Here is a 110,436-nt window from a genome sequence, read left to right as displayed (position 1 = left end):
TTTAATTTCTTCCAAATTTTAATCCTTTTAGCCTTTTAAACCCTTTTTTTATTTTTATTGCGCTTCGTGTGACATCGCCTACACGTTTATTTCCTCATTTCCTGCGCGCATTCGTTGTCGTATGCTAAGTAAAAAGCTCAGCGGCTGTTCACGTGCTTTTCACCTCTTCTGCCTATATACAGTAGTGAACAAAGATAAAGTAAGTTTTCGAGTTCACCTCTTCTTTAGCGCACTAAAATTTGCGCGCGAGGATGGTGGGATGACAGACTTTTTACACAACAGCAACCAATGTTTGTCATCGTATTAAACGACAGTTTGTTCCCACAGCAAATTTTTTGAACAGCTGCTTCTGCGCTGCGTGAAGGTATGCCAGCGATGATATGAAAAATGGCTTTTATAATAACCTAATTCATCAATACTATTAGATGGCTCTACGTTACTCCGATGCTTGCTTCGAAGAGCAGGCACACCGGTGCAAAGACCACGCTTTGTACTCAAACTGCTCAAACTCTGAAAGCGCGTTTTGTCTTACGCAGCTCGAAATCACGTTAATCAGCGCAGTCCACCTGTAGTACAGCTAACCCACCACTGTTAAGGCTAGACGCAAGTAGCATGCAGATCCTGAAAGCTGACGGCTGTTACGCGAGTGATGAAATTTGTTTAACGTTGCGAAAGCCTCGGCTGGTCGGCGGAAGCGCCCGGCTGACCATGCCCAACGAATGCTGCCGACGCCGCCTTCGCCCAGTCCGCCATTCTACACGCGCGCATTCCTGCACGCTGCAGCTTGCTGTCGCCCCGATCAGCGGCGATACAATGTGCAGTCCATGTCAACATGGTTTTACTCGTTTCAAGCGCAAATAAATCTCTCTCTAAGCTCTAAGAGTGGAATTAACTGGGCCAGTTGGTTCATGATGCATAAATAACAGCGCGACAGATAGGACATTATCGACTGACTATCGACTGAAAGAAAATTTCATTGCACTGACACAATTTAGGGTCGCGCCCACAGCATAAAAACATAAATACTTTGAAACCAAGCAGCAAGATTCTCCGCGTTCTTAGCAATAAAGGAAACTAATCTCTTTTCTTTCCAAAGTGATAGAAGGTGTGCTCACGCACTTCACTCCTCTTTTATGAATGACATGCGCTTCGAATAATTCGCGCACAAGTTGTTCCTTGTATCTCCTGAGAACTTTGCTTTCGTCAAGATTTGCAGTGCACTTAATTGCAGGCGGCCACGTGTTCAGGCAGATTCTTCCTCGTGCTGTCTTTGATATATCTGCTATGTTCTCGGAGCATATATCGTTTCAACAAAGTCCAGTCCGTCCTATGTAGGATGATCCACATGACAAACTGGAAAAACTTAGCAAAATCGTCAATCGAGAAGAAAAGCCGTCAAAACAGCGCGAAAAGAAACACGAGAGACCTTTCACCGAATGTAAAAAAGAAGTGGTCTACGATGTGCCTGTGTCCTGTAGTAATCTTTCTTATTCGCAATTTTATTGTTTCCCTGTTCGCGAGATTATTTCTTCGCGAAAGCTTGCTGCGCTTATTTCTGAACCGCGCATAAATAATGATAAGTTTTGTTGGACATCTTTTTAATCTAATAAAAACTATGGGCAACAAACGCACACTGTTGATTATAATCGCAGGAATCTTTCGGCGCGAGATGAACAAAAATATATAACGCAGAAAAGGTGTTTTAGAAAAGAAGAGCACGCAGAATGGGCTCTTTCGGGAAGCAGTTTCGTTGCGGTAAATCATATGTATACAGTAAATAGTAACAAACAGATATGAAATTTCAATAATCAAATTGACTTTTTTTATTATAGTGCCTTGGGTTACGCTGAAAATGAAGCAGCAACTAAACATCCAGCTTCTTCCTTCCTTTGAATACGACAAAGCAAAGTCAAACTGCAGAACCGTGGACGTTTCCACTAGTGCATCTGGGAGAATTAGTTTCCTCCCAGAATATCCGGAACCGACCTCCGAATAGTGCACTCAGTCGAAAGGACAATCCCGGCGCTCATCGGTCACGAGACTCTCCTTCATTTAGGTTACCAAGGAAGGCTAGCGGTGCAAAACTTGCGATAGGGCACATGATGATGGGAAGCTTCTTGCTGGCGAAAAAACGGGTAGTGCATGGATCATCAAGCTGGTCAGCAAGTCCGATGCACCAAAGCTTGATGGAAAGGCCGCGAAGCACGAAGCCGCAGGACTACACAAACACGCTACACGAACATGCTTAAGCCAGTTGCAGACAATTTCAGAGATCATAAATAAGGCGGCAAAAAGTGCTGGCGATCTAAGGCCATGCCAAAAAACATGGCTGTGGCATCCTTTCTTTTCAAGTAGGAAGTAGCACACAGTTCAAACTAGAGATGCTTGCCGAGTACGTTTTCCATTCTGAATCCTGAAATCAAGCAGTGGTACCGTCCTTTACATTCTTGTAGTGTTCGTTAAGTAAGCATGTCGTATATATCGCGTGCCGTTGTCTTGCGGACGCGAATACATTGGCCAGACAGGCAGATGCATAAACACCAGACTTAAAGAACACAATAAGAATGTAACAGACGGTAACCAGGGCCAGTTTAGATTGCACTGTCGTAAATGTGGAGTAATCTACGCGTCATCGTAGATTCCATGCGCACCTGCTTTCAAAAGAATCGGGATTGTTGCTCGACACAAAGATCAGTGTGTTAGAGAGATAATCGAGGCGGCTGAGATTGCTCGCGCAGGAGAGGGGTGTGTAAGCATGCCAACATTTACATTGACGAGGAAAGAGTTAAGGTTCTTAGATGGCTGGTGAATAGGACGTTGGTGCTGTCACCCTGTGCCATTTATGCTGATGGGTACTCTCATCTTTTTGTTTTCTTTTTCTCTTCCACTTTCTTTCGCTTTCCTACTGGCGATTCGTATTTTATTTTTTATTAATTTGCAAATACTGTTGGCCGTGGGGCCGTTACAGTGGTGGGGCGTGACACTTGAGGAGCAACAGGTTTCCTTTTCATTGTACAAAAATACAGTCATCGCCATATACACAATCATATTTCTTGCAGCGTAATGTTTTCCCCTTTTTTTACAGAAGTAGTGTTAGTAAACATTCACTTAAAAAAACGTACAGTTATATCACACAGAAAAGGAAAAAGGAACCCCGCCGCGGTGGCTCAGTGGTTAGGGCGCTCGACTACTGAGCCGGAGTTCCCGGGTTCGAACCCGACCACGGCGGCTGCGTTTTTATGGAGGAAAAACGCTAAGGCGCCCGTGTGCTGTGCGATGTCAGTGCACGTTAAAGATCCCCAGGTGGTCGAAATTATTCCGGAGCCCTCCACTACGGCACCTCTCTCTTCCTTTCTTCTTTCACTCCCTTCCTAATCCCTTCCCTTACGGCGCGGTTCAGGTGTCCAACGATATACGAGACAGATACTGCGCCATTTCCTTTCCCCAAAAACCAATTATTATTATTATTATTAAAACTTTTCCACATACCCGGCCTTCATCTTAGGCGAAATGTAATCACGAAGTGGTTAGGTGTATGACATTCAAAAAGAAAAAACAACAACAACAACAAACAATTTTTAGTGTGAAATGGAGATATCTTTTTCGAACGTTGTTGATGCACTGGACTGTAAGGGACATGCTGGTAAATCATTCCATTCTGCTATCGTCCTCGTAAAGTAAGAATTAGCGTACACATTAATGCGTGTGTTCGGGGCTTGGTAAGAGTATTCATTGCTTGCTCTCAGATGTGTAAAAAAAATATTGTTTTGGGACCAAGTAATGGGAGCTCTTGATATTCAAGGAATTTCTTGAGAGCTGAAAAAAAATAATTTTGTCCCGTCATTCGGCGACGTTCGGCTGGAGGTGGCAAATTGAGAAGACGCAGCATCTCTGTTACAGAATCAGTACGCGTATATCTAGACATTATAAATCGAGCTGCTCTTCTTTGCACACTTTTATTAAACCACTTTCTGCAGGATCCCATATAATGCAGGCACATATAATGTTGGTCGCACATAAGTTAAATAGGCAGCTAACTTGGCAGATTGCAAGGCCAGTTTTAATCTTCGGCGCAAAAACCAGAGATTATTTTCAGCGGCTTAACAAATTTTGTACATAATTTTTCGAGCTTAGATCTCTAGAAATGAGGACTCCCAAGTATTTAAGTTTTTCTACTGTGGTAAGTGCGGTAGATCCGAGCATATAACAGTCCTCATGCGCATGTTTGGTCCTATTCGTGACGCGCAAAACTACTGTTTTCTCTTCATTGATTTTCATTTTCCAGCCTTGGCACCATTTTTCGACAGCTACGAGAGCATAATTAAGTGCTTTTTGATTATCTGTATTATTTATACCACAGTAGAGCAGGCAGTCGTAAGCGAAAAGTCTCACTGTAACATCCTTATTAATATCGGAAGCAATGTCGTGTCGTTAATATAGACTAAAAATAAAACATATGTATATATATATATATATATGGGTGGCATCTATACTAATGGTTGGCATCTATACATATGGGTGGCATCTTCAGCAGAACAAACAGTTGGAAGTCAGCGCTCTGCACTCTGTCGTCTTCCCTTCCTTAATGTTATTCGTGCTGCCATAGAATCTACTTACTCCTCGTCAAAAGAAATCTAGATATTAATCTGGCCTCGTCACTATATTCTTTCTTCAGTAAGACTTCTAAACTGCTGAGTGTCTTTGAAAAAAATTGAAGATGCGCTCGAATTGAAGCTGAAACTGATCCATATCCAGGCAAAACTCGCTGGCTTTCTCATGAGCGATCATTGGCTGTGATCTTGAATGTTCTGGAGCCACTGATACTCGCGTTCGAAAGCATTTACGAAGGGGGTGCTAGAGTGAGCAGCGAAGCTGGTGCTTTGTTGTTACAGCTACGTACCGAAAAAACGGTTGCAGTTATTATACTTGTGTGTCGTTTCCTAAAGCCGTTGACGTCCGTAATTAATGCCACCCAATTGAGCAGCTACAACGACAGCAGTGTATGTATGTTTGTCCAGTGATTGAGGCAAACACAGAGGAAATTGCGGAGCTTTTTGTAGAAGGAGTGCTCAATGAAGCACGAATATCAGCACAGTGGCTTCTTGAGAATGCACTTGCATTAAAATATTAACATATTATAACAAATGCAATCTGACACCGCAGTTAAGCAATAAGTACAAAGACCTAATTCTCAAAAACCTTCGGCAGTGACTTCTCGACCCAACCAAAACTCTTGCGATTTTTCTATGTGCGCCCGTAGGAAAAGCAAGAGAAAGTAAACATCCCCCCCCCCCCTTATGCTGCTAAAATCCATAAATATACGTCGATGATCATCAGTGGCATTTCGGGCGTCGGCTTGCCGTGCGACGTACGAAGAATACGGGGAAGAATTTAGATGCAGAGTTGAATATCTTCTGACGAATGAACGGGGATTTGACACCCACAGCATTTCTATCTTCGCTTCTCGTTGTTATCCTCACTTCGTCGCTTCCCATGTTGAAAGACGCTGTCGGTCATCTTTTGTTTCTACCGATCACCGCAGCCACCGCCGAGTACTTCTCTTCGGCCCTCAACCTAGTTTTGTCGTCCGAAAAAAGCCAAACCGCCTTCTCCCTGGTAGCCTCGTGAATGAGCTCTTGAGCATAACCTTTGAAGGCCCGAAACTGCCAGACGCCCGAGATTTCACTGACAATGATAGACGTGTTTTTATTAATTTTGTCTGCAAAAGTTGCAAAAGTGTCTGCAAAAAGCAAGGTGGATGCAACTGTTCGAAATGTAGTTGTGTATAAGCACATTAGATGTGGTGGCTGTTTTTTATTAGTAGCAAATACATAGGTACTCCCTTAAACTATAAACTAGTAATATAAATATAAACCAATAATTATTGGTTTATATTTATTTTACTAGTTTATAGCTATTCAGTTAATGGTTGGGACGTGCAAGTGTCTGTGCTTGTACATAATGCAAGCAATTGTTGTTTCTAAGAGCCATAGTCATGTCTAGATGTCTCAGTGTTATGCAAATCATCGTGACTGATATCAAAGCTTCTATGCACACCTTCCGCGTGTATATACAGTACGTGTTGTGTGTGTACAGTGAGATTACTTACCTGTATTCAGCAGTGATACTGATCGCAACTTCAAACGCTTGCTTCCCTTGTTTTGAGCGTTCATTTTTCTGACTTGCTTTTGCATCCACAACTGTCTTCATGTCTTTTCATGTGTTCTTTGCTATTTAATCTGTATACTTCCTGATAGTAAATTCAGTTGTGAGACAGCTCTTGCCCGTTCTTCTTTCGCGCTAGTTTTTTTACAAACACACAGTTTTGGGCATGGATTAGACTTCCTGACATGTTTTTTTTTATTATTATTGACTTGATCCATTATGCCTAGGCCATCAAAGTGGCGCGGTGGTTATGGTGCTCGAGTGCTGACCCGAAAGAACTGGGTTCTATCCCACCCACGACAGTCACAATTCGATGGCGATTTTGTTGGCGTCCCTCATAGTCTTAGTCGCTTTGGGCCGTTAAACATGGTAAACCAAACGAAACTGTTATACATAGTGTACAGGTGCGTAAGTTTTACAGCCTTTTCCACGTATGTGTCACACGAGTGGTGTTTAACAGCTAGTTTTTTTTTTATAACGTACATTTTTGGTATAGTCTGAACAAGCCCGTAGTTCTCGACACATTTTATGTAGTCCTTTTTCTTCAGTTTTGTCTGCGAATAAATACTCGAGTGAAATCAAGTGATTGTTCGCAACCTTTGTCACGATCGAGTATTAGAGTCATACCTGCATATGTTGCTAGTCCGACATGACATATGAAGTACCCAAATAGAAAATTAAAAATTAATACAGCTTTTTCTCTACCTTCAATACACCCCCCCCCCCCTCCAGAAATTTAGACACCCCCAACCCTAATTTCAATTCCTGGGGAAACCCCTGCTTCTCAGTTTTATAGTAAAATTGTGCCACTTCTCAAACTCCAATCTCCGTGGGTTAGCAGAAACCTTGACCTCGCCTTCCAAGACCTCAACGTCATCATGGAAGGCGCAAGGGCTCTACTATACGCTCTAAACACCAAGGAGTCAAAAGGGGCTAAACTCTCCTCTAGATCTAGCTCACACCCTTAAAAAGAGGACGGCTTACTCCCTTTTAGGTGTATTCGTGTTAATGTTAAGCAAATCATGCAGCCAGGCTACTTTTGGCAAATAGTGTACCCAGAAAGAGCCAAAGTATCAATTACTGCTGAGAAGGGACTGCTCTCCGATATTTCAACTCAGATATCATAGGCGCGCGATGGAAGCTCGTAATAACTGGAACCAAGGGGAAACTGGCAGGAGGTTAGAACTAGCAAGGCAGTACAAGGAGAGGCAGTGAGAAACCTATGAACATTTTCGCGAGTCGCATAAAGCTCGTGAAAAAACAGGTTCTGCGAATCACGGCGAAATGTCGATCATGATGCTGTATCCATCTGCAGCCGGAAACGGAAAGTGCAATGGTTGCTCCTCACTGGCGGCTCTTTTCCCGAAGTGAAGAAATGGCGGTCTTCACTTCTAACGGCAAAATTCTGAAAGGGCAGCGTTTAAGCAGTAATCCTGCTAACCTGTCGCCACTATTCCTGTCCCTGTGTGTCCCGTTTGTCAGCACCTTCATGAACAGTCGTCCACAGACTTGCCTAGAGAGCTCTAACTCCGTGCTGTCTGCGCTCCGCATAGCTCTGCAGCGCGCAGAGTGACGTCCAGCGGTAGCGCCTGGTTCAAGATAGTGCATCTTTCAGTACCATCTGAGCATCAGACATGCGCCATCTCGAACCAGGCGCTGCCGCTAGACGTCGCTCAGCACGCTGCGGGGCGCTTTTAGAAAAAAGGGTGCCCAGTGGATGTCAAAAGTAAATAAAAAGAATAGAAAAGCAGCTCAGAAATTCTGGAAAGATCTAAATAGAATGAGTAATAAGACTAGGCTGGAGCAATTGTTTATTGTAATAGATCCACCACAACACATACGGTGAGAGATTAATTGAGTTCATTGGGACGAAAGTCTGGAATACATTGCCATTGGAAATAAAGCTTGCCAGAAATTTTAAACTATCTTCTAAATTATATTTCTTGCATAATCAAGTAATCATGTGATTTCCTTTTTGTGTTTCTGTGTTTCTTAAAATGCCGGTGTATACCTTCCTTGTACGTTTGCCAAAATGCCTTGTTTTTGCATGCGATCGGACACTGGATGCTTTTGCTGTGTTAATTCGGTTTTCATTTTTTTCTCACTTTACATATTTATGTGGTTGCCTAAATGCCTAAATGACTTGATTTGTATTGGACCGGACACTAGCCATGTAGGCTATCGGTCCAAATATTTTGTACAATTTTTTTTTTTGAATTATGAAATAAAGCTTCCTTTGATTGATTGAGATCAGGGTATTCGACTAGAAGGGGGTGAAGCAGTGAAACACATAGGAACAAGGATGACAGAAAAATTTAAAGAAAGAAATGTAGCACATAATTTATCCAAGGAGGATAGACCGGTTACTGCTATTGCTTCACTTGGGAAAAGGGAGTGGGAAAGGGCAGAGAAGAAGGTTCCTAGTTGCATGTCGACAGGAGCAGGTGGTACTCTGATTATGTTTATAATAAAGAAGCTAGGACCAAAATCCAAGCAAACATTAATAGATGAAGTGAACAAAATGATAGTGGATGGCAAAGTCCCGATGAATGGCAATCAAGAAGAATGAACTTGATATATAAGGGAAGGGAGGACAAAGCTGGCATAATCAACTGCCGTTCCATAACAGTGACATCTTGGGTACAGGGTGGTGATACAGATTATAAAGGAAAGACTGCAGGCTTGGGTGGAGAACAAGGGGTTGCTAGGGGAGCTACAAAATGGGTTCCGGAAACAAAGGAAGTTGGAGGACAATCTGTTTTCATTGACGCAGTGTATAGAAATTGCTGAAAGGGAGCACAGGCTCCTATGGCTAGCATTTCTGGATACCAGGGGAGCCTACGACGTTATTCATGGGGATTTGTGTTACATACTTGGCACATTGGATGTGGAAGATGGAGTAATTAATCTTTTAAAAGATATATGTAAAGGTAATAGAGTACATACTGGGCACATTGGATGTGGAAGGTGGAGTAATTAATGTTTTAAAAGATATATGTAAAGGTAAGAGTAGATACTGGGCACATTGGATGTGGAAGGTGGAGTAATTAATGTTTTAAAAGATATATGTAAAGGTAACAGAGTCCTTATAAAATGGGAGAAAAAATGCATCAGGGCCTATAGAAATAGAGCGGGGGCTTATGCAAGGATGTCCTCCGTCTCCTTTGTTGTTCATGTTGTACCTGAAAGGGTTAGAGACCAAACTAGAGAGGAGCGGATTAGGCTTCAACCTTTCTTTTTTCAAGCAAGGAGAATAGATTAAACTGTCATTGCCGATTGCCAGGACTAATGTACATGGATGATATAGTGCTAATGGCTGACAACAAGGAAAATTTGCAGAAGTTGATAAAAATCTGGGGTACAGAGGGAGATAGATTAGGTTTCAAGTTAAGTAAGGAAAAATCTGCAGTCATGATATTTAATGATGAGGGCAGCGAGCATATAATACAGGAGTTCACACTAGAAGTAGTGGATTTGTACAAGTATCTTGGGGTGTGGATAAATAACGGTGCTGAGTATCAGAGAGAGCATGAAAAATATTTAATGAATAAAGCTAGTAGGAATGCAGCTGTCATGAAAAATAGGGCACTGTGGAATTACAATAGGTATGAAGTGGTAAGAGGGATCTGCAAAGGGGGTGATGGTTCCTAGTCTGACTTTTGGCAATGCGTTCCTGTGTATGAGACCAGATGTTCAAGCAAGGTTAGAAATCAAACAACGTGGCGTAGGGAGGCTAGCTTTAAGAGCACATGGCAATACACAAAATCAGAGGGTACAGGGTGATATATGAGATGGGTGTTGTTCGAGAGCAGAGAAGCTAGCAGTAAGATAGCATTTGAGGAGCGATTGAGAAAGATGGAGGAAAAGCAGTGGACTAGGAAAGTTTTCAGATACCTGTACATGTTGACATGAATGTTGACACGAAATGGAGAAAGCGAACTAGAAAATTACCAAGCAAATATCTGGACAGTAGTCGGGGGGGGGGGGGGGGGGGGGAGAGGGGGGGGGTGTAGATCCGAATTACCGGTTAAGAAAAAGGTTAAAGAAACAGAGATAGCTCTATGGAAAACAGGGATGCTAACGAAATCAGCACTGGGAACATACAAGTTCTTTAAGCAGGAAATTGCCAAGGAAAATATCTATTATAATTGTAGGGGAAGCTCTTTGTTGTTTGAGGCCAGGACAGGAGTTTTGTGGACTAAGACATATTAGGTACCACGTACGGGATATACATGTTGTGCGGTGCTTGTGGAGAGGAGAAAACGGCTGAACACTTGATACTTTCTTGTTTCACCTTGCAGTGGAAAGCAGCGGGGCTGATTTATCCAAAGCATTGGGGTTTAAGGACAGTGAAGGAAAAGTAGATTTTAAGCAGGTAGAAGTAACCAAGCAAAGGTTATCATGATTGGTGGCTAAAATCAAGACGAGTGAAATTTCACAAGTCGCACAATACGTGGGCCTCAAGCCTCTCGCCTCCATCGAAATGTGACTGTCGTGGGTTGGGTCGAACCCACTTCTTTCGGGTCAGCAATCGAGCACCATAACCACTGCGCCACCTTGATGGTCTAGGCATAATGGATCAAACCAATAATTAAAAAAACACATCAGGAAGTCCAATCCAGCGCAGACGGCATGGAGTTCGAGCTCTAGACAGGTCTGTGGACGACTGTACATGGCGCTGCTGTCCTCTCTGTAAAATGACTGAAACCCATTAACGAGCACGTCTGATGGCAATTAACCTTCGCTACGTGGGAGTGGTCAGTTCACTAAGCCAACGGCTGTGATTTTGGCTGAGGCTGTGGAATTCGGCGTATGTTGGAGTTACCTCCACAAATGTCTTCAACAAACAAAAGCCGTCAGCCGTCTGTTTCCTCTTTGTCTACTGCTAATAGTTACTGCTAAAGCGAGTTCCCCGGGAATGGAACCATATATAGCACGAGCCACCTACTGCCTTTCAGCGTCAGAAAGCTTGCAGACGTCGCGAAAGAGAGGAGCACAAAAAAGGCTGCCACGCCTACGTAGCAAATTTTGCTGAATTCTCGAAAAATATTTCCGTAGTTGTTCTACAGTATGCTCACAAGGCTCGTTTTTCACGCACGGAGGAGGCACATACGTGCCTCTCCTCCTCCAGTTCCAGTGGTTATATATAAACAAAACGCCAGCGTCTACTGCACATGTGCAATTCATATGTTTGTGACAGGAGCGTGCGGCAGGTGGCGGCAGCTGTCAAGCACACACTTGCCACTTTGCAGGCACAGTTGGCGTCTCGTGTAACCGGGTCGCACTTGCATCTCCCGCATGCGTTTCTTTTCAGCCTGCAGCAGACAAATTTTCGCCACTACCAAGAGGTCATCACATCTGGGGAAAAGGCGGATTTGCCAAGTACTACGTTCAGGGGCCTTCTTGGCATTGCTCACGTCGAGAGATTTTAATGAATACTGGAGAGGTCTGCCTGGTTGTTAACCTCGCACGCTACCCCTGATGAGGGTGAAAAACACGACGAAAACGTGAAATCATGCAAGCGCACGCAACACTTGTGCACTCACAAACACACAGGATAATCAAAGGGTGTATCAAACCTGTGTCCCTAAAAGACTAGTAAGGTGTTTATCCCACGCACAGCTGAAGCCACATCACTCCATGGTCCAAAGACATGCTGCAGGCACAGAGCGCTGTCCTGGAGGAGTCTAAAGTACTTAACAATGCCTTGTGGCAAGTACTGAAAACCTGGAAGCAGCAGAGCAGTGTTCAAGATCTTTACAAACACCACATGTCAGATACAGAGGGCTATATACTTGATGCACCAATTTTGTGAAGTATTTAGTGCAAGAAACGTCCAGCGAATTGGGTCTAAATTGCATGGCATGCGAAAGTCACAAGTGGGGTTGATATGAAGGAGGGGTCTCTATTGAAGCTGCGGATCACACCACAGAGAGCTTTGCGCCAGGATTCAGCAGCCACAAGTGTGGAGCCATCACTACGGGAAAACGGAACAGACAGCAATATGGAGGTGTCGCCATGAGGCGTTTTTTCTGGGCCGTTAGCGTGATCGTTGCCTGCGGGGCCGCAGAGAGCAGGTAACCACTAAACCCCAACAGGGTGACGTTGCTCGCATGCCTCTGTGTGTAGCCCGTTCAGGTCGATGACAAGCTGCTCCTGAATGGGCAATGACTTTAACGATTGTTGTGAGCGCGAGTCAGTGAAGATAACCCGTGCTGTTGAGGGTTGTTGCAGAACATAAAAGCTGCTCACAGAGCTGCCAGCTCGGTAGAAATAGTAGTTAATAGTGCGGTGAATGAGTGTAGCCGAAATCCAGATGCCAACTACGGATAACAGACGGGCATGACAGAGCCATCAGTGTAGATGTGGCAGTGCGCACTGTAGCATCCAAAAATGTGCTGAAGGGCAAAGTATTTAAGTGCTGGTCCAGTGGCATTGGTTTTGCTCTTAATGCCAGGTATTGTTGCCCTGATATCCTATGCAGTAAACTTCCAGGGTGGTGAGGATGACGCGACAGCGCACTGGAACTGTGATGGGAGAAGGGAAACTTTTTATGCAGTACGCTGCAAGTGGATGGCTAGGTTCACGCACAGCAAACCGCACCCTACTGGGCACGAAGCAGCTCCTGTGTTAGCAGCACTGACAGATGTGTGCTCTCTGCTAGAGTACCCACTGTAGAGGTGTTCTTGGGAAGGCCGAAGCAGATTCTCAAAGCTTTAGCTTGCATTGCTTTGAGGAGTTTGATGTTTGTAATATACCCTGAAGAGCTGGGAGACTACAGCACAGATGGCCTGAACAGAGCGCTCCATGCAGCCAAACTAATTAATGCATAGAAAAGCCCCTTCTGGTAGTCGAGAGCATACAGAGTCATATGAATAGAGTTTGATTTTAGCTGGTGCACACGTGGAGACCACAAGGGCAACTTGTCAAAGGTCGCACCTAGAAACTTCTGGTTCATGATATCTGCTGGTGAATGGGAGCTCTGACAGAGGCTTCTTTCACCGTGGACAGGAGAAAGTACATAGTGGTGGCAGGGAATACTAGCAATATTTTGAAAACAGTAAAAAGCATGTTGAGTACAATATCCAAATTTCGTACCAAAAAGTATGTCAGTTCGTGTAGGACATTGCCTATACAAACGACTGCACGCCAACGTATGCATGCCAGCAGATAAAAAAAACATCGGAAATCTGTCTCATTGTTCAATGTGGTGGTGAATGTCAAGCTTTCAAAACAAATGGGAAATTATCAAAGCTTGTACAATGACTCAAGAAAGAAAATTGTGCATGCCTTTACAAAAAGAAATGTAGTTGAAAAAAGGAGGAAAATTGGACTAATCTCAACCTACTTCCAATGCTAATAAATGTTACAAATCTGTTATACTGTTCTATCTCATCACATGCCGCAATAGCTATTAGTTATGGTCCATTCTATGAATTTTGCGCTCATTTGTTTTACCTTGTTTACAGCATCCAGACTCTCTCTGCAGCATGCCTCTATTTCCGCAAAAATGTGTCAAAATTTTGGGGGTGTGCATATCCCGCGGGCTAAAACATTTAGAAAAAATTTCAAATGGATAAAAAGAAGGCTAGTAGAATTATTTATCCTGTGCAATTAACCTTCAAAGTCTGATAAAACTTTCTCTTTAGCACGGTACCCGTGCTCAAGAGCATAGAGAAAAACTTATTTTCAACCTGCATAATCGTGTAGCAGTCTATAATTCTGTGTAAAGATAGCGGAACTAGAAGTCACCCTGGTGCAATACACTCAATTCAACACTACACCCAATTGCGAAAAGTTGCTAGAATATTGCAGATAAAACAAAGAAACCCTTTTCAACCAGCTGTAATTTATATCGATTCTTGGATCCCTCACTTTCACTGCTGGGAGAAAAACAGGCTCGAACTCGGCACAGCACGCAGCGCCACTACTCTCTGGCATGTGCTAGCTGCAGGGGCGCCAAGGCATGGTACGCATGACACCTATGCACTATGCACACTCATGAGCGACAAAGTCGCTACAAACCACCTTGAACCGAGACACAAGGTTGGCTTGCTACCAGTGTGTTGTTCTCGGCTGCAGAAACAACCATCGAAAGCAGAAGTTAGCTGCAGGACCATGCGAACTGCATCGACAGTTTTGATGTGTAAGTGCAAGCTGTTTCAGTTCCAGCATTTTCCACAGGGTGAAGACAAGTGGAGTCTTTGGATCGCCAGCATCATCCGAAAGGGTTTCGACCAATCGGTCATGTCTGGTGTGGGCTCTAAACACTTTGTTGGTGAAAAACGGCCGGCCAAAACTTAACATCTATGCTTAAGCTGGGCTATGAGCGGTAGGTGTTATCGGCAGCAGAAGTTTACAAGATGCTGGGCGGCAAAAAAAAAATATACCTATTTCAGTGCAGTTATGAAATATATAAAAGTGCAGCAGGACATTCGAAAGTGAAAAGCACAGAGCGATGGGACACAGACAGGAGACCCAACAATGGATAACCAACATGCCCAAGCTGCTATTCTGAAAAATGACAGAACATGCATGCTGCATCCACTGGTAAGAATATTTAATTGGTTGTCAACTTAAATGAGAGTGTGCCAGCACTTCAATTTTTTTTTTTCAAGAACAAGCAGCTGCAAACTACATATGCTGATAGGGTTAGGTTTAGTTTATGGAGTTTAACGTCCCAAAGCAACTCCGGCTATGAGGGACGCCGGAGTGAAGGGCTCTGGAAATTTCGACCACCTGGGGTTCTTTAACATTGTATATATAAATCTAGCCAACAACCATTCCTGAAATACAACAGCCATTTCTGAAATATGCTAATTGTTTCATATCAAATGCACTAGAAAATATTCATTCATAAAGAAGACTTTCGCATAGGTCAGAATTTGCAGGAGACGTACTGCGAGAATTTTGCGCCGCAACACATCATCAACTATTCGAACAGTAGACTGCGTGCACACATGATCAGTGTACATCAATAAATGTAAAGAAATCACTACCTACACTAGCTTCCAACTTCCTGAACTGTTATTCTAATCCATCTCTGGAACTCGGTCAACTACGACAAAAATTAAGTTGACAGCTGCCCTGCATCGCTCGCTTCACGGCCATTGTGGCTAGCGGTGCACGTGATGTTTACGGGCGCCATTTTGTTGTCCAGCGCATAGCTTCAGCCGCGCAGGTGGCAATAATTCCTTTAGATGCACCAGCGGCCTTTTGCAGTCCTTAAAGCAAAACACAAATGTCCTGTACAGTGGGAGACAAAAGTGGGGTTCTTTAATATGCCCCAATATTGCACAGCACACAGTCAATTTTGCGTTTCACTGTTGCAAAAACACACGGCGAGGTCTTGACTGATGTCATTCTTTATTACGTCAAATTGCAATATATTTGAGCAATTACACGCTCGCATGTGTTTTACGTTGTCCAGGTTATCTGTGATTAAGAAAATCCTGGGTGGAACAAAAAGAACGTTAAATTTGAGTTCGTTCTCATCTACAGTACATACGTTTCTATCTTGCAGCCTTCAATAGCGACGGTATCATGTTGAGGAATGAATGCCGGCACACAGTGCCCAATAAATAGGAATGCAGTGCCCATAGTACCATCAGGACTCTTAGGAAACCCATACAATAGGAAAAAAAAAAAAAGAGTTCTACAGAAGTGCGTATTTGGTCACGTAAAACAAATGATTGTGGAGAGCAGAGGCAGCTAGAGTTCTTCTTTGGATGCCTTTTCCTTGCAGATACCTGAATAAGAGAGAGAAAAAAGAAATCAGATCTAAGATGCGTCACTGTTTGACTGCATTTTGAGAATTCTTTACTTAGTGATGCGAAATAATTTTTTATTCTCTCTAGATGCAGATGCCCTGGTGTGCACAAGTATAATAATAATTGGTTTTTTGGGGAAAGGAAATGGCGCAGTATCTGTCTCATATGTCATTGGACACCTGAACCACGCCATAAGGGAAGGGATAAAGGAGGGAGTGAAAGAAAGGAAGAGAGAGGTGCCATAGTGGAGGGCTCCGGAATAAATTCCACCACCTGGGGATCTTTAACATGCACTGACATCCCACAGCACACGGGCGCCTTAGCGTTTTTCCTCCATAAAAACGCAGTCGCCGCGGTTGGGTTCGAACCCGGGAACTCCGGAAAAGTAGTTGAGCGCCCTAACCACTGAGCCACCGCGGTGGGTCTGCACAAGTATGCAAGTATGATAATACGCAGGGGTAACTGGTAGAGTGGACGCAGTATTTTAACTTGCCCAATTCAAATATTTCATTTACATGAATCGACACTTTGGTCTCATCAACATCACGTGTATTAAAAAAAAGGGCTTCCCTTAACGAAGCAATTTTTGGTCCTTTTAGGGTTAAATTTTTTTAGAGCTGACTGCATTCAGAATCACACATTTCATGGAAATGCCAGAGGAGTGCTACATTGCAAGACACTTATAAAAGGCTAATTCCAGGTCAAAGTACAGAATCTTGAAGCTGGCATGTCGATGTTGCTAAGTGTTCACACTCAATGGATTCAAGAATTCACATAAAATGGTAATCATACTCGTAAGCCACAGCAGGTGCTAAAATGGTGCTATATAATATTCATTTTAGCTTTCAGCTCGCAGAACAACACCACTGACGCCAATAAGCAATGAAGCAGCAAGGCAGAGCCATGCGATTTATGCCGTTCTCCCACTATTTGTTGTTGGGCAGTCCAGCTGAATAACGCTAAAGTTTCAGTTATTTCAAACACGTCACGAGTAATGTTTTTCTTTTTCAAGCAACTACACCTAAGAAGAGTGCGAGATACTGTATATAAGGTACGCTTCCACTGAGAGGTACACTCTTTGAAGCAACAGTGAAGTGTGCCGTCACAGAAAAGGAGTACTGTATTTTCTGGTGTACAAGACGCACCCCATATTACATGCAGGCTTTCGACGAAAAAGCTGGTATATAAGATGCACCCTTGTATAAGACGCATTTCAATTTACCAAGTTAGGGTAAATTGACACTTTAGTGAAAATTTGTAGTCAAACTTATAGTGACATTTTTCTTCTTTTCCGTATGACTCCTTTTATCACAGCTACAGTGCAAAACTTGTGGCCGCCCATTCTAAACGATGAAAATATCCTGAACAACCTGAATTATATACGCGCTCACAAAAAAAAAGTGGTAGAGTTTTAACGTAGTTACACCAAATAGACGTGCAAAAGCATATGCTTATAGCCTGGGTGGTCGGGCATATCTGGTGACGATATTAGTTAGTAGTATTAGTTGATCAAGATGACGATGTGCAATGCACAGTGTGAGAGTGTCTTGCAGTTTAATATGTGGCGTGATCAACAGTGGCGATAGCATAGTGCTCTCATGCAGTAGCAGTGACGCTGATCTGTTCGAGTTGCCGCAGGTTTGAAACCCGGTCACGGCAATATTTATTCAATTTTTGAATAGACAGTTGCTATGTTAGGTTTGGCCAAGGTCACCGCCTAAGTCAAGCTTCACGCAAACTCGGTCAGCCGGTTAGACCTCATGAAGTAGTGCTTTCGCACTAAAAAAGAAAAAAAAAACACAGGCGCACCACTGTATAGGATGCAATAGCAAAATTTCTGTTGAAAACCGATCTCCAGAGTATTGTTGGTGCCTGCTTTAGTCCAAAAAATCAAACTTTTGGACTCCACAGAGTCTGAAATATCGGTCGTGAAAACGTTCAGGTTCCTATGAGGTGTATGACAGTTTCTCAGCGAAGTACTAAATATTACGCAAGTTCGAATTATTGGGGTCCGAAAAATCGGTCACGTACTGTAAATGCTTTGTTAGCGTGCATAGACTACTGAAATGACATCAGGCTGAAACAACTGTATGACCCCAAAGAGTCCATGCTAAGCAGTGGCACACAGTCTGTACGCTTAGACAACAAGCTTTCTTTGCCTCCTGAGATCCGGCAAGAAAAGATTTGGCCGATGTATTTGATAATAGAATTGCAGGCTTGGCAGTTGTGAAAGGAGGTTTAGTGCCATAAAAAGCTCTTTGTTGGCTACTTTTAGAAATTCTGCTTCTATCCATTGAGTATGGTCAAAGTAGTGTCATTTCTCTTCTCTTCAAAAAAGCATGAGAGCCTGCAAGCATATTTTATGATGCCAGTAAAAAAAAAGACGTGGATACATGTGCATTTCAAAAGGTGGCAAAGCACTTATTAGCACTGGTGATAGCACAAACAACACATATGGGCACATATCTGACTGAAGAGGGGGCCCTAATTTTCTTCATGCTTTAAAAATTTCACAATTTTCTCAAAGTTGAACATTTCCCAGCACGCAGCCAAAAGTGAAGCATGGCAAATGATATTTCAACTATGTTTTGCAACTCAAATCATCCAACGCATTTGGAAAAGATAGGTAACCCATGAATCATGCAGGGGCTGCCATTTTTTCTTTTGTCTTCCCTTGCATCTGTGCAAATTATAATCATTTGCAAATTCTTCAGGCAGAAAGGCTTCAAGACTGCGCACTATCACCATAGAAACGAAACATGAACAAGACAACTTAAACAAAAACGACAAACGAGAAGTGTTAAGCTGCTGAAGACTGAGTACTACTGTACATGATTTCAATTCAATGGTGTCAAGACTGCTGCATAGAAGTGTTAATGGGCCCCATCAATGTGTACTTGTGTTTGGCACGTGATAGTCTTAACTGCTTAAGTGCCATCAAATCCAATGTTAACTAACTAACCAATATTTCCTCTCCAACAGCCCACACTATTGTATTTTGATGCGGGCAGTTTCACTGTCCTGTTCACATTTCATTTGGCCACAGTGGTGCAGTCCTTGGCCACCACCACCCAACAGATATACACCTTGGGCAGATGAGACTATGAAGTTTGTGGGGTAAGATGGCCACAGCTGGTGCAGGAGAGGATTAATTTTGGGGGAATGTGAGAGGCCTTTTTCCTGCAGTGTAGTATGTAGGTGGTCTGCTGATGATGACAGACGGATGGACGGAGGGACAGTCGGAAATATGATATGAAATCTTAACTCTGACAAAAAACATCCGCTAAAACTGTTATCACCCACACAATGAACCCCCTACCCAAATTAATTTCAACTTTTCTGAAAAAAAGTGGGTATATTGCATAAATAAATATGGTAATCTTCACACAAATGGATGCAGCGCTAGTTACATGGCACAAGGCACAAATAGCGGTACGGTTGCCAACTGTTCCAGTCACTGTGGGACCATCTCTACTTGTCACAAGCAGTTCCTGGTCCCAACTAGCCCTCGTTGGGATAGGCATTTGCCCTGGACTTAGGCCTGATGGGGCTCACCACGTGTGCACCATGCGTGCATAACACCGAAGCATAAGGGTGCCTCTGGCATGATGTCCAATTCTGGCTGCAAGGGCCTTTGGACAGCTTAGCATGTGAGACAAAAAAGTAAGTTGGTGCTCCACCCACAAGAGAAATCATAGTTGATAGCATGGTGGAAGAAGACAGCAGTTCTGCTATCGTTGCGCATGGCTAGTGAGAGCAAGTGGATGGAAGGGCAAGGGGCGACAAATCAGGCAAGCAACAAGAAACCAAATGAAGCACCCATTTAAGAAGCCTCAAGAATCAGACAGATGTGTTACAAGGGCAGTTTCAAGAGCAGCTTTTAAAGTAGAGAATGGAAAGTGAAACTCTTTTAATTGTTAATTATCTTATTTCGTTTAACTGCCCATTTTACATCACTGGCCCAACAACCCTGACTTTCTTCATTGCAATGCTGCCAAACCATACACAAATGCAAAATGTGACTGGCACAACAGACAAGGCAAGCAGAATAAGTTTGTGAATAAGAACTAGAGTTATTTAGGTTTCTTCTAGGCAAAGAAAAAGCAATCAGTCTTCATCAGTACAACACTGGAAGCATGAACAAGGTTGATTAATCGCTAGAAAAATTTCAGCAATTTGTAGAAATAAAACTTCTAGTGATTTAACTTCACCATAGAAGCACTGTCTAGTTCGTGAGTGCCCACTGAGTAGGCTTCAAAAAGTTCCCAATATATCTACAATACGGCTACCACAAGATGAGGTTCACACTGAGACAGTAAGGCTCCCTGCTTAACCCTACCTTCGGTGTTTTCACAGAGCAACCTGACGGCTTGGGGTTCCACCTTCACCTTCTGCTTTGAGAAAACCCGCATGTACTGGTCTTCATACTCTCCAATCATATCTTCACACTGCAGAGAAAGTGAACGAGCAAACTTAATCACTACAGAGTGTCAAGCACAAAAGACACGGAGAAGAAATAATACGTATATAAGAGCATGGCAGTTTCCTGAAGCTATGAAAGTAGTGCAGTATAACAAGCATTATTCACTCAAATATTAAGGCTTCTGAGTGGCCATGTGAACAAACATTACTAATAAGCGCATAGAATAAAAGAACGCCTTGCTGGGCAGGTTGGCAACTGTTCATCTTTGGTTACAGGCGCGAAAAAAGACACAACACAAGGCAGGAAGATGGGGGCGCTCCATCCCATCTTTCTGCCTTGTGTTGTGTCTTTTTTTCGCGCCCGTGACCAAAGATGAAGCACATAGAACTAACTACCTGGTATAGGTAACACAAATATCTTAGTCCAATCACAGCCTACAGGAGACGCTGAGCAAGACATAAGCACATCCATTACGGAAGGCCCGAGAATTGGAGCAGATTAAAGCAAACAGACTAAAAGGAATGTCTACAGCAGATAGACAATATCTCTATGCCACAAACACTTCGGTGAAACTTATTAGCGACAGCACAAACTCGTTTGTTGACCACATACAGTAGAAATGCTACAAGCTTCTAGTGACTAAATATGACTCCCTCGACTGGTTAGGCCATGCTTAAATGTTTTATGCCACTCATAAGATTGCAGAAAAAAATCTTAGCAATGTCATTATGAGAACCTGACAAGTATTTATATGCCGATATTTATCTTTTGTTGACACACTACAGTCTACAAGAAATTTTTCGGCCACAACTGCACACTCTGAAGCTCCTCATGAATGAATCTTGCCGCGCGTCGTGTACACAGATGACAGGCGGCAACCGCTTTCACGCGTTCGGTGTACGATGGCTGACTGCCATCAGCATGCTGCCAATGAACGCACGGGTTGAGAAAAAGTCTAGGCATCAATGCGAACCCGCCACTGTGTGAACTGCACTGCACCCACAGCACGAAGGGCCCGTAAGGAGAAGGCGATGGTTGCGAAACGATAAAAACCGGCACATGGGCGAAGCAAGTGCTCCATCGGCATTGGCCTTCATAAATAGCTAGGCCTCATGACTGCAGCTAAAACCAGCAGCCTAACTAATGATATGCACTCTGCGGTGCCTTACATACAACAAGAGGTGCCTTGCATGTCGTCAAAACACCAGGCGCTGGCGGTTTTATGATAGAAAAGTGAGAGTTGCGGTGCATTTTGCCACTGGCACACTGATCTCCGTTTGGAATGTACCAATTTCTTCCACGTTCACCATCTCTGTGAAGCCAAACCCCTCCCACATGCTTCGCTGTAACCTCTTCCCGTGTTAGGGATGAAAGACAATGCATAGATGAGTTCCGCGAACTGTGGCTACTGCTCAAGTTCGTGCGGTGAACACGTCCAAAACGGCACAATTCGAAACCAAGCAGCAGCAATGAGCCGACTCGCAGAGGACATCAGCCCTGCTATTTAAGAGTGTACCTTTTAGCTTGAATTTCATTTTGTTTGATAAAGTTTTAGATCTTCCTTGCAGTTCTTCCTTGCGAATTAACGCTGTTCTACTGTACACATTATATGGTGCCTTGGTTAATGGCGACAAGTGCGAACGAGGTCCGAAAAATCAAGGAGTCAGTTTAGGCGTGTCCGAAATTTTAGGTGCATTTGCACATTGGCTCCACGAAGTGGTGGTGCTCAGCTTGATGTGTGCGTCGCACGGCCGCTGAACAGGTCACCCTATTTTGACTCCCCAGGTTTCAGTGGCATATTTCTGTGTGAAGCCTCTGAGTAGCAAGTGTAAGTGGCTCACTGGGTCAGTGGACACCTCAATCGCGCTGCGAGTACTACAGCACAACGTACTGCAGGGAGTACTGCAGGGAGAGATGCGTGTTGAGCCGCGGGTACCGGCGCTCGATATACCGTGCCGCTGCGCTCAAACTGCATGTATATACACACAGAAACACTCTCAGCATGTATTCTCACTTGCATATTATAGTTCGTTCACTTAGAAGCAGATTGCGGTGACAGTTTACGGGAGTGTTTTTACTAAGCCGGAGTGCACAGGCACTGAACGAAAGCACCCCTTCTCAGTGAATCTGTGATGTGACTTCGTCTCCGCAAGCACGCCGGCTTGGTTATCTCCGCTGCCACTACACCGCTGCCGTAGAGAAAATATCTCTTTTGCCCTGACTATGAGGCACACCCACAATATTTTAAGAGAGAGAGCAGGTTATGGGTGTATTTACTAAGCTGGAGTGCGCAAGCACGGAGTCCGGTGTGCACGTCGCGGGTGCACGTCGCCTGCCGCCTTCGCTTGCATGGAGGTTGCCCACTAAGCGACGGAGTGAATGCCGCCGCACCGCCTCATCGTGTCGTTCTCTTTTTCGCGCTCATGGAGCCCACTCTTTAGTTCTTCTGTGCAGAGCTTTTAACATGTCCATAGCCATGTTAACAGCTTAATATAATATCCAGGTACGCATGTAAAACACAAAATACGGGCAGAAAACATAAAAGCAGTTGCATTTACTGTTTGCCGCAGTGCTTGAACAGTGGAGGGGCAAGGTAAACCTACATATGTTCCCTCTAGATTGTAAGCACAAGAAGTAGCGGATAATCAAGTGACTTAAAATCTCGCTGCAGACAAGTCAGTTACTCATCATTAAAATTTAAAGCAGTGGGATAAAATGGGGACAATGGAGAAACACACAAACTACAGCACTAGTGCTATTGCTGTCCTGTCTGGCTGTTTCTGTTTCTTCATCACCCTCGTTTTTCTGCACTCATTTAAATTCGGAGCATAATCAAGGTTCACGATGAGAAACCTGCAATAAAGTGATCTTGACTGACGTAAAACATGAACCATTTTTGAGAGCAACGTTTTGCAGCAGCGACCACCTGACCATAAAGGTATGGACACACTGGCGGAAAACCGCACGTGGCGTGCTGCTGACGGTTTCCGCGAAACCGTTTTCCGCGAAACCTGCCGCGGCGGCGGGTTGATCTGCCGTGCAGCAAATGGGTCGAGGAGGCGTTTCTGGCAGTTTTCCGCATGTCGCGGAGCGAGGAGACCAAAGAGGGGCACCCGGCATAGTCACGTGGGGAGCGTCTATGTCGCCACCTCTTGGCTCCTACTAAAGTTACATGCCAGTGGAAGTGGCGGAGTCGTGCGCGCTCCTGCAGAATCACGGAATCACCCAGTATGGCATGGATGGAGCTTTGCACAGCGACGCTTTCCCGTGTACTCTTCACCGCCAGTATGGCCATCCGTTTCGTGGCAGGGGTTGTGCCACCAGCGGCGTGCCACGCGTTCTTCCGCTAGTGTGTTCGTGCCTAAATGGTACCTTGCAAGAAATCAAAAACATCTGTTTCCTGTTCAATTCAATGTGCGAAACTTGCAATCAGTAGTCACCGGATACGCACTACATCTGGAGTGTGTAATAAACTTTACGAAGAAGTCGAGTTACATATGCAGCCGGTAGTAGCATATGTGGCACCCAGGAAGTAGTAGCTACAGCTTCGCTTGTCAAGCGATCACTGCTGAAAAATGTTTCCGCCACGGCTTGTTCACAATTTAAGTCAGTCAAAATCACTGCCTACCATAAGGCAGGGCTGAAATGCGCACTGCAGGATGTCACTGCTACTTTGTATTCTTTCTTCTTGCGCCTAGACCATAATTTTTGGGTTCTGTTTGTATAGACAGAAAGATGCGGTGGTGTATGTGCTGAAGTGAAGTGGAAAAACAGGGTCAAGGGTTGTGCACTCAGCAACTATGTACTATGAGCGTGATGTGCAATGAGATGTCTTGAAATGTTAGACTATGAGTGTCATGAATTGGATAAGGATTGAAAAAAATTTTCACAGTATTCGTGTTTGCTCTTTGGTTTCCATACCGCCTTTCTTTCCTTGGTGGGATTAGAGCGCACCGGTATATGTGTCACATCTGCCGCAATACGACGTCAGCAGCCGAATATTTTGCATAAATCTTCGTGCTGCGGCACACAACAAAGCCTGCATTGAGAGCTTCCTTCCCTAAGCCAGCACAGTCGCACAGGCATTTAAATGCAGCTTCAAGCAGCATAGCAGAAGGCTAGCGTGGCCATCCGATCATCATTCGGGCCGCCATATTGCATTTCCAGCGGCACCCCTAGAAGCTGTGAAAGTTGGGAATAGATCAGGGGTTCTCAAACTTTTTGGCCCCAAGGAACCTCACTCAACAGACTTCAATATGTGCCAATCGTAAACTCCTGTGAATTCCAGTATGCAGTCTGTTGCTTATACATTTTTAAAGTTTTAAATTTTGCTATCCATGAGTGCGGACTGTACAGTATATATTTCTTTCAACATAACCTATTATAGCATGAAATGACGGACACAATTCTATCCTGAAGTTTTGTGATACTTTCACAGCGCTTCTGCAGCCGTTGCACGCGTGCTTAATGGTGCTATACTCTATCTAATAAGCTTCTTACAGCACTATGAAAGGCAAAGACCACCTCAGCCAATCAGGAGAGCGCATTAAACACGTTCTTCCTCCAGGCTTCCTCGTCTGCTCAAAGCGTACACTGAGATCGATAGAAAAGAGTAAAAATTAATGCTGCCTCTGTACCATAAGCGTACGCATGCTTATGTACACTAAATGCAAGAATTTTGTGGGACGTTACACAATTCACACAATCGCACATTTAGTTCAGCATGCGCAAGGAGCAACGCACCAATAAGTTCAGCCCAAGGGCTTCATCTGGTTGCTACACCAGGAACCAATTTTGTCAACAAACAGACGCCCTTTTTAAACCTAGAAGCAGCAGAATAATCACGCTATATAAAAAATAAAGCGAATTTATCACTCATACTTTTTGTTATAGGCAAGATGGGATGAAGTGAAAGCCCACTGTCTCATTTATGCCCAGTGAACGTACTGAAAATGGCAGTATTGATGAATCCAATCTTAAGTGAGCGGTCCTGCTTTAGAGGGCGACACTAATTTGGAAACAATGCTTTACGTTTGGTTTGTGGGGGTTTAACGTCCTAAAGCGACTAAGGCTATGAAGAATGCCGTAGTGAAGGGCTCCGGAAATTTCAACCACCTAGGGTTCTTTACCGAGCACTCACATCGGCACAGCACACGGGCCTCTAGAATTTCACCTGCACCGAAATTTCACCGTATGCAAGAGCCACGCACGCTAAACTCGGTAAATAGCATACGTAAAGCAAGCGTTCGGAAAGGCTCGATTTGAAATAGCGTTTGCCACATGTACACTATGAGCCACGCTATTTTTCTAGCACACACTATCTTATATGCCCATTTTATACTGGCACTACATTCTGCAGCGTCAGAACGCCACCTCTGCACTCATCGCAACTTTGGTAGTGCTGCAAGGTACTAAGATTGAGTATAGCTGCTGTCTTGGTTAAGAATAACAGGAAGAACGCTATGAAACTGAAGCACATGATGTATCATTGACTTCCGAGTTCCACAGTGCATGCATGGACATAGCCTTGCTGATATCACCAGTGGCCAATGAGGTGTGCTGCTCTGACTATTCATCAGTCCAAAGGGTGTGTTGGTAATAAATTCAATGTGGGCCCAGCTTATGGACAGTGTAAAATAGAAGTTGAAAAAAAGAAAGGAAAAATGACAGCATCACTTTGTGTTATCCCTGGTGGCACGAGAATGCACCTTCAACCATCAGACACTTCAGCGAACTGGGCATACAACAGCAGTCCAAAAAAACTGCGAAACGTGGATGCAAGACAGAAGTCACACATATGGAAAATGTGGACCACAGTCAAGTCCACTTATAATGGCCGCAGTTAAAATGAGCGCTCACTTATTAAGAGCGAGAATGGAGCTGCCGTCAAAATATGCATTAGGTCTATGGCACTATGTCTCAGATATAATGAACAGCTGTGGTCGCACCACTCGGTTACAATAAACAAGAAAATGCCATAAAGTCACTCCGCTGTCGAAAAATGCTCATTTTTCGTGAGCGCGTAGAAGGAAGAGCATTTCCCAGCTCCCGTGATCCACCCCAAAGAAAGTGTCAACACCCCAACAAACAATCAAAAAGGTGGAATTCAAAAAGTAGTAAACAGCCACAGACCACGTGCACCCTGACAGTATACAAAGTCAATCGGTGCACGCATGTGTGCACACTGACTGGATGAAGCACCAATAGTGGAAGCATAAGCATGGTAAGTGTAAGAAAGGGGCAGCTTTGAAATCGAAACTACTCTTCACAGCAAATGATCAACCAATCACAGCAGTTTGGGAAGTTTGAATACCAGCCATGAATGAGGAATGCTTTGCTGACCTAACCAGTCACGTGTTGCCTGCCCAGTCGAATCTGTGCCTTCTGTGCTGCTGTCATGTGCAGGCAGCACGTACGCAGCAGACGGTCTGCATCACCCTTGTGTAGAGGAGTCAAGCAGCGCACAAAAATCAATGAAAGCTGAAATCAGATAGCAGCTGATTGTCTCCAGGCAATGTGCCACTATCCATGTGGTTTGTAGGTCTATGCGGCTCTACTCTGAGCAAAGGCTGCTTCAAGGGCCTCGCATCCGCAGCAAGGTGGTGCTTTATTTGGAACCTCATGCACCACTTGAGCTTTTTACACAGGAACGACGCATACTGTAAGCTTGGTGCACACATCTGCTGCAGATGTTTTGCCACTGCATCCTTGTCAAGGATTGAAGAGGAGGATGCCAGCCTATCATCAGCTGCTATGAATGCCCCAATCGCTATTGGTATATTATAGCGCCCCTAAAGCGGCTTGCCTGCAGCAAGTGGCTGGGTAAGGAGCACATGACCCTTCCGGAGAGCTTAAAAAGTGGCTAGATAGGGTCTGCTTTGGAGAAATGGACGTCCACAATGGACTAAGAGGCTCGGAAAGGGGCTCTCAATAAAGATGCGCTATTCCTGGGATATTAAAGGACGTTGCTTAATGAATATCCTCCAGCAAGAATTTTTTTAATACGTTTTGTAGAAGCTGAGTTATTTCTATGTCAAAATTTGAATTTTAGCGTCTTCTTTTCACTCTCCTCTTGTCACTTTCAGCACGCTCAAAGGTTGGCGCTCCTTCGCTGGCCCCACCGTCAATGCGCATGGGAATTCCCCAGGGGGCAGAGCTTCCTGACCCACTAGAGCAATGCTGCTGACCAGCCACAGCCATAGTAACTGCGTGACGGCTGAAAAGATCTAACCAATAGCTATCTCTGAACAGGATTATGTAGGAGCGTTCAACGGAGGAGAGCACAAGCATGCAAAAATCAGCAGAAAGGCCTCGCCAACTGTCGCACGCGATTGTTGGTTCTCTGCTGCGTGTAAACGTGTATTAATTGGCTCAAGTTTGCATCAAGAGAGATTGCGGTGATTGAGCCCCTTAAGAGAAATAAACGCCACTTTTGTCTGACTTGGTATTTTTGGTTTTAATAAGGCAGGTTTGTTTTTACAGCAAATGCCATCGCAAGGCCGTCAGGATCGTTTAAGTGTGTTCGTCTAGCACACAGGGCAACCTAGACAAGCAGTATGCAAGTATAGGTGGTGGAATCCTGGGATACAAACTCTTGTTAAGTTATTGCCAATGGCTTCACTGAAGATGACTTGCAGATATCTGTGCACAATGACGAAAGGAACAGTGAACATACTGGAGACAATGATGAGTCTTTTTGGAGTAGAAGATCATAATGGCCATGATGGTATCCTAGATTGAAACAGATGGACTCTAATGGCCATTTCTGAGAACGACTAACTTTGCAGCCGATGAAACATTTTTTGGGATAATAAAGCAACTAAGCTAATTGGCACATGTGCAAGTATTCTTATGCGTGGAGTGCACACCTGGCTTCTGCGGACTGTACCGGGTGCAGACAATTTAGAAAAAACAAGATTTTTTCTGAGCCAAAATTGTTCCCTGTGTACAGCATGCAGAGTGGGGACTGTACTAGATAAAGTAGAACATCGTTTTTAAGTTCCTGGTTCATACAATTGCCCAGTTCATACGATTTCTGGGTTCACACGCTCAAAATTGTGGACAGTAAATGTGCCCCATATACTACCACCAAGTCAGCTATACTATAGTCAAGCCCACTTAGCGAACCCGACAATCATGCAGGTTGCATTCACTGTAGCTGATGTTTGTAGTAAGTGGACTCCTAATACAGTCGACGACCGATTTTTCGGACCCTCTAGGGACCGCGAAAACGACCGAAAAATCAGGCAGTCCGGAAAATCAAAATTCACCGAAAAAATCAAAATTCACCGAAAAAATCACAAACTTATTGCCATTATGCTGGAGGAAGAGGTCAGCTGTATTGCACACATTCTAAAGCTCCTAACGACCAAATTTCGCCACACGACACGTGCACAGACAACGGGCGGTGACCGGTTTCACGAGCTCAGCCTGGCTGTGCTGCCCTTGGCATGTCGCCGATGAAAGCATGGGTTGGGACAAAGTAAACGGGAAAGCGAACATGCCACTGCAGGAACTGCATTGCGCCCGCAGTACGATGGGCCCAGAACGAGAACACGAAGATTTTGAAACAAGAGTTGAGAAACTGCCAACGGAAGCACTCCGTCGGCATTGGCCTCCGTCATTAGGCCTAGCGACTAGAGCCAAAATCAGCATCGTATTCGGTGATATGCACTCTGCGGTGGCTTGTGTATAATGAGGGGCGTCTTGCCTGTCATCGAAACGCCAGTTATTTACGGTTTTACAATAGAAAAGTCAGGGTCACGGTGCGTTTTGCCACGGGTACGCTGACCTCGCTTTAAAATGCACCACTGTTTCATCCCGCACTCACCGTCTCCGTGAAGTCGTATGCATTCCATGCGCTTCGCTGCTACCTCTTGCCGTATCGAAACGAAAAACTCGGCATAGATGAATTCCGCAAACTCTGACTGCTTTTAAAAAAGTTCGTGCGGCGGAAGACGTTCAAGAACCGTACGAATTCGAAACCACGCGGGCGCAATGTGCCGACTCACGTAGAATTTCAGTATTGCAAGAGGCCCCCTTTAAGCTTGAATTTCATTTTATTTGATCAAGTTTCAATCTCTCCTGCAGTTTGAAGTAATTAGGTTCCACTGTAAACATTATATGGCGGCTTGGATATTAGCGGCGAGTGCAAACGAGGTCCAAAAAATCGAGCAGTCAGTTGCAGTGCATCCGAAATTTCAGCCGCTCTTATACATTGGCTCTATGGGCCATGTCACGGTGCCACGAAAAAGTCCGAATAATCAAGCATGTCCAAAAAATCAGGCGTCTGAATTTTCGGTCGTCGACTGTATTACAACAAAGAATACTAAGAACGCCAAAAGTGGCGCAAGTGGCGCATATTCCTTAAAAACTGCATCACGCGTGCCTGTCGGTTTCCTCCTTCTTTGTGTCGTGTTGTTGCGCTTTTATTCTTGTTAGAATTAAACTAACCATGGTTGAAGTGTGGACAGCAGCTGGTGGCACATCAGCCTCAGTAATCAGACTTTTAGTGGTAATGAGGTGCTTGCACTTTGCATACAAAGGTTTTGTCAGAGCATGGCTTTGCAATTTCTTCATCAGTAAGAACACAGTCATCCAAGGCTGCATCCAGCTAACTAAGCCTCAACAATTTGTTGCCACAAATCTCCACACATATGATCATTGCGTGTCTTCGGCACCGTCATCTATCATTCTTTGGCCCACGCAGCAGCGAAAGTAGCACAGTGCACGTGCTGTGTAAAGAATTTACCAGCTGCACAGCCTGCTATCTGGCTCTGCCTGCACGTGTCAGCAGCACAAAAAGTGAAACCAACTAGGCAGATGACGCAAAACACGTGACCAGCGTGGCCAGCAAGGCATTAAAGCTTTTCAAATCGCTGACTTCAGCTAATCCACAACCATGCACAGTAGCTCTGCTTTCAATGCTATGACTGTTTTCCGGCCCACTGCACTTCTGCTTCCATTTGGGGTGTTTCACCCAGCCAGTGCACACGCAGGCAATGATTGCCCTTATGAGCCAGTGGGGCACACTTGACCGGCAGTTGCCTACAGTTTCATTGCTGTCTTTATCTTGCTCTTTTTGGGCTGACATGTTCTTTCTAGGTGGTGTCATGGGGGCTGAAAGATGCTCTTTGGTCACCACACTAAGCGGCGCTAAGCATCACTCAGTTATAGTGAATGAGTGGCACCGAAAAACGCCCCCGCATTCACTATAACTGAGAAGTGCTGCCACAGTTCTTCACTGTACAGTCGAGCCCACTTATAACGAAACCAACGGTTAAGCGGATTTCGTTCTTTATATCCGATGCTCGTAGTAAGTGGACTCCGTATAACAGCCAGAAATATTTAGTCCGCCAAAAGCAGCATTTATTTCTTTAATAACTGTGCTATGCGTGCTTTCTTTTTCAAAGCAAAGTGTTCAGGGGCTCTTTCAAAGCTCTCCAGGGCGGTCAACTCCTCATCGAGACCATTGCCGCCAACAGTCAGCTGTAGAGACAGGATATAACTAACCGTAATTGAAGCGCCCAAGGCAGGTGGTGGGAGGTCAGCCGATTAACCAGATTCCTAGAGGTAGAATCCTAGCGGTAGGGGAGTACTCATTCTAGGCGTTCAAAGGCTTCATCAGAGCACGCGGTTCTGCAATGTTGTGGTCTGCAGAAATGTAGCCACCCGAGGAACCATCAGGCCAGCTATGCATCAACAACGCATTGCAGTAAATCTACATGTGTCTGATCACATGTGTTTTCAAGAGCTTCGTCTCTCCTTCCTAGGTCCACGCAGCGACGGAAGTAGTGCAGCGCTCGTGGCACAGAACGATCAGCTGCAGTGCCCACTGCCTGACGCAGCCTGCACGTGGTAGCAGCACAAGAGATGGAGCCGACTGAGCGGGCAACGCATACCACATGACTAGCATGGCCAGCAAGCCATTCAAACTTCTCAAATTGGTGCTGTTACAGTAATCCCTCCTTATAACGAAATCGGTTTACTCGAAATATCACTTTATTCGAAATTTCTTCTGGCCCTGACCCAAACGCATGCATTTTAAGCCGCATTACTCAAAGCGTGCAAAGAGCTTGACCTGCTTAGAGCGAAGTGGCGAGCAGAGAGGCGACCCTTTTGCGCATGCAGTGTCAAATTAGGCTCATGCAAGTACAGAAGAAGCCATAAAAGTACCCAACCTACAACCGATGACCTGCCTAGTAACAGGTACCAAGCGAGTGCCGAGTGCCCCCAGCTGTTTACAGCAGAGCGAACGGAAGCTGTCAAATTCCATGGTGCAGCGGGCCCGAACCGTTGATCTCAATCGCAATCACACCGCTGGTGTCCCCCGTGATAGAATCCACACGAAAATCGAGTTTTCCCGACGCTTTGCGACGCCAGAAAACCACGGTCTCTTGGATGCCAAAAAGTGGCCTAAAGACCACGGGCCAACTTGCACCGTAGCACTCCATGGGGTGTGCTCAATGAGCAAAGTTGCTTGAAAGATCGCTTCTGGCATTGAAACGTGCCAAAAAGCACCAAAGAAATGTCCTTCCGATTATGGGCCCATTCACAACTGCGAGTCGTAGAGGTTGCGCGACTGTTTTGGTCGAAAAGCGACAGTCGCAAACGGTCGCATTGCTTGAAAAGCAACAGTCGCAGGCCAGTCACTCGGTGCTCGATTTTCCAGCATTGCGACTGCGAGCCACAAACCGCTGAACCAATCAGCAAGCGAGTCGAGCTTTCGGCAACGACGCCGACTGCGGACGCGCCGGGCAACGAACTGGGCGGCTCCCTGGCTGCCGTAGCCATCGATAAGCCTATCTGTTTCACATCAGCCAAAGAAGACGGAACTCTCGAAAGCACGTGAACAATTTCATTCTCGAGAGTTTTCGCTTCAAATGAGAGGGCAACCCGCAGGTCGCGCTTGCAAGTGTGAACAACGGTGTTTGTCGAGCTGCTGCCTTGTCGCAAGCGACTGCTGGTTGCATGCCCTTTGACATATTCGATGCGAGGAGCTATGTTAACAAATCGAGAAGACTACTTTGGGGAAGCCAATCTAGAAATTTGCTTTGCCACTCGCCATAATTGGCTTGCATAGCAATAAAATACCGCCCCTAGCTTCGTTGCACTTTTGATGGTGCAAATCAACCGATAACGTGCTGAAAACACGAAAAACCTGAGCGTCACCAGCAGCGAGTCAGGCTGTCAACATGGCGGATCAACACAACCATGGTGTTTCCCCAACGATTTTCTCAAGCCGGTGATGCTCGATTCGTGCCATCCGACTAGGCAAACGGTCTAAATGCGTGGTGGGATCATTGAATTTTGCTCCTAGACGTTTGTCAACAACGCGTATGTGACGCTGCACGAACACCGGCACTCGAACCGTAGAACTGGCACAGTGTTGTTGACAATGGTGTGCCGAAAAACTCTCGCTTTACAAACATCACGGCTGCACATCTCGGGAAAAAATTGCCCAGTAATCATGCAAAGCCCCAACTGCAAGACCGTACGGTTTTCACGATCGCGCTGCATACCCACAATGAGCGGCTAATCGATTTTTGAACACAAGAAAAAGACACCTTTAGCATGCCGTGTACCGCGTTGCCGTGTACCGTGACCGGAGTACCGGAATCCCACCCACCGGCAATAAGCATGCGCTGACTGGTCCCAATGCGGAAAGCTTGCGCACAGCTACCGGTACCTGGTGCCATCTGGCAGCCTCTAGGCGATCTGCGCATGCACAGTGACAGCGCGCGAGCTCCTGGTACTTCGGTCACGGTAACGGTAACATATGGTACACGGTATGCTACAGGTATCTCAACACAACCTCAGACTCGACTCACAGCATTTGCGGCGCTCTCCAGCGCGATACTCTTGTAGCCTTCCATGACGCACCCCCCATAAAAGAGGCCACTGCCCTCGTGATTCGAAATACCCTAAGGCTGAATGCATGGGCGGCGAACACGGCCTCGTGCAATGCTTGGTCAGATCAAAGCAGGGGTTGCACGCGCCCGGTAAAAACTTTAAACAGCCAAAGCTCACTGCCTTTTTTGCACCTGAATAAAGTTTTGCTTCACTGAATACATTGTATTTTGACATCCTCGCAGTTGCAGCACAATTAAAGCTCGACTGCTTTAGCTTTTGTTGGGTGGTCGCTTATATCGAGTTACCGCTTATAACGAATTTTTTGCCGTCCCATTGACTTCTTTATAACGAGGGATTACTGTAGTTGACCTGGGGTCATGGCAGTAGCTTCGTTTGCAACGATTCCTCCGTCTCGCGCCCACCGCGCTTCCTCTTGGGATGCTTTGCCGAGCCAGCGAACGTGCAGGCAATGGTTGCCCTTGTAGGCTGTCAACGCGATCTTGACTGGTGGTTACTTGCTGTTCCAGTGTCGCCTTTTTATTGATTTTTTTGGGCCCACATGTTCTTTCCAGGGTAGTGCCAAGGGCTGAGAGACCTTCTTCGATCTCCGTGCTTGCTGGAAGCGCGACCTCTTCAACTTCGGGGGGAGAGTTTATGGAGCCTTCTCGTCTGCTATAGCTGAGCAATGCTGCCAAAGTTGTTCATTGTATCTGAGACGTACTACCACTGCCCTAATGCATGTTTTGATGGTAGCACCGCACCGTTCGTAATAAGCGAAGGTTTGTTATATCCGCGGCAGCTATAAGTGGGCTTGACTGTACATGAAATCAACTGCCATTGCTCTAATGCATGTTTCGGTAGTACCACTGCACCACTTTGCAACAAGCAAGCATTTGCTACATCTGCGGCTGTTATAAGTGGGCTTGAATGTAGTTTCCTTTGGGTAATACGTTCCTGGATACCATGTTCAAAATTTCGACAAACAGTAACCAAATACTATGTTTTAAGACCAACCGCAGATATGAAAACACATGGGCTGGCCAAAGCTGGGGGCACGCAACATGAGCTGGAATACAGCAGCGGTCACCCGCCACAATGGCTTCCCTGCAGCGCATAGATGCAAAAGGGCAAAGCATAAAAAAAAAAAGGTAAACTAACATAGGAACAGGCTGTTTCCGCAGGTACACGAATTTGAGAACTGCAGCTGCTTTTTCGCAGTGCCTAAGGGTAATGGAACGAAGCAACTGAAAACTACAAGATGCAGTTACATACGAGAAGATCGAGTCTGGGGAATGCATCATGAATGATTGTATGAATGGATAAATTTTATTTGGAGATTGCAGTAGGAGAAAATGCTGGGACAGCCACCATGCCACCTTCTCTGTTGTGCATTGGGAAAAGCGGACGAAGCGTTCAAAAACACCGAGAAAGAGAGACCCATTGCTTTCCCGACTGGTGTTGACAGACGTGTGTTGCGAACTGTGTTCGCACTAAGGGCAATGCAAATGTGGACTGAATTCTGCGAGCACTAGAAAAGGCGCTGCTCAGACCTTGTGCAAAAAAATGCCAATGGACATTTTTATGAAGTGGAATTGTCAGCAAATGTCCTTATGCCACATTCAACAGTTACACATTTCAGAATTTGGTGGTTTGGACACTAATACGTTTTCCTGGATAATCCGTTTTACCCGCATTTTTTTCTTTCAGCCAAACCAACGAGGTTCTACTGCACTAGAATAATTGCATTTGTTTGTTGAGCACCCATGCAACTGCACGCTTTCTCGAGGTGTCACTCCCTTGGTCCGGCATGTGCTTGGCACTCCCAGGTCAGAAAATTCACTCCACCGGGGACAATGTAAAGCACAGAACAGATACCTGACAGTCTGTGAGGGTAACAGATTGAACTCCAAGGCAAGAAAAACACAGCCAGGAGCAGCAGAGAGTTCGGTGTGAAGATCAAACTGAGAATTTTTTTTGCAATAGGGTGTCTGTGGCTACCGCAGGATGGGGCTAATTGGAGAATTTTCCTCTAGCGGATGTATCTGGCTACTGCCAATCAGGTCGAACAAAGTGGCAATTTTAAAAACTTGCTTGCCTTCTTAACAATATACATAAAGAAAATGCGATAGCAATTAGGCTGCCTGCTGTGGTGTCAACAAGTGCCTAATATTATTGCAATTTTCCAACCAAAGCTCTAGCTTGAATTGGTTCCACTGCCCTTATATGGTATGCATGAGGCAATGCCTTCTGGAATGTTCCAATACCTTCCACTGGAGTATCATATGGGATTATACTAATCCAGCCAACTAATCCACCTTAATCCACTTTCTGAGGAGGGCCTACTTCTAAAATGCCACAAGTTCCTTTGGAATATTTGGGGGTGGGCCAACTTGCTAATTATGGGGGTCCACTTACCATGGTGGGCATGTTGTGATGACGGCACAAAGTCACGTGACCACTGTCGACCAATCAAGAAATTTTGTTACTGACAAACCGGAAATTGCATGACAACAGCCTAAATGCTACCACATTATTACCGTCAACCTCTGTCTGAAATATCCCGACACAGGGGAACAGGAACAGGATCAAAGGCAAAACTCACCAGCTGCTTAATTTTCGCATTGGCAGTGGGATCGGCGACAACTTGGTAAGTGCTTAGCTTTTCAACATCCTTGCTGAGGTTGACAAGAATGAGCTCTCCAGTCTCCTTGTGCGTCGCCTGCGCGTAGTTATCCATGTGACCGCATACTTCGTCAAGAACGTCGTGCATATGCGCCTCTGAGCCAGCATAGGGGATCTGTATTGAATAGACATAAATATACATGTCATACGCATATCAAAAACAATGGCACTCGAAGCAAATAGACTTAAACAATGCATTTTTTATGTTTCAGCCATACTGCACAGTTTTAACCTTCACTATCATAAGGTTAGCGTGTTCTCCAATGATGCTCTTTTTCTAGACCAAATGAATGTGACCCCAAAGGTGCATGTATATCTTACCCCATGCTATATGTATACTGAACAGACAAACATTTGCAGATATGTTTAGCAATACCCTCTTTTTTTTAGCGGTGCTGGTTGTTACTTTACATATCTTTTGCAACTCCATGTCTGGATACTTTGTTTCTCCCCACAAGAATAATTGGAAATGCGTTGCTGGGCAATGAATAAAAAAATGATAAATTTCCCATGCACCCGGTACATCCTGTACCTGGCACATCACTGGTATCTATGGCAGATATCACCAGTCTTATTTCACTAATAATTTTTTAAAACGACACTATTGCTTTAAACTATAGTTTTAATAATTTACTTATGCAGGTCAGTCCACTGCCTAGGCGTCAGGTAGTCGTCAGATTTGTAATGTGAGGGTTTGCAGACACCAACTACCACAGGAAAGCGACATTTAAATATAGAAAAATTCAGTTTTAAGTTGTTCTGCCATGTTTCTCCACCCCACAGCAAGATTTCTTTGTGCGTGGAGCTCTCGACTGACTTAAAAATATATGGTCAACAAAGGTCAGAAAAACATCCCTGTATCGTGCACTGACAGCACATAGGTGTCATCAAAATTTCGACCACCACAGCTGGGATTTAATCACACTAAGTTGGGCTCAGCAGGCAAACATCGAGGTAGCTGTGCCACCATGGCAACACAGCAGGTAAAAAGGAGAAGGCAACAATCCAAATGTAAAGAAGCCAGTGCCACCAATCAGGTGAGCAGCTCAGACTGTGTGTGATGGTAATGTGCAACAAGGTAGGAGCAACCAGCAAGTGTCAAGGGAAATTCAGGTGGAGCAGCAAGTCACTCAGCATGACAGTGACAAGACTGAGGCAAAACACTCTGCAGTTTTGCATGGCAGTTTGGCTGAGGTGTCAAAGTAACAAGTAAATGCTGCTAGAGTTCCTCACACTGTATGCAAAGAGAATGGGGCTCTTTTGCAGACTAATCTTAGATTCATTACAGAGAGAGCAGCAGTAGGCAAGTCATAAACATCCAAAGTAATTACGTCAACAATTATACAGCGTATCACATAGAGACAAGCACTTTTGATTCTTCACGTTTCCTCCCGATACCAGGGACACCGGGATCCAGAGTCCCTGGGACATTTATCCACATCTATTTAACATCTATCCAGAGTGGGCAGTGCCCCCTCCCAAGTCTCCAACTGCTTGCACTCAGATCAGATTTCTGACAAATGCTTCAACTCTAGGACATTATTGTAAAGCACAGTGGGGCTGAGCTGGTTGGCATTGTAGTAACTCGTAAAGTATTTCGTCCGAGTAACAAGCTAATCAAGTCCCAGTAGAAGTCGTCGATTGTATGACCACTGTTTATGAGCATGACTAGCACAATTAAAAGAGTATGAGCAAACTTTTTCAATGCAGCCGATTACTTCTCTTAAGTACCTTTTTGCACAAAGCTCCCCATTTCAATTCATGTTTTATTATCATCATCAGCATCAGCCTGACTATGCCCATTACAGGGTAAAGGCCTCTCCCATGTCTCTCCAATTAACCCTGTCCTTTGCCAGCTGCGCCCACTGTACGCCCGCAAACTTCTTAATATGCATTAATAAATACATCTTTAAAGAGTGCAAAACAAGAACAAATATAAACAAGAAATACAAAATTTATTACGCACATAAAGTATGGAATAGACAAATAAATAATAAAACAAACTCTTCCTCCTCACTCAGAGAAAAGTTCCCGAGTCTCTGCCTGATCCCAATGTCATCTTTCTTTCACTGTGTTTTGCTACTCCTCAAACACCCCAGAAATGAAAAAACAGCAGAAGACATCTCAGTAGAATGTTTGATGTGGTATTTAACTACCTTCACCCACACAAATGGCACAAAGGTGTAGAACATTGGGCCAGTTGGCAAAACGTTAGGAGAAAAGTGCATGCGCATTTGTTCACCCGGGTGGAAGATCAAATAAAAGTTGATTGAAAGTTAGCGCTTATGGCACGTGCTTCTATGTCTGCCTGCACTGAGGTGTTCTCATAACACAAATGAAATGGGTACCTTAAAACATAAAGAGCATGTTTGCAATTAGTGAACATTGCGCTAGCCGTAAGCTAAATATACGTGGCCTCAACTACAATAAACACATCACATATCAACGGCAGCTGTTTTAAGTTCAGATCACGAAGGCACTTAAGAGCACATTTAAGATGCCAGTGAACTGTGAAATTTCAGTGAGGCTACTGCACAATCTTCCTAAAACGGCTGATGCTGCCATCATAGCCAAAGCAAAGCAATCAAGTGACAAAATATCAAGCATAGCAATTCCAGAAGCCTGGACAGATTTCTGCCTTAAGCAGGCTCCTCTGTTCTTGCCTCATAGTGTTTTTTAAAGCATGACAGCAGTGGCTGCAGTATCGATAGAACTTGTCACGCAACGCCATATTAGAACATGTGAGCAGAAGCAAGGTTTTTGTGCAAGCTAAACTTTCTTCTAAGTGGTGCACTAGACTTGAGATACAGAAACACTAGGGCTATAAATAATAGCAAAAAAATATGGGTTTATGGGGTATTATTGTCCCATAGTGACTGAGGCTATGAGGGGCGCCATAGTGAAGGGCTCTGGAAATTTCAACCACCTGGGGCTCTTTAACGTGCACTGACATCGCACAATACACGGGCCTGTATAATTTCGATGGAGGCTAATAAATTAAACACCACTGGTTCATGTACTTAAAACCATACAATGTAGTTAAAATGAAAATATGTGCCCTTTGTAAGAATAGGAGGTTTATACTGAGCCGGAATACCTTGTAACAGTTAACATACAGACCATGCACTATTAACTATTAGGGAAATATCGGCTGGGTTGACTGCACACATTCAAGTTATCAGGCTCGGTTATATCGTGAAACTTAGAGCGGCGGACACCTAAAATAGACACCTGCCGATTTTCCACGTTGCAGTCGTTAGCCTCGTAGCTTATCTGAGGCTAGCGAACGTGGATAATACATATACCGATTTCTGTTTTTGTGTTCCGTCGGCTTGCAACCTGAAGCTTCCGACAGGTATCGTTTTCTTCGGGTCAACTGCTGCGATCGCTGCGACGGATTCTGTCACTAACGCCTTGCAAACTGAAACAGAAGCACGAAACACATATCAGACCACATAAAGTCACACAAAAATGCAACGCGGAGGAAGAGCTGAAACTTAGTTTCAGAAAACACGAGCGCTTTAAAATCAGAGCGCTCATGTAGGCGCCAAGAAGCGCGTGCAACCTGCAAGACTGCATAACGGATTAGCGTTTGTTTATTTCAACCACTCCGCAGTGGCACAAGCACAGTGGACTGCCTCCACGAGCATAAGTTCATTCATCCGGCGAGCAACATCAGCAGCTTACCTTCACATTTCAGGTCCAACACACTTGGCTCACACAGAGCAATGCCGCAAATGGTGCAGAAAAAAATAATGTGTGGGAAGAAAGCACTGAGGCACTGCATTTGGAGGCCTATTAGGGGGTGACGGAAACTTAGTGTTATAAGACGCTTATTACACGTGTACTACCTATCCCCACCGCGCAAACCACCGCGCCGGCAACGACGCAAACGTAATAGAAAATAACAGCAACAAAAAAATGCACGCAAAAAAAAGGCCTCAAGGGCGCCATCTAGAATACAAAGTTTGAAATGAATAAGTCATGACCGGTCATAAAACATCAAATTTATGTTTTTAATATTTGTAGACATTTTTGAACACCCTTCTTGCCGTGTGATGAAACATACACCTTCCTTGAGCACACCTGAGCAGAGAGACACTCTGAGTGACAGTGAAAGAATCGAAGAAACTTGAGATGCGAAACTCCATCATTAAAGTGGCCACGTTGTATACATTAACAGATCGTTGCGCCGCCTATGATGAGGTTAGTCACCTGATAATGACGCTCAATAACTGTTCTGGATCAGTTTACGCATGCATACAAAATATGTCGCGACAGTCTGTTAATTTTTATTTTATCTCAAGCAGAGAACCAGATTTTGATACAAATGTTCTGCAGAGTTAAGCAACGATATCAGAGCTTTGCCATGACGTCATTCTGACGCTTCATGACGTACGACAGGAGAACGGGGGCACCTCTTACCCCGCTACCTTGCCGCTACCCGCTACTTTGCGCAACTCGGCGACTCGGCGAACACATTTGTAGCGCTGTTGGCCTGAATTCACTCGAGTCTGCCGGTCGGTAAGTGCTTGAGTTTGAGGTCTGACAAGTTCTGTGCCGTGGAGCCCAGTGGAATCGCCACTTCATACTGAGATGGTATGAAACCACTTTCATTCGAGCTTAGCCGACCTTGAAATTATCCGGCGAAGAATGAATGGACAGGGATGGTACCGGCATCCGCGCGTAGCGGCGTAGCTTTCGGAAGTCGAGTTTATTGTCATTACAGTGTGACGTTTCGTAGCTAACGCAGGGCTGTAGCAGCTGCTTGCAATGCTGCTAGTTTAGTCACGTTGACGATGACCTTGTCCGTTGCCCAGTGGATGCCGATTATTGCACATCTGCATGAAGTATGGTGCAACACATTCGGATTAGCGATGTTTCGCATGTCGTTGCCTGCACAAACATTAAGCAGTTATTGGTTCTCGTCTGTGGTGTTTTTCATCCTGTCAAAGATGTGAATATTCGCCTGTCTCCTGTTTTAGCTGATGTTAATTGACTTCGCCGAAATATCTGCGGTCAGCAAGTGTGTGAACGAGGGTTGGCGTTCCTGCAGTAGGCGCATATCAGAAAAGCCCCGGGAGGGGCCCGGGTTTACCCCCCCCCCCCCCCTCGACATTAAGCTTAAACCTCCCGCCACTCTTTCAGTTCTACTGACAGTGCCTTTGTGGGGGGCATGCAATTCCCTGTACACCGTGGGTAGCATGAAATTACAAAAAAAAAATCCTGGCTAAATGCCTGTCCCGCTGCTATATTGATATCAACCGCAAGATATGGAGTTGCATATTTTCTTTTTGTAAGTAGTGATGTTGGCCTCTTTGTGATGGTGATGGGTATTCTGGTTCAGGATATATGGCTCTCTGACTTCCAGCTGGTCATCATCACCTTTTCTCTTTCTGAAACAGTGCACTAATGTATTATGGCACAGTACAGATGACTGGAATGTGTTTGAGATGTCATCAGCAAAATAATTCGTTCAGTATTCTCTCCATTTTAGCGGTAGGCGTACGTGTGACTTTCTCTAATAATGCCCGGATATATTAAAAAATGCTTGAAATGCCATATTGAGCACATGCTGCAGTGAGAACTCCTTGAGACTTAAAGGGAAGGTGAGATGGTTTTTTTAAGAATTTGAGGTTTCAAGAATTCGGATTCATGAAGCCTCTAGGTAAAGCATGCAAAGTAGTTATGCGCTAGCATTTAAAATAGTGACGTAATCGCCGATTAGAACTGCAATGATAGTCAGGCTTCTCCTCACTGCATAGGAGAAACTCATGATATCATTGTTGCCGAAACTTTAGATGTCTGCTGCCTTCGCCACGAGCTGCCGTGTGTTTTTCAACACCGCCAAACAATGCTTCGTGGGCTTCACCTTCGGCAGCGTCGGTTTACTTCCTTGAAACAACAGTTTCTTAGCTAGAAACTCAGCGCCGCCCTATGTGACATCATCGTTGCGACCTCTGCCCGGCGATGCGCACTACAGAGAAGCCTGCACGCCAATGTGGCTTTATTCTGCGATTACATCACCATTTCAGACTAGCACAAAAATACTTCGCATGCTTTACCTGCAAGTTTAACACATTCTACCCCTTCAAACTCGTCAAATTCTAAAACCTCTTTACCTGCCTTTTAAGTAAACTGCCCTGTGTGTCCATTGAACTTTGTTCTTATGCTGCTGAGGAACCTGCAACACATATGTTGCCTCACCTTTGCATCAGAAGTAAACTTCTAGAGTGCACTTTATGGATTCATATGCACAGCTACAATGCAAGCACTGCTTTTCAGTAGGATCATATTTTAGAAGGACTCTGTGTTTTGTTTTATCAATTATGTTTTGGAGCTTGGAAAGTCATGCTTGCACTTATTTCACTTTTTTAGTTGTTGGTACAAGTTTCTTGAATCAGCACTTAGCGAACTCACAGATTTCTTGCCAGATATTTCTGTGAGTTCATATTATATTCTGTACTTTTGGCTGCTTTTTTTTTTACTATGCTGTGCTTTATCTTCCAGTCATTTGTGAGTGACAACATCAAAAAGATGGCATCATCGGACCCGATGAGGCTTGATATGCCTTATAGGGAAGAAACAGCAACTGAAAAATTCAAGCGCAAGGCCAAGGAGTCGCCTTTTATGATCATTGGTAAGTTTGGTCATAGTTTTGACACATTGCTTCAAGCTAAAGCGATGTTGTCACTCTACTTCCTTTCTTGGTGCACTTCATAACTGCAGCAAGAATAATGTTTCTTGCAGTATATTTTTTCCTTTGGAATCATGTGCATAAAACTTCAGCTTGATGGCCCCAAAAAAACGCATGGCAACCATGCCCACAGTCTGCTGTTTGAAAGAATTCTTTGCAGGCAGTTTACATTTGTGGTGTAATATCTGCTGGAAAGTACATTGTCCTAGTGCACGTTTTATGCCTTTTCAGCATACACACACCATTAGCTGGAATAATTCTGAGCATGGTCCACTGCTCCGTACTTGTGCTTGTCCCACAAGTAATGAATACAGAGAGGTTGGCCTGAGTAATTATTCTGCTACTTTGCACACAGTAAGCAAAAGAGAAGTGGAGGGAGGGTTATAATGAGTAACAGCAAGGACAAGAGAGAGGTGCAAATATATATAAGTATGTCATCAATCTATAGGGATCACAGGGGCAAGTCTAGACCCATACTATGTAAAAAATAAAGGAACTGTCAAAGTGTCTGAACAGATTTCCCAGCCTGCAGCCAAACACCCTGCATATGGTCATCAAAGAATGGCCTGCAGGTGATGCCAAGTAAGTAGACAAAACCAACATTTCATGCATACAGGAGCAAACCAAGGTTATATGACCCACTGTGTAGGGTGTATGATATTCAGTGAGGTGAGGGTAGTGTCATGTGAGGGGAGCAAAGAAGGCTTGCTTGGTTGTGCCTGGTATCATTAAAAATTCATACGGTCAAGTTGAGGTCCAGTCTTCGAGGATAGCTGTGTCTAATGCCTTCATGATACCGGTGTCTTGCTGTTGCATTGCGCAAAAAGCTGGACAGAAGGCAGGTAGCATTTGGTCTGGCAAACTGGAGGAGGGTGTCTACACTGCAGCTGCGGGCAACTGTACAAGTGGTACTCATGTGCTCATACATACGCAATGAGCTCCATAATCTCTGCTGGGTGATAAGTGGCGTGAGTTGATCTCCACAGGTGTACTGCATGCTGATCTGACTGCACCTCTGCATAGACTTCTACATCAGTGCATAGTTAGGAATTGCAGCATTACCCAGGATCTAGATCTTAATTTGATCTTTACTAAAGTTGTTTCTCAGTTAGGAATTGCAGCATTACCCGGGATCTAGATCTTAATTTGATCTTTACTAAAGTTGTTTCTCTCTCTCCCTCTCTTATGCTAGCTTATTACTTAGTCAGCACTTATCATTCAGTAGGGTGCTATTTTGAAGTGGCTTTCTGTTCACCTGTTTTACATTGAAAGGTTTTTGTGTGGTGCCGAAAAGGGTAGGCTTTTCTGAAAAGACTGCAAAGGTAATATCATGCATGCTTTGTTTGCATACAGAATGTGCAGTTCATGTTATGTATATCCAGTTTTCTCAGTGTCTCACATGCATTTAGGTGTGTATGCATTTTCTGAAGGAGAGTATGCTTTCATAGATGTGGTTTACGTTTCTTGCATGCTCAACATATCTTGTGTCATCTGTAATGTCACTCTAAAGGCCTGGAGGGAGAAGCCTTTGGTGTTGTTTATTATCATGGGTATAGTGTGTTGGCTTGGCTATTTTGTTTGCTAACAGCACTGGTCACTGGTTGATCCAATTTATTCGAGCTAGCATGACGAGAATGGCAAGCAGTCATTTATGGCACACAAGTAGTTCATGCTAGTGTTGATGGTATCCTCCGCAGTTTTTTCTCCATTTATGTGTATATTAAGCAAGTGAAAGCTCTGGATAGTATCCGGGTGGCCTAATTGTGCTTTATAGAGCTTATCTTATGTAGAGCGAAAACTGAACTTCTTTAGTATTTCACTAAGTCTATTAAGTTAGCGAACCAGTTTTGCTCAAATATTAGGCCTTGAGGCTTTTGACACTTTTTTATGTGACACCACAAAAATGATTGAATGTGGGGCTGAAGCGTTAACATAAAGTCGTCACGCTAGATGGCATGTAGTAAGCTATATTGCAAATTAATGTACTTTTTGGCAATATTCGCCAAATGTAAGCAGCGATAATCTTCTGTTGACATGAAGCCCAGCTAGGACTGCACTGGATGACGTCATTAAGTCTCAGTAAAAAGGTTTTTCAAAACATGCTTTGCTTTCCACGTTGATATACAGGTGACATCTAGTAAATGCAAAAATGCTCATGTGCTGTGCAATGTCATTGCACGGCAAAGAATCCCAGGTAATTTATATTAATGCGGAGACTTCTACTATGGCATGCCATATTGCTCATGTGCTGCTTCATGTCATTAAACCCCACATATTTAGTACTGCTCAGCCAGTCAAGGCAGTTAGCTGTTTAATGCCAATTATTAAGAGTACATGTGACAGGTAAGATAGCTTGGTTATATGAGGGATGGCAATGGAGCATTTGCAGCCTGTCAGCCTCCAACAGATGGTTTGTACTGAAACAAATGTCTCATGCCTAGCACAGACATTTGGAATAATGTCAACATCTTACTTGCTTTTCTTTTCTTTGCTACAGATTTGTATTTTTATGTTTGTGATGCCATGCTGAGTGTAAATGCAGTGGTAAGAACATCACTGCATTGCTTGCAGCAGGTTCTGAAAATATAGTTTTACCCCTGCCATTTCTTCTTCATGCTCAGTGATGTTTTTCTGGAAAGCGCAGTAACTTAAATAATTCTGAACCCGAGCGATTGCTTACAGCAAGCTTTAGCTCAAGCTGCATCAACCTTTCTGGCTCAGCTGGCTCAACTTTGCGTACATGACAGTTAACGTCTCTGTATAGCTGTTTTGTAACAGCTGTTGCTTTTCACATGATGGTGCCAAAAGTTCCTGTGTGCAATTCAAACATTAGAAGCAGTCTAGTAGTTCCTCCAGTTCAGTCACAAATGTAGAACCCGCTGTGGTGATTTAGAGGCCATGGCACTCAACTGCTGAGCCCAGTGTCGCTGGGATCGAATCCCAGCTGCAGCTAGGGTTCAGTCTAATGGAGGCTAAATGCAAAAGACGCTTGTGTGCTGTGTGATGTCACTGCATGTTAAAAAATCTCGCAAGTGGTTCAAGTTTGTGCAGTGCTCGCTATCACGGCATCTCTCATAGCTCATGTGCAGCTTTTTGACTCTAGTCCCCAGATACCATACCTGAGGCCCCGAATTTTCTGCAGTGGAAAATTTCAAATTCCGCTGGTTAAAAACAAGAGTCTGGAGCGTTTCATGAAAGCATACCTCATGAAACAAATAAACTGCTGTTCAACACTATACATACACAACCTAAAATTTATTTTGGAAATATGCCACGCATTCTGCAAATGCACCTTCAATAAAATCAGGGGCAGCTGTTAAAATTCACTGTAAGGTAGTGTTTCTTTTGTTCGAGACTGTTTTGTGTGTTCCTGTCACCTAGTCCTGTCCTTGTTTCGAAGCTATGATCAGGCCCAGGTATATATTGAAGCCAGGTATTTAAAATTATTGGCTATATCGAACAAACAGATTATTTTCATGAAAATTCGGTGCAACAATATGGGAAAGTTGCATGATATATCCAACTCCAATTTCGCTGGTCATTTGGTATGTCTAATTGCGCACTGCTCCCCTTCAAAGTTATGCTTCCCTTATCTTGTTCGATCACTTCTCACGAGCACAGTCCGGTCAGATGCATGGCCTTGGGCACTTGCTGGCACAATTAGCACTGTGAAACCGCGCGACGAGATGAACGCGGGGCGGGCTGAGGGTGGTTTGGTCTCTTGTACTCATTTTCCATGCAACACCGCTGTCATGCAGTGAAGCAAACTGAACTAAAGCTTAGCGGCAACCCTGCCTTGGCAAGCATCGCTGGCGAAGGTGTTTTGATAACAACTGCACTTTAATTTTAATAAGCAAGTATTCCATACATAGTGTACTGGTAGCAGGATTAAGCACTTTTTGTTAGGCAGTGGCTAGTTGCAAGGAACACTGTCGCTTCAATGTGAAAGCAGGTTAGGCCTGGAAACTCCTAACAAGCAATGCGCTGCTACCAGCACGCTGGCGGGTGGCACTTCACGACTAGAAGTTTGTCTGTGCGGATGTGATGTACTCTTGCTTATCTCATGGAGTTTTTTTATATATTAGAGTATCAATATAACAATCTAATCCGTGATACCCCTCGCGTTCAATATCCGGGTTTAAGTGTATACCTTTTGAACATAACTTGAAGTACCAACTAGCCTCAGTTCTAACCCTTTTGTTTGATACAGCACCCCTGTAGTTACTGAATGATCCCTCTGATGATGTGTACACCTGGCACGGTGATGGTGCTCACAAGCAGGACGCTGTCCTTCACAAGTTTGGCACGCGCCTGCCATTCAAGCACTTTGGTTCCTAGATGGTCTGATAATGCAAAGAGAAAAAGCTTTCAAAGTGGACGTGGGGCGTTACTCAAAACTAGCAACGTTTTTGAAGCATGAGTAGCATGTTTTATGGTTTAAGGGGGGATCTCCTGGAACAAACTAGCGTGAATACCAGCACGCAAGCTGAGGCAACACCCTCTGAAAAAAGGTCGACGCATGGAAATCGATATGACAGGTGTGCGGAGGAGCTAAAAAATATGGCACCATCAAACAGGAAGTGACATCACAAATAGAAAGCTACGATCCTAAGTGGCATCACCAAACCGTAAGTGGAAAAACAGTGGGAGAGGGAGTGAAGCCACTTCTGCTTTCCCGGACTATTTGTGGACACGGTACCGGAGCCTTCTACCACTCCAGACATTTCGGCGGCTAATGAGCTGATTGGCTAAGCGCTTAACTTTGCTCTACCAATTTTATTTCTCCTTGCCACTTCTGCCCAGATTATAGAGATGCAAATTTCATCAAGAAAAGCACTTATACAGCCGCCCTTCCGGCTGTAGTGGCTGAAAATGGCATTTCCAGTGGAACTCGTTGGGCTAGTTGCTTCATAATAGATATAAGGAAAGTACTTCGCAAATGAGACAAGGACGGCCAAGAGACAAAGGCGCACACAATTGCAGCATTTGTGTTTCTGCATTTGAGTGCGTCTTTTCCTCTTTGCTGTCTGTGCCTTGTTTGCGACTTCTTTCTTGACATTTCCAGCTTCATTCGTCACCGTGTTGTGCAATTCAAGTGAAGTCAGATGAATTCGATATTCGCACGAATATCACGCGACCTTTTTCTCTCTTTCCTCAAATCATATGCATCAGAATTCAGCACACATTATGTTTGGAAGCAACGTACGATGAATATACCACGAATTTCTTTTCGGTGCTCATCAAGATACAGCGAGCTCAATCACGAAGCTGCGAGGAGAAGTCAACCTCTCAGCGACATTAGGGCTTTCAAGAACACAGGAAAAGGGGAATGGACTATGAAGCAGCAGCAATGGCAAGCAGAAGCGCAAAGGCCGCAGTTGCAGGAAGGTTGCATTCGTTAATGCTTAGGAGCCTTTGTGGTGCTCGATTTTGTAGCGTGCTCCTAAAAATGTCGTCTCTCGAATAACGTCGACGACACAGAATATGACGTTGTGCCTACGCGTATCCCTCTGCCATGCTTCCTCTGAGCTGTTCGAGTTCAAGTTTTTTATTCTTTCTCATTTTCATGACTGCTTAAAGAATCTTAATAGAAATGTGGTAAATTATTCCCTTCATGATGTCGTTTCAACTGATGCCCACAAAATAGCCAAAAAGAAAATGTGTCTGCTAACATAAAATTCCAGGCACAACGCTCAAATCTGATTCCTCTAAAAATCGCAAAAAAACTAAGGGCCTTAATCGTACCACACCATGTCACATATGCAAAGTAATTGAGGCTCTCCTGCCATTCTCTCATGATTCTTCCAGGCCTCTCCGGTTGCATCGCCGCCTGTGCATACGGGGCTTTCCTATTCCGAAGGCACGGGAGGGCCAACCCCTCGCTTTTCTTGATGAAGCTTCGAGTGACGGCCCAGGGCACTGTCATCGGGTGCCTGATGTTTGGTGTTATGTACAGTCTTTCCCAACGATTTGTGCACCGCAACGATAAAGAAGGGGACGACTGATGCTACTGATTGTTGTTCAGCCACTGTGAACATTAACATGGTTGGTTATAAAATTAGTTCGTTTTGTTATATGCCTGTAGTGCATGCCTGAACATCTGGGCGTGCCCTTGTATTTGAGGCTGGCTCTACTTTTGAAGTCTTCGCCATATTGGCCATCTGCATTTTGAGTTGTGGCCACTACTCTTGGACTGCAGGCACCACCTGAGTTTCAGTTTTCAGAGGCTCTGATGTTATGCACTGACCTAAGGTGACATCACTGGTTTGTACTGTGCATCAGTGCCTGCATCTCGTACTTTGTATGCCTGAGATGAATGCCTTTAGGAAATTTTTTACTATATAAATTGTGCAGCAGAATTCAAAAACTTGTTCTTTTTGCATTTATCAGTGCACCTTATGAACTGTGGTAATTGTTTCACATTTCTCTCCTTTTCCCCTTATACATCCTTGAAAACATGTTACGTCTATAACCCTTCTGGGAACCAGTTTGTTATCTGTATTGTTTTCAGCGGTGTCCTGGTGAGCCAAGCGATCTCCTTGCTACCATGACATAAGGAGTGAAAGATGGTTTTTGCAAGTTGAACGCGCAACATTTTTACTCTGGCATGGTTTGCCCTAGTTCGATATTCAAATGCACACATAATACCATGCTCGATCCTGCAACCTGTCTTTCAACATTGTGAGACTATCTACCATTCTTTTGTAATATGCTGTGCTTTACATATGTAGAAAAGGTGACAATGGCAATATTTTATGCTTTTGTCTCATATAAGCCCACATAAAGATATTGAGCAATGCAAGTGTCATGCCAGGCATAAACTGGCGTTGGTGCCAGCTAAAATGAGGCACATCAAGCAGCATACAGTCAGAAGCAATGTTACCTGAAACTTGTGTGAATGCAGTACTGCTGACTCAAACAGGTGCTGAGTGTAGCGGAAATTCTGGGAGGTTCCATGCAACGTTTTGGAGTGGTTGTCTTAATTATATTACTGTGGATTGCAACACACACTCTGGATGCCTGTGCTGCCATGTGCGTCATATTGAGCACGGCTGTTTATATGGTATGATGTGGCATATGCTATCTGTCTAAAAGCAAAGATTTAATCAGTTTGCTTGGCATTATTGGAGGTAAACAGCTCCACTCAAATTAAGCTGCTGTGCTCTTAAGTTATATTGAAGCATTTCCTAGAGCTATTCAGAAGGAAAGAACACCTTCCTGATAGCTCACTCTCATTGCTGGACATTTGTTTTACTTGTCAGTCTTCAATGGAATGAGGTAGTAATACGCACTGTGACCCTTTTGGGCAACCATTGTTATTTCTCAAGTACGAAAATTTGATTCTTATATTGAGAGTTTTGTCGAGCTTAAAACTGTTAGAGCATTGCTAATAGGCAGACTGCAGACGGTATCTTGCAGTGCTTTTTATTGTTGGTGAATAAAAAATTTACTTTTGACTTTTTTTGTGACTCGGAATGAATGTTGCAGTGATGCAGGAGCGAGAACATAGACGAGTGCATCCAGCACGACAAACTCTTAAATGTCCTTCTGTGCCTTTAGTTTCATGTGAAGCTCTTCTACTGAACGAAGCGGAAGGGGGCTCGATGTCGTCGTGCTGAAGCCGGCCTGACTGCTACAGAGATTTCTAGCTGCATCTTTATGTTGCACTCGCGGTTGCTGGATTGAATCCTGACTGTTTTGGTGAAGGCAAAATGGAAAAGGCACCGATTTGCTATGAGATGCCAGCGTATTTTCAAAGACCCCAGATGGTCTAAATTCAGAGCCTTCGCTATGTAATCCCTCGTAGCTTACAAGCAGCCTTGGTGCGTTAAACATCATATGCCATCGCTATCTTTGCTACTAAGTGTGGGTGAGCTTGGTGGCAATGGTGTTTCAAAAGAGACTGAATGCTAAAAGTCCATGCACTGCGATTACAGTGCACATTAAAGGTTCCATGAGACAGTCTTGAAAATCCGTAAAAGGCTTTGTGTCGAGTGCAGGCCATTGGGCGTTCACGCCGCCACGTAGAAGTCCTGGAAAGAGGCGATAATGTGACGCTTAAGCTCTGCCCTAAGGGTATGACGCGATAGTGTTAATGGGTTAATGCCCATATATACAGCATGGCCATTCTCGACTTTACATTCATAGATTCCTGGGAGTCCTTGTACCAACCCTGGGGCAGTGGGGTTAAGTGATGCATCAGTCGCCTACGATGGCAGGTGCTGCCACCAGTGGGGCTTGTGCAACCCAGGTTGCTCTTCCTGAGGTACCTTTAGCGATCAATCATTAATTTTACTGCCATGGTGCGCAGTTTGCTCACAATCCAGTGGGCAGGTTACGATGACGCCACGCGATATGTGTGGCCCACCTAGGTTGCTTCTCCGGGGGTTTTTCAGTCACGACGACGATGCCGAATTTTAAAGCGAAAGCTTTACTACTGCCCTCCGTAGCTTCGGCATGTGCGCGAGTTTGACGTTGAACCGAGGAGAAACCACGTGACAGCTACTCAGCCGCCGTCGAAACCGAGCTGCCTCCGGCTGTGGCATGTTGCAAGTTGCGCGTCCGCGCCGTGGGTGCCGCCACGGTCGAAACGATTGCAGCGATCCTGGTATCGGCGGTAAACGCAGGTGAAGTTAAGCCTAATGAAGTAAGATCTCTGCACCACAATAGATAATAAAACAATATTGTGAACTTAATTATAACCAGCCATAAGTATTAAAAATAAAATATCAAAGAGATGACTTGCGAAGTTGCCACATCGCGACCGCGCCGCCGCGAGCAGCGCAGCCGGTGCAGCTGCAGACGCCCGCGCGGGCAGCGTGGGCGAAAGTAGGAGAAACGAAACTTTCCTGTCCGACGCTGCTTACGCGACGTATGCACAGGAGCAGCGCAGAGTGGTACAGAACATCCGACAAGAGTGGACAACGCTTCAGTGTTACTGCCCACCTCAGGTATTTATGAATTCACTGCACATTACATCCCTCTTGGCGTAAGAAGTTCACAAAACCGTTGCATCCTTCGTGCCTTTGTTTTGGTCGCCGTTGACCGTTGCGATTTGAAATTGCTTATGGAATACAACAGATTTCGCCTGGTGCTGTTTACTGCGGCGGGTTTGTTTTTGCGAGATGCGTTTAAAAAGTAGATTTAGACTCATTAAAAGCAAAAATAAGAGGCCGTGCTGCAGTTCTAGATGGCCCGACGCGGCATTGCCTTTCTTAAGCGTGGGACCGTTCGCTACTTTTTTTGCTTGCTTACATTTGTGTTTGTGTGTGTGTGTGTGTGTGCGTGCGTGTGTGTGTGTGTGTGCGCGCGCGCGCCTCACTGTCTGGCTTAATCTTAACCCTTTGTGGGTTCACCTATAATTTCCGTAACATAGAGAAAAAAACTACACATTTTTCGGGTCTAGGCATCTTCAGAAATGATATGGAAGAAATTTCAGAACAATAGCAGCAATAGTTTAATGAAAAAAAGTGGGACGCATGTGTCCCATTGGCACATGTCCTTTTGAAAAAGTCGGACAACACTGTCCCATTGACTCACGCGAGCACCAAGCTGTGGTTAGTTCTGTCATTGTTGGTGGAAGGGGCCGAAGCAGGTTGCACACAGGGGTACATTACACACACCACACACAAACTTCGTGCGCGTTTCACTCCCGGAGGTGGAACACCACCTACATCTACGCCTGTTTGGCACTTTCCGTGGGTTGTGACCAGTACCTGCAAACCTTACTTCGTCTGCAATTCCGACCATTTTTTGGCCGCTCTTAGTGCCACCTTTGTTCTTGCGGAACGGCCCAACAGACCTGTAGTGTCGGAATGTTTGCCCGTTGATCAGCTGCCGTCCCAGAACGAGCCGAAACCACATGTAGCTCATGTCGCTGTTGCCACTATGCTGAATGAAGCTGTTTACAACTGATGAGTCAAAAAGAAAATAAAATATGCGATACCACGACTTTTTCGATCGCCTGTCAGCCGCATAGGAGTTTCTTTTCTGGTCGAACTTGTCTACGGCTCCCATCCAACGGTTGTAGTCAGCGACCGCTTTGGGGCAGACCACACCCACTGATGAACCATTAGAAAGTTTTCTCTGGACTTCTTCAGTTTCGTTCGGGTCGTGAAAATTAGATAGGACATGAACGTTCTTTGAATCATGCCATTGGTATGCTGAGACATTGCCTTTGCTGCGCCACAGGTACTCTCCCTTCTGAAGCTTGTTGTTTTTCTTTAGATCGTCAGGAAGGTCCTTCCTGTTGACACGGACGGTACCCGCGGCCAAGATACCCTTCTGGGCAAGCGTTTGCATGAGCGGTGTAGACGTGAAATAGTTATCGAAGTAGAGCTGTGTGCCAGGCTCTACGCTTTCAGAAAGGGAAAGGACGACATATTTGCCTAAGCTTTGGCCTGCGGGCCGCTGCTCATTTTTTCCCTCTTATACCTGGAACTGGAGCAGGTAACCAGTCTGTGCGTCTGCCCTGCACCACACTTTGTACCCACGTTTGATCGGTTTCAAAGGAAGGTACTGCTTCATGCTTGACCTTCCTTTGAAAGCGATCATGCTTTCATCAATTGATTGATGACAGGAAGGAGTGTATTCTTCTTGAAACTTTTGGTTCAGCTTTGTAATAAGAGGGCGCACCTTGGCCAGACGGTCATATCCCTCTTCTCCTCTCTTTTTTTCTTTCGTTGTGTCATTCACACGAAGCGAGTTCATAATTTGCTGAAATCGTTTGAAGGACATCAGCTTTGAAATTTCTTCACAATGAAAGAGAGGGTCACGGCTCCAATACTGATACAGGTGGTGCCTTGGGCACACGCTCATCAACAGCAGTACACCAAAATACGCTCGTAACTCTTCCTTTGTCAAAATTTGCCACTTCCTTGGGTACTTCTTTGCACCGAAGAGGTTGGTCTGCTCAACTATGAATTCAATCATCTCATCATCAAAATAGAGCGTGAATGCATCAACTGCGCGTGCTGGCGCCTTTTGGGAGGTTTGAGAATCCTATGTCTTTGGGCTTTGAACTGTACTTAGCGGTTCATTTGTAGTCCATGCACTGCCGACCTCCTCCTCTTCTGGCGCACTCTCTCCACCTTGATCCAGCAGGAGCGCATTCCGTTTCCTCCTGAAACCTTTTTTTGAAGGAGTAGACCGCCGTTGGCGCTTGCTCTTTGATGGACCAGCTTCGATTTCGTCGTCTTCAAAGCTCAAATCCGACGGCGCTAGCTCAGGGACAAAAAAAAAAGGGAATTTTAATGAAAGAAAGGCGGAGAGGTCGGCCGGTGGTAACAGGGCCCTGGCCTGCTACTCCACACAGGGGAAAGGGAAGAGGAGGAAAAGGAAAGTGTGAATGAAGGCTGCAAAGTCGTCCTCGCTGCTTTGGGCCTCGTCTTCACTAGTCTCAGACTCGTCAGGCAAACTGAAGTAGAGCGCCAGCGCTTCATCCCGCGTAAGCGAGCCCCCTGCGAATTCGTAAACGAAACGAAACTTAGAATTTATTCTATCAACATCGACAGCTTACTTTGTTAGTCGTAGCATACTTTCAGCATACTGTGTGCAAAAATAAATCGTTTAGGGCATGCACCAAGTATTTCCCTTGAAGGACAGAAAAGGAAAAACTTACCATTCATCTCGAAATCTTTTTGGGCGCGAACAAGCGGGAGCAATTTTTACCGGCACGAATCTTCACAAAGGAAAAAGTTCAGCTGTCAATGCTGGTGGTGCCATCTACAGGAAATCCTAAAACTTAGTCGCACAAGCGTTGTCAAAGACTCGAGATAGATGGCGCGACAAGACTGTTGCCCAGAAATTCACCCGCTGCCGCGTACGGAGGTTTTTCGTGAGAGTAAAAAGCGGGACCCATGTGTCCCGTTATCCCATAAAGGGTTAAGTGTGTCGCTGTTACAGATTTGGTTTAGGTTTTATGGAATTTAGCGCATGCATATATATTACGTGCGTGTTGTTCGTACATGTTTTCTGCAGCCGCGATGTGACCGTCGCATTATCGCGCAGGCCTCCCTAACACCAGTAAATTGGGGCAGCGCGCCTTAATTGCGCTGCATACAGAAAAGTCGTAGGAGTTTTTTTTTTTTTTAGATACACAGACAGCTTTGATTGGCGATATTCATGCTGAACTCCCCAGTGTGCCTCACGGAAGCGTCGCTCGAAACTATTGTGTACCGTATACTGCTGCCGCTCCAGACACTGCTTTTACGTGGTATAACCTGCCGCCTACTATAAGCATTGTAAATTGCCCTCAGCCCTCCACCCCGGCTGTCCCTGACGTTTCTCGCTCGAAGCACGCACGATCGACCATATACTGGAGGGCACCGAACTCCCCACAGTATTCCTATCTCGTGACGCATCTCTTATCTCGTTCCTTTCTCATGTCCGCTTTCGTGAAGATCCCAGAAATAGTTTCGCCTAGTTTGCTATGGCTATTTTTGCGGTTTCGTGTCGCTTCTCCACGGTTGGGGGAATGGGAAGCCGAGAGCGCTTTAGGGTCAAGGCAGCGCCTTTTGCGCGGCCGTTTTTTTTTTTACTTTTTCTGTACCTGACCTCTCCGTTCTCTCCTTTTTTTTTTTTTTTCACATACGCAATGCAAAACTAGTTTAAGAAAAATTATACTTGAGCACTAAAACACCTGGTTTCGAGCCTCCTACAGTGCATTTGTTCTTTTTCAACAGGTTCTGGCCCAAGGACACCCATCAGAGTGCCCACAACAGCACCATGAAACGTAACCTATTATGGTAAGTGCACAAAGAAAACAGGAGAATTTTTTGCAAAATGCTCAATTTTTTCATTTGCATTAGAAACTATGGACCAGTAGCATTGATATTTTCGTGATGGATATTGAGAGGCCTGTAATAGTGCATCAATTTTACTTTAATGCAAAAAATTATATGATTCTCTCATTTGCATAACTCATACATGTCATGAAAATGTACACATTGTTCAGACACAGCTGTTTATTGTTTTCAGAACAAAACGTATAGTTATAGGCATACCTTCAGTCACTTTGTCCACAAAGTTTTTATATTGCTGATAATGCAACATATAGCACTCGAGATACCAGTCCTCTCGACTTTCTAGCATATCAGATGTGGGAAATGCGCACCCATCCCCTGCCACCTGCACTTGATACTAGCTGCAGCTAACAAAAGCATCCTAAGCTAATAGTGGGCGCAGCTTGCCGTTCCACAGCCTACACTGGTTATTGCGCCACCAAGCTTGATGTGGTGCATGTAAACAATGACGCAGCAGCCGAACGAGATACATGAGGAAATACAATGTGCCGCAGTTGCATTTTTGTAAGCTTTGCTTCTGTAGCCGAGTATGAACTAATACAAAAACCATTACTTTGCAAGTGTTGTTGCTTCCTGTCAATGTTTCGTAAAATTTTGCAAGTTCCCTAATGAACTGCTTTCTTGCCACATTTAATTTCTATGGTTGTGAATTTGTGGTCCTTAGATGGGAAAATCTTCCGACCACTACATGATAAACTTCACCTACGAATGCTCATTTCTGCCTGAGTATATTCATGACTTCAAACAAAATACATGCACGGTAGGCAATTAGTTTTCCTGTGATTGCACCCTAACGGTAATTTGTACGAGATCTAGGCTGCTCTGTGAGATTTACAAAAAGGTGTCTCTTTGTTTTCTTTCATTTTTTTTTTTTTCAGGTGAAGGTGGCCCAGTGGCCTCAGTGGTGCCAGACAGGCCAGCATTGGACAGGCAATGGTGACATCTGCACCGGAAGCACCAAAAAGAAGGCAGAGGAGACACACATGTGCGTACACCACTCAAATCTTCAAGTGGATTTTGAAACTGCATTCTCAAAGTGACAGATACAAGAAAGTACTGGGCCAGATTAGAAAAAGCCATGAGAGAAGCTGAGTAATGCATCATGAGGCCCTAGAAAAGCATGAGCCGCATTTGCTACAAGACCTTTTTTCAGATGAGGCCCTGCTCTTTTCCAAAATCCAAAAAGCATTTTTATATTTGCTGCTGCAACCTCTGAAGAATGTCTATATTTTTAAAGGAATTAGATTCCGCCTTCAGACAAGAAATCACATAGTGTGCCCAGTGCCCACATATTGAATGTGTGTAAGAATCTGGTTGAAAGGAGGCCAAAGCGGCAAGGTATGTTCTGTTCAGTAGGCTGAAGTCTGAAGTTACTTAAGGTAATGTGCCACACAAGGCTTCATGGGTACACCTCATTTGTCAACAGAAGCACAGGTACACAGTCTAAGCTGATGCTCGCACCAGAAAGAAGCATAAATATACTGTTTGTATTCATGAGTCATGACGCATTGGGTTACTAAATGATTAAAATATTTAGTTCTTTATTGCTGCCTACTGCTTATGTGTTCTCTCTTTGTTTAAGTATTTATTTGTCATGTTCATAAGTGTTTTTTATTTGTTATGTAAGGGCGGTTGTGGCTCTTCTGAGCCACAACACCCTTACTGACACATACTAACAGCTTACAAATGGTACCAGGAAATCCCACGTTATATAGCTTCTTTCTCCTCCTATTCAACAAGCACATAGCCATACAGCCACTCAATAAATGCCAGAATTCAATTAATAATGATAATGATGCTGAAATCAGTCTCCATAAGCAGTTGTAGCATGATTAGTGAAAAAAATAAAATAGTGAGACTTAATGTTGAGACATTCATGGCTTCAGCAGCTAAAAAAATTCCAAAAAGTACTCTGTATAACCCGAGGGTTTTGTGGTATATAATTTGCCATCCCATGGTCATGACTGTTGCACTCTGTTTTGCTGTTGGGGAAATTAGTAGTATCTGGAACCTAGCGCCAGCAAATATAGGCTGGCTCAAGTGTTTGGCTCTGTAACAATTAAGAGGGGCATACGCATGAGATGTGACTTGGTTTTTACATGTATGCTAGTGTCGAAAACAGGCATTCTCAAACTATGATAAATTGCTACTTATACTGGCTGTTTTAAGAATTTCTTCTGCAAGTTGTAACATTGAGGGTTTTACTATCCCAAGCAACACATGCACTAGGAGAGACGTAGTACTAGTGGCCGACATGTTGGATCCCTTAACATGTGCAGACACTGTACAGTAGTACAAGGACCACTTGCAATTTACCATTTACTTAATCACCCAAGATTATGGTAGAATCAATATAATGCTGCACAGTGGCTTGTTATCCACATTGCACATTATATTTGTTATTTCTGTATGAACTCTTTATGCACATGCATATTCTGGGTTACCCTCCAGTGTGTCATCACTGCTAACTGAATTAATGACCTCTGATTATTGTTGTGTGCCAGCCACGGCCACAATCGTTTTGTGAATTTTCAAAAATTTGTTTCTCTCGACTTGCCTTGGTCACATTTTCTTTCTCTTTCTGTCTACATTAAACCAGTAACCGAAATAGGGTGTGGCAGACTAGCCATGCCCTAAAGCATGCAAGCCTGCAACTCATTAGCCAAGAGGCAAACATGCCCATTGTTAGCAGAGTTAGAAGGTGAACTTTTCTTGATGTCTGTACATGAAGCTATATGTAGCACTGCAGCATATTATGTTGTCCTTGGTCTACTTATGCACTGTGAATTCTTCTGCACAAGTTAAAGGTTGAAACTTTTGACTGGCTCACTTTGTATGCGTACACTCATTGCCACACATTGATTAAGGTCTACTTATGCACTGTGAATTCTTCTGCACAAGTTAAAGGTTGGAACTTTTGGCTGGCTCACATTCTATGTGTATACTCATTCCACCCATTGATCAAGGACTACTTATGCACTGTGAATTCTTCTGCACAAGTTAAAGGTTGAAACCTTTGGCTGGCTCACTTTGTATGTGTATACTCATTGCCACACATTGATATATCTCAATGCATGTGAAATGTTTTACTTCATTGCCATTTACCTGAATCTGTACAAAGTTATAGTGTGTGCACATATATTGATTGATGTAGCATTTGGTTACGTATACCATACTCTTTTTGATAGTACCGTACCTTTTTGCAGCATAGTGGCATTTTCCGATTCTAATTCTTTGCAGTGGCTGTCACCGATATTATCATGCCACTGATGTCTAGAATCACCACTTTTGTACATCGACTGTGGGTACTTATGTATTCTTTAATAAACTGTCGTCTGTACTGCATTGTTTACGCTTTTGCTTCTCGAGCGAGCGCCCTAAGCAGCTGTTGTTGTTGTTAGCCTATCAAAAAATGGCACATACCCACCAGCACCACGAACGTGCGAGCAACCGGCCGCGACCAACCGCCTAAATCACGACCGGCTTTCTAAGAAACGAACTTTCTAGGAATGTTGCAGAGCGCAATTTGGCAGTGATAGCGGCGGGACTAAATGATGTCTTGATTGGTGAAGCCGCAAAAGTAGTGGAAAGATTAGCGGAGGGAGTTGACGATTTAAGGGCGATAGCACAGCGAGTCCAGATCGTAGTGTGCACAATGCCGGAAGTGCAAGGACAGAACGGACAAATTGCCAAGGGCGTTGTGGCCGTTAATCGGGGGATAAGGAAGTTAAGCCAGGAGAAAGGCTTTGAAGTGGCAGACATAAACAGGGAAGTGCATAGAGCAGGCTTTGGCGGAGGCTTTACACGAGATGGCATTCACTTTAATGGAAGGCTAGGAGCCGAGATCGGGTGGCGCCTGGCAGGCCGAGCAGTTTTATGGAGTCCACTGCGGCTCAGGGCATAGGGGTAGGTAGAAGCAAAGTAGAAAGTGTAGCAGTGGAGGCTGACGCCAATAGCATGGCCACTAGGAGGTCCAGGAAGAAAACTACAAAAAAAAGACATTTAACACCAGGATCAGGTAGTACATGACTGAAGCCAACAGTCATCGAAACCAAGGAGCGTAGGGGATATCCTCTATGCTGCTTGTGCTCCTTGGTTTCGGTGATTGTTGACTTCCGTCGCGGAGTTGTCCAAGTTCGATAGGACCTGCGGGGAAGCTAACCCACAGAGATGTGCTGAAGGAAGCCCAGTTTCTTGGGTCATCTGGCGTTGCCCGAAGTACGATATATCGGATGTGACGGCTAATTTTTGTACGATATATAGCCTTATATTTTCCTACACATTCACATTGCAGCTTTACAGTGCTTAGAAATTATTCGGTATAAAAGATAAGTCGATGTAACTGATTTAAATATGATGGAGTTTCGACTGTTGTTTAGCTTTTGCTGGCGAATTCCATTTGTGATCAACGTAAATTACGCATTTTGAACCATTAGAAAGAATAAAAGGAGTAAGCAAAATTTGTTGCCTATACACCTTTAAAATAACCTGAAAAAGTTTTTTTCTTTGAGCAAGGAAGGAGCACCAAACAGCAAACTCGTGGCAGTAAATCTGTACAGTTGATTCTGTGAAAAAATAAACATTCTCACCTGACATTGACGGGAAGTGAAGCTCCTCGTATGTTAGACGGAACTCGTGCCCACTGATGTGGTGCGACTGTAGTTCGTTCAACATGAAGAAGCTCTCTTTGCACAGGTCACATACGTTTTGGCTGCCTCGGATTAGCGGTGACCTCCTTGTGGGCGCGAAAGAGATGCCGCTTCAAGTTCCATTTGTATACGTACTGCATACTGCAGCGCGGATACAACAATATCGAAGAACCCTCCATAGTGTTTCGCAAGCGGCGAGAGCGCGCGCTCGCGCGACAGGAGGAGCACACCGCTCAGCGTGCCTACTGCTTCCGATGCGTGGGCACTACGCTTGCTAAAAATCTTTTGATCTCTGTCATAATATGTCCTACTGGGCAGTGCCAAACCACGCTGACTGGCGGTGACAGTCCTTTGAGGGTGCGATTACCACAGCGGAGCAGCTAGAGCACGAACCACAGCTCGAGGAGCTGAAACGTGCATGCGCATTTTGGCGCGCTTTAATTTCACGAAGACGGGAGCTGACAGGTGCCATTCCGGCGCTCCAATCAGAAGCAGCACAGAATTAATACCAGAGACTATGGAAAAGAATCCTTTCATATATGGCAAAATTCTGAGTGATTGCACTTAGAACTTTACCCATTTTTGTGTCATAATTTTACATGGACAACCCTCATATTTCGTGGGCTCTGAGAAATTGGAGTTGGCCTGCATCACAGAAGTACCACTTTTTCTGTAAACACATCTCTTATTGGGCAGAAAAGAGCAAGCACTAAAATGTCAGTTGCAGTGACGTGTGCGGCGCATCCGAATCTCTGACAAATATAGCTGAAGGTTACGCGTCTGAATATCGCATAAGTTTTGCAACACTCAAAGTGCCTTTATATGCCAACGCTAAAAGGAAACCTAAAATGTTCTCAAATGAAACCGAACCTTGGCTGCGCCACAAGCGGCCGCTTCAGTTTCTGGCCTTTGGTTCATGTAGTTTCTTTTTTGACGCGTCGCAAGTTGCAGCTGTAGACATGGAAGAGAACCACGTGCTACTCTCGTATGAAGCTGATGGCTCAGCACGCACCTGCAATGGTTTTGTTTGTTTTAATCTTCATCCTGCACGTCAGCACTGTGCACTACTTCCATGCCACTTACAGCCACGGTGTGCGGATGCACTGCACTGTTTGTACCGACAAAGATGAAGGTTGCTGCAGGGAAAAACTTCTAAAAAAACTGACGTAGTGAGTTGTGCTAACAGCGGTGCCGATTCACAGCAGTGCAGTGGTGCCAAGGCAGTGTATCAGCGCCACATGTGAACTGCAGTGGGCCAGTTTTTTTAGTACTGTCCCGCTTAGAAGTATTGTCGTGTATGGAGGTGCTCTCTCCATTTACGTCCTGAAGACAATGTGTGTAATACATCCCGAGTGTAAGTCGTTTGGAATTCCTTGCAAGCTGGATAGGCTTCCCGGCAGCAAGAATTTAGTATGCTAATCTGATTACTAGTGGGGAAGCATCAAGGCATTAAATGTGCACGATGAGTTGCCACAGCTGCTGATAAAAGACTTCACCTAATACTAATACCCGTAACGGTAATTGCAGCTAGCTATTAAGCTCTTTTTGTACGTTTTGCGATCACACGTCAGGTACAGCGGAGGAAAAAAGTTTGTGTCTAGCTAATGGCCCACGGGCCTCGGTGTTAGCAAACTACGCTCGGCGTGTGCTCTTGGATCAGTATCGGAACGCTGGGATGCATGTCGAGGGCTTCAAGCACATTCTGAGTGTTGACAGGAGCTCAGCTTCCTACAAACTCGTCGGCCCTCGAAACGTGTTTGTACGCCGAGCCGCTGCATGCGGTGGCCGAGTGGTTATGGCGCTCGGCAGCTGGCCCGAAAGAAGCGGGTTCGATCCCCTGGGATCACCGCGGCGGTCGAAATTCGATGGAGGTGAAATACTAGGGGCCTGTGTGCTGTGCGATGTCAGTGCACGTTAAAGAACGGCAGGTGGCCGACGTAGTCCCTCATAGCCCGAGCCGCTTTGGGACATTAAACACCCATAAGCCAAACCGTATGGTACCCAACGTGAAAGTTTTAATTGAATATTGTGGGCCATATTTTTTTTCATGCTGGTCAAACGTTCACATACGCTGAAAGAATCGGAAGATCAGTTCACGCTTTGAACAGTAATTGCGTGGAGTTCTAAATGTCCTTTTAACAGATGGTTATATCAGGTGTCCGACATTTCCGGAGCCGTTCACTGCGGTGTCCCTCATAGCCTCAGTCACTGTGGTACGTTAAACCCCCATGAACCATAACCAGCTAACATAGTCAAGGAATCAAAATATTATCGAAGCTGCTTTTGGCAATTTCTTTTGGATTAGTGTGTCATACCCTATCAATACAGGCCAACTTCACTTTGTCCTTGCTGTCCCTGAAAAGAGAGGAACTAATTTTTTCCCTAAGCTGGCAGGTTTTTTTTTAATTGTGCACTTCAATGCCTCATTTGTATTCCCTTCATGCAGGTTTCCGTAGCGCTGCTGTCACACCACTGCCATCAACAGCACTGTAGGAAGCCCATGCCCATTTTGGACCGCTGGCCTTCATAGCACGGGAAGTATGCGATATAAAGAGATCAGCTTTATCGATGCAAGAGTGCTGACAATCTGCAATATAGGAGACAAATCTTATGTACCTGTTGTGTTACTCGTGACCTGGCTTGCACCATTCGAAACTTAGGAGATCACGGTCAAGGAATGCTGTGCAGAGTTTATGAAGTTCTTTGCATCTTGGAAAGCTTCACTGGGACACATGCCTGCTGGTCATCTAGGTAACAAACAGTTCTTATAATGCAATATATGTGAACAGCTGCTCAGAGCACCACTGAAATGAGCTTATAAATTGTAACTTTGTCAACCATGTGACATTGAAAATGTGTTGACAACAGCAATGGAGAAGTTCACACTTGATGTTAATATGTTAGCATTGAATGATTATACAAACTAAAGCCCCAACGTCTGATGTATGTCCAGAAGAGCATGGAAAAGAAAAAAAGAGCCATACTTACAGTCTCAGGTGGGATTCGAACCTGCGGTGGCACATAGTTTTGCTTGCTGCTGCCTTAGACAACTTGGACATTGCCGCAGCTTTTCTCCCTGCATGTTAAACTGCAAACTGTTAAACTGTTAAACTGTTAAACTGCAGTTAAACTGCTTTGGATATCAACTTTCATCCATGTGCGATAGTTCGAACTTGGACTGGCATGTGCAAGTGGCTGCATGCTGTCGCGTTTGAATGCGTGCCTTGTTTAAAGCTTACGCTTGATCCAACTTCACATTTCATTTCAGCAGATTGCACAACATCCCAAATCTAAAAGCAATGAAAAAAATACAAGCAGCCTTCCTTCCTGCGTTATCTGCCAGCCTCTCGCACTGTGGGACTGTTTTGGTTACCAAAACTAGTGCACACGTGCTCGTTTGCATGACTGCACAAAGACTGCCAAGAGCCAGCATGCTCACAAAATTGGAGCCCACTTGCCAACACATTTCCTTTTGAATTATTTGCCTGTGAATTTTTAATTTCCTACATGCTATGCAGAAGGCAAATATAGCATTAAGTGTAAAGAATGCATTAGTAAACATGCTTGAATGCTTTCTGCCGAGATGACAAGAGCAACAATACAGTGCTTGTTCCTGGGCGCTGTGCAAAATGGCGAAAGTTGTATGCTATCACTGCTTCTGCCAATATAGTTCTCTGGGTTTTGTATGGATATTGGTTCAGGATTCCGTAAAAATATTCTTTCAGGCCTTACGAGCTGTCGCTGATGACAGAACATATTTTTGACGTGGGGGGCAGCAAGCACAGTTACTGGTGGACATGCTTAGTGATTCCAGTTCTTGCAGGTTCTGGAAACTAGCCGTAGAATCTGAATTTTCCCTGCTGAAGTAGCTTGCACTGTTATTAAGTTGGAACTTTTGGTGTGCAGTTCAAAGCAGAGGCATGTTTTAGGTCTTGCAGTCTTGATAGAACAGTTTTTAGGGTTCTTTCCAGACCCGTTTCCGAACATGTACTGAAACTAAAAGGAGCACAGCAGCGAGTACAGGTGATGGATCGCAGAAAAATTGATTTCAAGGATGACACAGTAGAGACTAACAAAGGGGGCACATGAAATAAACAAGCCTGTCTTTATCCCTGTCCCATCCATCCATTGCAGGCTGCATAATTCATTCGTTGGCCCGATAACCTATGCATCACTTGGTACTCAGTACCAGGGCCACGCTGATTCCCAAGATATTTCTCCCTTTAAAATCCAACATTAAAAGTCATAAGAAGCAGCTGAAATGTAGAGGTGTAGAAAATACGCACGGAAGTTAATCTTTAAGGAACTTGCTCACAACTCCTTCATTTGGTCCATCGTTGTGAGCATCACCATTTTCTGCTGTGTACAAATAAAAAGAAATTGAGCATATGAATGTTGTTTATTTTCTAATCATTTTCCAAAATGGAACTTGTTTGGCTGTGTAAATAGTTGCCATCTTTAAGCAAAGGCTTGACCATGGCACCCATCCACCAAGGAGTGCTGGTTCGTGTCCTTGTAGGCATGTCGTACAAGCCCTGGCATCCCAGTCGAGGTCTCCACGCACCTGTTTCTGGAAATCAACAGTTAGAAACATTTCCATGCAATTTAATGTTTTGAATCACTCCATCAGATTTCATTTGAACTCCCCATAAAGCAAATTGTCACATAGCCTTAAAAATATGTACACAAAATTCGTTCAGTAGTTCAGCAAGATTGAGTTACAGTGCCAAGAGGAGGTAAAAAATAGGTAGCCTTAACTTTTTTTTCCTTTTAAATAGCACTGTTCTTTACATCTATCTACCGCAGAAGCTCTGTGGTTATGGCATTAGGGTACTGATCCTGAAGACATGCATTCAATCCCAGCTGCAGTAGCCATGTTTTGATGGAGACAAAACTCTAAAGGTGACCGTGCTGTGAGATGTATATGTTAAATCGCCCCAGATAGTCAAATCTGAATCTGGAGCCCGCCACTACGTGTCCCCATAACCTATGTGGCACGTTGAGAATTTGTTCTTGCATGTCTGGAACTATAATTATCGACATGCAGTATGGCATTTATAAACTATTTTTAAGCCAGTTTTCGCATACACTATTGTTTGCAGTGTTTCTTGCAATGAAAACTATCGGAGGAGCATGCATGCTTTCGGAGGAACTTGGGACACAGCGCAGAACTCCATCCAATTACCGTTTTAGTAAAAAATTATCTGGCCCTTTCTGCATATGCTGACTATTGTCCAGCAGCAACGGAATTTACTGGCAACAAAGTTGGATTTAGAAGAACTCGTTAGAAGTGAATTAGGGTTCATTTTGAACTCTTTTGAAGTGAATGTATTGGTGGATTAATAGTAGTGCGAACTGAACACTACCTTCTGAGATCAGCAAATATGTGCTGCGAGTGTCTCGGCTGGTGCATAGATCAGTTGTAATTGAAGATTGTTGGTGGAGGTATTGCAGCTGATTTAGACGCTAGATTTCCAGTATGTGTATTGATTGGATTCCCAGCTGGACTATAGTGTGTCAAGTTTCAGCCCAATTGTTTGCTTCATTCCTCGCCAGTTTCTCCACCTTAATGGAGGCACTACACGAGTGTTAACAAACTGACAGCTGTCATCCAACTGAATTGGAGATACTTCTGTTTGCCACTTGTAGTACAAAGTTTCTCTTCCGCTTTTTTATGGCTTAAAAATACCCGAGGTACTAAGATACGACTGTCCATTTTCAAAAATGGTCAATCCTCTCTGCAAAGAAGAATGTTATGCGACCTTTGACCAGTGAATATGATACATAGTTGAGGGTAAACTTTCCGCTGTCAGTCGGGAGAAAAAAAAGGGTCACGTGACAAAGTGCCTACACTCGCGGACAGCTTTTTGTGGCTATGCTGCGGAAGCTATGGGCGTGTCCTGCCAAATTATCTTTCTCCGTCGTGAGAGTGTGATAAGAGCACAGTTGTGAAAGCCTCGCCCTCTGAGCTTTCACTGCATAGCCACAAAAACCAGTCCCCAAGTATAGGCTACGTCGTGCGTAAAACAAAGGACCAGAAATTTAAAGACCTGAAAGTTTTCGAAGACCTTGTATGGAACAACTCCCATACATTAGAAGGGTCAACGCATTTACGAGCATGTTTACCGTATCGATACAATGGGTCTGCTGAGGATAACTTACTCGTCGTACGTGTAATAAAGACGGAGAAGCACCGCATATTTCAGTCAATTAAAGATTGCAGAAACGAGCAGTGTACTTCTACAATAGCATTATTGTGCCGCAGCGAAAGTTTCTGTGAGAGCAGTGCAGGTGGCAACACCATGTAATCCAAAGTTCAATGCTTTTTTTTACATTTAAGCACATTACCACATAGTACTAAGATTTTGTGCTGGTAACTAAAATTACACATTTTTAAATATCCAGTTTTGTTTGCAGCAAAAATTTTGCAATGGTGGTGCTGCATACTCTTTTCTACTTCGCTAGGATTCGTCACTTTTTTTTCCCCACAGCTACATGCTGGATGACATACATTTGATGTCGTATGTAATGTTGGTAACATGCTGTCATGCGTAGTCGAGTGCACTTGTTCAGTTGTGGTGCTTTGTGTGCTCCGCTACGGCTGTAGTATAGTTTTTCGGTTTTTTACCAGACAATAAAATGACTGCGTTGGAGTGGGCATCACTGCAGCGCCTTCGAATCTCTCCACAAAATGTTTTCCCGGCAAGTAGAGGCAACTGCGCCTAAAAATAGAATAGGTTGTTGTTTGTTCACCCTGATGTCTTAATTTATAACATTCAGTGCGGCCTACCTAACGTGAATGTATGGCGTAGAAGCGCCTTTCATCAGCAAAATGCTCTATGAAACGAAAGCCATGAATGAAAAATGTTTAGTCAAGCGAAGCCATCTCGGGCTATTTTGCGGAGGCTGCAGCAACAGGATGATTTGATGGCACATGGGTTTATGGAGACATGTTTGGGACACGGAGCAAACACCAACCTGACTAAGGATGGGAAAACTGCAATCGAATAGACAGTTTTAGTATAGCGTTTGCATCCTTTGCATACGCAACACGCGAGTCTGTTGCGCACGCTAAATCCAAAGCGTGAACGCCGCTTTTAGATGAGCGTTTGCGGACCGTTCTGCAACAAGCGCTCAGTGGACAAACAACACAGGTTCAGCCACGTTTGGGTAAGTACCTAGCGCCACCACACGTCAGAAAAAAACTCTGAGGCCGATTTGATCCAAACTAAGCCACGGCAAAGCGCGCACTTTTTGCCGTCTGCTATTTCTTTGGCGGATGCAGGGCGGCTAGAACTTGCAGATGGTTCCTCCGGCTTCCACGCCATGCCCTCAAGCCATACAAAAATGACACAAACGGCCGTTGCCATGACGACAGTGTAAACAGTCTGTTGTTAGGCTTACAGGCTTGAAAATACACTGCTATCTCAAAATTAGCAAAACTTATCACATATAACAATGTGCCGAGTGAGATAACAAGAAGCGGAAGTGAATGCAACCATTTACAGCCAGTTGAGTGCCGAATAATGCAATGACGAGGTATTTTAGAACCGAACCGGGCAAACAGGGGGCCGCCATGTTGTCTCCGTAAGCCCCGCAGTGACGATATGCTATTTCCAGAAAACTGCATGCGTACGGTAAACGCTAAGCTTCCTTTAGCATTCTGCGCATGCGTATTCTACATGTGCTGTTTCATTGCGTACGCAAAGGTTTTGCGTACGCTATACTAAAACTGTCTAATAATGGGCAGCAGAAGGGGAGCGGAATTTGGGGATATTCATAAAAGTATGAAATGTTAAAGGGTCAAACAGGAATGCAGGTACATTTATGGTTAAAAGGAAAGGTGAGCAAACACCTTGGCCTTTTACACCTGTGAACAGCAGCAAATGCCAAAAAGATAGCTATAATTATAGCAGAGTACATTGTTGGGCAAGTCTGTCAATACTTATAAGCAAAGGGTTACGGACATATAAGGAAGAGAAGGGTATACAACAAGTGCGGACTAAGAGTGTGTGCTTGTTGTGTCCTTGCTTCAATGTGCATAGTACCCTTTGTTGGTAGTAATGTATAACAAGCAACATTAATTAGCTAGACGTGCTGTGGACATGAATGTGTGCACAGAAGGCATGGCTACACAGATTCAACAATCACCTAGTTATATTAACAGTTCCAAGAGCTCATAACATGGGAGGTAGGAAATGTGCACTTGACATATTATGCACAAATGTCGCATAGGATGCTCAATATGCTAGGGGTGATGAATGCATATGAACGTGGCTCCACAAGTGTAGGTAGTGATCACAAACATATCAAACCAAGTTTTAGAGGGGAAACCAATGTAGGAACAAGGCAAGATGAACAACTAGACAGTTTATTTTACTTGGGAAAGCAATTCAAAATAGCAACCAAAAAAATCAGGCAGTAACTTCTGAGCATACTAAAAAAATTGTTCACACAAATTTAACGAGACTATTTGAACTAGAGTGTGCTAAAGGGAAAAGACTGCGCAAATCTAACAGCTACTGGGATGGGAAGGTTAAGGTTGAAAAGGCCATAGAGAAACATCAGGAAGCCTCCAGAGAACACAGATATTCCAAGCAAGTGGGGAAGCTGAAGTAGACAGAAAATTAGCTGCAGTAAAATACGAGTTGAGCTAATTGGCACACTCTGACGAAAAAAAAGTAGCCCTGCAGCAGAGGACAAGAAATGGGGTAACTTCATGAATTGCTACTAGCATCTACTGCTAGCGTTCTACTGTTAGCGGTCGGCGTTCATGCTCATGGTTGGTTCGGTGCGGATGCGATATGTTACATGGGTCCAGTAGCCGGCGTTGAGATGGCGTTCGACGTGTAGAGGCTGGCGCCGCTGGCGGCATTGCTGGCTGCGTCGTACAAGCTTCCGGTCCAAATGCCCATGGAGGTGATGCCGGTGTTGTTGACGTTGGGGGCACCACCTGGATGGGTGGCAATAGCACTGGAGACACCCCTGGCCGTAGCAGGTGGTACCGTCCTCTGTTGAGTTCCCGGAACAGGCTCAGGAATAGCAGGAAGTCCACGGTGCAAAGCCGTAGAACGAGAGCTCACCGAAGCAGTAGCCGGCGTCACTCTCTTCCAGCCGAAGCGTCCCTGACCCGCCGGAGCCTCCGCTTCTCTGTTCTTCCTCCCCCTGTGCCTCGCTCTCCCTCGCCCTTTTAGAGCCTTGGCGTTAGTCCACGTAATCCTTGTCGTCTTCTTCTCTTCTCCATCAATCATCTCTCCCACCTCACTGAATGCTTCTTCTTCATCTTCTTTAGTCTTCGGTTAATCCATGTCATCCTTACCGCCATCCTCTTCGTCTTCTTCAAACCTCTTTCCTTCATACTTTTATTTTAGACTCCCCATTATATGTGACACGGACGGTAAGGAAACTGCTCACTGCAGCAGGAGGCAGTTAAATTAATGATTGGTCGCTCGGGAAGTGCAACCTGGGCCGCACAAGACCTGCCGCTGGGAGCACCAACCATCGCAAGGCAGTGGCTGCATCACTGCATCAGGAGAGAGGTGAGGTTTATGGTTCATGTGGGTCAAATGTCCCAAAGTGACTCGGGCTATGAGGGACGTTATAGTGAAGGTCCTTTAACATGAACTGACTTCACACAGTACATGGGCCTTGATCATTTCATCTCCATCGAAATGAGACCGCTGCAGCCAGGATTGAACTCGCTCCTTTAAGGTCAGCAACCAAGTACCATAACCACTGAGCAACCGCGGCGGCCTCTTGAGGTATGAGGACTTGCACATATCTATGAATGTAAAATAGATAATGACTTTCTGCATATATGGGAAATTGGGAATTAACCTAATATGCCTTATCATGTCACACCTTTATGGTGGAGATTAAGTGTGCACTCCAATTTTTTTTTGCAGATGTGTATTGCAATTTCCTAGCCTCACAAGCTTAAATTGCTATGCAAGTCTTAACCAACAAAGGGTGCAGAGTTGGCAGCTTGTACTGGAACTTCCGTTGGGAACAAGTTGGGTTAGGTCCCTTTAGCAACCCTCAACAAGGCATTGCTCAAGTTTCCACCACTTTGAGGTTATAGTGGAATTGCCCCCAGGTTCGAAGTGCACAATTACCAAATTTGAAATTTTGAGTAAATGCAGCTGATATAAGTTTGCAATTGGCATGAATTAGGAGTGAGCTCCAAGTACATCCATTTGAGAGCAGCTCTAATCAGGCCATACGCAAATCGATCCAATAGGAGCTTTTACCTGTTTGATGTACAGCATTACAGTTTGCAAAAAATGTTAGAACAGAAACTGTTTCCAGATATACCGAAGAAATAATGAAACAGGCCTCTGTCGTGCACTGGACTCCACTTGGTAGACGGTGATAGCATTTCAAGATCGACATTTCAAGTATGCATTGCAAGTGATTCGTTTTATTTAATGTATTGCCATTTGAAGTTCCATTTGGAGCATTTATTAGTTTCAAAACTCACAGTTAACAATTTTCCACTTCAAATGTATTTTTTCTGTTAGTGCATAGTTACATAAATTGTAATGCTTTATGCACTTAAATAACATCACACAAATAACAAAAAGCTGTCCTCTGTACATCTCCTTGAAGCACTGTGGATGTGGACACGACTTCCACCTTTGATTCTTAGGCTCTTACTATTCTGACCCTACCTGTAAAGTTTGTGGCACCATCTGTAAACCTGCCACCTCCCACTATATAAAACTGATGACGTATTTTACACTCGTTCGTCTCAAACTGAAATAAGCATGCGTTGTTTGGGACCTTCACCACGCAAATCTTTCTCACCATTTAATCTGTTCAAAATTCAAAACTCAGATTATTCTTTTTATTCAAGCACCACCGAACTGAAATCAGAACCTAATCTTCAATCCCTTGTTTCACACTAAGAAATTGCCAGACTGTCTCTCACAAATTTTATGACTCGCCACTTGGAAGTTCAGTTATCAGTCCAGCTCACCATATTTCTGATCGCATTTATCACCACCTGCACATACTACTGTGCATTTTGCTTCTTTCCCCAGACACCCAAGACCGGAATTGCCTTCCTGCTGATCAGTTTACCACACTAATACAGTCGAATTCAAGGCATTCACTGACAAAAAAAATCATCAACGTGTTGTAAGGACCCACCTCTCATGCATACCCCAAGAGAGGCATTTAAGGTATCAATATAAACAAATAAATAAACACTCTTGCAGCTACAGCAAAATGTGTTTGTAAACAATAAGAAAAGATGGGCATCATGGCGTTTTGGGGAAGACGAGTGAAAAGGTTTTATTTTTGCATGCTTGCTATCTTTTCAAATGGTCACGAGTGATGCAATTTACCGTTCACAGTGTGTCAATAGGTTAACGTAGAAATGACACACCAATTTACACCAAATTTCATTGTCACAGATGAGAAAAGTACTTCAGTGGATGTTCAGAATAACGCCTCCACAAACGTGGACAATGCGCCATAATGCCAAAAGTATCAAAGTCGCATTTTCTGCCTGCCATGCAGATTTTCTTTCGAGGGGTGGGGGCTAGTATGGTATGGAATGGGTTTATTGCTTGCAGGTGTTGAGAACATTGTACAACAAGCATAAAAATAGTTGATGGAGAAGCATCTCCAAAGAAGTGCAGCTGACCAAGCAATGAAGTCTGCAGATGGTCGCAAAGAACCGCCACTATACTGGGTCACTGCCGATAAACACAGGGCGCTATGAGAAGTGTTTAAAGCCACGGGGAGCCTCGGAGGGTCTTATGCCCCCTATCAACATTGAAAAGTTCTGAAACGTCTATGCTAGAATGTAGACTGCATGAATCCGAAGCAAGAAACCATTTTTTATGTTTCTTTTTGGTGGAATACTGAACATTTCGTCGCTATCATTTTCAAAATTTCACTGTGCTTTTTAGAAAGAATTATTAAAATTTTTATAAAACCAGAGACTGAGCAAATATACACAGTGGCAGCATGCACAAGGGGGGACGGAAAAAGGGAGCCCACGTCCTCACACCATGGTCAGTCCAGAGCTGGCCGCTCAGCTCCAAGGATACAAAACAACAATCAGCACACTGGTGGAGGATGGGGATTGTTTGTTTAGGGTCTTTGACATAAATTGAGCAAACAACAATCTTTAAAATGATTTTGCTTTTTTGTAAACACCATGTGTAAAACAGGCTGCAAGCTGCTTTCTCTCTCTCTCCCTCTCCACCTGTGCTCCAATCTCTCGAGACCCGTTCGATTGAACCAGACTTAACCACTGCCTATGATGGAAGCAATCATTGGCCCCAACTTCTGAACACGTTAACTGCCCACCGGCAATGACATGAAAGCTCCACATCTAAAAGCCGAGTTCAGTACTGGAAATGGCGAATTTTCCTCTGCCCATCATCACAGAACAACGGTTTTTATCTGTTTCACTGGACGTAAACTAAATAATAGTTCTCTTAAGCGTATATTCTCAGAGCTAAACATTTATTGATGTCAAACATACAGTTAAAAAAGGCAAGCAAATACTGCAGCGTTTTCAGTCATGTAGCAGCTATGAGGCACTATGTTCACATATGTGGATGCGAATAAAATATGCTAAAATTGGAATATTTTTGCATAATTTTTTGCGCATAACTACTGTTTGTTTTAGTCATCATGATTTATGCACATAAAAAAGATTGGTCCTTTCAGCAGATTTAATTGGTACCTGAAGGGAATATTGTACTGCAAATCAACATTCAGAATCATCATCATCAGCAGCAGCAGCAGCCTAAGCCCACTGCAGGAGAAAAGTTTTTCCAGTGTCTCTCCAATTAAACCTGCCCTCTGCCAGCAGCAAACTATTTAATCTCATTTGCCCACCTAACCATGCTTGGCTTCTCTTGGAATCCACTCTGTTACCCTTAAGGACCAGCAGTTATCTTGCCTTCGAACTACATGCCCTGTCCAAGCCCATTTGTTCCTTTGATTTCATCGAGAATGTCATTAACACACGTTTATTCCCTCAGCCATTCTGCCTGCTTCCGGTCTGTTAATGTTACACCTATCATTTATCTTGCCATGGTTTGCTGCGTTTTTTGCCATTTAAGTTGAACCCTTTTCGTTAGCCTTCACGTTTCTGCCCCATAGGTGATTGCTGGCAAGATCCACGGATTGAAAGATATTGTTAAATTATAAGCCAGTTTTATATCGATTTTCTTGTTTTCTGCTATGTAGAACTGTGGCATGCGTTGTTTGCAAGCAACGACTGCATTGAGAAATATAGGTTTATCGCTTGATCACATGATAGATGTTGTGCATGAGCGATGGTTGTGCCTGCAAAGCGTGTCCCTCTGAAGCTAATTGAGTCAGTTGGTAGTCACCACCTGTCTTGTAAGTAATTTCTCATCCTCCATGCCATCTTTGCACCGTTTTTAATAGGTCAAAGATGAACCAGTTTTTTTTTATTACAACGAATTCGCGGCACGACGTATTGCAAGAAGCACCCACAGATGGTGCCAGCTACACCAGGAGCAAATACTGAAAGCACAAGACGTCACGCAGCCATGCGCACCTTCATGGGTGGCCGAACTATTTGATGCAACCACATCGTCACGGACATTTCACCCCGGTAGCCTTCTTTTGCTAAGTACTTGATTACCAGTAATCGATTACACAGAACAGTTACTGAATTACCCGGAACATTACCATTTGAAAAATGTATGCAGTTGATTACAAAACTATGCAAAAATGTAATTAATTACAAGTAATTAATTACAAACAACTCTGGCCGATTACACAGCACATGGGAGTTTTTCAGTTTCGCCTCTACTGAAATTGGCCACTGCAGCAGAGATCAAACCTGCAACCTTGGTATCAGCAGGTAAACGCCAAAGCCACTGTGTCATCGCAGCAGGCCCAAAGGAACAGCTGTCAACCAAGAATGTACACTGCCCACAAGTCGCAACAATGGCAGTAGCCATTGCTGCTGTCACATTACAAACATGACCATACATTTTTTTTTTTCTGTCCCTTGCATTGCTGTGCCATTGCTCAGGGCTGATTGAAGGGCCCAGCTAAGTTTGCAGTGCAGAAGAAAGCTGGGGAAGGCTTAAATCTGTACAATACACAATGAATGTATTGGTGCTTTTCATATCTTGGAGCTCCAATTATGTTGATATTTTTCTCACATTTTATGACTTAGAAATCACCAAAACGGTTTGTTCTGAAAAATATGCATAGTATCCAACTAGGTGTTTCAGCTAGGCCCAGCGGAAATTTTAAAAGACAGGCACTATCACATAAGATACCTTTTGTGGCATAGTAATACCAGTATTGGCAGAGATCACAAAACAGGCTAATGAATTCAACATGTAAGCTGGTTACTTAATTTCTGATAGATAACTTTGTAGCTAGCAATTTTAGGCACATGGCTGTAAATAAAAATTAGTAGTTGGCTGTTTGAAACAAAAATTTATAGTTGGCTGTTAGTAATAGCCATGCATTTAGAGGGAAGCACTCCTGCAAAATGTCAGGGGGCCCATGCACTGTGCAACGTCAGTGTAGGTTTATGAACCCCAGGTGGTCACAATTATCTGGAGCTCTGCACTGATAGCCTGAGCAGCTTTGGGATGTTACACACCATAAACCATATGAGTTAGCAGAATATTAGAAGCAATTACTTTTGGCGTCATGGTGCAAATATTCTGAACATTTATTTATGTATTTATAATATGACTTCAAAAAACCCAGAAAAAGCCATTACATTATGGGTAGTTTGTACAGAAATTAAACTAAAACAAAAAAGACCATATTCTGCACGATGCAAACATCAAGATAATAAATACAACTTGTACATAGGCAAACAGCTCACAAGATCAAAATGCAAAGCACTCAAATGCTGCCATGGTTAAAAAAATCAACAAAAAGATAAAGGTGCAGATAAGAACTGAATAACAAATTAGTAAACAACAAAAACTCAATAGTAAAACACAGTACAATAGATAAAGCTTAGAGCAGAAACATACCAGAAGCTTAGGTAAGTCATAAGATTTCAGCGTATCTTTGAACTTAGCCAAATCTTCTGCTTTGTTTTATCTTTATTAGATTACTAATATAAATAAATAAAAACATTCTGCGATTACAGCAGCACTGGAATCTTTTGCTATTCACATGAAGGAAGACTGCACAAATGTTTGTTTTTGGGCACCTATTGACTGACTGTTTTTGTGGCGAGATGAAAACTGCGAGTGCTTGCAATGGTGCTCATCACGAGTGAATAGTAGAATTGATTAAACACGGCTAAAGTGGCAAATTTTCAGCAGTGCTTTAATAAGGATAAGCTGGGTCGGCTTAGTTCGGTTAAAGCAGATTTACACAACGGTCCGTTCGCCCGCAGCCCGCGCATCACGTGTTCATGCGCCACTAAAAACTATCCTGCGATCCGATGGCATCAAGCGGATGCGACAGGGCAAAAGAGCAGGTGATGCGGTGGGTGTACCACTGTTGCCAGATTATTTTAAAGCGTTTTGCAAAGCTGATCAAACTGGTTTTTCCTCCCGACTTATGACTGCGATTGAATGATGCAGGTGCGGCCCTTTGTCCAATTCATCAGTGGCCTGGGCCATCTTGCTAGCCCAGTCGATAGCTTTGTCATGGTAGCGAACGCAGTGCAGCTTGTCAAAACAGCGTGCCAGCTCAACGTCACTCACAAAATGCAGCAGCCGAAATATTGGCAGGAGCGGTGGTTGCCAGAGCTAGCACGTGCGTCTTTGGGGGCCGCCGCTAATTCCCGCGAGGAGAGAGGCACTTGAACTTCCTTGGTAGTCCAGTCAGTGGGCCGACAGCACGCCTCTCAATTTGGTGACGCACGAACACGTGATGCGCGGGCTGCGGGCAAACGGTCCGTCGTGTGAACCGGCCTTTACACCAGTGTAGGATGAACAACTGGAACAGACATATCTAGTGGCACAATTTTGGATGGTTTCAATGCTCTCAAAAAGGTACTATTGATTTGGGCTTTCTGGCTGCATATTCTAACTTAGAGTGTAGTAATGTGGTGTAGGACTTCATTCACTAAGCGTTGAAGATAGCCCAGGATTGGCTTGATGCTTAAGCGTGGTTAATGTGCATTGGCTATGTAATATCATTAGAAAGGCGTAATGCAAGATATTTGTACGGTTCAGTAGACTGCGAACTTGAGCCATACAGAAAGTACCTATGTGTGATTCAAATGATTCAGCTTAAAATTAGTGATGTTTAAGGACCATTTTTTATACAAATTTCCTGCTGCTAGTAAGTCACATTGTATGCTAAGACTGTCCTCATGATAACTTATTTCAGCATAAACTATGCAGTTTGCAAACAAGCAAATGTTATTGTTTATGCACCGAGGAAGATTGTTAATGAAGATAAGAAGAGGGGGAATCAGAAGACATCAATACACTGGCAGAGCAAAGCAACAAGGCACTGTGGGCTCAGCAGCTACACTAGAAAACGATCGCTAGTCTTCTTAGTAAAACTGATTCACAACTACACACCTGTGTGATAAAGGCGAATGGTGTCAAAGTGCGCAGCATGGCTGTACAGGTGTCGAGCCCACATGGTGGTGCCCGATGAGTGTGGCCTCCAGAACCTAACACTCCATCTGGGAGTACACTTGATTTCTCTGCAAAGAGGCACATAGAAAAGCATAAAATACACAAGGGAAAGCCACAATTACACAAAAAAAGAATTCAATACAGTAGCCACTTGTAGATGGAATAGGCAGAGAATATTTTGTGTGATCGACGGGCATCATGGCCCCATAATGTCAGAGGCAGCCATTAATAAGCAGGAATACATTTTATCTTGCCAAGAAACCACGGCAGCAGAAACGACACTCATGCATAGGATACCGATGGTGTGATGCATATAGGCAAAGCAGGTGCAATTTAAGATGCACAGTCCTGGCTAAGGTTAAATTCGGATCCACTGCCTCAAGGAGGTGCCAGGAGCCAGCAGAGTGCACCCTAAATTGCAGATCAGACATGTTGAGGCAGCTACTTATTTTATCAGCACACACAGCCTTATGCATCTCAAAGCAAAGCTATCCTTGTGGATGTGATCTCACAGAGAAATTCAAAGTGTAGCGCCGACAGACGGAGTTGACTGTTACAGGCATTTGGGAGACAGTGCTCTCTCTCTTTTTGCCTCAGGAACTCATCGCATGCGAACATGTCGGCGTGACATTCCACGAGGCCTTGCGGAAACTTTTCCGGCCACTCGGCAATCTCGTACTCCGGACGCTAACAGTATAAGGCAGGCAGGGTCGCATTTTTTATCTTTTTCGCCGCGTCCGAGCTTGTTGCTTGAGTTTGCAGTCCTGCTCAAAGTTTGCATGATGCAGACGCTTCTTTACCATCTCTAGCCATAGTTTTCACAAGGTGTGTGTGTTAACAGCACTGCTGTCTAATAAGTGGTCTTTTGGTCCTTGCTTATGTGAGCACCCAGGGAATTCCCACGATGTTGCCAATATCCTCCCCCTTCTAATGCGGCCACGTCACCTGGCTGTGTGATAAGGAATGTACAATTAGTGTCTAACAAGAGATATGACACCATACTGCAGTAATGTCTGTTTAGAAACAATGCGTTTTTTCTAATTCAGTGCTTTAGGGGTGGTAGTATATCCCAACATCTTAGTTCTCAGGGAATTGAAAAGTGAAGGAAATCGATAGACAATGCAGCTAAACTGAAATTTATGGACCCTAGAATCAATGAGTGTACAATCACTGCCATCATAATGACATCTTCAGATAGCTGTCGGACCCCAGATATTTCTAAAAAACATGAGTCATAAGAAGTTAGACTTTTTAATGAAGCCAGAGGCATTTCCTGCATTTGTTGCGTTCAGCAGTGCTTGCATGACTAACCCTGCATGCAGAAATAAAATGCTTACAGATATACTGCTGCAAAAGCAGCACAGTACTCCTTGGGCACAACACCACAGTTCTAAACAATGGTAGCGCAGATGTCCTCCCTAGTCAGTCTTGTAGCATTGATAAGACTGATAATCAAGTCGTTAGCAGAGCACCTGCCCATGCGTACAGCATTAGGTACGATTATGTACATAGTCTTAAAAGTTGTCCAGAGGCACAAGTGATTCTATCGAAAGCAAGCAGCTTTATGAAAGCCTCGAAGAAACCATTATGAAGCTAGTTCAAGAGATTTTGATCTTAAAACCTACAAGATTGCCTAACTTTACATTGCTAAGAGTTTGAATTACCATGACACATTACAACCAGTATATTATTTGTGACACATATATAAGCTAATTTTGGCATAAAAAAATGCTCAGATTGCACTAATCTGTGTTACACTTCAAAATGCGACCTATCCAGCTTGAAACCTGTAATATCCAAGTTGAAACCAAAGTGACTCAGGCAGAGGGATGCCGTAGTTAGATCTCCATAAATTTCGATCACCTGGGGTTCTCTCATGTGCACCAGCATCGCACAGTATGGGCCTCTAGAATCACGCCTCTATCTAAATTCGACCGCAGTGGCCGGGATCGAAGCCGCGTCCTTTTGGTCAGCAGCCGAGCGCCGTAACCATCGAGTCACTGCGGCGGCCAACTAGGTAACTAATATTCGTGAGAGTTCTATTACCATGACAAATCGCAATCAGTATACCATTTCTGACACATGTACAAGCTGTCTAATTTTCGCATAAAGAAAGGCACAGATAGCACTAATCTGCGTTAAGCTTAAAAATGTGGTCAATAGAACTTGAAACCTCTAGTTAAAACTTCAGGGTGCGAACCTAATCCAAAGAGCATCAGAGTAGGAATATTCATTTTTGACCACCAATTTGAATCTTTGCAGACACATATATTTATATGTGACTAAAAACTATGGTGATATTACCAACCATGGAGGAGAAAGTAAGCTGCAAAATAAAATTTGAACATTGCTACAGTATCACTGCTGACATACCAGAAATGTAAATACCATCTCACAGCTTTACTTATGAATGATCAGAGGGTGGTAATGCTTTCCTGTCTGTCAGAAAAGACGAAAGCATTGTGCAGTTTAATCCGATAGAACATCACTTTTCGAGTGGAACAACGCACCCGTGGAACACCAAAAAAAAATGTTTGTAGAAGGGACTCCTTTGCATTTGCACTGCGGTACACTGAAGACTGCTGTCGAGGTGACTTATCGATGTTACATATTTTGTTACTTTCTTGCTTTTACCAACTATGCTTAGCTGTTTTAAGTTTTTGTCACACGTTCATCTTCTAACAATTGTCCCTCCCTGCAATAATGCCCTTGTGGTGCTGCAGGTACCTGTATAAATAAAAAATATACTCCATTTCATTCATAGCTGGCAATGCTGCCAAAGCTAGCCCACCTGTTCACGCAGGCTAAGTCCGCGCCCAAAAAGTTGTTCACCATACAACTGTAGTGAACACAAGAACATTTTGGTGTGATAAACTCTAAGTGCCGTGGCTGGCACCCCTTGGACGTTGCTTTACCTCTTGCCACAATTTCGCCTTGCGAGTCAATACGTCTTTGAGAAGCAAAAGTTACACATGAGGCGATGCGATGCAAGGTTGGCAGGGCGAATCACTCCTACTCAATCCGTGCCCGAGTAGTTCATTCAGTGAATATTATAGACAAAAGGCCTGAACACTGAGCGCCTCATAGTTTCAATCGTAATTTTGACTTCTAGATGGGAAAAAAAGCCTGGTGGTACGCGCGTCACCTAGCTGTTTGTACCAGTTTTCGGCGTAAACTGCTGGTTACACGTACCGCCATTGAGATATGGTTCACCAGCTTCCACAAGTCACCATAACGCACTATGAACTATGTTATACATGCCGTCACAGAATTCATAAAGCATCTCCATTTTCACGGCAATGCTGTAGATTGCAAAAGAACTATGTGTTGCATTTGCAATGCGATTACACCCACAGAACGCAGACATGCCAAAAGAATTGTGAACAGCGAGATCTCCACCAATGTGCTATCTTTACTAAAGCCTGCTACAAGAAAAATAAGGCATTGAAAGCTCACTGGTGACCGAGTCAGTGAAATGGTTGTGGCTGAAGATGCACATATAAATTAACGCCCTACTGATGTGTTAACATAGGAGGTTTAAAGGAATAACTCCAGCAGGTTTCAACGGAGCAAATTTGTCTGCTATTGTGGTTAGACTTTTGTGACTGTGCGGCGACATTTGGGCAAGCACGCACAAAGACGGACCGTGCCTTCACTAGCACATGCTGCAAAAAGTGATGTTCACTGGGTCGCATGCATTTCCCCTTGCTTTATAGGCACATAAATTTCCTTGTGCAAAGCTTCTTCTTCACACAGACCGACAACCCACAAAAACAAATATGTAAAGAAACAGATCGAGGAACTGGCACAACCGGCAACGCACGAAATTTCGGATCGGATCATGGGGCTTATCCCTTTATAATGGGCGGACCTTACACAAAAGTCCTAGTCAACTTTTTTTGAGACGCTACAACGGAGTCTGTCCTACCGTGTCGTCACCACGACCCATCACTTGAGCCTATTCCAATTTTCAAGGTGGTGTTTAGTTGTTTCGACCGCCCTGGCCTTGGAAAAGGCTTCTTGCTCATTCACCTTGCTGTCGGTCGCTCCACCCTCTGTCGGCTGACTTGAGTCGAAACATAGCACTTGCAGAAGGGTACATCCATTCAGTTGGCAGGGGTGGAGTGATCTACACAACAGAACAACATGCTCGATCGAATCCTCATCCTGCCCACACATTGTGCACATGATGTCCGCATTGACCTGGCCGGCAATCCGGGCTTGCAACCTTCATGCGCAGCACCCCCGCTCGAGCCTCTAAGAGTAGTGCACTGCCAAGGGAGTTGTCGTAGAAGCGCTCCTGCACAATCTCTCGCTTGAGTGCGGTGTGCAGACAGAGAGGTGACTTGGCTCTAGCATATATGCCATCAGCCAAGATAACAGCTGTGCTATTTATCCTGACATGTCTGCTGTTACATACCTTTCTGATGTAATTACAGCGCAAACCTTCAACGTTCTAAATTCAATTACTTCTTTTCCACTTAATTCTGTGTAGCCAAAAAAATCACCCCTGTCTGCTTTTGGCATGCCTAGGGGTGTAATACTGATTGCATCCCTTTTGCCTGCATTTTTCCAATCAGTAACAAACAATGCATGGCTCCTTGACCCTGCCTTTAAAGACAACAGGCTGCTGTGCAGCTGAAGCCGTGTGGCAGTTTGTAGTGCCACTCCATTAGTAGAGGTTACTAGTTTTAACAACCTGCCCATGTTTGTCTCAAAGGTGAAGCATGAATGTCCCCATAGGGGGCCAAACAGAATAATAGACTTGGGCACATGCGGTAGCTGGTGTACATACATTATTTAAACTGGCAGAAAGGTAATATTTCAAGATTGCAAAATTAACCACATATTATTTTACATACTCTGCAACAGGTGAATTGTTCTTATGATTTTAGATCCCTGGCTTTTTCACTCCGCAGTAGACATTAGACGAAGTGTTGCACTAACTGCAGTCCTTTCTCAAGTAGCATGTGTGTTTCACCCTTTTGGTGCAACTGATGGGTTGATAAGTATGTTAGCAAACTGATTTACTACAGTGTCAGTTGCATGCATCATAATAATTTGAGGATCAAATGGATGTGTTCTTTACAAGTAACCATACTTGACAGTGCCTGTGTTGCGTCGTGAAGAAATCCTATTTAATGGGGATTTGTCAAAAATGCAATGAAAGATTATAAAATTTGACTAATTTGACCTTTTCTTTATCTTGTATGTGCAGTGTGTAGTTCAAACATCTGCACTGCATGTTGGGAATCTTTCTATGTTTAGGCCAGCAAGAAGCGCAGGCAGAAAATTCTCGACGACAGTAGTGAATCGGATGATGAGTCTGTTGTGTCTTCGCATTTGAAAGACGCAGAGAAGGAGGTGAAGTATTGGAAACAACAATACCGTCTCGAACAAGAACACACTGCTTCACTGAAGAGGGAACTTGACTTCTTAAAAAGGAGAGTTGAGCTGCAGTTCAGTTCATGCAAGTTTTCATTGCTTTGTGTCTGCAGTGCTAGTCCAGAATTCTAATACTGGAACCATAAACCGTAGACATTCAGAATAGAACTGTGGAAAATGTTTTTTTCCTCATTTTGTTCATTTTTGCCCATGAATGTAAAACATTATTTGTGGTGACACTTTCACCTCAAATGTTGATGTCTTTTTTTTGCAATACAACTGTACATATAAATGCGCGCACAAAATATGCGAAGGCAACATAAAAATAATTCAATGAATGACTTCAATAGGAAAGAGCGCTGATATGTACACTGTTAGGCATTTATGCTTTTTCATCAGCGTATAGGCAGAACAAGTACAGCACCTTTTATTTTGTTCTGCTCAATAAATGACCCGATTTGAAACTTTTCAAGCAATCTTTTTAACATATTATTGATTTATGATTTATTTATACTCTAATCTGGCATTTAAATTCATCTAGAGGAGCTATTGGCCCTCATTGAGTTGTCTGCATCATTTTTGTAGTGATCACAGAATCATCTGATAGTATATTCCTCCATGCTTCACCTTTAATGCGATTCAATATATGCTTTATAGTTTCCGTTTGAGGAACTTCAATAACAACAAATGTCAAGAAATTTCAGCCTCAAAGCTTAATCATAAGCAACTTATTTCAACTTCTATTTCTTTGTGATGACCAAGCAAGCAAATGACCCAAGTCCCGTACTGAAGTTCTAATCCTTTCACTCTCTCTCTGCATGACCAAAGTGACATACCTGGCAGTGAAAAAGAAGTGGGTCTTATTTTACTTCAGCATTTACTTGAATGATCTTTAAACCTATTTTTTTTAAATATACACAAAATGACTTCAATGAAAAATTTTGGTGTGACCATAACTTCCATTCTGTTATAACAAGTTATACTAGGTGTATCTTATGACTTACTTCAATATTTCATTTAGACTGCAATTTATTTGTATTTATTTTTTCTTATTACCTCGAAAGCCACTTGAAGGAGGAAGCAGGTTACAGAGCCTAACATTGCTTCAATCGATGATTCGAATAGTCATGGGTCACTATGGATGACAATGTGGACGGGAGAGTCATTCCGATCTTTTGCAGTGCGCACTAAAATGAAGACAGATGTGTAGATGTGTGGGCAGGTGAAGGATAGGTGGCCTTTTCATTGTTCATGCGGCTGGAGGTGCGGTAGGCAGGGATGATTATAGACTCCTGCAGAACAAGATAATGAAATTTGTGATTAAACAGTCTTGCGATGTGACGTCGGTTAGTTAAAAGGACTATAGGTACCTAATTTTGGTGCCATGTTTTCTTCTCTGCAATGATGCGGAAGACACTACTATGCATGAATCACCATGTGAAATTTGCCAACGACCGCTAAATAATTTATAATGCAATTTTTTCTGTCCTGCTTTTTCAGTTTCAATAGCCGAATGATGGCTGTGGAGTCAAAGAGTGCTTTTGTGTCATGTGAGGCAAGGAAAAACGTCCATGTAATAATCGCTGCTTCATTGTTTTAATTTACTGCAGTGCTGAAACCAGCCTTCCTCAATAGCCGGAATGAAAACGACTGTAGAAACAGCGATTATGTGGACATTTTTTCATGTTTCACGTGACCTGTAAGCACACGTTGACGTCACAGTGCTCATTCGGCTGTTGAAATTGAAACAGCACGTGAAAGAAATGCGATTATAAATTATTTAGCAGTCATAGGTGAATTGCAGGTGGTAATTCATGTTTAATAATGCCTTACACATCATTAAAAAAAAAACCCAAATTTAGTTGTCTATACTCCAAGTTTGCGAGATGACCACTGCATATTAGTTCCGTAACACTTTCACGCTAAGAATAAGCAGGGATCAACCTTGCGGCTTGGTTTTGTACTGCTTAATGCATTATAAATGTTAATTTGATTACGGTCCCAAACAGCGCATGCATACTCTAGATTGGGCAGTACAAATGTTACATAGGCTACCAATTTCAACGATGGCGGTTGAAAGCTTACAGAATATAGCTTATACAGTACCATTTGTAGGAAATGTTCACTCTTGATTTCTTTGTGTTGAGCTTGTGCAGCACGTGGATCTGCCTTCTCACTGCCACTGATTCCAACATCGCTCGGAACCCAGCAAAATTTTGTCATCTCGATCTGTTGTGGCTCTTGTTACGTTGTGCATATGATGTCTCCGATTAATGGTGGAACTGTATTTGCATGGTGAAGTGAGGGGAGCATGCTTAGAGAATCAGCGGAAATGATGCTGTTCTCGAAGTTATTATTTATTTTTTCTACAGCCACAGAGAGAGCGCAACACTCTGCAGTGAAGATGGACACACACATCGAGATAGCTGTACTGCTTTTCTCAATTATTTTGTACCACAGCACTTGCAACATAGCACGTCGATTTTGAACCATCGACACTAAGCATTTTCACACATATGAACCAAGTTGCGAGCTTTACAATACCATACAAGATTACAATGTTTTCACAAGTACTAATGACAGTACTTTTTGTTTGAGCAGGCACGACCCTTGCAGCCGTTTGTTATGAACACCTTGTGTAAACAGAGCAGGCTTTTTCAAATAACACCAACACAACAAAGAAGCTAGCACAATGCAAAATTGTCACAAAGAGCTGTTAGTCTGACAGATTAAATAGATTGAAAATGGTATGGTAACAATGCTCCACAAATATTATGCCATTTATATCGAGCAGAGACAGCACCCTGAGAAAAGGTGAAAAATGCTAGTGAACTCTTTTGTCAGCTCTTGTTTCAAACAACTGTCAACTCTTAAAGCCAAAAACTAATGCAAGACACATCAATCCGAGGTTGGACGCCTGCTTTTCCTTACTCATTCCTGCCACTAACACTGCAGGAATAAACACACAAAAATTTACACAAGAGCAAGTTTTACTGTGTTGTCATAAAAACATTTATAGCTTCAGTAATGTGAGTGAATTATATTGTCACAAAAATTAGCCCACTCAGGCTTCAAGATTAAATGGAATTGTTTCGCGCACTTTTACTCCTCCAGTTTCACTGAGGCAAGCTGACAAACCGCAATGACAAACCGCACCAGCGATAAATATTGGATATAAAGTTTTTCAGTCTCTCATTAAGAGTAAGTGACGTCATTCATGAATGCTGCGATTTTGCTGCCACTAATGCAAGTTTTCGAGCTTAAGAGACTCGTCGTACTTGTACGGGAAAGACTGAGCGGCTGTCTATGTGTTTCTCTGAGGGCACTACCAGTGCCGCTTTCTGACAAGTTTGTCAAAATGAACAAAACTTACAAATGTGGCTAATCATACCAACACTTTTCATAGGGAACTCAGCTAGAATATCGTTAGTGTACACACAAAAGGCTAACTAGCAAAACATTGACTAAGGGCATTAGGGACCAATGCTATTCCTTGTGTCTCCTCTCCTTGTGGTTTTTTATGTATTCCTTCCGACTGAATGTCTTTTGGCACAAGTCACACTGGTAGGGCTTTTTGCGCTTATGGGATATAAGGTGACTGGCAAGGGCTGAATGCCCCATAAAGGCCATGGGGCAGAGCTGGCACTGAAACGGCTTTTCACCAGTGTGGGTACGGATGTGTAGCACCAGGCTCTGCTTCAGTGCAAAGGTGCTACCACAATGGTCACAACGGTAAGGACGTTCACCAGTGTGAGTCCGCTGATGTCTGAACAGGTTGCTCTTTTGAGTAAAGCTGTTATCGCATTGGCTACAATGGTAAGGTCGTTCACCAGTGTGAGTGCGCTTGTGTTTCTTCAAAGTGGACTGTTGTGCAAAGCTGTTTCCACAGTCGTTACAATGGTATGGGCGGTCGCCGGTATGGACTCGGAGATGCACCACTAGCTCAGATCTTGTTTTGCATCTCTTGTTGCAGTCAGTGCATTCATGCAGCACATTTCCTGTGAGTTTACCCCGGTGGTTACCCGTGCCGGAAGTAGACTCCATGCAGTGGCTCACACGGTCCCTTTCGCTAGTTGAATCTTGCACGGGAGGTGTGCCGAGGGCGCTCTGGGTGACAACTGAGCCTGTGTTGTACAGGCAGACTACTTTAAATAAAATGCCAGAATCAACAATCCACTTGGAGTTAGGAAAAAAGTTGAATGCAGAGGGCACACTCATCAAAAGCTGTAAATGTTTATCAAAAGCGTTAAGGACCACCAAGGCCTGAAACAAGACGTCTCTACAGTCAATTCTGCATGCAGACAAAAAAAATCATTTAGGTTGACAGATATGTTATCACTTCCAAAAGAATAGGGCAGCCTTTGAATCCAACCACACTTGCTGCATTTGACCTTTGTACTTACAAAACTGGCGTCATGACAAGCACTGTCCGACCTCCACCCACGTGGGCTTAATAACTAAACAAGTGGCAGCAAGCTATGCTTAGCACGATGCCATCTTTTTATTGTTTTATTTGCTCCTCAGACAGAGTCTAATAGGAGTAAAAGGCTAAAAGCCGGACGAGGCCTTGGTCCCTTGTGCAATTTCTTGCATCACTGAACTAAACTCACAAGAGTGACAGTTCAGTCAGTAGTTCACATATCACAAAAAACTTTCCAGAATATGAAAGGCAAATATCGTCATTCACCACAGTTAAGTAAACTGAAGCTCCCATATCCTTCAACCTGCTCTTTGATAGACAATCTTCAGGAAAGCACATATGGAGAAAAAGAGTAGATTCTAACCTAGTGAGTTGTGTCCAGAAGTTGCACCCTGTTTGTGATCCCAGGAGCTCAAACCTGCATGTGAAAACCAGATTGCATACACTGAGACAAAAGACTAAATGTACAACAGCTCATGTGGTGTTATGTGCATGACATGGGGACTATGGAATACAATCTTGTAAAACAGTTTTTGCAGGTTGTGTCAATTCAGTAGGGCAAGCCCGAAAAGAAGTGAGTTTCAAAGCAAACATTTTCGAGTTTTAATTCTGGATGCAGATGATTACTGTCCTTAAGCTAACGAAAAACTTACAATAGCCTACAAATTTATAGACCTATTGGAACCGATCCAAAAGCCATTGAACTGACGAATGAACTTGTACAGTTTCTGGTTTCACGGGAAAGGCAGTCCCAAACAGCACAGGTAATTGGACCAACATTGGTATGAAAAGATTTCACACTGGCACTTCGTAGGACCAGCATTTGCCAATACATTTTCAATATAGGGCAGATTACTTGTGCTGCTTGGGGCTTAAGCCCTACATGGGCTTAAGAACTAACAAGTGCCAATTATGCTTAATGAACAAAACATTCATACAGCCATCATTCCTTCATAAACCTTTTAGAGCCATTGTACTGCGCACAGGGAAAAAACCTTCAGAGCATGCCTACTGGTAAAAACCTCCCGGTTACAGCTGCCCACGATTGTTGCCAATATGCCCATCACGATGTTTTGCCTCCATCATCTCCAAGAGTGTAACTAATCAAGTCAGTAGAACCCCATCTAAACTGCACACTACTGTCTCTTGAGTGCAGTTAGAGCATACCATATTTACTCAAGCAATGCCTGCACCTCCAATTTTAAGACAAGTGAAGAAAGGAAGAAACTGTCACAACCAAGTTTCAAAATGCACTTCTAAATGCTGATTCTGTTCATCAATGCACTGTTCCAAAAAAGGTTTAAGGTTACCAGCTTTTCTAACACCATGGATGGCACAAAAGAGGCCCATCTCTGGGAACACACTGATGAGGTGAGGTCATCTTAACAGCGAGAATGGAAGCCGAGGATGATATGGTGAATTTTCATGGCGCAAGGACAGCTCTGGCCAAATAGGAGCATGGCATCACACGCTTTTGTCTAAACAAGATGGGGTCAAACACCCATTTCCAAGCATTCCACCCAGCAGAAGCCAGGGACAAAGCTTGCGTATTGTATCGCTGGTGGGTATCCAGTGGCACTGGGAATCCAACACCGCACATCCTACGTGTGAGGTTCATGCTCCAATGGTTAGACCACCACTGTAGAGGCAGTGAACACGGCGACAGGTTGTGAATAATAGTGAGACTTGTCAGCTCGTCATCAGCGGCTGCATTATTCTGAGCATAATCACAGCACTACACTGGTTTTACAGAAATACTGTGGTGCATGAAGGCTTGACTCGTGAAAGGGCCCCACCTGGCCAACTAAAACAAAGAACACCGTGAGTCAGCAAATCTGGTAAACTGGTGCTACATTGTCGAACAGAGGTGGAGAACAATCAGTTTTGTGAGAAAACCAGAAAGAAATTTCTCACAGCACACCCAAATATCGCCTGCTCTTAAAAACACCTGAAAATGGAGTGGAAAATGTCAGAATGCAAGCTAAATGCCCACAGCAACAAAATTGTTTTGAGAGTGTAAGTAATTCTATGCACATGACGAAATGAAGTCATTCACTTGTGACCAACAACTAGGCATCGTATCGTACTCTTAAGAAAATGAAAAAAATGCCCATAAAGCAATGAACAGCTGCACATACAATAACATATGATACTGGCAGCACAGGTTTTGCACAGCTATAGTCTTCACAAAGCGCCAACCAGCAGACAAAGCAACAGTGCAAAGTGGTGGAGTCACATTCAATTACACTAACATGGATTTTTAAAGATTTGAAACCATACAACACAACAATGAAGATCAAGACAAAAGTCAAACACAGATTAACGAAAAGACTAATTCCAGCGCATCCAAATCTTCATCTTTGATGTTCCTGCTTTGAAAAGAAAAAACATTGAATCAATGAAAGAATCAATTTTCATACTTAACAGAGCGATCACACAATGTCCAGCGTAACTGCATTTTGTCCTCTAATTTTTTTCACAGTGACCATCACTTCGGTTCCAGAGACCTTGCTTTGACCTCCATTTAACAGGATAGGTTCTATTTCACCTTACTTTTCACCAAAAATAAAGGCGTCATTCTCTACAATTTGAATTTTCATTTGAGCATAATGTTTCAAAACCAATCATCTTCCTTTATCAAAAGTGAGCTCCAGTTGCTTATTTTATTCAATTCTCCAAGTCACAAAGTTACTTTACGAACGGGCATGCAACATCTCAGTGCCACTGGCGCAGACTTGATTTAAAAAAAAATGCAACATCTCCTGAACATTGTAACTGCCCTTAAACATACACCAGTTTGACCCTTTAGGTCCGCTCGATTCGCCTGCACTCCCTGCACCAGTTCCGTAAAGTTCTGCAGCGGTGCCGCGAGCGTGCAGCGCCAGTTCCAGCAGTTCAAGTGCTGCCTACTTCCAAAACGAATGGTCGAGTGCAGGCCTGGTCGTCGCTAGCCTTGGTGTCGCCACCAAATTGCAGCCAGCAGCATGGCGCCCAAATCAACAGCTGCCAGCATCCCAAACCGTGTGAAGAATTTTCAAACAACACATCGCAGTGAAGTGTTGCCATGAATCAGCCTCAATGCAACCTCGCGGCAGCTAAGCGAAACGCACGTGTGTTCTTTTATTGAACCCGATTAAGGTGTGCGCGCGCCGACTTGCATGCTAAGTGGTTATTGCAACAGCGTGCATCATGCGCTGCATGCACGTGTTTACTTTTTAGTTAACATAACTGGCTTCGAGTACTAATATAACTTTATTAGTAGAAAGGAAAGACGCCGGTTACGGGTCCGTCGAGAGCACGATGGTTGAGAGATGTAAGGTGCCGGCAAGGGCCGCCGTTTCAACCTATGTCACCGCCTTCTCAGGTGGCCACTCACATTCCACGAGAGTCAGCGGGCCCGTGTGAGGCACTGTTATTATCGAGCGGAATAATTTGAGTATATCCACCGTTTATCGCAAAGCGCATGCCATCGTCGCGCAAGCCGTCGTCTGCTTCTATGGCGGCTGCAGCTGCACCAGTTCGGCACCGACCATTGAGGAGGTGCACAGTTTTCGTGCACTTTCCTGAACTAGACCTGCACGTCTGCACTTTTTGAAACGAATGGAGTCGTGCAACCGGCGCCATCTTGCACCACTGAAACGAATGACGAAGTGCAGCACCACGAGAACCAGTTCACGTAGTGCAGGCGAATCGAACTGTCTTCTGGAATGCCCCACGGCCATCAAACGTTCTCGCCTCTCAGCCCCTTTTTCATGGAGGGCCTGGCTTGTCTTAAATGCAAGAGCAGCTGTCGCTTGTTCGTCAGGCCCCACTCCCTTACTGGTGCTTGATTTTGAGTGACCAAATACAGTGATTCTAATACTAATACTGCTAAGTGCACACCGCAAGAGTGCACAGGTCGGAGATTGCATTTGTTTGCTGTATGTGGTCATGTGTTCTGTATGTGCCACGACTGAAATGGGAATCTCATTCAGAGCCTAATTTAAACTGTTCTACCAATGTACAGCAATGGTTTTTGCTGCACGACCCTTAAGCCAAAAAGAAAGAATTAGGTACCCCCTCAGCATCACTAGCACCCGAAGAGGCCACAATGCAATAATCCATAATTGTCATTATTCCCTCCTTCCCTCTCCTTTCCCAGTGCGGTCATCATTTCTGTGACAAAAAATTATATTTACGAAACGAGTGCACTAAACAAAATTTTTGGTTTGGGGGTGATGCCCATTTTCCTCGCTATTTAGATCCCTGTAATTAAAACAATTACATCAAAACCATTTCCACCTCACTTTACGCAAAAAAAAACAAAGCACTGAGACCACTCCGCATGCAATTTTTCAGGCTACGAACATCAAGCAACATCAAGGCATGGTGTTGAAGGTTTCTTCCTCTGGAACATTGTACATATTGGCTTATCAATAATGCCCTGCAAAGTAATTGAGAGCAAAGAAGTGACTCTTTAAAATGAACACAAATGCCATAAGCAACAGCGCTCGCTTTTGTGTAAACGGTAATGCGCAGAGTAGTACCGAGCATTCAAAAAATGACGTCTGACAACACATTGTGTCGTTTCGTTTCTTCTCTAGGCACGAAATGTGAAAGGATATGGTCAGAAAAAAAGAAGTGCAAACAGCCCAGTGAAGCAAAATGAGAGAACAAATATTTGAAACTGATGCTTTCTACCAGCTCAAATGCAATGTCAATTGTGGCGTATCTACCACAGCTGGTCTAGATTGTTTTCTAGGCAAAGGCAGATGGATTACTGGGACCTTTACTTTGCGCATGCGTATGTGACGGTATGGTTCTGCATATGTTCACAGCAGTAGATTGCTTCTGAAAGTTCTTCCTCAGGCAGGATGTACTCTGCAAAGTCAAACAGAGCATAGTAGCCTAAGCAGAAGTCTCAAAACCCACAAGAGAATTGTTCATATGCTTTGTATATACAGCACGTAAAATGCAGTAGCTACTTTTGTGTTTGAAATGCATCTGGTTGCGTTATGGCTTCATGCAAGTACAAAGCCAGATACTACTACTACTACTACTACTACTACTGGGGAAGCGAAATTGCATGTTTTCAATACTAAGACACAAGTGAAGTAAGGGTTGGAAGCATTCTGAACGTTAATGCTTGGCAGCTTGTAGTAGCAGGACTACATTTGACTGCAAAATAAAGCAGATCAAGACAGAATAAGTATGCAAAAAACCCAGATGCTAATAGTGAAGGTGCCTACATGCTCTCTAGATCTAATAATCACAGGAGGATATGATATATAGGTTTGACAAGCTAAGAACAAAAAAATAATTTAAAAAATCGCACACGGAGGTAATGGCACACGCACATGTCAGCCGCTAACAAGATCTAAAAAAGGAAGCCACAAAGAGAAACAAAAGAGTAAAGCAACAACAAAAATTCAGAACAAGTGTATAAGAAAAGCTAACGACAAGACACGCGTGAGAAACACGATGATGGTGTGACAGGGACCTACAAAAGGAGCAAAGCAAATGTAAAGAAGTAACAACAAAAATTCATAAAAATGTACAAGGCAGCTAAAATCTAGTGGCAGGGCACGTGTCATAATTCTGATGATCTGGAAATGCGGTTTGCTTGGGATACAGGGTGACAGATGGTGTGCTCACACAATGTTGTTCTTCCTTCTTAACCCTGAATGCTTCCCATATACATGCCAAACATTATATGTTCCTGAGCATTCTGGAATAAAACCAGTTGATAGTCGTCGCTTGTGGTGTGTCCTTATTGTGTCCTGTCCTTGCACTGTTTCAAATGTGATAGATTGGCATCGCAGTGGACTGCAATGGCAGATTACCTAACGTCAACAGTCACAGGTAATAACAGTTATTTAGGAAGAAGCTGTGCTTATAAGGGAGAGAAATGCACTAGGTACCAGACAGAAACTAATTTGTTACTGCAGCAGGGATTTATTTTATGATAGTATGAAAAGAGAAGATTTCCATGCTTTCAGGTTTGTTTTAGTGCCTGTACCAAGTCCATAAGCTGTCAGAGTGGAACCAGAATGATGTTGCACATAATCCAACACTCTTTTCATGCCTATCTCATTAGCAATGCACCTGGTTGAATCGAACACCACAGCAAACTCACTCCTTCATTGCATGTGAGATTAGGATTCCAAAAATATGAACATATACAAGAATAAAGCAAGCGCAATGTCTGTTGCCAGCACCAAAGATCACCAAACCAAAATTCACCTAGGACATGCAACTGATTGAGTACTTAAGGGAATGGGCAAACAATTTGCTTGTCTCAGCCCTACATTTTCGCAACCCCTGTTTATAGTGGGAGCGGCAGATGACCTTGGCAGCAAAAGAAACTGTCAATCCATACAGCTCAACAGAGCCAAAAGCAAAAGCAATGAACAGAACAGAAATGCCACAAAAGGTCGTAAACCTAAGCTCCAAAATGCCCTGCACCCCATATATAAATGCTGCCAGGTCAAGACCCACCCTATTTGCCACAAATTACCCAGAAGGATTCTGATGTGCTTAACTTGGCACATAGTCATCAGAAATTCAGAGCAACAGATACACAGTCTGAAAATATGTGAGCCAAAGGATATCATCTGTGTAGTTTGGCAGCAGTTGTCCATACAGGTTGTTCTTCCAGCATAAAGCATTCCTCCTGCGAATACGCTTGATTTTCCTGCAAAATGACATGCAGAAAAGCATAAGAAGCAAAAGAGAAAACCCCAATTACACAAACGCAGGGTTTAATACAGTAGCCACTTTTACATGTGGAAGGGAGGGAATATTTAGTGTGATCAAGGGGCATCATGGCCCCATAATGTCACAGAAGCAGCCACTACAATGCAGGAATACATTTTATCTTGCCAAGAAACCACGGCAGCCGAGACGACACCCTTAAATGAGAGACTGATGGTGTTATGCATCTAGGCAAAGCTGATGCAACTTTAGATGCACACTCCTTGCTAAAGTTAAACTCCGATTCACTGCCACAAGGAAGTGCCAGGAGCCAGGAGAGTGCATCATAAATTGAAGATCGAACATGCTGCAGCAGCTCCCTATTTTATCAGCACATACGGCTTTATGCATTTCAAAGCAAATCTATCCTTGTGGATGTGATCTCAGCGACAAATTCAAAGTGACATTTTACAATGTGCAGTCAAGTGTACAAGGAAATGCAGACATCAAAAACTAAACTAGAAATTGCATTCTTTCTAGTGTGGGCACTCAGCCCACTCTGTGCCCTTGGGTTTATGTCCCCGCGATGTCGTCCTCCCTTGTTACCTTAACAGACAAGGGAGGGCACCCGTATTGCAACGACCCTAACGCCGACAGTCAGAGTAACTGCTGCAGGCATTGGTGAGACGGCTGTCTCTTCTGCCTCAGGAACTCATCGCACTCGAACATGTCAGCATGACACTCCGCGAGCCCTCGCGGGAACATTTCCGGTGAGCTCATACTCTGGACGCTAACAGTAAAAGGCAGGCAGGGGCGCCCTTTTGTTTGCTCTTTCGTGTCATCACGAGCTTGTCATCACGATAACGTTCAACAAATTGAGTTATAAGAAAAAGAATGGTTGCATTAAACAGAGCATCAAAAAATATCACAGCGGGTATCATGAGGTGCATGTGTGGCAATTAATTAGAGCCAAAAAGTGGGCATAAGTGTCGCCAAATATGAAAACACCGAAAGTGGGCAGAGGTAAAGCGTGGCGTAAAATTTGAAAAATCTGAAGTGTGGATGGAGCGAAGCGTGGGGCAAAATTTGAAAACTTCTGAAAACTCAAAATGGGTAATGTTAGAAATACATTAATTTAGGCAAAAAGAGGCACTTTACCCCCTTTTCACAAAGTGCGTGTAATCAGAGCACTGCTCTCAATATCCTCTTTTAGTCCTTGCTTATTTGAGAATGCAGGGAATTCCTACGTTGTTGCCAATACTTGTTACACCAAAGACTATAAAGAACATTTGAACACGACAGTTCCTACAGGTGGCAACTCAAGCCTACAACATAAGGCAGCCAAGGCAGCGTTGAGAGAAGAGCATTTTAAATGATGCCCCCTCGTTCCACGTAACCACATGCCTCTTGGCTGTGCGATAGTCAATGTACAATTAGTATCCGACTAGACATACGGCATCACAATGCAGTAATCTCTGTTTAGAAACGAACCATTTTTCTACTTTATTGCTGCTTTTTATCCCAGCAGCTTAGTTTTCAAGGAATTGACAAGTTAAGGAAATCGATGGACAATGCAGATAAGCTTAATGTTACGGACCTTAGAATAAACAAGTGTAGTCACTGGCATTTTTATGACATCATCAGATAGCTGTTGGGCCCCAGATTGTTCTCAAAAACACGAGTCATAACAAATTAGGCCTTTTAATGCACCGCAGTGCCATTAACTGCATTCGTTGCGTTAAGCAGTGCTCACGTGACAAGCACTGCATGCAGGAAAAAAATGCTTACAGAAATGCTGCAGACAGTACTCTTTTGGCATGCCAAGCAGCTGTAAACAACGGTAGCGTAGATGTCCACCCTAATCAGTCGTGTAGCATCGATAAGACTGGTAATCGAGTCATTAGCGCAATACCTGCCTATGCGTACTGCATTAGGTACGATACATACAGACTTAAGAGTTGTCTAGAGCCAAGTTGTATCATCACAGCAAGCAGCTTTATGAAAGGGTCAGAGACACCATTAGGAAGCTAGTTCTTCAAGGGATATTGATCCTAAAAGCTACAGCACTACCTAACTCGATATTGCTGAGTTTGTATTAACATGAAGAATTGCAATCAGTATATGATTATGTCAACATGTCCAATTTAGCATAAAGAAGGCACAGGCAGAACGAATGAGTTATAACTGAAAATGTGGCTTATGCAAGTTGAAACTCTATTTAAAACATCAGAGTACAAACCTCATCCAAAGAGTATCAGATTAGGAATAAGCAATCGTGACCGTTAATTTGTATCTTTACAGTCATATATATTTATAGGTAACTGAAAATTATGATATTGCCGACCATGAAGGAGACATGAAGCTGTGAAATAAAATTTGAACATTGCTACATTACTGCTGCTGACTTACCAGAAATATTACTCTCTCGCAGCCTTACTAAGCATGACTGATCAGAGGGTGGTATTGCTTTCTGGCCACATACGTAGCTGTAGGGACAAAAGGGGATGATGGGGCACCTCCAACATTACGGTTGTTTACCACGCCACTGCCGGAACGGCAGCCAACTTTGAAGACTCTCTGTTCTTTCACAAAAAATGTTTGACTTCTGAAGATCACTGTATCGATATGTAGCGGATTACGCTGCCGTCCAGCCGCATTGGCCAGATCTATAAGGTATAAAAAAAGTGCAGCGCAAGACAAGTGGTTCTTCCCATGCCAGTCACAGCGTCACTGTCTGGTAACTCGAAGCATGGTGTCAGAAATGGGATACCAATGAAGACATCAAGTGCGAGAGGTACGAACTTCATGAAAAAAAGGATATTGAAGCAGACTAGACTGGTGCCACCTACCTCAGCAAATTTGACACCAATCGTGGGCTTTATCACATACCATTAGACGAACAGTCGTCCCAAATCTGTACCTTCAGTACACCGTACGGGCTTTGGCTTAAGCTCTGCATAAGAAATATTTCTTAGGGAAATCAGTCAAGCACTGGATAGCCTGTATGACGTGACAGTGTACACAGATGACATATTGATCTGGGACATAACAAAGCGCAAGTACGGCAGTCATACGAGGGCATTGCTTAAGGCGATTCACAAAGCTGGTTTCACTCTTAACAAAGAGAAGTGTATGTAAGATGCTCAAGAAGTAAAATTCTTGGGAGATGCAATCACAAGGGGATTAATTAAGACGGATGAAAATCTCATTCAGTGTGTCATCAACTTTCCACGTCCACCATTCAGGCACAATGTGCAAAGGTACTCGGGCGCAGCGAGTTACTTAGTGAAGTACATTCCTTGTCTGAAGGAAAAGATGAAAGCTCTGCGACATTATATAAGACATGACTTCACTCTTTGAGCGGAACAACATGCCCGTGGAACACCAAAAAAAAAAGTCTCCGAAACCAAGACTAATATACTATGTTTCATATATAGCAGGCAATGCTGCCAAAGCTGGGCCACCTGTTCACGCAGGCTAAGTCGGCGTCCAAAAAGTTGTTCGCCATACAACCAAAGTGAACACGAGCATATTTCGTTGCGACAAACCTTAAATGCCGTGGCTGTCACCCTCTGGACTTTGTTTTACCTCTTGCCACAATTTCGTCCTGCGACTCATCCAGTCTTCGAGAAGCAAAAGTTACATGAGGCGATATGATACCAGGTTGGCAGGGTGAATCACTCTCAATCCGTGCCCGAAAAGTGGTTCACTCAGTCAAAATTACAGCCAGAAAGCCTGAAACACTGAGCGGTTCACAGCTTCCACCGTGCTTTTCAATGCTAACACTTCATTTCACACTGCTCTTAGTTTTCGTCCTAACGCTCACTTGGGTTTTGAGAAGAACGAATGATATGTGGCGCAGTTTGGCTTCACGAACTGACTAATTTTGCATTCTCAGCAGCGTTGCCTACTATGTATGAAATGGAGTATAAGTGCTGGAAAAAATTAGAACAAAAGAATGAAGGCGTGAATACACCGCTGGAAAGAACAAAATTTGGACGGAAGCATTATATAACTCGAGTCAGTATCCATGTATTTGAGGAGAGATCAATTTGCCTTAGAATCAGGAAATATATAGAAGAATGTACAATCAGGGAGATACTTGTGCAGCATACAGGAGTAGTGCACAAAACATTAAACAAGTTCAGGTGAACTGCAAAGCTACGCAACCAGATATCATAGGGAAAACAGTCAGCCTTCCAGTAGCCTCCTGGTTCAGGGGTAGTGAAAGAATTAACAGGTGATGTAAAAGAACAATGGAGAAATTGCACAAAACGTCACAGAAATTGAAGGAATACAGCTTACAACATGAAAAACTGCCATGAATGACAAAAAATAAACAGAACAGGATTCAAAAAAAAAGGAAGGAGCAGTACAAAACAAATAAACCAATTCCCGACTTTAACTTACAAGGCAAGGTGGCACTCGCCACTGGCCTGATAAAAAGAGGCTGCCGATAGTTATCTATCTAGTGGAGACTTCCTCCCTCAATACACTGTTTTACTGGATAGAAGCATCAAACTATGGTTCAACATAGCTGGCTGCAGTTCCTCTGGAATGTTCTTCCCCTGGCTACTGGTACTCCTCCAATGCCTGCAAAACGAGGACGCAAAAAAACAGGCCTAGGAAAAAAAAAGCAGAAAATGACACCAACATTGTTCAATACGGCGGGTAGTCCTGCATTCTAAACTAGACCATTTAGTGCAATCGAAGAGTACCATAAATTTTTCAGTCCTGTGTAGCGGCTATTGGGATGCGGAATAAGGATTTTATGCTTTTATCCCACACGAGCAAGGAGAAAGGGACGACTTCAATATGAAAAAGCCTGGTGACATGCCTAACAAGTGGCTGTTTGTACCAGTTTTCGGCGTAAACTGCTGGCTACAGGGCTACAGGTACCGCCATCGGAATATGGTTCACCAGCTTCCACAAGTCACGATAATGCACCACGAACAAGGCTATCACACATACCGCCACAGAATTCATAAAGCATCTCCATTTTCACAGCAAAGCTATAGATTGCTAAAGAACTAAGTGTTGCATTTGCTATGCAATTACGAACATAGAAGAAAGCAGACATCCCATAAGAAATGCGAACGGAACGATCTCCACGAACGTGCAAACTTTGCTAAGGCATGGTACAAGAGAAATAAGGCATGGAGAGCTCTCTGGTGACCCAGTTAGTGAGATAGTAGTGGCTGAAGACATGTACGTAATGAATTTAGATAAATTAACACCAATTACGGCTTTGTGGCCTATTGTGTCTGCTTGACCACCGATGCAAGTGTTAAATATAGCAGGTTTAAAGGGATAGCTTCGGCAGGTTTCACCAAAGGAAGTATGTCTGCTGTTGCGATTATACACTTCTGCGGCTTCCATGTTACTGGTGAAGGCGTTAACAAGCCCAAATCTTTCCCGACTTGCGGCGACATTTGTCCAAGCGCGCACAATGACGGACCGTGTCCCTACTAGGGCACGCTGCAAACATGACGTTCACCGGGTCGCACGCACTTCCCCTTGCTTTGTAGGCAGATAGATTTTCTTCTGCAAAGCTTCTTCTTCAAACAGACCCACAAGACACGAAAACCGAATATGTAAACAACAAATTGAGGAACTGTACAACCAGCAACACAAGAAATTTGTGCGGTTGTTGATGCCACCTGCGATGCAGCTTGCATCCAGCCTGTATGCTCAGTAGTAGTAAGAGGTCGAATAGGAGAGGAAAGGAAATGAGCACGGGCCTGTGACTGATGAGTTGTCACCACCTCCACTGCCGGCGTGAAGATGGAGTGGAGGGGAATCGGTAGAGGGAGAAAGGAAGGAGAGAAAAAGTAGAGACGTGTTGTAGTGACCAGTTGCCGTGGGTTAACAATAGCCATCCAAGCCTGTGTCTTCCGGGAAGGTAAGGAGAGACCGGAGGGATTTGGAAGCGTTGGGGCCGGTGGGAAAAGGAGGGCACTTGCCGTGTCCGAAGGTAGTCCCAGGTCTCTGTAGCTGGAAGCCAGGTTTGCCTGGTGGATGGCAAAGGCGGGGCATTCGAGGAGGAGATGGTCTGTTGTCTCCTCCAAGTGGCTCCAGAGGAGGCAATCCACAGTGAGGGCCAAACCCTTTCGATGGAGCCCAGCCCTGGTCCATGAGCAGCCAACCCGGACGAGGAGGGACCTCTGCCGTCTAAGGATCCCCTTGTCCGGCAGGAGTTGTAAGGGTGTCCCTTGGGCAACCCTGGGGTGCTGCAGTAGCAGCTGCCGCTCTGTGATGGCTCTGGCAGCATCCAGGGGCACCACTGCATGGGCTGCCTTCGCCAGGAATCAACAGCTTCACTGCCCGGGACTCCGACGTGGCTGGGGTGGATCCAGGCAAGGGAGATGGAGCAGCCACGGGAGGAGCAGATGCTGTTGAGCCTGGCTTGCTAGCAATGGGGAGCCAGCTCTCGCAGGAGCTGGAGGGCCACCTTGGAGTAGCTCAGGATGGCGGAATGGGAGTCAGGATGTCAGCAGTCAGGTGGAGGGCCGGCAGCTGTGCTGTGGTGGAACTGGCCACAAATGGGAGCCTGGCCTGTCGGTTCTCTCCCAACGAGGGGCCAATGCAGGCAGCTGCGGCAGCCGGGCAGGACCCCATGAGGACTGGCCCATCCACGAACAGCTGCGTGCAGCCAGCCGAGTCCTCCTCCAGGGTCGCCGCTGCCTCCTGCCGGAGGCCAACTGCTGGGGTGAGGCACTTTGGTCTGGTGGCAAGAGCACCCAGAACCGGTAGCCCAGGTCCGGTCGTGGAGGGAGAGGAAGATGCTCTGGTTGCCCTCCCACCAGTTGCTTGAGCGCCAGGGCAATCTTCCCCATCCGTGAATGGGGATGGCTGAGGAGGCGCTACAGGAAGGGCCGTCCGTCTGGGGCGAGATGGAGTCGCCCAACATGTCAGATTGCTACCCGTTGGGCATGCAGCACCATAGGCCACACAACAGCCTCTGCAAATGTGGCTGGGACCTGGGAGCACCGGGGAACTTCCAGGCACAGACAGACAGCAGCCCTCTGGGAGCGCTCGATGGTCAGCTGCTGGCTGATGGTTATCTGGATCAGCGGGAGGCCGTACAAGAAGTGGGCCCCAGCCATGGCCTGGAAGAACCGGAGCCCCATTTGTGGGGTGATGCCGTTCCCTTCGGCCAAGAGCCTCCGGATGGCACCACGGACCTTGGCTGCCTGCCTGCAGAAGGCCCTGATAGCTGGCCATCACATGAGGTGACGGTTAATCAGGAACCCCAGGTAGCGACAAAAATTCCAACATGGGAGCTCCCGGCCTGCGATTCTGAGGCGGGTCTTCCCCAGGCGTGCTCCTGGTCGAGTGTTGAGCAGCATGGCCTCGAATTTGGTGGGGGAGAGCTGCAGGCCAACCCATTCCAGGTAGGAGCTGACCCTGGTGATGGCTCGCTGCACGTTCTTGATGACCTGAACCCTTTGGCGCCGTGGTCCACGGCACCAAAGGACGTCATCCGCGTTGATAGCAATGCGGACAGGGAGTCTCAGGCCATCAGGAAGGCAACAGGGCAGCTGGGCCATCGCCAGGTTGAACAGCATGGGGCTCAGCACACTACCCTGGAGGACCCCTCTGGTGAGGACCTGGAGGACGCTGGTAGCGCCTCCTGCCCGGACACAGCACATGCGGTCTGCAGGAAGCCCTGGATGTACCCCCGGAGGTTGCCAGTGACACCAAGGCAGTCGACAGCCTTGAGGATTGCCTCATGGGCGATGTTATCAAATGCCCCCTTCACATCCAGGAGTGTAAGGCAAATGACATGGCGGGAGTGACATGCCTCCGGAAGCCAGACTGCTGCTCGGGCAGGAAACCGGTGACCTTAGTGATCCACTCCAGTCTCCCCATGGCCATGGATTCTAGGAACTTCCGTGCGGCCGATGTTAGTGAGACCGGCCTGTATGACTGCAGGCCAGCAGGTGGCTTGCCAGCCTTGAGGACCGGGACCACCAGGGCTATGCGCGAGACCTCTGGAACGCAGCCTGTTGTCCAGACCCCGTTGTATGTCTGCAGCAGGCTTGTCTGCATGGTGTCATCCAAGTTCCGGAGCATTTGATAGGTGATGCCATCAGGAGCACTGCGGTGCTAGGAATGGAGCAGGGCAGAGGTGAGTTCCCCCTCAAGAGAGTCGTAGAGCAGATGGCCGTGATGTCAGCAGCATGTCTGCCGGCCACCTGGATGCTGTTTCACCTGGGGTAGAGACCAGCAGGAGGAGGCTCCCAAGGAAGGAGGGCCTCTGCCAGCTTGTCAGACAGCTGCTAGTATGCGAGTCCACCAGCCACTGCGATGGCCAGGTAGGGTGCCCACTGAATGGGAGGCTCCAGCAGCGACCGGAACAGGCACCAGGCCCTGGCACTTCTCTTGGCAGCCACACAGGAAGCACAGATCCTTTCCCAAGACTCTCTGCGGCGTTGGTTGGGGGTCCGACAGCAGTTCGCATCCAGCCGGTTGTGCTCAGTCCAGTGTTCAGGCCTGTCCGTGCGGAGGGTCCTCCGCTCTGCCCGGCGCCGTTGTGCTCTCAGCTGGAGGAGGTGGAGATCTGGGATGGGCTGGTTGGGGGGGACCTCGCAGCAGACCTTGGCTGCCTCAGCCCACCGGGCCACATGTGTCAGGATGTCGTTCTGCACTGAGAAGCTGCGGAGGAGGTCCCGGAACTTGTCCCAGTGGACAACCTTGCATCTCCGTCCATCCACTCCCTTTCCCAGTTTAGAAGCCAGAGTGACAGGGAAGTGGTCCGAACCCCAAGTGTCCGCCGAGGGGTGCCATCCATAAACACATCACGGTGACCCAATGGAGAGGTCAATGCATATGCGGACGCCCCCTCGACGGACAAATGTTGGGACCCCAGTGTTGAAAACATGCAGCCCAGTACCGCGAAGAGCCGCAACTAGGTCCCGGCCACGACGAACCGCCCTGCGGGATCGCCAAAGCGGGTGTGCCGCGTTGAAGTCCCCGCAGAGCAAACAGTCACCGCCAATGAGACTGACCAGCTGCGGTAAGGATTCGGCATCCCAAGGGGTCCGAGGACGCACTTACACTTGCCACAGCTGTATCAACCCGACCCAGCCTGAACCTCATACAGACGAACTCCATGGGGGCTACTACCGAATCACTCAACAAAATCCCTGCCGGGGCCAGAGTCCTGCGGACGAAGATAGCTGCCTGGGAAGGTCCAGGAGGATGGCTGTCCTCTAAGCATGGGTCCGCCAAACAGAAGGGCTGCTGGCTGGAGGACCTGCTGCCATAGCCGATGAAGCCAGGCAGGTGAAGCTTGTCCCGCTGCACGTACACCTCCTCGAGGACGTCATATTCCTCCAGCCGGAGGTGGTCATGGGGCTCGGAGAGACCGGGACGAAGCGCACGGCAGTTCCACTGGAGGACCTGTGATCTGGGGATCATCCGTGGAAGGCTAGCCATTGTGGTTTAGCTGTCTGCTGGGAGGAGCTGTGTGAGGGCTTGCAGGGTTGCAGCCAAGGTACTCGTCAGCTGTTCCAGCTGCCCGCTCAGGGGAAGAGGTGGTAAGCCGGCCAGATGTAGGGAAGGTCCTGGGCCATGTCGAGGGGTCGTGGGCTGCAGGGCCTGCAGGGGTGGCCTGGGGGAGTCAGCCGTTGATTGCCTGACGGCCTGAGCATATGATTTCTCCCCTGTCCAAGAGTTCGACCGGATGGCCCTCCGTGACACAGGCTCCACAGAGGCTGCAGCTGCTGTTGCCACACATCGTTCCTCCTGCCAACGGGGGCAGGCCTGGTTGTCAGCTGGATGGCCTCCGCTGTAGTTCGTGCACCGTGGTGCAGAGGCATCACAGGCACCGATCCCGAGGTGGTGTCCACAGCGCCTGCGGTGAGTACAGCTGCCAGTCACGTGTTCAAGGCGGCCGCAGCGACGGGCGGATAGGGCGGTGGCAGGGCTGACTGTACTGGCAGTCAGAATTTGAAGACAGCCACATGGGATGTAGGTTCTGGTGCCCCAAAGCGGATCTGCAGGGTAGTGCCCTGGCCACTCCCTACTCCCAGGATGGGCACTGAGGCCTCCAGGGCTGAAGGCAGTTCAGCCTCACCCACGTAAACAGGAACGCCGATAACATAGTTGGCCTTCCAGTAGCCTCCGGGTTCAGCGGCAGTGAAAGAAAAATTAACAGGTGATGTAAAAACAGAATGGAGAAACTGCACGAAACGTCACAGAAATTGAAGGAATACAGCTTAGAACATGTCAAATTGCCATGAATGGCAAAAAAACAAACAGAACAGGATTCAATGTCTGAAAAACGGAAGGGGCAGTACAAAACAAATAAAACAATTCACCACTTTAACCTACAAGGCAAAATGGCACTCGCCATCGGCCTGATATAAAGCAGATCCAATATTATCTATATAGAAGAGACTTTCTCCCTCAATACACTGTTTTACTGGATTGAAGCATCAAGCTATAATTCAACATAGCTGGCTGCAGTTCTTCCCCTGGCTACTGGTACTCCTCAAATGCCTGCAAAACGAGGACGCAAAAAACTAGCCCAGCAAAAAATAAAAGCAGAAAAACGACACCACCATTGTTTAATACGGCAAGTAGCCCTCTATTCTGAACAAAAGCATTTAGTGCAATTGAAGAGTACCATGAATTTTACAGTCCTGAGTAGCGGCTATTGGGACGCGGAATAAGGATTTTATACTTGTATGCCACACGAGCAAGGAGAAAGGGACGACTTCAATATGAAGAAGTCTGGTGACATGCCTAACAAGTAGCTGTTTGTACCAGTTTTCGGCGTAGACTGCTGGCCACAGGTACCGCCATCGGTATATGGTTCACCAGCTTCCACAAGTCACGATAGTGCACCACGAACAAGGTTATCACACATACCGGCACAGAATTCATAAAGCATCTCCATTTTCACAGCAAAGGTATAGACTGCAAAAGAACTAAGTTTTGCATTCGCTATGTGATTACGGACATTAAGAACGCGGACATAGAATAAAAAATTCGAACGAAGCGATCGCCACGGTCGTGCTGTCTTTGCTAAGGCCTGCTACTTGAGAAATAAGGCACGGAGAGCTCACTGGCGACCCAGTTAGTGAGATAGTCGTGGCTGAAGACATATACGCAATGAACTTATGTAAATTAATGCCAATTACAGCTTTGTGGTCTACTGCGTCTACTTGCCCACTGTGCAAGTGTTAAAAATAGCAGGTTTAAAGGGATAGCTCCGGCAGGTATCACCGAAGTATGTCTGCTATTGTGGCTATACACTTCTGTGGCTTTCATGTTACTGGTGAAGGCGTTGACAAGCCCGAATCTTTCCCCACTGAGCGGCGACATTTGTCCAAGCGCGCACAAGACGGACCGCGTCCTCACTAGCGCACGCTGCAAACATGACGTTTACCGGGTCGCACGCACTTCCCCTTGCTCTGTAGGCACACTGACTTACTTGTGCAAAGCTTCTTTTTAACAAAGACCGACAAGACACGAAAACGAATAAAGCAACATATTGAAGAACTGGCATATCCGATACGCGCGAAATTTCTGCGATTGTTGATGCCACCCGCGATGCAGCTTGCATCCTGCCTGTGTACTTTGTGGGGCACGTTATATTAATAATTTTATACAAACATATTGAGAACCATGTAGACAGCCTCAAATAAGTATTATTGACGCAGAAAAATTTGATCAGTGCACAAGGTATAGTTGATTGAAAAATGGCTGGCAGTTGTGACCTTCTAGTGCGATCGAAAGCAAAACCGAATTTTGACGCTGTTGGTAAGGTGGCTAGACTGTGATGGTGTGAAAAGCGGCCGAGAAAGCATGGCCCCGCAGCGCGCCGATGCCGTGTGGCGGCGCTGAAGGCAGAGGCGGGATAAGGCGCGCAGCCGAAATGAGCGCATCGCGTAGGCTAAATTTTTACCACTGAGGGGAGGATGAGCCCGTTTCGCTTATCGCGCTTTTTCTGCGAGTGTCAAAGAATGAATCTTTATCATAAAATAATATTTCGTCGACTCTCATCATTATTCCCGTAAAATGTGCTGCTTCACAAGCCCATGCAATTTGCAATTAATGCATAGCTGGACTAAAGCGCGTTCTGTGCGTGCACATTTCGACACGCTGCCCAGGATGTGAGGGACGCCGCAGTGGAAGGTTTCGGAATAATTCAACCCCCTGGGTTTCTTAAACGTGCACTGACTCTCTGCATTTCGCCGCCATCGAAGCGCAGCCACTACGGCGAGAAGAGCAGGTTGTATGCTTGCCACAGGACCTCAAAACTGCAGTCGTATTGGCTGAAGGCACCCCAACACACAAACCAGTTTTTGTCGCCGGGGGTCGTCCCCCCCCCTCCCCCCCCCCACCCCCAACATTTTTCCAGAGGGGGCAGCCAACACCACGGGCAGCGCCCCCGTCTCCGTTACTGGGCACTTGGATCAGATCGATCAGATTGCTGACAATTGAAACACCTCAGTTCTAGGACTCTTATGCAAAGCACAGTGGGGCTCATCTGTTTCGCTTCGTATACCCATGGCAGTTGTAAAGCATTTCGCATATGAGTAACCTAAACCAGTCATGTCCCAACAGCAGTCGACTGTCTGACCCGGCCATGTACATGACCTATTGCAATTGATCACTCCTCGTGCGTAAAGCTTCCCATTTCAATTCATTTTATATTGCCGTGAATCTTTGCACGGCATGTTCATCCAAACTCAATTAAAACCACTGGCAATCAAGCGGCTTTATCATTTTGTTTTGTAATACGAGATACGACCAGACTTATCCCTATTCATCGTGGCCACGAGCAAATGCTTCCACATTTTTACAGATTGTTGTAGTTGCTTTTGGTTCCTTATTTCGAAGGTTCCTCGCCAGCTTTAAATTGAACGCGGCCAAGTATACTGCAGGCATTCAGTCCTATGAACGCCGAGCGCGCTTGCGGCTATCGCCGCCGCCGAGTCATTCAGTTCAGTGGGCGCGAGTCAGCCCCTTACACAGTTCGATTTGGAAGTTTTTCGTTGTCTTCCTGACTGATGGAGCGTCGTCACCACAACGTGACAGTTTGCATCACCCTCTGCACTTTGAAAAATAAATAATAATAAAAATATAAAATTTATTGTGTAAATGACCATTAAATAAATAACAAAATAAGCAATTGCCCCCTGCATGCAAACAATCTCCGACGATTCTAGTCAGTGAAGCAACACATCTGGCAATAAAATCGTTTATTTACAAGTGAGGGGGAGAACTTTTGCAGAATTTGACCTGCAACACACAAGGTTTCAGCGTTTGCCTTTTCTTCTCACTAATCCTACTGATTTGTATACCCTTAAGCAAAAAGCGAATCTTTGTGCGACAATAAAGACGTACAACTGATCAGCGCAACAGAATGTTCAGAACAACCAATTTTTGGCATGTTAGCAATTGACTGCAGAATCTCTGCGCAGCTTCGGCATGCAAGCTCGTTCAGCTAAACGCATGTATAAGTTTGTTTTTAAGGATGTTGACAAGATTTTAAAATGATACTGAAGGATATAAAAGGCTCCCAATTTGTCCCCCTCATTAGTTGCCTCAGCTGGAAGTTCTTTGGGAATGTTGCCTTTATCAGAGACATATATATGCTGCTCTACAGGCGTCACAATGCAATTGTCAAAACACGCTTCCTAGCCACATAGGCTGCAATGAAATAAATCATCCGAGCATCGCTGTGTCATTTAACATAGCTGTGATGGTTTACAGCAACTTCCACTATTTCCACAGCCACTTTTGCTGTTGAAGGCACCTCGACCTCGCATGAGAAAATGCTGCTACAACGAAACGAACCTGAACTAACTGCTGCGGCGTGTGCAAGGCCGACGCGGCTGACCTTACCGCGCCGCTAGTAGCAGCGCCACATTCCCCCTAGCGGCATCGATGAGCAGAGGGGTCACGCGCGGCCGAGAGAAAGCGCCGCGGTCTTCACAGCTTCCCATTCCAGCCACCCTACTGTTGGTTTCGATATCGGAACCACTGATCTGCCCGACCACTGATCTCTACTAGATGCCTGGATGCCGCATTCCCGCTTTCCGAAGTAGGCGCAAGTGAAGCCATCGGAAGTTCGGTGGCATGTCCCGAAAGTGCTGGGCCTGCTGTACATTTCAATGCAAAAAGTCGCGTCTTTCGCGCCTTCGTTCTCAGTTGTTTGCGTTGTTCTCGTGTAATATCTGCTGTTATATGAAAGTAACAAGCAACCTGAATGCGAGAAATGTGAGCATCGTTTGGGGAACCCTGTAATTTCAGAGAAACCGAAGAAAACAGGCATGCAGGTCTCACCATGCCGCGGCAAAGGGGTACTTGCATTGAACACTATTTTCTGATCTGGTTCTTGTCTTCCGAGCGTAATTAGGACAATTAGTGAAATTACGATGAGTCTAGGTCATCTTAAAAAAGGCAATGGTGCGGAAATCCTGACACTCGACTCGTTATACAGCTACCGCTGTTTCATTTTACGTTTTTCTGGTGGACGATGTAGCTTCTCATCAATGGCAGGTGATGTTTATCACTTAAGTGTGTCAGTTACCTTCCAGACGTGCTTTCAATTTAACTTTATAGCACAGCCACGTTTCATCTACACAGCACGAGAGAAACGACTGACGCGAAAGACGAATGCAGCAGCGCATGTGACAAGCGCTCTTAGAAGTCAACTGCACCAAGCATCACGAATAAAACCCCATTACGGCATAATTTGCGGCAGTACGAAACAGTACTTGATACGCTCCGTCAGAAAAGCAGTACCGATATACATTTTGAACGCGCTAATGTGAACGACCAGAACAGCGACGGCACCTCACCAGATTGTGGCCCGCCCTCGCTCCGACTCGGTCTAAACATAATTCTGCAAATAGTCACAGCAAAGTCGGCTGCCTAATGAAGGTTTCCACCTATTCTTTCTTAAATTTATCCCTCATTGATGGTATAACTTGCGCTTAGAGCGCGACGACGTTCATCCAGCCCCCTTGTACCTCAGGAGGCTGGATGCCGCTTCGCAGAGTGGCTCTGCCTATGCCCTGCGTACAGTGCACTAGAAGCAGAAGTAGTAGCTCTATGACTAGAAGTAACTCTCCGGCGCCTCGCGCAGCGTACCGGACGCCACAGACGGCCGCTGGTGGCGCTGCAGAACTCTTTTCTAGCGCTGGACAAGGAGTGTGTGTGCCGGCGCGGGCGGAGTGAATGCGCGTGGCGTGAATCGCGTGTGGCCAAGGTACCTAGTGGATGTTGCGACATGCTGCCTTCAATTCAGTGAAACGCCACTTCCTGCAGTGAACATCGAAGGGGACAGAGCCATCAGCTAATGCCAAGAATGTCGAAAAGAAAAACAGATTCTCATTGCTTCGCTCCGGGATGCCACAGCGGCTATCCGGGTGCACCCAAGGCTTCCCTTTTCGCTGCTCCATGGAATGAAGAACTGCGTAAGAAATGGGAGCGCAATTTGCGCAGGCAGGACAAGCCCTTCACAGAATCTTCGGCTGTATGTGAGCATCATTTCGAGCCTCATTGCATTTTGCGGGATTATGTCCACGTAATTGAAGGCAACGAGGTGCGGATCCCACGTGGAAAGCCATCGTTGGCCGCTGACGCTGTGCCTACTATTCTGCCTGGTTGCCCTGCTTACCTTTCTGCCCGATCTGCAAAACCGAGGCCAGAGCGAAAAAGACCGCCGGCGGCAAGCACTCAAGTGGGAGGAAAAAAGCCGCGCCAGCAGCATTTGCAAGATGGTTCAAACGGCGCCGCTGTGACTGACACTGCAACATGAAGCTGCCGATGCCCCAGGTAGTCATTAACCGTTTACAAGCAGCCTACTTCACAAATTACATGTTCCATCGAAGCAGTGGTGTCGTCTTGAGCCTGGTGATTATACTGGTTATCATGCAGGCGTCGTATTTGCCACTACTACAATTCGAAGTGAGGCAAGGCTTGAAATAATTCACGAGAAGGCTGTCTGCTTCAGTACTCGTGATGACGAAGTGCGCGCCCAAACATATGTCCGAGGTGTCTTGTGCGAAGATAGGATTGTCCAGTCCCTTTCTGAAGCGAACAGTGTGCTCCAGGAAATTGACAAAATCTGCATCTGCAAGGGAGTCATGTCGAAATTTGATTTCAGTGAAGTGTCACAATATTTAACTGAGAATTTGCAGGCTTCAGCTACGTTGTTTGGGCATGCTGTCTTCAGCAGAAAATGCTTGGCAAAAGTTCGTGCTGAAGGTACGTTGTTCTGTTTATTGCCCTAAAATGTGTTGCATTCTGAAGTTTCCTTTTGTGTATTAGTTTTTACAGCCGTGCCATTTTCATTTGCAGGAGCTGTCTGTACTGAATGCAAGTCTGTTCGGAAGGCGGTGCTAACTAGGAAATGTGTGACATTGCGCCAAAAATTGCGTGTGCCAGCAAAAGAAGCCCTTTCTCAGCGGCTCAAGCTTCAAAAACGGAAAGCAGTGCGCCTCAGAAGACATGTCACTGCCATGGAACAGAGACTTGCGGAAATGGAAGCCAAGAACCGAACAATTGCTGAAGAGGAGTTTACAGCCAAAGTTTCCACATTTCCTTCAAAGCAACGGGAGGCAGTGCTTCGCATGTTTAAGGCATCTTCACGCAAAAGCCAGAAAGGAATGAAGTTTTCAATTGAATGGGTTTTGGAGTGCCTTATCATGAAAATGAAAAGTGCAAGGCTCTATGAACACCTGAGAAGAGAAAATATACTGGCACTACCAAGCAAAACAACGCTCCGCAAGTACTTGAAGCGCTATAAGACAGGATTCCGGTTTAATAGCAAAGTTCTTGATGTGCTGAGCAAAAAGCAAGAAGCATGGATGTGTTTAAGAACCAAGGGGGCCTCAATGTAGATGAAATGAAGCTGTCAGAGCATCTATCAGTCACAACTGCTGGCCACATAGAGGGTTTTGTGGACCTTGGTCCATTTACTTCAGATGACGATAAGCACGTTGTGTGTGACCATGGAATGGTGGTCATGTTTGTCCCTTTTGTAGGCAAATGGACGCAGCGTCTAGCTGCTTTTGCCATCAAGGGGAATATTAAAGGAAGCCTCCTTACGAAGTTCATGATTGAAGCGGTCATTTTAGCCGAAAAAGCAGGCCTAAAAGTTGACTTTATAACATCAGATGGGGCCACATGGAACCGCCAGATGTGGACGCTAACAGGTGTCAGTGAATCCTTGATGAGCATCAAATGCAGCACACCGCATCCTGTCAGCCCAAAGCGTCGCCTTTTTTTTCTCTCAGACTTCCCGCACCTCATCAAATGCCTGCGCAACGGCCTACTTGCTTCGGACTATATGGTGCCAGGTGGCCGGGTAAGCATT

General features: G+C 44.8%; 3 protein-coding genes and 1 long non-coding RNA gene across 8 annotated transcripts; 2 read left to right on the top strand and 2 right to left on the bottom strand.

The window, feature by feature from the left end:
• Positions 1-15,514: 15,514 nt before the first annotated feature.
• sel (canopy family protein seele) lies at positions 15,515-39,792 on the bottom strand. The gene is made up of 5 exons (XM_077627733.1): positions 39,580-39,792; positions 39,198-39,313; positions 35,813-36,007; positions 20,275-20,383; positions 15,515-15,914 (listed from the first exon to the last, which is right to left on the bottom strand). Exons 1-5 carry the CDS (start codon positions 39,677-39,679, stop codon positions 15,877-15,879), a joined length of 558 nt encoding a protein of 185 aa, XP_077483859.1. The 5' UTR covers positions 39,680-39,792; the 3' UTR covers positions 15,515-15,876.
• A 491-nt stretch (positions 39,793-40,283) lies between these two features.
• LOC144093955 (HIG1 domain family member 1A, mitochondrial-like) lies at positions 40,284-50,051 on the top strand. 2 transcript variants are annotated; one of them, XM_077627732.1, is made up of 3 exons: positions 40,284-40,416; positions 42,403-42,532; positions 48,398-50,051. In XM_077627732.1, the coding sequence occupies exons 2-3, from the start codon at positions 42,430-42,432 to the stop codon at positions 48,592-48,594; spliced, it is 300 nt and encodes a 99-aa protein (XP_077483858.1). In that variant the 5' UTR covers positions 40,284-40,416; positions 42,403-42,429; the 3' UTR covers positions 48,595-50,051. The 2 variants fall into 2 exon arrangements, with proteins under 2 accessions (XP_077483858.1, XP_077483857.1); XM_077627731.1 differs by having other exon boundaries at positions 40,347-40,491.
• Positions 50,052-51,359: 1,308 nt separating this feature from the next.
• Positions 51,360-64,431, top strand: LOC144093954 (uncharacterized). Its single transcript, XR_013306361.1, has 4 exons — positions 51,360-51,540; positions 55,273-55,335; positions 56,271-56,377; positions 62,488-64,431. It is a non-coding gene; the product is annotated as an uncharacterized LOC144093954 (long non-coding RNA).
• Positions 64,422-104,631, bottom strand: LOC144093953 (uncharacterized). Of its 4 annotated transcripts, XM_077627728.1 has the most exons (6): positions 104,536-104,631; positions 86,785-93,093; positions 86,023-86,124; positions 76,556-76,683; positions 75,728-75,962; positions 64,422-64,611 (listed from the first exon to the last, which is right to left on the bottom strand). In XM_077627728.1, the coding sequence occupies exons 3-5, from the start codon at positions 86,042-86,044 to the stop codon at positions 75,801-75,803; spliced, it is 312 nt and encodes a 103-aa protein (XP_077483854.1). In that variant the 5' UTR covers positions 86,045-86,124; positions 86,785-93,093; positions 104,536-104,631; the 3' UTR covers positions 64,422-64,611; positions 75,728-75,800. The 4 variants fall into 4 exon arrangements, 3 of the variants coding, with proteins under 3 accessions (XP_077483854.1, XP_077483856.1, XP_077483855.1); XM_077627730.1 differs by lacking the exons at positions 86,023-86,124; positions 86,785-93,093; positions 104,536-104,631 and adding an exon at positions 80,648-82,875; XM_077627729.1 differs by lacking the exons at positions 86,023-86,124; positions 86,785-93,093; positions 104,536-104,631 and adding an exon at positions 80,648-82,875 and having other exon boundaries at positions 75,728-75,905.
• Between the last annotated feature and the right edge of the window lie 5,805 nt (positions 104,632-110,436).

Source organism: Amblyomma americanum, chromosome 6, assembly GCF_052857255.1.
Source record: "Amblyomma americanum isolate KBUSLIRL-KWMA chromosome 6, ASM5285725v1, whole genome shotgun sequence".
Classification (NCBI taxonomy): domain Eukaryota; kingdom Metazoa; phylum Arthropoda; class Arachnida; order Ixodida; family Ixodidae; genus Amblyomma; species Amblyomma americanum.
This window is presented reverse-complemented; position numbering and strand designations above follow the sequence as displayed.

Coding starts and splice junctions, on each gene's coding strand:
- LOC144093953 (XM_077627728.1), bottom strand. CDS start 86,044: ATGGAGTCTACTTCCGGCACGG. Junction 76,684..86,022: donor GGAGTCTACTTCCGGCACGG/GTAACCACCGGG, acceptor GCCTCTTTGCAG/AGAAATCAAGTGTACTCCCA. Junction 75,963..76,555: donor CATTCGCCTTTATCACACAG/GTGTGTAGTTGT, acceptor TGTCTGTTCCAG/TTGTTCATCCTACACTGGTG.
- sel (XM_077627733.1), bottom strand. CDS start 39,679: ATGCAGTGCCTCAGTGCTTTCTTCCCACACATTATTTTTTTCTGCACC. Junction 20,384..35,812: donor ATGCGAAAATTAAGCAGCTG/GTGAGTTTTGCC, acceptor CTTTCTCTGCAG/TGTGAAGATATGATTGGAGA. Junction 15,915..20,274: donor GCTCTGTGAAAACACCGAAG/GTAGGGTTAAGC, acceptor TCTCTTATTCAG/GTATCTGCAAGGAAAAGGCA.
- LOC144093955 (XM_077627731.1), top strand. Junction 42,533..48,397: donor GTCGCCTTTTATGATCATTG/GTAAGTTTGGTC, acceptor TGATTCTTCCAG/GCCTCTCCGGTTGCATCGCC.